General features: G+C 34.3%; 3 protein-coding genes across 4 annotated transcripts; 1 reads left to right on the top strand and 2 right to left on the bottom strand.

Moving 5' to 3' along the window:
• Positions 1 to 52922: 52922 nt before the first annotated feature.
• On the top strand, positions 52923 to 105678 carry LOC115890525. Of its 2 annotated transcripts, none has more exons than XM_030910769.1 (12): positions 52923 to 53665; positions 53728 to 54247; positions 55764 to 55962; positions 59987 to 60097; positions 69149 to 69360; positions 81232 to 81307; positions 81421 to 81632; positions 95141 to 95361; positions 99184 to 99403; positions 99886 to 100039; positions 102129 to 102413; positions 104724 to 105678. In XM_030910769.1, exons 1-12 carry the CDS (start codon positions 53127 to 53129, stop codon positions 104894 to 104896), a joined length of 2922 nt encoding a protein of 973 aa, XP_030766629.1. In that variant the 5' UTR covers positions 52923 to 53126; the 3' UTR covers positions 104897 to 105678. The 2 variants fall into 2 exon arrangements, with proteins under 2 accessions (XP_030766629.1, XP_030766630.1); XM_030910770.1 differs by having other exon boundaries at positions 69149 to 69237; positions 104724 to 105677.
• On the bottom strand, positions 83506 to 90821 carry LOC115890526 (DNA ligase 4). The gene is made up of 3 exons (XM_030910771.1): positions 89915 to 90821; positions 88476 to 88921; positions 83506 to 85043 (listed from the first exon to the last, which is right to left on the bottom strand). Exons 1-3 carry the CDS (start codon positions 90768 to 90770, stop codon positions 83781 to 83783), a joined length of 2565 nt encoding a protein of 854 aa, XP_030766631.1. The 5' UTR covers positions 90771 to 90821; the 3' UTR covers positions 83506 to 83780.
• A 2121-nt stretch (positions 105679 to 107799) lies between the features above and the next one.
• On the bottom strand, positions 107800 to 119279 carry LOC115890507. The gene is made up of 5 exons (XM_030910753.1): positions 119146 to 119279; positions 114942 to 115115; positions 114741 to 114885; positions 110948 to 111119; positions 107800 to 108797 (listed from the first exon to the last, which is right to left on the bottom strand). Exons 2-5 carry the CDS (start codon positions 114994 to 114996, stop codon positions 107907 to 107909), a joined length of 1263 nt encoding a protein of 420 aa, XP_030766613.1. The 5' UTR covers positions 114997 to 115115; positions 119146 to 119279; the 3' UTR covers positions 107800 to 107906.
• Between the last annotated feature and the right edge of the window lie 24900 nt (positions 119280 to 144179).

The following is a 144179-nucleotide window of genomic DNA, read 5'->3' as shown; positions in this document are numbered from 1 at the left end:
TCAGGGCCGTATCTGGGGGGGTGTTTTGGGGGTTCAAACCCCCCCCGAAATTATGGCCGAAAATTTTTAATCATTAAGTAAGCAAGTAAGAACGAAACAAAAAAGAAGAAGATAGATGAATATCAATGACTAAAGAATACAAGGACATGTAACGCCCATATACTGCAGAATTTGCCCATATACTGCAGCAGAATTTGTGACCTTAGACGCCAACTTTTTAGACATAACGACATCATCAGCTGGTCATCAGCGACAATTTTAGCGATTTTTAATAGTTGATTGTGTGTAGTAAACTTTGTATAAACTTTATTACAATGGTAATTTGTTCAGCTTTCCAGTGTAAAAGGCGCAATGATAAGAAAGAGCCAGAAGTTACGTTTTATAGGGAAATAAACAGTCCCCTACACCTTTTTAGCGTTTTTTTATTGAATTCGATAATTCTTTTTCTGATATTATATGTACTTGATATGTACTACACGTCGATACTAGTTATGTACCTTTTGTCAACATTTTAATACGTTTTTTTCGTAATTAATTAGTATGATACCACCCGATACACCATAAGCGTAGTGAAAACATATAATATCAAAAATATAAATATCCCTTCAAGCGGCAATGCTAAGTAAAATAGGTGCTACGGCACTGTTTGGAAGAATGACCACAGTTTGGTCTCGGGTGCTATTTATCCTTATATATGTATTCTTTAGTCATTGATGAATATACATTATACATCCTAACCTCATTTTTTCCACTTTGAAAGCAAATGTCATTTTCGTTTTTCGACTTTCAACATTCAAGTGTTTAAAACAGCAAAAGTTTGACAAGGACAAGATTTTGAATGTTGTTATTGTTCTGTTATTAGACAAAGAATTCTTGGACTATGACACTTTAGCGGCAGAACTAGACTTGTGGCAGCAAAAATGGAAGCAGCTACCTGCAGTCGACCGACCTAAAAACGCAATCGAAACGATACTCGGAGTGTAACCAGTGTATATTTCCAAATATATACATTTTATTAATAATCCTAGCAACTCTACCAGTGTCAACAGCTACACCAGAAAGGTCTTTTTCAACCCTAATGCCGCAACCGCACATGCGGTATTCGGCGATCTCCGATCGGGGCTTCGCCGATTTCCTATGTGTGTGGATGAGGAAGTCGGAGTTCGGCGACTCGATCGGCGACGAGAACGAGCGCTTGTCTCTATGTTGTTGCTATCAGAGCCCGCATGTGTGGATGGAAAGGCGAAGTCCGATCACGAGCGTTCGGTAGTTGACGAGCGCTCGGAGTTCGCTAAATGCCGCATGTGCGGTTGTGGCATAAGACGATTGAAGGACTTCCTACGTAACTCTACAGGTCAGGAGCGAATGACAGGACTTGCTCTATTAAGCTTACATAGAGAAATAAATATCGATATCGAAGAGGTAGTCAACCGTTTTTTCAGTGAAAAGACCAGTTTATCCTTTAATATTAATAATTTTTACCTGTTACTTTTTTAAAATTTTATTTTCAATTAAGATTTGAGTGTAGCCCAAAGCGATTTTTTTTATTATGCTTTTTTCCTAGCAGCTTTTGTACCCCCCCCCCTCCTCCAAGCCAAACCCCCCCCGAAAATTTGGTCTAGATACGGCCCTGTCCTTGGTCTTCCTCTTTTTACTCTTTTTTGGTAGGTCCACAGATAGATAAAATAGGGGGTGTATTCTGTCAATGTTGTTCAATTTATATGTGGAAAGAGCATTCACTGAGTCAATCTCCGATAGTCCCATTGGTTTGAAAATAAATGGCATTCCAATTAATAATATCCGATATGCGGATGACACAGTGATATTGGCAGCCAATGCAAATGATCTCCAAATCCTTCTAAATAAGGTTAACAATGAAAGCCAAAGACTGGGTTTAAACATAAATAGTACAAAAACTAAATTTATGGCTGTTAGCAGAAACAATTAGCAGGTCACACAATTTAAATATTTAGGATGCATGGTTAACGAAACGTGGGATCCAGATCAGGAGATCAAATGCAGGATCGAACAAGCAAGATCTACTTTTCTGAGACTGCGAGGATTTCTCACAGATAGGAATTTGAACTTCGGCCTTAGATACAGAATGGCGAAGTGCTATGTCTTGTCCGTTTTATTATATGGTGTGGAAACATGGACACTGAAGGTAGAAACAATAAACCGAATTGAAGCCTTCGAAATGTGGACGCTACGACGAATGCTAAGAGTGCCCTAGGTCGACTGTGTGAGGAATAAAGACATTCTCAGAAGAGCTGGTCTAGAAGAAAGTGAACTCTTCGAAATCCTCAGGAAGAGGAAAATAGCCTATTTGGGACACATACTACGTGGAGAACGCTATCACTTTCAGCGTCTGATTCTCCTGGGTAAAATAGAGGGGGCAAAGAGGAATATGCCGAAGGAAGCTATCCTGCCTGAGAAATATTCGTTATTGGACAGGCTTACAAGACTTCCAAGCATTCCAAGTCGCTGCAGTTAATAGAACCATCTGATGAGGAAGAAAAAGATGAACGCCTACGCAGGAATCTGCACGGCACCTTAAGAAGAAGGTAGGTCCCACTACAACACTCTCTATGGCGACCTTGAATTATCAGTTTTGATGAAATGCTCAAACCATTTGAATCATTTTCTTTCGAAACTGTGACACTACGTCTTGAATAATCCATTTCAGTTGATAGTAATCTCTGCCTACTACGGCCATTACTCGTTGACGAGTATTTGACACGCATCAGAAGATGGTTACTTTGAATTTTTTCTTTCATGAGGTTTTCTGTGACTGAAAAGCCCGATACGTAATGATATTTCTCTTCCTCACTTCGGACATTTAAAAATCTCATTGCCTTGTTACTTTTTGGTTGTCGCGACAAACTGAGTTTAGAATTCTTCTCCATTGCTTTCTATTGTGCGCTACTTCTTTCCACTAATATTTTCCATGAAAACTTAAAGGGGATAAGCATGAAGGATCAGTGGGAATCTCTGCCTAGCCACCATATAGATGTTAATTATCCAAACTTCATATCCATAATAATGCCGAGTCTACTAGATACTGTTCTAGAATTTTCATCGTTTTTTGGGATAATATATATGTCTATCCCACCAGATTGGATTTAAACCTCCAATAATTGTTTTGCCATTGCCACTTTGATCATAAAATAGGAATTTTACGATTAACCCCAGACCGCAATTTATGTTGTAAAATTCTACCATACAGTCTAACACACTGAACTGTTAACTTCATTATCTCTTTGATAGCACCTAACTGATCGGGTTTTATTTTCATATGTTTCTCTATTCTCATTGATTTTTTGAAAGAACCAGTTACGTGGTTTGGTTGAATATACAGGGTGAGTCTTAAATAAGTGCAAATGGTCTGGTAGATCTCGATAAAAGAAACATAATTTATATTTGCCGTTTTTCTAGTCCAGAACAACCGAAAAACTTTGAAAATTAAAAAAATATATATTTTTGCTTAAATTTGGAAAATCACTGGGATGTTTTTCTAAGTTTTCTTTCTTGTAAATTTAGTCTACTACCTATGTTACTATATTATCAAGATTAAAAAAATTCCAAGTTTTTTTCTCAGTAAAATAAAAAAAATTGCGAAAGAAATAGAAGAAGATAGAGCGTTTCTGGTTTCTGTCGTAATATAGTACCCCTAAAAATATTTGCTCTTATTTAAGACTCACCCTGTATAACAGCAGATAATAATATAATATCAAGTCATTTGCTTTTTCCTTCAAAGAAATATATTTTCTATTATTTGTTTAAAGTTATTTAATTAAGTTACATGCATAACTCACGATAGTTTAAAGAAATTAAAAAATTAGTAGACATTTTTAGAGTATTAGATATATTTATTACAAAATAATTTAAACATAATTTAGAATCAATTCATAAAATATTTTTTAGGTATTTTTAATAACAGTTAGCATTTAGTATTCTCCTTTTAAAGAAATTTGGAAAAAAAAGAGTAATACAAAATTAAAGTTAATGTCTTCCAATACAACGGTGAAGATATACGATACCCCACACGGCATACCAAACCCACATGGGTATCAATTTTGCCTCGATATTATCATAAATATAAAAACCCTTCTTAAATCAGTAATGCATGTATATTTATTTGAAAATGCTTTCTGATCCGTGATGGAATTAAATGATACAGAACGTCCGACCAGACGAAATATTTTATGTGCGAAATTGCAATCAGCAGCCAAAAAATAGCTATTTATGTAACAAGTTGCGAAATGAATGTGTTTTAAGCACAGGACGCAAAATTGTCAAAAGTTGGACAATGCATCGAGTGCTTAAAACACTCTTTTCCCAACGAATTTCATACAAGATTTTTTGTGAAAGCGGATAATTTGAGATTTTCATGCTATTATTATTATTTATTTTTAAGCATTTTTTAAAATGTTTTGGTAATCGGTTTCTAAGGCATTGTTTATGCATTGTTTAATGACAAAGTTCTGTCAGGTCCAAACGTCGCCGCATTTCCTACAAAGTTTTGTGAAAAAATGAGTGATAATGACGAATCTTTGGATATTCAACAAGCTGCTGAAAATGCGCTATTCACGTTAGTACCCGAGAAGTCGAAAAACTTATACGAGACCACCGACCTACAACAACTTTGAAACTTGGGTCAAAGAAAAACATGTTGAGAATTTCACAGAAAGGGTATTGCTAGCCTATTTCCTGAAGTTATCCACTACCTTAAAGCCGTCAACTCTGTGGAGTAAATATTCGATGCTCCGCACCATGATTTACCTGAACATAAACGTAGATATTAGCAAATTCACAAACCTTATTGCATTTTTAAAAAGAAAAGCTTCCGGATATCAGACAAAGAAATCAAAAGTATTTAGAAAACTGGAAATAGAACGCTTTATGAAAGAAGCCGATGACAAAGAATTTCTGTTAGCTAAAGTTGTCTTAATCGTTGGAGTATTTGGAGCATGTAGGAGGGAAGAAATCACGTGTTTTGACCGTAGATGCCATTAAAAATTGTCAGTCATTTATTAGTGTGAAGATTCCGAATACAAAAACTAATTTTCCAAGAGTGTTTGATTACTGAGGGACCAATAGATCAATTTCTTACATGTATTTCGTAAGTATACGGATATCGGTTCCAAAAATAGCAAACGACATAAATCAGTATTGAAGAGTATTGAAATAAACAGGAAATTATAATTGCTACTGAGTGGCACTTACTGTTTTTTAAGTTTACTTAATTACCTTATTCGAAATTATTTTGTGTTATTTGAACATCGTACTAAAACCGCCTCCTCTAGAATTAATGCCGAAAGGTAGTTCCTCGACGAGATACTCAAAGCGGCTTGTGGAGTTTTTTTTAGTCCGTAAGGTACCTCAACCACCCCGACAGTACCGCATACGGTCTCTCGTTTGCAGATTTTTTCCCACAAAAAAAACCATACTCATATACTCAAATTCAAATCGTTAAAACACAAATTAATGTGTTTCCTATTTACTATCGCGAATAAGATCAAATAAGTTCTAATCATTCGAAATCAATCAGTCTTTGTAAAAATTGTCATTAATAATGATTTCGATTTCAGCAAAAATTATTACTTTCAGATCAATATGGCAACGCAGCGCCCCGACCGGCAGATCCCGGACTTGTGAAATCGCGAAGAAGACGTTATCGACCTTTCCCCGCCTTCCTTCCTTCCGTAGAGGTCACTCACCAGGCGCAGCGTAAGTCGTGACCTTACCTTAGGTCGCTGTGTTAACCGCACCACCAGGATGTACCCTTCGAGGTATTAAGGGTCAATGTATAAGTTTTCTAATAATGTTATGACTACAGTAGAAGAATTAATATATTTGGGACAACTAATGCACAGCCCATGTGGCCGGCCGTAGCTCCAGCGTTAGTGTGTCGATCTGCGGAGCGGAAGGTACTGGGTTTGATCCCCAGCCAGGTCGCTTTATTTATTTAAATAAAAATATTTATCTAAATAGAGCGGCCAACGCGCCGCCACCTCATGGAAGGCAATGGCAAACCACCTTGAGTATATTTGCCTTGTACAGCCTCTCAAATAGTGCCGTTCGGATTCGGCAATAAACTGTAGGTCCCATGTACTTGTGAAACACTGATGACACACATCACAAGTATGCGAGAGGTAGCAGGTAGCCGACGCTCTATATAGCTATATGGCACTGTAAGAAGAAGAATGCACAGCTCAGGATCTCTACTACCAGAAATCAACAGAAGAATTAAGTTAGAATGGAGTACTTATGGAAGAAACTAATCATAAAAAATGTCTATACCTATGTGGCGGATTCATCTCTCCAAAAAATCATATATGGGTATTTCACCGCTGCAAGGAAATCTAAAAAATAAAATAGTTATTTTTTGTAAACACTTCTGCGTTAATTCCAAACGAAAACTACTTGTCAGAAGTTAAGTTTATAGATATAAAAATTTGCCTAGCGAACAAAAAAATGCTTAACGTTTCGGAAAGTTTATCTATTTCCGTTGTCAGAAGCAAAAAAATACAAAGAATAAAGAAAAAACTATTTAAAATATTTAAATTCAACTATTCGAGAACACTGTAGTTTTTTTTAAAACAGATACGTCTACAAAAACCGTTGACGTTCTGTTTAAATGACATTATATCAAGTTAAACTTCAAAATTAACAATTACTACCTGATAACAATTATTTGATAAGGTAAAACCAAAAAGCTCCAAACTTTCTGTATGATTATTTTTAATTTTTACGTATGTTATGTTCTTCAAAATCAAAGAAGCGATTGTCATACATTACTAACATCTACAGATGCATGAGCAATACGTTTGTTTTTATTAGATTGTATCAAAAAGCCTTTTTTATTTTTCTTTTGGAGGCTATCGCTTCTTTCATTATAATTTTGGCGTTATTAAAATTTATGCTGTGCCCTGTGTCCCATGAATGCTGACAAATCTTAGATTTGAGAAAATCTCCCTTTCTTAAATAATATTTATGTTGTTTAATTCGAACATTAAACTCAATCATATTTAAATCTAGAACTCCACTTTATCTATAGAAGAAAACCTTCGACTAATGTGTACTACCACTGCTACCAGTCATGACCTATATGCATGCGAAACCTGGACTTTTAAATTTTAAAACATACATTATAAGTAAACTGCAGGTCGCACAACGCTCAATGGAACGAAATATGCTGGGCATAACCAAGTAAGACCGTAAAAGAATAGAGTGGATACGACAAAAGAACCAGGTAATAGATGCCATCCACAAAGTGAAATTCCTTAAGTGGCAATGGGTAGGATACCTGGCAAGAAGGACGGACAAGAGATGGACCACAAAAATTACAGCATCCACGAGGAATTAAGAGACCTAAAGGAAGACCAAACCTGAGATGGAACCATGATATTAGGAAATTAGCAGGGATAACTTGGGCCCGCATAGCCAACAATAGACAACAATGGACCCAACTACAAAGAGAGTATGTGAGGGTGGCTATACCATAATTGGAAATGGTTGAATAAGCTGACAATGATGATGATAATGATGATGTTATGACTAAAATGGATATTTTACTAGTTTAAAACTAACTGTATAATGCCTATAGGTACCTCTATGTAAACACCACTGCGTTGAATTCAAACGGAAACCATAGCGTGCCATGATATCTTACTAGTAAACGAATTTCCCTCCTGTCGCCAGAAGCAAAAAAATTCACAAAGCTCAAATGAAAAAAGCGATTTCACCCTCAACTGGCGTGGTGGGGTCTAGAGGACCCCAAGGGCTATTTAAACCTCTGTAAAAAGTATTGTTCCTACCATCGGGGGCTAAAGTTTCATTAGGGTCTGTGTGGCACCACCACGCGCTACGCCAAGAATGTTTCATTTTTAGGATGGTGGGTAGTCTAAAAAGTGTGCCTCACTGGGACGCTAATTTTGAGGAAGCATTAATTGAGTGGTTTGATGAACTTAAAGAGGCTTAAGTGAGATGCAGATCATCGAGACATTGATTTTTTTCCGAAGAGTAACCATAACTCCGATTCTGAATCTCTTACTTATAGAAGAGAGAAAATTGAATAACCAATACCAGAAAAGAAAGAGATACAACCATATGTCAACAAAAGAATGACAAAACAAAAATCTCTTGAATTAAATGTGCACGATCCATGTGCCGCAAATGCAGATCCTATATTAGCATTAAATATGTGTCCGCTTTTATTAATTTGTTGAAAATTAAGGAAATTGTTTGTTCGCAAGTTTGAATATATTGTAAACAGTGTTAAAAAAGCAAGCTAAGATATTTAAATTGAAGTAGTTTGGATATGGCGTTTGTCGCCTCAGCCTGAATATCTGTTGGTAATTTAATTATTTCGTTTTGAGCCATTTCTGACTCCAATTCAATCAGCATTCGACACGAAAGAGAATTAAAAAATGTTGACTCAAAACTGACAACTAAAAAGACAGCTTTATTTATTTGTCAAATTATATAGAAATCAACGCCAACCCAGCACAATATTTTTTCTACTCGTAATAAATTCCTTAAAATAATAATTGCAAGGCTCTCTCATCTGGCGTGGTGGGTTCTAGCGGACCCCAAAGCACTATTTAAATTTCTGTAAAATGTTTACATTTAAAAATTAGGCCTTGTCGCGCCATTTTCCTTTAAGTTAGGGTATCAGTATGCAACTGTTAAGGGCGCACTTGATTTTATCAAGTATTGTTCCTACCAGCGGGGGCTAAAATTTCATTACGGTCTGTGTGGCACCACCACGCGCCACGCCAAGGATCTTTCATTATTAGGATGGTGGGTAGTCTAAAAAGTGTGCTTCACTGGGACGCTAATTTTGAGGAAGCATTAATTGAGTGGTTTGATGAACTTAAAAAGGCTTAAGTGAGATGCAGATCATCGAGACATTAATTTTTTTTCCGAAGAGTAACCATAACTCCGATTCTGAATCTCTTACTTATAGAAGAGAGAAAATTGAATAACCAATACCAGAAAAGAAAGAAATATGGTATATGTCAACCATATGTCAACAAAAAAATGACAAAAAAACAAAAATCTCTTGAATCAAATGTGCACGATCCATGTGCCGCAAATGCAGATCCTATATTAGCATTAAATATGTGTCCGCTTTTATTAATTTGTTGAAAATTAAGGAAATTGTTCGCAAGTTTGAATATATTGTAAACAGTGTTAAAATAGCAAGCTAAGGTATTTAAATTGAAGTAGTTTGGATATGGCGTTTGTCGCCTCAGCCTGAATATCTGTTGATAATTTACTTATTTCGTTTTGAGCCATTTCTGACTCCAATTCAATCAGCATTCGACACGAAAGAGAATTAAAAAATGTTGACTCAAAACTGACAACTAAAAAGACAGCTTTATTTATTTGTCAAATTATATAGAAATCAACGCCAACCCAGCACAATATTTTTTCTACTCGTAATAAATTCCTTAAAATAATAATTGCAAGGCTCTCTCATCTGGCGTGGTGGGGTCTAGCGGACCCCAAGCACTATTTAAATTTCTGTAAAATGTTTACATTTAAGAATTAGGCCTTGTCGCGCCATTTTCCTTTAAGTTAGGGTATCAGTATGCAACTGTTAAGGGCGCACTTGATTTTATCAAGTATTGTTCCTACCAGCGGGGGCTAAAATTTCATTACGGTCTGTGTGGCACCACCACGCGCCACGCCAAGGATCTTTCATTATTAGGATGGTGGGTAGTCTAAAAAGTGTGCTTCACTGGGACGCTAATTTTGAGGAAGCATTAATTGAGTGGTTTGATGAACTTAAAAGGCTTAAGTGAGATGCAGATCATCGAGACATTAATTTTTTTCCGAAGAGTAACCATAACTCCGATTCTGAATCTCTTACTTATAGAAGAGAGAAAATTGAATAACCAATACCAGAAAGAAAGAAATATGGTATATGTCAACCATATGTCAACAAAAAATGACAAAAAACACAAAATCTCTTGAATCAAATGTGCACGATCCATGTGCCGCAAATGCAGATCCTATATTAGCATTAAATATGTGTCCGCTTTTATTAATTTGTTGAAAATTAAGGAAATTGTTCGCAAGTTTGAATATATTGTAAACAGTGTTAAAATAGCAAGCTAAGGTATTTAAATTGAAGTAGTTTGGATATGGCGTTTGTCGCCTCAGCCTGAATATCTGTTGATAATTTACTTATTTCGTTTTGAGCCATTTCTGACTCCAATTCAATCAGCAATCGACACGAAAGAGAATTAAAAAATATTGACTCAAAACTGACAACTAAATTGTAGTTGTCAGTTTTGAGTCAATATTTTTTAATTCTCTTTCGTGACAACTAAATTGTAGTTGTCAACTTTAGTATCTGCTTTATTTATTTGTCAAATTACATAGAAACCAACGCCAACCCAGCACAATATTTTTTCTACTCGTAATAAATTCCTTGAAATAATAATTTCTGAATATTTTTTAAAACGTAACTTCCAAAACCTATTGTTTTATACACGACGATAAAATTGCATTATCCTCTCCCGAAATTTTATACCATTTTATCGTCTTGTTTTAAATCTTTATCGTCTTTTTTAAATACCATTTTATCGTCTTTTATAAAAATAAACTATTAAATAGTTTTATTCTTTAGTATCTGTTTTTTTGCTTCTGACAATGGGGGGAGATATACCTAAAGTTTTACTAGTAAAATACCATTGCGTTGAATCCAAACGAAAACCAGCTGGTCAGCGTTTTTTTACTCATAAGCAAATTTGCCTAACCAACACAAATTGCTTAGCATTGCAAAGGGTAGGTATATCCAATATCAGACAAAAGAAAAAGCAAAAAGAATTCTACAGTTAATCTTTTACTGTTATTGTTGATTTGACTAGATATTCTTCAATGTTACATGTAACATTGAAGAATACAGGGACCTTGGACAAATACAGGCAAAATATAAAGGTCTGATCAATTGTTCTAGGTTTTTTATATATATTTATTTATTATTTTTTACATAACAACACAATAAAACATCCTTTATAACCGATCGTAACAAACATGACCTTAAATATGTTTTAAATATCTATAACGAATCGATCCGTTCAATGGTACTCAATTAGCATGCAGCAGATGACTATTTTCGGATACCCTTGCCCGTCGCGTAGTACCTTCTTCGATTTTTCACTTCGGAAGTGCACGCAGACAACGAAACCGCAACTCGAGTGCTCTCTCGAATTGTTTATGTTCCTTGGACCGCGGGTCAAGGAGGAATATTTCGACTTGACAGGAGATTTATGGCTTAAAAATACAAAAGTATTGTTTCGCTATTTGAACGGTTTTCAGGCTCGATATTTATTGGAAAAGCGTAGCAGGCGTAAAGTAGGTTAAGAACAATATTTTAGGTGTAAGGCAGAGAAGAAAACAATTTACAAATGTAGGATCAGTAAGAAGTACCTACCGTTGAATTGGGTATTAGTAAACTATACAGGGTGGTCCGAAATGTATTCCGGAAACTTCGGCAGCGTATTCTGCTGATAAAAATAAATAAAAAAGTTCGTATAAATGTATGTCCTAAAATGTCCTAAAAGGCTTAGTTTTGGAGATACAGGGTGTAGAAGTTTCATTTTTATTTTCATTTTTTCCAAATAATTTCTAAAGTAACTTCAATATTTGGATGAAAAATGGTGTCTGATGGGAGTTTTTTGAGTGAGAAATTTGATTTTGATGTCAATATGACTCCTACTTGTAGAGGGCGCTACCTACATATTTATTAACTGGTTTGGAGAGTAATAACTTTTTGTTTGTACCTGTATAAAACTACGGAGTATAAAAATATACATTTTCGACGTTTTTTACGTAAAAAAGATCTCTTGGTAAAAATCGCTACGAATAATGGTTCTCGAGATATTTGGAATCGAAATTATCAATACCTGTCGTCATTGACATAAATTAAACATCTTCTTCTTCTTTTAGAAGGCGTATCGCCTGTTTAGTTCCGGTTTCCTCCTCGTCTAAGCAACTCTTGCGAGGTTGACTGCCAACTGTCTTGCCAGCATTTAGGTGGTCGTCCAGTAGGTCTTCTGCCATGGGGTACGTTGTTGCGAATTATTATGGCCATTCTGTCGGGGCCCATTCTATTGACATGCTGGTTCCATTCTCTTCTTCTCTGCCTTATCCAGCTGACAACGTCGTTTGTTTGTCACTTTTCTCTTATGTCTACATTTCTCTGTCTGTCCCTCAATGTGTATCCAGTTATCATTCTTAAGGTCTTCATTTCAGTAGTTCGTAGGATTCTCTTTGTTACTGATGTGTCAGCTCTGGTTTCCGCACCATATGTCATCACTGGTCGTATGCAGGTTTTGTATATTCTTGACTTACATTCTGTACTCAAATGTTTGTTTTTCCATATGGGATAAATTAAACATGTTGACTAAATAGTTATTAAACTTAAATCATAAATTTTAAACGTTTTTGTGCCAAAAGTTCAATAGAAACTTTTTTTTCAAAGAAAAATTTATGATTAAATAAAAAAAAAAGTTCCCAAATTTACTATTTCAGTCAAATAACATCTATTCAACATGTTTATTTTTTATCAATAATGACATGTATTGACAATTCCCATTCTAAATATCTTGAGAAGGGTTGCTCGTAGCCATTTTTACAGATATTTTTTACGTAAAAAATCACGGAAATGTATATTTTTTCACCCAGTATATATTCAGGTACGGACGAAAAGTTATTACTCTTAAAAACAGTTAAAACACACGTAGGTAGCGCCTCCTACAAATAGGAGTTATATTGGCATCAAAATCCAAATTTCTCATGTCAAAAAACTCCCACACACCAATTTTCATCTAAATATTGACGTTACTTCAGAAATTATTTGGAAAAAACGAAATAAAAATGAAACTTCTACACCCTGTATTTCCGAAACTCAGCATTTTAGGACATACATTTACACGAACTTTTTACTTATTTTTACCTGCAGAATATGCTGTCGAAGTTTCCGGAATACATATTAATTTATTTTTATGAAGAAAGGTTTCTTGTCTAACTGGATGTAGATGTCTCTTTCGTTAACGCTCGTATTATGGATCCTCACGACTCGTGTACTTGACAAACATTTGTAAAATTGGTATACAGTGTATACATGGTGCGTCAGGCATCTACAGACCGGACCACCGTAGTAGTAACATAGGCAGAACCGGACGAATTAGCGTATACCCGCCCGCCGGATAAAAAGCAGGCGAAAAAATGCGATAAAATAAAAATAGGTCGATATGTGATAAGAACGTTTCAGAATTTGTATTTATTCGTGTTTTAATAGCCAAAACGAATACGTACATTCTCGCGACAGTTCTCGTGTAAAATTTATTTTTTAAGTAAAATAATGGATGTTTATGAAGTTCGTGAGAAAATTCAAATTGTAAAATGGTATTTCCAAAATAGGTCTTATCGGAATATACAAACAATTTTTCCACAAACTTTTGTAAACAGGCCAATTCCATCTTTATCTACTATATCAAGAGTTATTAATAATTTTGAAACACATGGGTGCGTGTCCCCACAAAAACACAAAAAGCCTGATGTGTTGATTAATGAAGAACAGGAGTTAAAGCAAATGTTCGTTTGTGCTACCGCGGATCAAAATCCCACGTTTTCAAGTAATCAAATTGCTGAGGTGGCCTGCACAATGCCCGTATTGTTCAAAGATATTTGAACAATACTTTTCCCAACCGTTTAATTAGTGGATATCATAACTATTTTGTGGCCCGCTAGATCACCAGATCTTTCTCCCAATGATTTCTTTTTGTGGGATTGTATAAAATCCAAAGTGTATGGTCATAATAGGGCTAATAATCTGGATGAGCTTCAAGTAAAAATACGAGAGGTTTTCCAAACTATTAGCCCTAATATGTTAGCCAATGTCAAACGAGGATTTTACGACCGTCTAGTCTTCTTTCTAGCACAAGAAGGTGGTCTTTTTGAACACTTGTTATAACTTTTTTATTTAGAGAATTTATTTATTTTTAGTTTTGGCTTGTAAACACTCAAATAATAAATATTTAAGTATTTTTATTTTAAATGTTACCTTAAGTGAAGGTAAACACTTAAAATTAAAATAATAAATACACGGCAATCCTCGGGTCATATTCCTAGTCTGTCACGACCGACCCGTCCAAGCACAACTGCAACTTCGTACTGCCTGATCAGCCGACTAGCCGGCAGTGACTCTCGAGTACGAACGCAAAACGGGTAAACGTAAATTCGTCCGGCAACTTGCTATGTTACTAGTAGCCTGGTCTTCTCTGTATACAGTTTTATAGGAGCTACGCCGCATTCTCACCAAACCCTGTATGCGAATAAAAAATGCTTGCCAAGTAGTTACACGAGTCGTCAGAGTCAGAAGTGCCTAGCCCTAGCAGGCAACTATTAAGCTTGACCAATCAGGTTGGTTAGCGTGGTTATTTGGAGTGTGTTAATTCATTGGTTTTTGTCAAAAACTCTAACGTGATTTTTCGGGCTTAATAGTTGCCTGCTGGGGCTAAACACAAGTGTCAGAGTCCGCCTTTCGAGATTAATATTTAGTATTGATACACAATCTGCATAAAATATATTAATAGTTTGTATCCTTTTTTAGTTATATTATTTGGAAACCCTGACTTATTTGGAAAGCCTGAATTCATTTTGTCGGTGTCGGCCGCTATACTGCGCATGCCAGGTATAGATATTTTTCCCACAAAATGTAGAGTAAAAAATAACTATATTGATTACTTAATTACTTATGCTATGTTTATTTTATTATTTTGCCAATTCCTGCCTACCATGCTTTGATTATCAGTGCACGCCACTGACACCCTTAAAATAAAATTAATAATTTCAAACGTTTACGGATAATACATATGTCCTTAGTCCACAAAACAATAGTTATTTTTTATACAAGACGATAAAATGGTATTTTATCGTCGATTGAAAAGATTTCGGGAGACGATAATGCAATTTTATCGTCCTGTATAAAACAATATTTTTTTCCATAGAGATTTACGTTTTAAAAAATATTCAAAAATTATTATTTCAAGGAATTTATTACTAGTAGAAAAAATATTGTGCTGGGTTGGCGTTGGTTTCTATCTAATTTGACAAATAAATAAAGCTGTCTCTCTTTAGTTGTCAGTTTTGAGTCAATATTTTTTAATTCTCTTTCGTGTCGATTGCTGATTGAATTGGAACCAGAAATGGCTCAAAATGAAATAAGTAAATTACCAACAGATATTCAGGCTGAGGCGACAAACGCCATATCCCAACTACTTCCATTTAAATCCCGAATAACTTATGAAAAGGAATACAAACATTTTCAAAAATGGAAGCAATTAAAAAACGTGCGAGAAGAAATAAAGTTTTTAACCTATCCTCGCTGTTAATGTATCATTTAATCTACCCTTGCGGTTAAAGTACTATTTTATCTACTAGATATAAGGCAATTTTAACAGTTGCTATGGAAAAAATAAAATTAATTAATCGACAGGTCTGAGAATTTGTAACGTTTTTAGTTCGTTACATGTCTTTGATTATGATATATGATGTCTGGCGTATCATCACCGGATTCCCTATCGTTCCGGCCGGATAATTTATTTGACGAATTTTTACGTTCTCTAGTCCACAACCCTGTTATCGTTTGACACAACCCTGTCATCGCTCTGTGGAGGCGCTGTCAACATCGCTTCTGTCAACTCTCTGTGCTGTCGACTGATTTTTGCTTTTAGCGCTCTGTAGCCTAACCTAACTATCCCGGCTTTTAGAAATGGTGATTATTTAAATCTTGCTGTATAATCTGAATCAGCTGATATTTCAAAGCAACAGGTTAGAGTTTTGGATGTCCCAACCTAACTTGTATTTGTATTTTGCTGGCACGTTGGCGTCCCTTTTCTTTTGTCCTCCAGAATGTCACATGGAAGAAAGGACATGTTCTTTATTATTTAGTGAGCCCTCGGAAGTAATTCGAGGGTCCAAGGTACGGATATTTACAAGGTACGGGCATTATCCAAGGTCCTAGTAGTGTTCCAAGGTACGGGTAGTGTCCCCATATTGCCACAGTATGGATACAGCGTAAGCCCCATGCTCCCATTTCTAAGCCTAGTCAGTAGCTACGGCTGTATTGATTCATGGTGTCCTCATTCTGGCCCCTTTTGTTGTATTGGCCAACAGGATAGCCGAGAAACAGTGCAAAGATGCCCACCTCACGCTGCTACTCTTCGAAACAGGATTACCTCAAGAACAGCTAAGTGTAGATTTAAGTTCTAGTTTTACATTTAACATCTAAAACATTTTCAGTCTTAAACAATAACGTACATCTTAAGTAATATCGTACAGACTCTGTTTAGTGGTTAGATTGTTAAAGACATATTTAATATTATTTACATACATAGCTTTACTCGACATATAACCACTAAAATAATTATTAAAATTGTACAATGCTATTTATCATCAGGATACATCATAAATGAATATAGTCACTAGTTTTAAGTAATAAACAACTGTGTTTTCTTTCTCTGTACATGCCTGGCGCCCAATATCTATATTTTTTTTGTTTATTGTTATTGATTAGTTTTCCCTCTAGTGAAATACCTTATCCACTACTGCTCTCCGATGAAAAGCTGCTGTTCGCAGTGGTAATGTTTATAAAAAAACGCTACAAATCGTTCTAATTAATTATTTTCTTTATTAATTATTGCCTAAAGCTTATCCAATTTAAAAATCCTTCACTTAAACGTTTCTAGCTACAACCAAAGTACCAAAACGGGTTCTCTCCTTAAGCAGTACGTCTTTGTCGCTCCAAAAAAATGATGTATTATAATCCAAATTGGGAAAGATAATTCCCAAATATCATTTCCGACTAAACGATCAATAAGTATACGCAAAAATGAAGCTGTCAGGTTTTTTTCGACGTAACAAATCAATAAAGTCAAGTTCAATCTACGGTTTAATTTGTCTAAATTTGGAAGACTTAAAAACGAGATTCAATGCCAACACAGCCATATTCGTTATTGTCGAAATATTTATTATGGTCTATTGTAAATGTAAAAAAAATAAGTACCACAGATTAGTAGATTATTTATTGTGTGTTACTCGAAATAGTATATAGTATTCCAAATATGGAAAGATAGGAAGTTTTTTTTGCCAAGGAGAAAAATAAATATAATATTCCACTATTTTTTATTTCGGTGTTGCTCGTTAAGTAGGCTATTTTCAGAAAGATTAATATTAGAATAGAGTGTCTTAATTTTTTTATGGATGATCTTTAGAATAGTCCATCTTTTGAGATGACTAATGACAAAGAAGTAATTTCATTTTTTGAACAGGAGAACTCCTAAAGGCTGGTAGGAATGGAGCGCGTACACTCACTGCCGGCTGAGATCACACCTACAGAGGATGGGACTGGTGCAAGACGCCGAATGCCGACTCTGGAAGATGACGAAACAACGAAGCACGTTATGTGTACCTGTCCCGCTGGGGGCAGGACCAGGTTTGAGATGTTTGGCAAACCTATGCTAGACCTATCAGACCTAGGAGACATATCACCCTCGGACGTTAAAAGGCTTGGTCTTGAGGGTGAACTTTAACGCTCTTTGTATATTAGAGCTTGTAGAAACTGAGCCACAATAGGCCCTCGCGGCCGTAGTGGAGGGTCCCATGGGACCCACTCTTAGTCCACGGCCACACAGAAAGCGTTTTTTGCGTTTTTAGCGTGAAGCGTCTTTAGCGACTAAAACAAAATAACAGGATTACATAGGAGTGGCCACACCAAAAGCGTGTAGCGTTCGGCTTGTCTCGCAAAAAACGCAAATGAAAACAAATTAGTTTGTTTTCTGTAGCGTCTTTAGCGTTTTCTAAGATGAGACCCCATCATAGGCGGACGTTATATTTAATAATACAATAAAACTAAATTAAATAGTATGCATTTTTTTTTCATTTTAGGGTATTATCTAAAAATATTTTTATAAAGAACATCTACAGTTTAGGAAGATTCTATTAAATTCAAAAATTTGAAGGAAATGTTTGAAAAAGTGTAGTTTGAAATGTTGAAAAAGTAATAAATTAAAGGAACATTATTTTCTTACGCGTAAAAAATAATTTTTTTATGCGTAAAAAGTGTTTTTTTTCTGCGTAAAAAAGTTTTTTGAACAGAAACAAATAGTTTTTACGCGTAAAAAATATTTTTTTACGTGTAACAAATAGTTTTTTACACGTAAAAAATATTTTTTTTGGGTAAAAGAGTTTTTTACTAGAAACAAATAGTTTTTGACACGTAAAAAATATTTTTTTACGTGTAACAAATAGTTTTTTACACGTAAAAAATATTTTTTTTGGTAAAAGACTTTTTTACTAGAAACAATAAGTTTTTGACGCGTAAAAAATATTTTTTTACGTGTAACAAATAGGGGTTTCCACGTAAAAAATGTTTTTTTTGAGTAAAAAGGTTTTTTTTACCAGTAACAATAAGTTTTTGACGCGTAAAAATTAGATTTTACGCGTAACAAATAGTTTTTGATGCGTAAAAAAATATTTTTTTACGTGTAACAAATAGATTTTTACACGTAACCAATAGCTTTACACGCGTAAAAAATAGCTTTCTACCAGTAACAAATAGTTTTATACGCATAAAAAATAGTTTTCTACCAGTAACAAATAGTTTTATACGCTTAAAAAATAGTTTTTTACGTGTAACAGTTTTATTCGCGTAAAATAATAAAAATAGTTTTTTACGTGTAACAAATGTTTTTTACGCGTAATCATTTATATCACTTTTACAAAATTTGTATTATAATATCAATATTTTTGATAAACACGTGGACTGCTCACAAATACACGTCGCGTCACTACGTATTTCTAAGCCGTTAACACGTTTCGTTACAACGAGCTCGTTTGTCAGGGCCGTCTCACTAGCTCGTATGTCACGGCCTTGAATTTTTACTCCCAGCGCGCGTAAAGAAATTTCACTCCAAACTGTTTCATAAATCATGTCCTAAAATCGCATTAGCAACTAGAGATATTTACTATTCTATTTATATAATTATAATTATTTATTATATTATATTATAATTATAACAAGTACTAACCACAACACTACAACATAAAAAACTATATACATATAAACTAAAATTCCTAAAATAAATGGTAAATAATAATTATTATTTTTACACACACCACTGGCACTAGCAGTAGATTGTGTTTGTTTCCGAATATATGCCCCGGCCCGTCCACAATTCAATCCCAGTTAATTTTATCTTTGTCTCTTCAACGCTAACGGCGCCGATCTCGCCTATCTCTTTCTCACAGGATTGATTGTTGAACGGGCCGGGAATCCACGAGCTTGCGACGTTATTAAATGACATATTGTTGGAAACTGCAGACCTGCCGCGTCTTTTGCGTGTTTTTAATGGACACAAATCAAAAAAAGCGCTTAAAACGGTAAAAACGCGCTTTCTGTGTTGCCGTGGGCTTAGTCAGTACAATACAAGGCGTAGATTGGATAAGTCTTTAGAAGTAGGAGGTGGGCATATTGAAAATTTGATGTAGTGATGGCCTGTATAATTCGTTGTTTCTGTTGTATATAATAGTTATAATATATTTTGTTTTATGACAGTTGGTGTTTTGTAAGGTTAAATTACTAAATAGCACAAACTAAAAATGCTTAATTATTGACAGATGCGACTTTTCTATTTTTTCCAAAGGCTACTTGTTTAAATCGTGATGATTGCGAATTTTAAAATATTATTTTTTTTACAAATTTACTTGTAATTTTTTAACGGAATGAGATAGCAAATTCTGTTGTTTATAAAATTTGTTCAGAAAAATCAGCTCTATTTGAATATACCAAAATATAGGATGTTTCTGGGAAAATAAAAGCCGATGACATCATTATATCAATTTCCAAATATGGAGAAATAGGCAAATTTGGCTTAAAATACACTTTATTTAGTCCCATTTAAAAAGATTCACTCCTCTTTTCAGATTTTTTTTTATTATTTTTCGTTTTCTCATAATAGAGGTGAGACATCGAGTTCCGCTCACCCTGTATAAATATGCAGGGTGGTCCGAACTGTATTCCGAAAACTTCGGGAGCAAATTCTGCAGATAAAAATAAGTAAAAAAGTTCGTATAAATATATATCCTAAAATGTTTAGTTTCGGAGATACAGGGTGTAGGAATTTTATGTTTATTTAGATTTTTTCCAAATAATTTCTGAAGTAACGTCAATATTTGGATGAAAATTGGCGCCAGGGAGTTTTTTGACATGAGAAATTTGATTTTCATGCCAATATGACTCTATTTGTAGAGGGCGCCAGCTACATGTTTTATGATATTTTTTCACTCAGTAGTTTTATACCGGTACGGACAAAAAGTTATTACTCTTCAAAACAGTTAAAACACATTTAGGTGGCGCCCTCTACAAATAGGAGCCATATTGACATCAAAATCAAATTTCTCATGTCAAAAAAACTCCCAGACACCAATTTTCATCCAAATATTGAAATTATTTCAGAAATTATTTGGAAAAAATCGAAGTAAAAATAAAAATTCTACATCCTATATCACCGAAACTAAGCATTTTCGGACATACATTTATATGCACTTTTTTACTTATTTTTATTTGCAGAATATGCTGCTGAAGTTTCCGGAATACATTTCGGACCACCCTGTATACAAATTCTTTAAAACGCCCTGTATCTTATGCAAATTTATTTCTCCGGCAAAAAATGCCCACCCGAAGTAAAACAAACCCGTTTCAGATGTCATCCGTATCTCGCGACTGCGTACATTGTATATATTCCCCCCTGAAGATGGGTACTTTGTCTTGGTACCGCGCGCGTTCGTTTTGTTTCAGCCGATTTCGTTTTGGTCTTGTTCGGGACTCATTGTGGCGTACCTACTCTTACAAGGGAACCAATGCTGATTCGATCTCTCGCAAAGATACGACCGATCAAGGTCCGAAAACATGTCGCTCTGAGAATTGAAGATGACTATCGGCATTATTGTTTTCCTTTTGGAAAAGTCTCTCGAATCGGCGATTTATAGATACGTCGCTGGGTACAGGGTCACAGCTTACAGGGGACTACCAAATAATACGTATAATAGTTTATATAATAAATAATGTAATATGAAACATGTTGCATTCATCGATCTAACAAAAGTCTTCGACTTTGTGAACAGAGATGCGCTTTGGGTAATTATGAAAAAGTTCGGAGTACCCAACAAATTCCTTACAGTGTGTAAAAGCCTCCATAACAACAACCAGTCAAGAGTGTCACATTATGGATCACTGGGCGATCCCTTCCTAACAAAGACAGGAGTTAGGCAGGGATGTGTCTTAGCGCCTCTCCTATTCAACATATTCATGGCAGCGCTCTCCATTATCGTGGACAGAAAACTGCAGGAGAGAGGACTGGGCATTAGATACAGTTATGACGGCGGTCTGTTCAACATAAAAAGACTCAGGGCAAAAACACGTACAAAATTCATCACAGAACTTCAATACGCTGATGACTGCGCTCTAGTTGCAAACGCGTTACAACAATTACAAGAAATGTTGAACACATATACCTGGGCATACGAGGCTATGGGCCTTAAGCTAAATATTGACAAATCCAAAATCATGTGCACTCCCCCGGAAGATCATAACAATGCTATAAAAATCGGAGAAGAACTATTGGAATATGTAGCGGAATTTAATTACCTCGGCAGTTTGATTTCGGAAAAGGCGAATATCGACTCTGAAATTTAGCACAGGATTAGCAGCGCCTCAAGAGCATTCTGGAAATTAAAAGGCAGAGTTTTCTACAATCATGACTTGAGTACAAAGTCCGGCTCTATTTTTTTAAATATTTAATCTATTCATCCTTACAATATTGATAAGCTTTCAAACTTAACAATGACGTGACGTAAAAGATTGAATACGGAAAATCAAATGCAATAAAATATTAAGTATAATATAAAATAAATAATATAAATATAATAAAATATAAACAATCAAATCATTTCCTCGGAAGATGGATTGGAAATAGTAGAGCAGTATAATGACCAGTGAGGTTCCTGGACGTGTCACAAAGGGGTGGGGGGACATTTTATTTATATTATAGGATCCTATATCTCCTACATTAAAGATTAAAGACATAGTGGAACACGTAACTCGAATGAAATGGAGATGGGCAGGTCATGTGGCGAGAACATCTAAAAACAGGTGGACTAGAAGATTGTTAGAATGGCGACCTCGAGCAGATAAACGTAGCAGAGGCAGACCACCGACACGCTGGACAGATGATGTAAAGAGGATTGCTGGAAATTGGATGATGACGGCCCAAAATCGAGAGACATGGAGATATATGGAGGAGGCCTACGTTCAGCAGTGGACAACGATGGCTACATGATGATGATGATGATATCTCCTACGCGGAGCAAAGGGCTTCAGTGAAAGCTCACCATCGGGTTCTGTTTTGGTTGTTTTTGCTTCCTTCCATGTTGACCCTACTTGTTGAAGCTCATCCAGTATGGAACGTCTCCATGTTTAAGCAGGTCGTCCTTGCTTTCTTTTTCCTTGGGGATTCCACTCCAACGCTGATCTCGCTATATTACTATCAGGTTTCCGCAAAGTGTGACCTATCCAACCCCATTTTCTTTTGCGGATTTCAATGCCTACTTCTTGGTGGTTTGTAAGATGAAGCAGGTCGGTGTTACGTATAGTGTCTAGCCAAAAGATTTTAAGTATTTTCCGCAAGCAGCGATTGATAAATACCTGTGGACGGTTGATGGATATTTTTGTCACTCTCCATGTCTCGCAGCCATATAATAAAACTGGTATGACGTTGGAATTGAATATTCTTAATTTTGTTTGTATGGAGAGTTGACGGGAGGTCCAAACTGATTTTAGTTGGCCAAAGGCTCGCTGCGCCTTCCTGATCCTGCTGACAATATCCGCGTCTGCGCCACCGTTTGCTGTTACAATACTTCCCAGGTAAGTAAACTCTGTTCTAATGGACTTGAGTACAAAGACGAAACTTGCAGTGTACCGAGCAATTATAATCCCCACCATGTTATTTGGGAGCGAAACCTCGGTGCCGTACCGCCGACACATGAACGCATTAAACAAGTTGCAACAGAGACACCTTAGACAACTCTTAAGAATCCCGTGGTTCCATCATGTCTCAAACGTGTCGGTCCTGGAAAAAAGCTAAATGCGAGAGTATTGAAGTCATGGTTACAAAATCCCGCTTAAGATGGGCTGGTCACGTATGCAGAATGCAAGAAAACCGCATACCAAAATCTCTGCTTTACGGTAAGCTTGTAGACGGAAAGAGGAGGCCGGGTGGACAACTCAAAAGGTACAAGGACATTTTCCACGAAAACTTAAAGGGGATTGACATGCAGAATCATTGGGATGAAGCAGTTCACAATAGAACTCAATGGAGAAGAATTGTAAACTCAGTTAATAGCGACAACCAAAGAGTAAAGAGGCAACAAAGCAATGAGATTTTTGAATGTCCGGAGTGCGGTAGGCAAATAACATCACGTATCGGACTTTTTAGTCACAGAAAGGCTCATGAAAGAAAACGCCTTGCTTGACCATCTTTTGATGCGTGTCGAATACTCGTCAGCGAGTAATGCTAGTATAGTATAGTATAATAGTTTATCTACGTCAGCGGAATTAAGAAGCTCTTATCTCACGCATTTTGAGTGAGTTTTTATTTATTTGAGGTTTTTATTTATTATTTGAGGTTTTGAAAGAACTCGGTCTCCTGAGTACAATGATATGTACACTTTATACTTTTATTTTGTTTTGGTTACCTTAAAAACAACAAAACTTTTTAATTATAATTTAAAATAATTTCAAGTCCGACTCTGGTTTTTTAAATTATTTAATCTGATTATATTCATCGCAACAATATTGATCAGCGCTAATTAACATTGAATAATGAAAATCGAACCAATTGGAAGATTCAAATAAATAATATCCAAGTCAGCAATTTGAAGATATTATATGTTTAACTTATTTAATTGTGAATTTGAGATCTCAATGTGCGATCTAATAATATGCATAATATTAATCGAAGTTATTATAAATAAATCAACTTCTACAAACTAGTTTCTAATGCTCTACATGTTCCAAAGGGTTACCACCCTCTCTATTGCACAAATTTATTTTTTGTTCAATTTTATTTATAGCTCTTTGAACATTCTTCTTATACTTCCGAATGCATTTTGTACTCTTTATGTTAATGTTGACATATACTGATTTCACTTTTACAAATAACGTCATGTAATGTCCCCCCACGATTTAAGAGATCAGCCAGAAAGGACAAACGAGCTTGGCATGAACAACTAGCAAACGAGGCACAAAAAGCCGCAGAACAACGCAATATGAGGGAACTGTACAAAATAACAAAACACATACAGATATTAAAAGCAAAGACGGCAGACCACTAACATCCTCTGAAGAACAGCTTGACAGATGGAAAGAACACTTCAGCAACCTGCTTGGACCAATAAGTGAACAAAATTTCGACAACGAGGAACCGGAGCCAACAATCGAAATGGCTATCAACTGCGATACGCCAACGAAAACAGAAATACAAAAGGCTATTAAAACACTTAAGAACAATAAAGCAGCCGGTCCTGATAGCGTCCCTGCAGACCTCCTCAAAGCAGATCCTAGACATACTGCATCCTCTAATTGCACGAGCTTGGGTATCTAACATCATCCCAGATGAATGGAAACAGTGTCTCATTATTAAACTCCCTAAAAAAGGAGATACCACTAACTGTGACAACTGCAGAGGTATTGTTTTGTTAAACACCATTCACAAGATAATCTCCTCTATAGTTCATTTAAGGTTAAACTCCTATATAGAGCCTACTCTGAGAGAGAACCAAGCTGGTTTCCGACCGAACCACTCGTGCATTGACCATATTAACACATTGCGCATTATCATAGAGCAGTCAATAGAATTTAGGTCACCTTTATTCTTATTATTCATAGATTTCGTCAAAGCTTTTGACAGTATCCCCCATGCGATGGTATGGAAAACTCTAAAAGAAAAAGGTGTTCCGGAAAAACTAATTAATATGTTCAAGGAACTCTACAGAAACACAGAATGCAATGTGCTGCACAACGGTAGAACCAGCGACAGTTTTACTTAGGGACAGGAGTAAAGCAGGGTTGCACATTATCGCCGCTTCTATTTAATATCGTGCTCGACAGCGTTTTGACTAAAGCCACAGCAAACATTAGGGGAGTACAATGGACTCTGATATCGCATCTGACGGATCTTGATTATGCTGATCGTCTAAAAATAGAAGCAGACAAAGAACATCGACAAAACAAAGTCAATGCGCATTAACACAAACAACAACACCCCATTCAATGTAGGAATCAAACATGTCGAGAATGTAACAGAGTTTACTTACCTGGGAAGTATTGTAACAGCAAACGGTGGCGCAGACGCGGATATTGTCAGCAGGATCAGGAAGGCGCAGCGAGCCTTTGGCCAACTAAAATCAGTTTGGACCTCCCGTCAACTCTCCATACAAACAAAATTAAGAATATTCAATTCCAACGTCATACCGGTTTTATTATATGGCTGCGAGACATGGAGAGTGACAAAATATCCATCAACCGTCCACAGGTGTTTATCAATCGCTGCTTGTGGAAAATACTTAAAATCTTTTGGCTAGACACTATACGTAACACCGACCTGCTTCATCTTACAAACCAACAAGAAGTAGGCATTGAAATCCGCAAAAGAAAATGGGGTTGGATAGGTCACACTTTGCGGAAACCTGATAGTAATATAGCGAGATCAGCGTTGGAGTGGAATACCCAAGCAAAAAGAAAGCAAGGACGACCTGCTCAAACATGGAGACGTTCTATACTGGATGAGCTTCAACAAGTAGGGTCAACATGGAAGGAAGCAAAAACAACTGGCAAAAACAGAACCCGATGGAGAGCTTTCACTGAAGCCCTTTGCTCCGCGTAGGAGATATCATTATCATCATCATGTAGCCATCGTTGTCCACTGCTGAACGTAGGCCTCCTCCATATTTCTCCATGTCTCTCGAATTTGGGCCGTCATCATCCAATTTCCAGCAATCCTCTTTACATCATCGGTCCAGAGTGTCGGTGGTCTGCCTCTGCTACGTTTATCTGCTCGAGGTCGCCATTCTAACAATCTTCTAGTCCACCTGTCTTTAGATGTTCTCGCCACATGACCTGCCCATCTCCATTTCATTCGAGTTACGTGTTCCACTATGTCTTTAATCTTTAATGTAGGAGATATAGGATCCTATAATATAAATAAAATGTCCCCCCACCCCTTTGCGATACGTCCAGGAACCTCGCTGGTCATTATACTGCTCTACTATTTCCAATCCATCTTCCGAGGAAATGATTTGATTGTTTATATTTTATTATATTTATATTATTTATTTTATATTATTCTTATTATTTTATTGCATTTGACTTTCCGTATTCAATGTTTTACGTCACGTCATTGTTAAGTTTGAAAGCTTATCAATATTGTAAGGATGAATAGATTAAATATTTAAAAAAACATTGGCCGGACTTGAAATTAGTTTAAATAAATTGTGTTTAAATGTTCGAAACGAAGAAAATATTAAGTGTGGCACATCATTGTACTCAGGAGATCAAGTTCTTTCAAAACCTGAAATAAAAAATGCCGTATTTAAAAAAATTAAGTTGGTCTCTGTATCTCACAAATTATCAGCTGATTTGAAAATCTAAGAATACTAGTAGATAGCCCTAATAAAGTGGCTATGAGAATCTGCAATTAGTTTTTTGATTTTCTGAAAAATTACAACAGGAAAAAATAACATTTATTTTCAAAAAAATCCGTTTTTTTCAAAAAACTCAGCAATCTTTGAAATTTTTAAAACTTTTTTGATGGCATCTTGGTGAACATACCAAAGCGGCAACTTTGCCCCAATTTAACCATATTCGTGTCTATTACGGTTACCGAGATACCAATGCTCGTACCTCGAATTTGTAGCACCCTGTATAGTTAAGTACAATAATTTTTAAAATTCATTGTTTGTTCTTATAGTTAGACGTAGATAAAATATTGTACAATACACGCAAGTAACTCCATGAATATACTTAGCTTTAATGATGCTGTTAACTCACTTGTATCGAAAATATCTATAAAAATTGAATTTTATTTGAACATTATATTAATAACGTTATTCCTATTCCTTCAAAATATGAAACATCGTAGTTTTAATGGACATTCAAAAATGTCTCTAACAATGAGGAAGTAGTTGCTATTACTTTTCCTATCTCAGCTGCCCTGGTATTAATCTATAGTAATAACACACTGAAGATGGTACGAATTACTGAGGTGTCGGAAATCTCATCGCATCAAAATGATGATTGATCAGTACCTAGGCTGGTAATATTCCTGCCAAGAAAAATTGAAGCAAGCAATGTATATTAAATTACATGAAAGCAGATAAAAGTCCATTTCGATGTTCCCTGTAATTTTCTCAGTAGTACTTACTTCTGGTTTTTAGTATTTAGCAATTTTCCGCTAAGTGGAAAACGAAACTTGTGTAATTCGATATATTTACATGCTTTCAGAAAACCTATTACTGAACTCGGCGTTCTTTACTTAACTCGGTACTTCAGAATTACATGCTAGTACAAAATTGTTTTTACATTCATTCGCACAGTTCAAATTATTTATTTAAAAATTTCATATTTTCGTAAGAAGCCAAGTTAAACAGAGGCTCAAACAGGTACTATCGGTACTATCCTTTTCTCAAAGTAACTCACGGTACTTTAGACCCCCCTGTAATTTCGGTCTGGATAAAGGGAGAATCTTAATTTTTAGCGATCAAGGGGACATACTGTAACTGACTATATGGCCAATATATCTATAGTTTGTCCAACCACAAGATCCTTGACAGTGATAGATGTGTCTGTCATTTTAATTTCAAAGTTTTTATTGTATTTTACAAAGAAATAAGTTGGGTACAACTAGAATGCATGGCAGGAAATATATTTAAAATTTAACTGATAAGTGATTACTTCAAAATATTGTGAAAAGAAACTGTTTAAAACTGAAAAAATGTAATCAAGTTATTTTAATTAAAAAAAGGTATGCTTTAATACAAAACACCACTTACCAAAAAAATATAAAAAAGAACTATTTCTTACTTTTAAGCTTCAAGAAACTTTCCGCATTTATTATTATATTTATCAATATAACTTAATATTCAAATACAAATTTGTAATATTCCACACATATAAAACAAAGTATTTTATTAATAATAACACTTACCAAATTTTATAACTTTAAAGGTTGACTAATTAACTTTAATCTTAGTTTTTTTAAACCAGTACCTTTTGACATTTTTCTGCAGTACTAAAATCCATTATTTACCTATCGTGTGATGTCGATATTTTACACTCCAGTAGTATATGTTTAGTACGATCCTTGTAGCATATATGAGATGCACTTATCTACGACGAGATGGTATACAAACTTTATTGATGGTAACTTTATTGGTGTATAGCCTGTAGAAGCGAGGATTAACTATAAACTGTGCTCTGGGTCTACAATTAATTTTCCCTCCATTTTTTCTCCACTTGGCTTCAAAAGACACAAAACACACATAATAACACGAATCAAAATGCATCATCTTCCAAAACGCAGATATTTGACATAAGTTAACACAAAATTATAACCTATAATTTGGCAAGACTTTGACAAGTCTCAAAAATCTAAAGGCGAGTTTATATGTATCGGCGTCCGTTTGTCGTTCATCGTTCCGTCAAACCAATAAAATTAAAATATGATCTGTCATTTTTGAAATAAACCAATAAAACTGGTTAAAAACAACAAGAGACGACGCATGACGGATTTATATTTAAACCCATCCATAGTTAACTTAAAAAATATTAGAAACTTTTTTTAGTAAAATAAATAGATTGGTATGGGACGTCATCTGCGTTTCTTCTGTCATCGTCTGTCAAAATCTTACCTGAGAAAAAAAAACAGAGTATAATAATTATATCCTTCCTATAGAAGGCACGAGACATTGTCGTTTTTCCAAAAAAAATCCTGTATGTGTATTTCGCCACTGCACTGCAAGAAAATCTACAAAATAAAATAAGTATTTTTTTGTAAACACTTCTGGGCGTTAAACCTAAACGGACGCTGCTTGTCAGAAGTTATGTTTACAGTAATACAAATTTGCCTAACAAAGCAAAAAAATGCTTAACGTTTCGGAAGCAAAAAATACAAAGAATAAAGAAAAAAACTATTTAAAATATTTAAGTTCAACTATTCGAGAACACTTTACTTTTTTAAAACAGATACGTCTACAAGAAACCGTTGACGTTCTGTTAAAATTACATTTTTAACTTGATATTTAAACTTCAAAATTAACAATTACTACCTGATAACAATTACTTAATAAGTTAAAACCAAAAAGCCCCAAACTTTCTGTATGATTATTTTAAATTTTACGTATGTTATGTTTATTTATCTTGTTGTATCTATTGTTCTTTAAAATCAAAGAAGCGATTGCCATACATTACTAACATCTACAGATGCATGAGCAATACATTTATTTTTACTGGATTCAATTAAAAAAGCCTCTTTTATTTTTCTTTTAGAGGCTATCGCCTTTTTCATTATAATTTTGGCGTTATTAATTAGTTTATTTTGTAGATTTTCTTGCAATGCAGTGGCGAAATACCCATACAGGATTTTTTTTGGAAAGATGAATCCGTCACATAGGTATAGACATTTTTTACATTGTCGTTGGTGAGCATAGACTAATGTCACGTGTCATGTACTAGAGATAGATTGGACACTATTATAAAACAAATAGGTCCGTCATTTAGAGCCACCTGGTGATCCGGAAGAAACTAATGAGGAGTTTTGGCATAACATAATTTTAGCGTTCCGTTACTTACTAGTGCGATTTTTATTTACGTAACCTATAGGTTTTATACATCTCAAAGTGTCCTCATGAAGCACGTTTATTTCCTTAGTACTGCATCTTGGAGAGATTTATGCGGTGCATTTCTTCAACAGTGCAACTAATTTAAAGATTAAATCTGAAAGTGGATCATAATGCACGCCGATGTATGATACATACATGCTTTACTTTCATATTTAGCAAATAAATTACTCGGGATTGTTCCTTTCGATACTTTCATGAAGCAACGAACAAAACTTTTTCAGTTTGTGTTGTAATATCGATATAATACGTTCGAAAATAACAGTATTACTTAGGAAATGCTATTTTGAAAAACATAACAGGAAACAGCTCTTTACAATATCCGTATCTCAGTTTTAAACTTTCGAGTACATCATTTTTATATAGTAATGATATCACAGGAAAAAAGTAACTGGAATGAGGAGTTATCGAATGTAATACCACAAGATGTTTCGGGATTACCGAATAATACTTTTACCTGACACGAAAGGAAGGAGGAGTAGTGTTGCCGTTGTCGCATTGAGTGTCAAGCAAAAGTATTAGGTAATCCCGAAACAACGAGTTGTATTCAAAAGATTATACAACGAAATATAAAGTACATATATATCCTTCTTATCTTAAACATTTTTATTGTAATAATTATTATTAATAACAAAACTACAATTATTATTGTTATAGTGATTATACAACTCTATGTATATTTTTCCTATATAGAAGGATGTGATTAATAAGTGATAAACATTTCAGTGATTATCGCTTGGTGGCTATATTGTAACTGCCATTTTTTGAAATATTAATTCAGAAGTCGTTTCTGTCAGTCTCACAAAATATTCCGTCAATTCTTATTACAAAATGGAAAAATGCTTAGTTTCGGAGATACAGGGTGTAGAACTTTCATTTTTATTTCGATTTTTTTCCAAATTATTTCTGAAGTACCGTCATTATTTAGATGAAAATTGCTGGGTGGAGACTAGTTTTTAGACATGAGAAATTTGATTTTGATCTCAATGTGACTCCTACTTGAAGAGGGCGCCTCCTACATGTGTTTTAGCTGTTTTGAAGAGTAAATTTTTCGTCCGTACCTGTATAAAACTACTAGGTGGAAAAATACACATTTCCGTGATTATTTACGTAAAAAATGTCTCTTGGTAAAATCGCTGCTAGCAGCCTTTCTCAAGATATTTAGAATGGAAATAGTCATTAGTCAATACACGGCAAAATTCACGAAAAAATAAACATGTTGAGTAGATAGTTATTTCACTGAAATGATAAATTTGGAAACTTTTTATTTTTTTAAATTAATCATAATTTTTTCTCCGAAAAAATGACGATAAAACAGTTTCTGTTGAACTTTTGGTAAAAAAACTTTTCAAATTTATGATTTCAATCTAATAACTATTTGGTCAACATGTTTGATTTATGTCAATGAAGACATTGATAAATTCGATTCCAAATATTTTGAGAAGCATTACTGGTAGCCATTTTTACCAAGAGACCTTTTTTGCGTAAAAAACATCGTAAATGTATATTTTTTACTCAGTAGTTTTATACAGGTACGGACAAAAAGTTATTACTCTTCAAACCAGTTAGAAAATATGTAGGTGGTGCCCTCTATAAGTAGGAGTAATATTGAGATCAAAATCAAATTTTTTATTTCAAAATAATCCCAGAAATCAATTTTCATCCCAATATTGACGTCTCTTCTGAAATTATTTGGAATAAAATTGAAACTTCTACACCCTGTATCTCCGAAGCTAAGCATTTTAGGACATACATTTACACGAACTTTTTACTTATTTTTATCTGCAGAATATGCTGCCGAAATTTCCGGAATACAGTTCGGACCACCCTGTATATTCCACTTTGCATTTCTTATGTCGTCCCTACTTTCTCAATCCATTAGATATTTTTCTACAATTTTTCAGATTATTTCTAAAAACTGTCTCGTTTCTTATTTATCAGGAACTTTCTACGTTAGCCGACTAATTGGAACCTCAATCAAAAATAAAAAGAAACTAAAAGCATAACGCGATCAACCCAAAAGAACAAAAACCAGTACGAGCGTCAAAGTAATTTTTACAAAATCTTTATATGTCCTTTAAAGGGAAACGTTGGCCGGCGTTTGCGTTCGCCGCGCCATCGGAAACGTCGAATTCGCACCTCTCGATCTGATTGATAAATAATTAACGTATTAATTTACAAGGCGAAGGACGACCTTCCCGCGGTCAATTTCTGGTTTTGTTTTTCCATCTGTCGGCGCGCCAATAAAATATCACAGATGCACGGGAAAATAAATTGCGATTTATCGATGACCGTATTACGTCGGTATTTATTAATATCTTCTAGGGTTAGGTTAACTTTTTAGCACAACATAACACGATTCTTCCTCCTCCTCCTAGATGCCGTCTCCGTTGAGGTTGGCGTCATTCTTATGGCAAAATCTTCCATATGTTGGGCTCGATGTATTAGAGTATTCCCGTTTGAATTATTTGTCCAATCTCGTATATTTCGAAGCCACGATTTCTTCTTCCTTCCTATGCCGCGCTTTCCCTCGATTTTACCTTGAAGTATTAGCTGAAGCTGTTCGTATTCTTCGTGTCTCATTATATGCCCGAGGTAAGCGGTTTTCCTTATTTTTGTTGTGTTGACTAAGATGTTCATTCTGGTCAGTACTTCCACATTTGTGTTCTAATGGTCCAGCTTATACGTAGCATTCGCCTATAAAGCCACATTTCGAATGCCTCCACCTTTCTGAGGTCCTGTTTTAGGGTCCAAGTTTCGCACCCGTATAGCAACAAAGGCCAAACGTAGCACTTGAGTGTTCTCAACCTTACCCCTATGGACAAATGCGGGTTGCAGAGTACGCTTCGCATCTTAACGAATCTTGCACAAGCGATTTCTATTCTCCTTTTAATCTATATAAAGTGGTCGAGCTGACTGTTTATTTCTCTGCTCAGATAACAGTACTTTTGTACATTATGTAAAGTGGTGTTATTAACAACAATGTCCAATTGAGGGTGATCTTGAGTGGTCCGAGAAAACACCATAGTTTTGGTCTTAGATGCGTTTACCTCCAAACCCATTCTGGTACTGTGCTCTGTTAGAATGTTCATCAGAGTCTGTAGCTGTTCTTTAGACTGTCCGATCACTACGGTGTCATCTGCGTAACGGAGGTTGTTAATTACTATTCCATTTAGTTTAGCTCCTTCAGCTCGATCTTCCAACGATTGTTTGATTATGTACTCCGAGTACACATTAAATAACAATGGGGAGAGGAGGCAGCCTTGACGTACCCCTCTTTGGATCTCTACATAAGAGGTGTTTCCAGTTGATGTTCGGACGCATCCCTTATGGATCCAGTATATATTACGAATTACAATGATGTCATGGTTATCTACTCCGATTTCCTGGAGGATGCCTATTAGTTTTTCATGTTGTATGCGGTCGAAAGCCTTCTTGTAGTCTACGAAGCAGACATAAAGATCCTTCTTTACCTCCTTAGGTAGTTGTCGCACTTGGAGAGTATCCGATTAAAAATGATCCTCATCATTATCTTAGCAGCATGACTCATAAGGCAGATGGTCCCGCTTCCTTGCTTTATTTTTCTTTGGAAGAGGTACGAACGTAGAAGTCAGCCAGTCCTGGGGTAGGATACCGCTTTCGTAGATGGCGTTTATCAGGTGAGTAAGTTTTTCCATTGCTTCTTCGCTGAGGTTCTGGAATTGCTCTGCTACGGTAGAGTCTTCGCCTTGTTATTTTTGATTTCGGCGATTGCCCGGGATACTTCGGACGTGAGAATCCTTAGGTGGTTTTCTTTTTTGAGGACTGGCCCTGCAGGGGTTCGTTCGTCTCCGAACAAGTCCTTCGGGTATTTTTCCCAGATAAGTTTTTGTTTGTCAGGGTCTAATTCGAGTTCATTATTTTTGTTTGTTATTAGGGACACTTGCTTGAGGTTCCAGAGGCCTGCGGCTTCACGTATTTTCTCGTGAAGCTCTCTGTCCTTATGTTGGTTTTGCAGCTCTCTTCAATTTCTTTGCATTGTGCATTTAACCACTGCTCTTTTGCCTGCCTTATCTTATCCTCTATTGTCCTGGTTATATATCTGTATGCCTGCTCGTTTTTGTTCTTTAATTCTCTTCTGGCGTCCATCAATTTTAATCAATCTTTTAGTCAATAGTCCTGAAGAACTATTGGCAAATCCTAAAGTACAAATTGATAAAGTAAATAGTCAGCAACAAAGTGGGTCTCAAAATAAATTTAGCAAAAACTAAAGTAATGTACAACGAACTAGTGGAAAGAAAAGACATTCTAATAAATAACACAACACTGGAAATAGTAAAAGAATATATTATATATTTGGAACAACTAATACACAGCTCGGGATCTCTACTTCCAGAAATCAACAAAGGAATTAAGTTAGCATGAGTACTTGTGGAAGAAACTCATTCATATTCAAATTTAGAATGCCACTCTATCTAAAGAAGACAATGTGTACTACCAGTCATGACCTCTACATGCCAAACCTGGACACTTAAAACGGACATCATAAGGAAACTGCAGGTCTCACAACGCTCAATGGAACGAAATATGCTGGGAATAACTAAGAGATGGGCAGGTCTTAAATAATATGCGGTTCGCGGACGATACCGTCCTGATAGCACACAACGTGGAAGGTCTGCAAACACTTCTACAAAGACTAAACAACACGCGTAGAGTCTATGGCCTGAAAATGAACCCTAAAAAAACTAAATTTATGATAACACTAAGAGAGAAGATGTCCAAGGCAATGTTCTTATAGATGATACACCTATGGAGAGAGTACAAAAATATAAATATCTAGGCAGTTGGTTGACCGAAAACTTGGATAAATCAGCAGAAATTAAAGCTCGAATAGAAATAGCCAGAACATCCTTTGTAAAACTCAAAAAATGTCTCTGCAGTGGAGACATCAACTTAAAACTTAGATTAAGAATGCTAAGAGGTTACATATTTGCAACTCTATGGTTCAGAGGCTTGGACACTTAAAAAGGCCGAAATGGAGAAGCTTTGGGCATTCGAAAGATGGTGTTATCGGCGTATGCTGAGGATTGAATGGACTAACAAAGTTACAAATGTAGAACTGCGACGCAGAATTCAGAAGGACGAAGAGTTGATTAACACCCTTAAAAAGAGAAAACTTGAGTACTTTGGACACATAATAAGAGGACCTAAATATGCCCTGCTGCAGAAAATAATAGAAGGAAAGATAAAGGGTAGAAGGAGCCAAGGAAGAAGAAGAACATCATGGCTCAAGAATTTGAGAGAATGGTTTGGAATGACTTCAAACCAGTTATTCAGAGCAGCCGTTAACAAAGTTAGAATTGCCATGATGATTTCCAACCTCCATTAGGAGATGGAACCCGAAGAAGAAGAACTAAGAGATACCGTAAAAGGTATAGATAATAGATGTCATCCACAGAATCAAATCCCTCAAATGGCAATTGTCAGGACACCTGGAAAGAAGAACGGAGGAACCACACAAATTTAGAGCATAGTACCCACAAGGAATTTAGAGACCTAGACCTGAATCGAACCTGAAATGGAATCATGAAATTAGCAAGAATAACTTGGGCCCGCCATAGACAACAATGGGCCCAACTACAAAAAGAGTAGTTGAAGAAGGCTACACCATAATTGGAAATGGTTGAATAAGCTGAAAATGATGATAATGATAATAACACGTTTCAATTATTGTCGTTTTTACATTGTGATGAAGATATGTGTCATAAATTTAAAATTACCTAATAAAGCCTCATTCGCAATTAGCAATTACAAATATAATTAGTTCTTAAAATTAGTAATCACAGTTCGCCGACGTCGAGAAGGTTACGTCTACAATTAAAGTTAAGGCGTCAGCTATGGTGTCGACCATGGTATGATAGAAAAACATTATACTTAAGAAGCAGTTTGGTACATAAAACTAAAGCAACGTACAGCAATGCAAAACCTGTGCAAAGTACAGAGGCTGACATCTGCACCATGTGTTAGATCACAAACCAAACCTAACTTAACACCACTGTATAGGTATACCAGTGCGACAATTACTAGAATGATCACTGACGGAAACAGTATTGGGAGAATTGTCATTTCAGGAGCTTGAAACACCCTCAAAAAGAAAATTCTACTCCTCCAACTCCCAGTGGATGCCAAAAATGTACAACTTTGAGAAACACCTCTCTGTAGTATTGAGCAACAAAAAATATTGGAAGAGATGAATGTTTGCTCAGCAGTTAAAAGACCATACCATAACGTGGTATACCGATGTTTCCAAAACTAATACAGAAACAGGGATAGAAGTATTTGGGACGAAAACTAAATACTCTGAACCAATGGGCGCCTATCTCAGCAACTTTCCGATAGAATTCTAAGTTATATAGATTACTAATTATTAGACTTAAGAGCGATCAACTTAGTAACCATCAATTTGAGGTTAGTCAAAGAATATTGAAATACGCTGAACAAATTAGGCAATGAAAATAAAGTCTTCCTACTCTGGGTGCCAGCACACCAAGGGATGGAAAGTAATGAAAAAGCAAAAGATCTAGCTAGAAAAGGAACGAACGCTCCACTAACTGGACCAGCAATAATAGAAGCTCTAACGAAACAAGTCTTATATAGAAACTCTCGCCAATATATACAAAGAAGCCAAAGCAAGAGTAATGATATATAAAACAACCCCAGAGTTCCCAACTGGCAAAGGAGTACGACCGGAAGACGCGATATCCCCAAAGCTGTTTACAGCAACATTAGAAGAAATCTTCCGTCAGCTGAAAGGATTAAAAATAGATGGAGAATATCTTAACAATCTAAGATTCGCCGATGACATAGTCCTAATTGCCATTAGTCCTGAAAAACTGAAAATACAAATTAGCAAACTAAATACAGCCAGCAATAAATTAGATCCCTAAATGAATTTAGCAAAAACTAAAGTAATATACAACGAAATGGTAGACAGAAAAGACATTTTAATAAACAATACAGCACTAGAAATAGTAGAAGAATATATATATTTGGGACAACTAGTACACAGCTCGGGATCTCTACTACAAGAAATCAACAGAAGAATTAAGTTAGCATGGAATACTATGAAATAAATTCGATCATATTCAAATCGAAAATGCAACCTAATTAAAGACGAAAACATTCGACCAATGTGTACTACCAGTTATGACCTATGCATATGAAATCTTGAAACTGCGGTTCGCATACCGCTCAATGGAACGAACTTTGCTGGGAAAAACAAAAAAGATATTAAAAGAATAGAATGGATACGACGAAAGACCCAGGTAATAGACGTCAGCCACAGAGTCAAATCAATCAAATGGCAATGGGCAGGACACCTGGCAAGAAGGTCGAAGAAACAACAGATGGAAGAAATAACAGATGGACCACAAAAATTACAGCATGGTGCCCACGAGGAATTAAGGGACCTAGAAGAAAACCAAACTTGAAATGGGACCATGTTATTAGGAAATTTTCAGGGATAACTTGGGTACACATTGCCAACAATAAACAACAATGGGCCCAACTACAACGATAGAATCTAAATATGTGAGGGAGGCTACAGCATAATTGGAAATGGCTGAATAAGCTGAAAATAATGATATGGAGTACAAAACCATACAAATTGAAAAAAAACATGCTTCCCTAACTGAAAAAAAAATGGATCTAAGAATTTCAATCACATCCATGGCAATCTACAAACAATATACCTACAAAATTGACTCCAACTCATCATAATTAATCAGTACCGATGGCAGAATGCCGAGCCATTCGAATTAAATGCGCGGCGCAGAGCAAAAAAAGCGAACCGGTAAAAAATCGGTCTGCAGTGCCAGCGCCATAATGAAGAGTAACACCGGTAGTAGCGATGATTGCACACCGTTGCTAATAGCATAATAACAAATACATTGACACCGAGCCGCGAAGGAATCAGCGAAACAGGTAATAATGCGACAGGAAACCCGGTACTTTGAAATTTTACGATCGTTTTGTTATTGCTCTTAATAATATATCTCGCTAGGTAACTAATGTTTGACTTTCTTCTTCCAGTACTCTTGCTAGTACTTCAAGGTCGCGTAGTGATGGTACATGATATTATGGTAAGCATACAATTTGCAGAAAAGATGTGTTTACTTATTATGAACTAGGTAGAGTACATAAGTTGAAAAAAGTTCATTAAGCAATCTTTTTGAGAAAATGGCAGGCTTTGTTTATATCTCAACAAGATATAGAAAAATTAAAATATGCAGTGTGTGTGTTTTATAAACCTAATAGACCAAATTTAATATTCATTAGAATTTTGCAGTGTCTTTTGAAAACCAATTTTGTTTTTTTTCATAGCAACTGTTAAAATTGCCTTATATCTATCAAAAATAGTAGATAAAATAGTACTTTAACCGCAAGGGTAGATTAAATGATACTTTAACAGCGAGGATAGGTTAAAAACTTTATTTCTTCTCGCACGTTTTTTAATTGCTTCCATTTTTGAAAATTATTGTATTCCTTTTCATAAGTTATTCGGGATTTAAATGGAAGTAGTTTGGATATGGCGTTGGTAATCTACTTATTTCGTTTTGAGCCATTTCTGGCTCCAATTCAATCAGCAATCGACACGAAAGAGAATTAAAAAATATTGACACAAAACTGACAACTAAAGAGACAGCCATGCCCTAGACACTCAATGGTAATTTTATACAACTACAAATTTAGTTTCTTCCGCATCGCCAGACGGCGCAAAAGACATTAAAGTACATGTTTCTAATTTATATATGAAGATGACATGACAGTCTCTATATTAACTACCATTGCCTGGAAACTTATATGGTGAAATTTTGATAAAATAATTTAGTACTCACTAAAAACACGGTATGTCGCTAGTGGTAGGAAAAATAATTTTTAGAGGTTACTAGTTTATTTGGTTGCCTGTGATATGCATATACAGGGTGTTTCCTAATTAATCTAAAAAATAAAAAATCGTTAGAAAACGGCTTAAGGCGGGCTCTTAATAAGTATATTTATTTTTTTCTCGGCAACCGTTTAATGAACAAGAAAAACCAAAAGATCAATTTTGTTGAAAAAGGATGGCCAGTCAAGAAAAAATATATTTTCTTTAAAAAAGCAGTAGTGTACCATTTATTTTAAGCAAAATATCGATTTTTTTAAATTTTTAACACCCTGTAAATCAGAAAGGAAGTACTTTAGACCTAATGGTTATATAAAAATTGTTTTAAGAACACATGAGGAATCACACCACAATTTTTTAGACTAATTAGAAAACACCCTGTATATTGTCAACTTGACAATGATTGTTGATAAATCAAAAAATACCTTTTCTGTGAAAAAAGCCCGATTTTCGCATGAAAAATGTTGGTTTTTATTGAATTTGGGCCTGCGTCTACAAATACCGGTATGTTTTTTAATATTCTATCTATCTAAATTTTAAATATCATAGTCAGAAATAGTTTTATTATTTATTAACTGTATAACTGTAAAAATGGTATACTTATAAGTATAAGTTAGTTATAAGATTTACTTTCTACCTTGTAGTCAAAATTTATATTTAATAAACTGTAATATATATATATATATATATATATATATATATATATATATATATATATATATATATATATATATATATATATATATATATATATATATATATATATATATATATATATATATATATATATATATATATATATATATATATATATATATATATATATATATATATATTCTTATTTTTTATTGAAGTTACTGTGATATACTAATATATCAGTGTAACTTTAAAACTAAATCCTTTGAAATCAAATATAAACATAAAAAATATTTACAGCAGAAAAGGCTAAGGCGCTGGGTTAAACGTAGTCTCTACTAAGACCACGGAGGGGCGCTTTGACCCAAAATTTTACTATTAAGTTTCATATCTATCTTAATAGAAGATTATTTTCTTTTATCTATGGTTAACTACTGTCTATGGTCTAGTTTTGTCTAGTTGACAAAATGTTGGTGATCCGTCAAGTTATTTTTAAATCATTATTTAAAAAATTATTAATTCAAATATTCCTGATTTGTCGGAAAGTTTAGTGATTTCAGTGATTTGTGTTTATAGTTTGTGTTTTTATGAGTTTGTGCATTCTGATATTTACAGTCGATCATCATTTTCGTGTTAGATACTAAACTTTTTTATTATAAAGTCATTTTGACATTTTAGAAATGATAAATTTATGAGCCAAATAAAAAATAGTTTAATCATAAATAAGTAAGTACATAGTTGGTAATATACAGTACCTATTTTTAGTAACTGTTAATTAATAGTCTATAATATTTTTACTATATTATAATTTAGTTGCTAAATCAAAAAAATAGGCGCTATGTGATCTATTGTTGGTGCGCACTGCTTAATGTATGTATTCATAATTTTAATTTTGTTTTAATTATGTTACACTTCTAATGATCTAATAAAACATAAAATGGCAGTAAAAAAGTCTATATTTATTATTTTATATTTTACAAGGAATAATTTTGCGCTCGAATAACGTTACCGTTTTAATGAGCGTTAATAAGTAACGAAACGCTAAAATTATGTTATGCCAAAACTCTCCATTAGTTTCTTCCGGATCACCAGGTGGCTCTAAATGACGGATCTATTTGTTTTATATCAGTGTCCAATCTATCTCTAGTACGTGACATTAGTCTATGGAGACAGCTTTACTTATTTGTCAAATTACATAGAAACCAACGCCAACCCAGCACAATATTTTTTCTACTCGTAATAAATTCCTTGAAATAATAATTTCTGAATATTTTTTAAAAAGTAACTCGCTATGGAAAAAATAATGTTTTATACACGACGATAAAATTGCATTATCGTGTCTCGAAATTAATTCACTCGCGATTTCATCGCTCGTGAATTCATCTTTTCGGTCGACGATAAAATACCATTTTATCGTCTTGTATAAAAAAAGAACTAAAACCACAGACCTATGAAATACTGGTTGTTGTTTTTGTAATGTCACATTTGTTGGCAGTTACTCTAGTAAAAGTGGGCTAAAGTTCAGAAGCTGTATAGGCCATTTTTGCTTTAATGGAACATGCTAGAGTAACTGCGAAAAAATAATAATATGTCTTTTCAATACCAGTGACATTTAAAAAAACAATAATCACTATTTTATAGGAGTAGGGGAGCGGGGGGCACGTTGTTACACGGGTAAGAAGTTACACGCCGCTTTTACCGAGATTTTAAACTCTTTGGTGGACATGAGTGGACTCATTTGTTTTCTTATAACATCGTGCATTACATAAAAAAAATTAGTGACCCGCAAAGCGCCAAGCTGCTAAGTTCTGTGCATGTGTCTCGATTTGAACCAAGTAAGTAAACAAATCCTTTACGAAATTTTTGATTTCTGATGACTGTATTTTTTATTTCCTCAAAAATTTTAACCTTGAACGTTCATAATACATCTACCTTTAATTTGCAATTTTTTTTTTTCTACTATCGAGATCCATTAATGCTGACTCCAATTTATATTTAAAAACGTGCCATGGGGCAGGTAGTTACAATTTTTTGGGGTAAGTTGTTACATGTAACAAAAAAATACCATGCCTTGTACCGTTCGTCTTCATATTTTAAAAATTAGAAATATCCTTTTTTTTCAGAATGAGAAACTATAAAAGAAAAACAGAAAGAGGTACAACTAATCTAGAAGTCTATGAATCTGCTGCAGCAGAAGTACTGCAAAATAAAACGGACATTCGTAAATCAAGCGAAATGTTTAATTTGTATCCGATGAAAACAAAAACAACGAATCTTGTTCATTGGGTTACGTTAAACCTAGATTGGTATTCTCACAAGAAACAGAACATAAATTCGCTTCTTATCTACTCAAAAGTCTAGAAATATATTTTGGATTACTACCAACAGAAGTCCGAAAACTAGCTTACTAATGTGCTGTAAAACTCGAATTAACAAATATTCCCTCCCCACCTGGCTTAAAAATAATATGACTGGGCCGGACAGGTTTAAAAGATTTCTGGATAGAAATCCTCAACTATCTCTATGAACACCAGAAGCTACATCTTTGAGTAGAGCAACGTCGTTCAACAGAACTAACGTTAAAGATTTTTTGACAATCTGCAAGGCTTACTCCAAAAATATGAATTCACTGCTTCGCGCATTTGGAACGTTGACGAAACAGGTGTCACAAAGGTACAGAAGCCTAAAAAATAGTTGCTGTCCGTGGTCAAAAATAGGTCTATGCGATCTGCCGAAAGAGGAATACTTATAATACTTGCATAACCCATAAATGCTGCTGGAAATTCAGTTCCGCCGATGTTCGTGTTTTCCAGAATGAAATACACGGATCTTTTCCTCGATGCTGTAGATATTATAATTTATCATAAATGTTAAAGACTGTTTTAAGTGAGATCTTTTGTTTATAACGCTTTGAAATAATAAAAAATGATTTATTATTGATGATTTTTTTTATGTATCTACCGTAACATCGTGTCCCGAAGCTGTAAGAACTAGCCCAAAATCGGGGGTAAGTTGTTACAATCGACGCTTTTGGTTAAATTGTTCATGTGAAAAAATTACATAAATTTTAATAACCTTTCAATCATAAATTAATAGCTAAATAGACATACTAACGATAAAAGCAATCAAATGTATAAATTATTTAATAGCTTTTGTCATATTGAGAAATATCTAAAAATTGTAACAACGTGCCCCCCGCTCCCCTTTGTACCGACGAGGACCAAAAGCAAAGACATAAATTTCATTCTAAATTGCTGTAGTAAATCGTCTTCTTTAAAGCTAAAGTTACTGAGATGAATCTAAAAGTAAACTATGGAGGAAAAATGCGTCTGAATGACAAAGTAGATTTTAAATTCCTTGTTTTGTTAAACTATTTCACTGGTTGTTACAAACTTCCGGCAATTTAACAATATCCAGCTGCTAATTATGTGCTGAATTTCAGAGTCGATATTGGCCTTTTCCGAAATCAAACTGTCAAGGTAATTGAATTCCGCTACAAATTTCAGTAGTACTTCTCAGATTTTTATAGCATTGTTACGATTTCATTTTAAAAGAAGCTATATATATATATTAATCGGTTTAAAACGTTCTACGTCTTCCGATGCCATCTCTCCATGCCTGTCTGTCTCTCCATGCACCGTCTCCGAGAGATCTTTCCTCCATAAACGTGTCAATCCCTTCCTGCCAACTTCTTCTCGGTCTACCCGGTTTTCTTCTTCCTGCAGGTTTCCAGTTTAAAATTTGCTTTGGGATTCTTATTTCTGCCATTCTTTGGACATGCACGTACCATATGAGCTGACTGTTCTTTATCTTGTCCGCTATCGTATGTTTAACTTCCATAATCTCTCTTATGCGTTAATTAGTTATTCGCTCGAGTCTTGATTTGCCTGCTGATTTTCTCCAAAAATCCATCTCTGTAGCTTCCAGCATTCGTTTTGTTGTTTCCTTAATTGGCCACACTTCACAGCTGTACGTGGTTATACTCTTGATGATGGTATTATATATTAGAAGCTAAAAAGTCAAATAACTTATAATATATTATATATAGAATAGTAGATACTTATTGTCTCTAACTTCATGGAAACTACATAAATACAAAAAACTAAGAACCATTATGAGAACAATTAAAATTAAGAAAGTTAAAATTAGAATGTCATTAACAATTCACTTAAATGGTATAAATAAAAATACAACAAAGCATCGAATATGTTCTTAGCGCTTCAAAAATTACAAAACCGAAAATTTTGGTAAGTATTAAAAAATAAGCAGTCAAAAAGATCGGGATGTAAACAAAAAAGAATAAATATGAAAGCCTTTTCAGAAAACAAAGAACCTACTTTTGTTTGATTTTTAAATACCAGTGTTCATTGTCTTAAGCTTAGCACACGACTAAAATTTTGAAGCTCAAATTTTATGCCTTTTACTTAAATTACGTAATTTACAGGCAAAATAAAGATCACTCCGTTTCTCCTTAAAAAAAAACGGCTTTTGTTCAAAGCTGACAGACACATAAATAATAATCATAGATCCTGACTACGTTTCTTGGCTTAGAAAGGATATGCAATAAAAAAATGGTAGTTTAAATTGGTCAGACATTTAAACAAATTATACCCATTAATTCACCATTGTACATGTCTTCCAAAAATACGATCCGTATAGCTTCTGAAAATAAAATTGATCTGAAAGTCGGTTCTTCTTGCAGTGAAGAAGAAACACAAAAAAGTGTAATATTCTATTTTAAAATGGATTACCAAAAGGGAGTGTAAAGGTATGATTCCGAATATGACCGCAACGACCGACTGCAACGACAGACCGCACACTGCAACCGCATTGCCGTTGCCGTGTGAGGTCGGATTAAAGCAGAACACAGCGACACAGATACAGTACGTCTGTCCGTTCTGTGGCTACGGGGTATCCGTGAGAGGGGAAACGATATTCTCTCGATGTTTTTCGTAAAAATTAGACGACGCGTCCCATCAATAAAAATTCGACAATTTGCAAGTAGCCAATAAAATGAGTGGGCGGAGCGATTTGCGGTGACGTACCCGTCAAGTCGACGTATGATTTGATGATCCTTTTCTGTCACGTAAATCAGGAGAATGACAATGAGCATGTTAAGATAAAAAAAAATATATTTATCAACACTTACCTACACGTTAGTCCGAGGAGTTTTATCAAAAACCTATATCTGCCTAAATAATTTATGTATTAAATTTGCAAAGCAAACTGCAGCGTGTAAACAAAACGAATAAAATGGCGACAAGTCAACGTCAACGACCCGACAAGGAGAAAAAGTGGTGTTCGAATAACAAATTATGGGTTACCAAAATTTGTTTTTGTCTCCTTTCAACGCACACTTTAGAAAGAAAAAGAGGCGAACTGTAATACTGAAAGAACGTCGGTTTTATCTGTCACTCTTGTCAATAATTTATCAGTAAGGAAGATTCCTAGAAAATCGCTTGTAGTCAAGTTTTGTACCATTGCCAGTTCTCCCATAAGAAGTGTCATCCACCTGGAGCAACCTCTGGGAAATCCTTTGGCAGCACCGCCATTTTCACTTGTCCAGCAATAGCGGCAAAGCTGGTGATACGTCCCTGCTTGCCTCCGGGTGTTGGACGGCTTTCCATCCTGGCTTTTTTCTCTCCCTGACGGAGAAGAGGTTCTCGCTCCCTCTCTTGCCCTTTGATGGAGATGAGTCAGGTTGTTTCTTGGTTCCGTTTCTAAACATTAATAACCTTTTGTTGACCCATCCTGTCATTTTCATCTTGAGGAATTCTTGAAGCTACCTATATACCCTCGTATGTACAAACGTAACTATTCTTGAAGCCTCTGTTAAACCGAAAGTGAATGTCGCAATCGTGCCGAGAAAAACGCTAGTGCGTGCCGTCGATCGATCAAGTTCTTTTTTTTGTGCAAAGATTCCGAGTATTGTCGCAACATCCGTAGGCCGGCAGCATAGGCGTTGTTATTTATTTTTATCGATAGCGTCGACCGCGCGCGTGTGTGTGTGTGTCAGAAAGAATGAAAATTTATCAGTCACTCAACGGTCAATATCACCCGATCGATAGGAATAACCTTTACCTAGATACAAATCGTTTGCTATAGATATACACACCGATTGTGTCTCCTTTTATGCTTCGACTTGCTCTGATATTTTAGTAATCCAAGGGTTGTCTCTTAAATTTTGCAATAGAGGTAGAAAAAAAGAGTAGCTAACTTATAAACACTATTGTTTTTCAAAGTAGGTACTGATTTCTTTCGAAAATCGACAACTATGAAATTATGATCCCTTCCCCTGCACAAACGGTACATTGTGAGGCAGGAAATTGTAGAGAGAAACAAGGCCCTATAACATAGGATACAACATTTTAATGAACAGTGCTTTCCATAAAATCAATAAAATGAAACATATACGAAATAATATACATGTACTGATTTCTTTCGAAAATCGACAACTATGAAACTATGAACCCTTCCCGGACACAAACGGTACATTGTGAGACGCGTGTGTATGATACGCGTGTGTATGATTCGTAGAAAGATCTTTAGCACATGAGACATTAAGCTTATCATTCGATAGTCGTCACACCGGGATGCGTGGGCCTTCTTAGGCAGGGTAACAAAAGTTGACTTGAGCCAATCTGATGGTATTTTACCGGAACTGTATATGTCGTTAAACAAGTCTGTTAGGTAAGTTAGCCCAGCACCGTCTTGATAGGTGAGGAGTTTTAGTGTTTCCGCGTGGATTTCATCCGGTCCTACTGCTTTACCATCCTTTTGTAGATTAATGGCATGCTGTACCTCGTCCTTGGTGATAACAGGGCTCGCCTCATTGATGTGGCTTGCCTGTGGGCTCTGATTTGGCCTATTATCACGAAAGAGGTTTTCCACATAATCCTTCCATTGTTTCAGCTTTTCCTCAGGGCCCACGAGGATTTGATTTTGGGTGTCGCGCAGTTGTCCGCTGTGTCTTTTTTGATGTTTCCAAGTCACTTCTTTGATCTTTTTGTGCATATTAAACAAGTCATACTTCTTTTGAAGCTGCTCTATTTCACTGCACCTCTCCGCTAACCACTGTTCTTTTGCTTCCCTGCATTTTCTTCTTACTATTCTATGGAGCTCTTGGTATCTAAGCTTATTCTTTGTTTTCTGTTCCCTTCTCTGTTGCATGATTTTTAGGATCTCGTTGGTCATCCAAGGTTTTCTTTTTATGTGGTTGTTAAAGCCAATGTCTTCTGTTTGTGTCTGAAGAAGCGCATTTCGCACAATTTTCCATTTTTCCTCCACTTCGCTGACTGGTGCTCCCAGTTCGATGTTAGTTTGTATTCTCCTCTCTAGCGTATGACTAGTGATTGCTTTTTTTAGGGGTTCTTTGAGTTGTCTGATATCTATGCGTTTCGGTGTCTTAGTTGGTCTCGCATGTATGAAGCGCCTCACCTTTAGATCCATCACCACCGGGTTGTGATCGCTGTTTACGTCAGCACCGGGGTACGTTTTAAATGACTTTACCGCCTTTTTGTGCTCCTTGTTTATCAGTATGAAATCAATTTGATTCCTAATTAGATGCTCATCACAGTCCGCCGGCGACCTCCAAGTGTAGAGACGACGAGGAGGCTGCTTGAAAAATGTATTAACGATGGTAAGTTGTTGTTCAGTGCAAAACTGAGCCAGGCGATCTCCTCTCAAGTTCCGGATGCTCAAAGCCCTAGCCTCCAGCCACATTCACCTTCACAAATCATTCTGTATCTCCGTTATTAATAAAGATAGGAGGATGCAGTTTGCACAAACCTGCCCCACTTTTTTGTCAAACGGAAGATGCCGTAAACAAAATTATCATAGCCCTTCTTCCTTTCTGAGCTACAGGGTCTTTTTGAACATTTTGCAATATGGGACACCCTCTGTATCTCTGTTATTGTTAAAGCTATCGAGAAGGTGAAAACTGTTTATTGTAGAACTTTTTACGTAGAATACAGTGGCGTAGTGTGTTATTCTACGAAAATAATATTTTTAAAGATATGTACTAAAATTATGTTTTCTTGACTGGAACACCCTGTATATTTATAAATTATATGATCTGACTTACCATGAACTTCTCAAAAATATATAACGCTCTCTATTTAATTTCACTATTTACTGAAACTTACTTACGTGTAACAAATAGTTTTTTACAAATAAAGAAAGTTTTCTACATGTAACAAATAGATTTATACGCGTAAAATAAAAAAAAATAATAAAATAGTATTTTACGCGTAACAAATAGTATTTTACGTGTTACAAATAGTTATTTACGAGTAATAAATAGTTTTTACACGTAAATATTTTACGTTTTTTTCGTGTAACAAAATACTTTATATGCGTAAAATAAAAAATTAAGAAAATAGTTTTTACGCGTAAAAAATATTTTTTTACGTGTAACAAATAGTATTTTACACGTAAGATAAAATAGTATTTTACGTGTAACAAATAGTTTTTTTACGCGTAAGAAATCTTTTTTACACGTAAAAAATAGTTATTACGCGAAATAAAGAGTTTTTTACGTGTAACAAATAGTTTAGTTTTTTAGTAAAAAATATTTTTATGCGTCTAATAAATAGTTAGCCGTATTCAGCTAGTATTATTATAAGGCTAAAATGTCCATGTCCATTAATATCCCTGTTATTATAAGACTATTTAGCACAGACATTTTTGAAAATTTAGAAATATCTTCGATTTTTGATAATCTCACATTACTTTTTATCAATTACAATAAAGATGCATTATAAGGTGCATTACCATTAGTTGCAATATTTTTTGCAATGCAATATATCTTTTGAAAAATATAATATTGACATTATTTACATATTTGCAGTAAGAAAGCCGCGAAAAAGGAATAAATAAATATTAGGCGTGTTTAGTGTTTATTCGGCCATTATTTAGAAAAGTGTTATAATACTTACATATCAACTAATAGAGATAGAAGCCAAAAATTAAATCTCTATAATTTTGGTCCAATCAAATACCTACAGATGTTCCTTAAAATAATAGGTATATTTTGGACAGCGACCGTTTAAAAATTCGTAACGGTTTTCATTTTTTCGCGGAAAAACAAAAAAAAACAAGGCAAAATCATCGGCCGAAGAGGCTTGAAAAGGCCGACGCGATCGGGACTGAGAGGCATCGGTCGCCGCCAAGTCAGTCACCCAAAGAGCAGAGGCGTAGCGAACGGGGTCGGAGAAAGGAAACTTGCGACTTATTGCGACCAGGATCGCCAGTGACAGACCTTGAATTCGTAGCAGAGATCAATTTAAAGTCGGAGTCAACTACTTTTGGATATTTTGAATTTTGAACCATTATTATTCCTGAAAATTAATGTTGTCTTTAAGCTTGATTTTCATGCATCCGTTGTCCGACGATACGATGAATGAAGAATGTTTAGGAGGGCAGTTAATCACCGCGACCTTATAGATCTATTGTGTGTTCCCCTTTCTTGAGTTACAACGAGTTATAACTCATCATACAGTCTCAGGGTTTTAACAAAACCCAATATCTGAGACGACACTCCATCCTCGATATCAGCCGTACCAAAGTTCATGGCACGAATGGTCGTCGTCTCGGCGCACTCAGTGATAAGGTGTTCTGGTGTTTCCCCATTTTCCCCACAAAATCTGCATTCGCCGTTGTTTCTCAGTTTCAGCCTACTGAGGTGTACGTTGAGGAGACAGTGTCCTGTTAGAAACCCCGTGACAATCCGAAGATTGTTTTTACTTGAATCAAGGAAAACCTTTGATTTTTATCGGTCGTAAGTTCTGAGGACCTTTTTCGAGTGTCTTAGACCGTTGGAGGACACCCATTCCAAGTTACGGATGGAGTCTTCCAGATTCTTCAGTTCCGCTTTCCAGTTGCTTCCCGTTTGTAAAACAGAACGGTTCTGGTCCAGTTAGTGGAGTGTTCGCTCCTTTCGTAGTTAGATCATTTGCCTTTTCATTGCCTTCTATCCCTTGGTGAGCAGGCACCCAGAGTAGGAGGACTTTATTTTCTTTGCCTAATTTGTTGAGCTTCTCTAGGCATTTTTTGACCAACTTCGAATTGATGGTTACTGACTTGATCGCGTTAAGTCCTGCTTGACTATCGGATAGGATGGCAATTTCCTGTTTTCGATAGTTCCTATCTAAGATAAATAGTACGTATCTTTCGATAACGTAAATTTCTGCCTGAACGATACTGGGGTAGATGCCTATTGGCTCAGAGTATTTAGTTTTTGGCCCAAATGTTCCTATCCCTGTCTCTGTTGGTTTTGGAAGCATCAGTATACCACACGTTATGGTATGGTCTTTTATATGCTGAGTAAGCGTTTCTTTCTTCCAATCCTTTTTATTACTCAATACTACAGTGAGGTGTTTCTCAAAGTTGTAAATTCTTTTGATATGTCATCCATGCAGTGGGAGTTGGAGAAGTGGAATTTTCTTTTTGAGAGTGTTCCAAGCCCCTGACCTGAAAATTCTTCCAGTACTGTTTCCGTCAATGACCATTCTAATCATTGTCGAATTGGCATAACTACCGACGACAATGTGCAGTGGTGTTAGGTCTAGAATGACCTCCATTGCTGCTGTTGGGCATGTTCTCATGGCACCTGTGTCCCAAGTACTTCCGAAGATTTTTGGAAAACATTGTAAAAAAAAACTTTTCTAAAAATTTCTTTTAGTTTCCTAAAGATCTCAATGATGAGGCTCGAATTTGGGACACCCTGTAAATCTCAGTTATCGTTATCAATGTTGAGTATTAAAATCGTATTATATGTTGCGTTATATTTTAAAAGCATATTATGACCTTTTAAAAGGTGGGGTATAGCTTAAAAGAATGATAATCACTGCTTTACCGCATTGGGATAACTGATTTTATATGATATAAAAAGTCCTGTGAAATGTGTTATGCCTTGACAATATGGCGAAGGGATATTTTAAAATCTTTTTGATATTCCCCTATTTTTAGAAGAAACGCTCAGGCAATGCCGTCTCTAATAGAACAGCCTTCGGGCAAGATTTATGACGTCACGCTAGTTAGATACTACGGATTAATGAATATGTTGTAGAATACATGGAAAACATAATTATTCCTTAGATTTTTGGTTTGTATTTTAAAAATGATATAGTTTACATGAAATATACATTATATACAGTTAATAACTACAACATATATACCTATTTATAGTAATAAATACTTTGGCAAATAAACTATGAACCATACAAATGCAGCTAATGTTTTACAATATACAAATAATGTATAGGTACATAAGATATTGGGTAAAATGTAAATAAATTTTAAATTTTGGGGTTTGAAAATCGATCTAATTTAACAAAAAACATTCAATATCTACTAATAAATAAATAAATAAATGCCTTTATTGTCAAAAAATTTTACAATTTGTAGACAAAGGTAAAATAAACAAACAAAAACTTAATTTTGTATTGCAAATATACCAATTTTATTGTTATTTTATTCATATTGTATTCAGCCATCACTTAAATATTTGATATTAATTTCCTATTATAAATAATCAACACTATTCAGTAAAAATTACTGAACAAATATATGTTATGCTTTACATACATTATATTATCAAACAAAAACACATTCTTTTTTTAAACTTTATCATTCTTGTCTTTACAAAAATCTTTAAGACAGTTAAGTTTGAACTCAAAATAATAATCTTTTTCATGATCTTTAATACACCATATATTCTTTATTTTTCCCTAGATCATAATACCTACTTACGTGTTTATCTTAAGGTGCGTTTAGACTTGAGCACGCACGCACTGATCCTCCGCGAATGCTCAAGTGTAAACGGCTGTGCGCGCACGCTCACTCTGAATCTGACTGTGCGCGAGCAGCCGCGAACGTGAGCCGTCTGGTGTCGGTTTTTGGTCCGTGCTCAAAGGGATTTTATGTGTGCGCGAACGCTCAATTTGCACCGGCAATTTGTTTTGTCTGCGTTCGTGCGTGCGTATGTGATTTTTTTTCGTTTCCTTTATTAAAATTATGGAGTGGATCAATGAATCTTCGTTATTATTAATTGAAGAATATGAAAAGTTGCCTATATTATGGGATGTTAAACATTCTTTGTATTATTAAAAAACCAAAAAAAAAACGCATGGCAAGATCTTGTAAATAAAATTAATATTGAATATGTCGATATTAATGAAATTGCTATTCTAAAATTTGTATCTTTTGTTCGTAATTTTTGGTGTTATTAAATTTTGTAAATATTCTTATAAATATTTTGTATATAAGTCGGGTCTGGTTATTCTTGTAAAGTTTTTGTACTGATCATAGCCCTCCTCAGACACTAAGTTGTTGCAGTAAATTATATCGATTTCTAAAAATTTGGGTTTGCCCCAGCGACGATGTTTTCGATTTTTCTCCTTTTTAATAATTAAGCTGTGCATAACAATGACTGCAGCAGACTATTTCTCGGTCGTCCATTATTTTCGCCAACACAACTCTGCGGTGCGCGCACAAATGTATCACTTCATTCGTCGAAAAATAAGTTTTTAATTTGAACGGAGCAGAGAGCGCGAACGAATGCCGTGCGCGCACGCTCAGCTCGTGCGAGCTCAAGTCTAAACGCACCATTACGTGTTTGAACCTATCAAAGCTGAACCAACAACACTTGGATTGGAGATTCCACAATATGAATAAAATAAACATAATTGGACAATTTTCTTTTCAAACTGGACAGTTTTCTTTAATACCATCCTGGAAGAATATTATTTTTAAATTTATTAAAGATATTTTCAATAGAATTGTCTTAATTTATAACTCGTACCCACTTTTCTTTCTCTTCCGGATACTTTAGGCTGCCTAGTATAACTATCCTTTCCACTAGGAACACAACAAAGATGAGGCATAGCACCAAAAACACACTCCACTTAAGCTTTATTGATGAATTATTAGAGTCTTAAAAAACACACACAAAAATCACGATAAATAAAAATTTATGGGCACTTTTAGGTTAAAGCACTTAACAAAACGTGTAATATTTCGTGTTTTTTTATGAGAAACAGAGTGACCATCATAGTAACCATATATCTGATAGTACTTTATGTCACTTAAACACCAAAATAATTAGTTTTTTGCACTACAATAACAAATAATACCAAAAATTAACCGACAAAGTATAAATACAGAATCTAACCCAATATCTAAGTATGTACAGCTGATGAAGTAAACAAAAGTCCGCCCGTTGGCTGATCTTTTATAGAAGGCATTGGCTCAGGATCTCAGGATATGGCAACATTGAGCGTCAAACTAGGCAGTAAACAGCTGATATATTTTTTGACAATTCAAGTGTCTGAAAAGTAAATAAATACAAAAAGTATATTCTGTGATACAAAACTTATCCAGAGATAAGCCGAAAACTTTGCCATTTTTACGGATTATATTGGTTTATCATAAAGCTTTCTATCATTAGTATCGTAGTTTAGTTAATGATGTGATTATTATCAGTGTGATAGTATTTAGTATTGTCAAAGTTATTTAAATACAAGAATTGGATATCAAGATGATTTCAAAGGCGTTACTTTTTAAAATCTTTCTATTAATTTTTCCTATTACCGTGTATTTTAGTAATTTTATTCTACCAATGAGTGGACTGGCCCTTATTTCAGTCTCACTATGTGTATGTTTTGTTTCAATGTGCATTACCTTTGTGGGTTTACACAGACTGCTACAGTATAAAGAGCCTATACCTGTCCAATTTTTTCAAGATTATATGCGGTATCTTGGCGTCCGAATATCTATTCCTCAGAAAAAACCAATACCGAAACCAAACATTGATTCCGTTAAGAAATTAACTTCTGAATTAGATACATATTTTATATCTAAGTGGTATGTCGATATAAGTAAGGATTCAAATTTTCCTAATGAAAGCAGAGCATTTATGGAAGAAGTATTAACTCGTTTAATTGATGTTCAGTTGCAAGTAAATAATAAGCAAGTACTACATGGAGTACTCAATATATTCTTGAGACACTTAAAAGAATTTAGACGAAGCGTTAAGAGAAGAGAAAAATATAATTGCGCAATAGAGGATTTATACAGGTAATGCTTGTTATTTATACATACATATGATGATAAGAATGAATTTCACTTATGTTTTTTAGATATTCTCATCTATGTAGTACACTAAATATTAAAAAGCCCAAAGATTATTTCTTACAACAACTTACAATAAATCTTTTGAGACATTTTATTAATTCAGAACTATGGAATTCATTGCCATGCCATATCTTAGTTTCAATACTTGCAAGAAAATTCATCTGTTATTTAGTAGATTTGTGTTCCGATCCTGAAGTTCTAAATTACTTAATATTAACCAACGTTTCTTCGAAAAGCGTTCAGGAAAAATTAAGATTGAAAGAATATGGGAGAATCTCTCTAGTGCAGTTTTTTGATACAGTTGACAGTAAGACAGTAAATATAGATAATATGGAAAACAAAGATGGAATTGATGGCCATGATGTAATTGGAAATACAGAAGTTAAACCTCTAGAAAATGAAACAGCAGCTGATGTTAAATCTGAACCAATCACTGAGCCTTCAGAATCAAAACCTAAAGAAGTAAAAGAGGACACAAGTGATAAAATTGTTTATAGAATTAAACCAAAAAGTCATATACAAAAGGTATACTTAATTTAATATACAGGGTTATTCACCTTGTTTGACACGGAGTATTGTAGCCAAATGATTAGGTTTTTATGGTTTTTAGAAATTATGAGTGATGCTAAAAGATACAGAGTGTCCCATATTATTAAAATATCTCAAAGTTGTATTTTTTTAAATAGAACACCTTGTATATTATTACATTTTTAGTTTATATGGTTAAAATAAAGGTAAATTTGATTAAGGTTAATCCTACTTTAAGCACTTAAAGTTTTTAAAACTAAATATTGTAATGAAGTTTTTCTTTTACTAAATTTTGTGTTAATGTTACTAAATTTTGTGTTAATGTGTTTTGTGCAATAATAAAAATTACACTACCGTATACAGACTGTCTAAAATGTATTTTTAATAATTACTAGCTTTAAGCAGCAATAACTTGTTGAATTTAAATGGAACACTCTGTATATTTTACGAGAATCAGTATTTATTAACTAACACTAACAATCAATTATTAACTTACATAATTAAGTATGTATTTAATTAATATTTGGGCGGAAATAATGGTGGTATATTGGAATACTTCTTTTACAAAGATTTAAATACTTATTTTTCTTTTTGTAAACAAATAGGCCAGCAATAATATTATCGTTTTTAGCGTCTGTTCATTTTGTTCATTTGTTGCTTTAAAAAAATATCTAAAATGTCAATATTCCATGGGTATATTGGTAAATGAGGTCTAAATTATAAGAAAATGCATTTTCTTTGAAAACTTGAAGAAATAGGTAAAAAATGGTATAATACAATTTGATAGACAATTAAATTGTGCATCTGATACACATAAAATATACAGGGTGCTCCATTTAAATTAAACAAGTTATTGCCGTTTAAAACTGGTAATTACTTAATATAATTTTTTAGACATTTTGTATAAGGTAGTATAATTTTGATTAGTGCAACACAAAATTTAGTAAATAGAAAAACTTCAGTACAATATTTGGTTTTAAAAACTTAAATATGTTTAGAGAAGTGAAGCATTAAAATTGTTACTGCATTTTCATTTTTACAAAATCGTAGATATTTCAAAAACGGTAAGATTAAAGTGCGGTAAATCTTTACCTTTATTTTAATTGTAGAAACTAAAAATATAATAATATACAGGGTATTCTATTTAAAAAATACAACTTTGATATTTTTTACTTATTTGGGACACTCTGTAAAAGGGTTTTAAATTGTAGCTTTAGTAGTTCCCCATCGATCCCATTACTCACAATCTCTAAAAATCTAATCGTTTGGATACAGTACTCTGTGTCGTATGAGGTGAATAATCCAGATAACCTTGTACCGTATGATCGAGAAAAAACGGCGTCAACGATGGCTATGAAATGAAGATCGCTGTCATTTTATATGTAAATTTATATGGGAAATGTCATTAATCGTCATTTTCCAGCCAACTGGACGCCGTTTTTTTTTCGATCATACGGTATATTACCTACATTACAATAATTAAAGTATTTTACTAAAAGTCTTCTCTCCATAGGATACCATTACAACCATTCCAAGATCACCAAAGAAAACTGATTCCGTTAAAATCTATGAGCCAAAAAGTACTTCAAAGACATGGAGAGATTCCAGAGATTTGGCTTGCATATCACTCGGACAAGATCCTTTGGATGCATTAGCAACAGCTACTGATGGTTCTAGTAAAAATATTAAACATAATTTTTGGGACACTGCAGGTATGTATTTTTTCATACTAAAATTTACAAAAGTGTTTCATAGTTATCTTAAAATAAAAAAGTGCATGCGTTCTCAATAAGCAGTGTTGCCATTCTGTCCCTTATAAGTAACTATTCAGTTAACAACCTGTATATACTCTGAAACCTCAGCCCGCTCGTCGATAGATGACGCGACGCGACGGGACGAATCGGCAGAAAAGCGCCTATAAGTCAGGGCCGTATCTAGACCAAAATTTCGGGGGGGTTGGCTTGGATGTGGGGGGGTACAAAAGCTGCTAGGAAAAAAGCATAATAAAAAAATCGCTTTGGGCTACACTCAAATCTTAATTGAAAATAAAATTTTAAAAAAGTAACAGGTAAAAATTATTAATCTTAAAGGATAAACTGGTCTTTTCCCTGGAAAAACGATTGACTACCTCTTCGATATCGATATTTATTTCTCTATGTACGTTTAACAGAGCAAGTCCTGTCAATCGCTCCTGATCTGTAGAGTTACGTAGGAAGTCCTTCAATCGTCTTATGCCGCAACCGCACATGTGACATTTAGCGAACTCCGAGCGCTCGTCAACTACCGAACGCTCGTGATCGGACTTCGCCTTTTCATCCACACATGCGGGCTCTGATAGCAACAACATAGAGACGAGCGCTCGTTCTCGTCGCCGAACTCTGACTTCCTCATCCATACACATAGGAAATCGGCGAAGCCCCGATCGGAGATCGCCGAATACCGCATGTGCGGTTGCGGCATTAGGGTTGAAAAAGACCTTTCTGGTGTAGCTGTTGACACTGGTAGACTTTCTAGGATCATTAATAAAATGTATATATTTGGAAATATACACTGGTTACACTCCGATTATCGTTTCGATGGCGTTTTTAGGTCGGTCGACTGCAAGTAGCTGCTTCCATTTTTGCCGCCACAAGTCTGGTTGTGCCGCTAAAGTGTCATAGTCCAAGAATTCTTTGTCTAATAGCAGAACAATAACAAACGTTAATCACGTTAATGACCAGCAAAACACACAACATTCAAAATCTTGTCCTTGTCAAACTTTTGCTGTTTTAAACACTTGAATATTGAAAGTCGAAAATCGAACATTACATTTGCTTTCAAAGTGGAAAAGTGAGGTTAGGGTGTATAATGTATATTCATCAATGACTAAAGAATACAAGGATAAATAGCACCCGAGACCAAACTGTGACCATTCTTCCAAACAGTGCCGTGGCACATATTTTACTTAACATTGCCGCTTGAAGGGATATTTATATTTTTGATATGATATGTTTTCACTACGCCTATGGTGTATCGGGTGGTATCATACTAATTAATTACGAAAAAAAAGTATTAAAATGTTAACAAAAGGTACATAACTAGCATCGACGTATAGTACATATCAAGTACATATAATATCAGAAAAATAATTATCGAATTCAATAAAAAAAAAACGCTAAAAAGGTGTAGGGGACTGTTTATTTCCCTATAAAACGTAATTTCTGGCTCTTTCTTATCATTGCGCCTTTTACACTTGAAAGGTGAACAAATTACCATTTTAATAAAGTTTATACAAAGTGCACTACACACAACCAACTATTAAAAATCGCTAAAATTGTCGCTGATGACCAGCTGATGATTCATTCATTATGTCTAAAAAGTTGGCGTCTAAGGTCACAAATTCTGCTGCAGTCCGTATATGGGCGTTACATGTCCTTGTATTCTTTAGTCATTGATATTCATCCATCTTCTTCTTCTTCTTTTTTGTTTCGTTTTTACTTACTTAATGATCATTACTTTTTAAAAATTTTCGGCCATAATTTCGGGGGGGGGGGTTGAACCCCCAAAACACCCCTCCAGATACGGCCCTGCTATAAGTGCATGCGTTCTCAATAGGCAGTGTTGCCATTCTGTTCCCCTATAAGTAATTGTTCAGTTAACAACCTGTATATACTTCTAGTGTGTTTTTATGCTTTTAACACATATAATCAAAAATAGTATAGGCACTAGAGGTGGGCAAAGATTGAAAATAAGACAATTAAAAATGAATCGTGAGATTCGATTCATTGATTCACGGATCCACAAGATTTGAATGATGCGCTGTAAAAAAGAATCGTGTGTCGTGTGAATCGATGCGCTGTAAAAAAGAATCTCCTACTTGTAGAGGGCGCCTCCACATATTTTTTAAGTGGTTTGAAGAGTAATAATTTTTCGTCCGTACCTGTATAAGACTAGTGAGTAAAAAATATACATTTACGACGTTTTTTATGTAAAAAAGGTCTCTTGGTAAAAATCGCTATGAATAATGGTTTTCGAGATATTTGGAATCAAAATTATCAATACCTGTCATTATTGACATACATTAAACATGTTGACTAAAGCTTGTTTCATATAGACGCGAATTGCGAAAAGCGATTCGCCAAAACATATTCGCAAAATTTGGACCTATTTCATACAGTCGCGAATTTTTAGGGACATTTCATTTTTGCTCCACTGAAAGTTACCAAAAAAAATCATAACCTGAGATAACTTAATTTGTTTTATACATATTTATTCGTGTTTACGATCTTTATTTTAGATTTTATAGCATACAATATGAGTTTAAATTTGTTTAATGATTATGAATATCGATTACGATTGTGGGATTGGAACAGAATAAGGTGCAAAATTGCCATTTACTTATTGTTAAAACGTAGAAGAGAATATAATAGCACAGGTTTATAGGTCATTTATGGGTCATTTGGGACATGTGAAATATTTAAATTTCATAAGCAATAAGATGCTTATCGCAATTTAATTCAAGAAATAAGGACAAAAGATGAGAAAAAATTTAGGAATTTTTACAGATTGTCTGTACAGGAGTTTGATAACTTGGTTGAAAAATTGTCACCATATATATCAAAAACATATTATGCACGAGAACCTATTTTAACTGGAGAAATGCTTTCAATTACTTTGCGGCAGCGTCGTCAAAATAATCGATAACCGGATCACAACACCATTCTGCGCAAACGCGAAACTTAAAATCGCGTGAATATCCGCAAAAAGTTGAAAACACTTTAACTTTCCCGCCCCCCAAATTTAAATCTTGCGAATCGCTAAAATCTTTAAAAAACAAGGTTTAAATAGTAGACTGAAATCATAAATTTGAAATGTTTTTTTGCCAAAAGTTCAACACAAACTGTTTTATCATCATTTTTTCTAAGAAGAATTTATGATTAATTAAAAAAAAATAAGTTGTAAATTCCCAAATTTATAATTTCAACTATATCTACTCAACATGTTTATTTTTAGTCAATAATGACATGTATTTACTATTTCCATTGTAAATATCTTGAGAACAGTTGATCATAGCGATTTTTACCAAGACACATTTTTTACCAAAAACAACATAAATAAAAATGAAACTTCTACATCCTGTATCTTCGGAACTAAGCATTTTTAGGACATACATTTATGCGAACTTTTTTACTAATTTTTATCTGTAGAATATGCTGCCGAAGTTTCCGGAATACAGTTCGGACCACCCTGTATATTAGAGGTGCATAGAATAACACATCCTTTCTGATTTTAGAAACATATGACATACTTTTTTTTTAAATTTGATAAAAAATATGAGGTGTCCGGTGGCGTAGAGGTAGAGGCTCTCGTCTACCAATTTCAAGGTAGTGGGTTCGAATCCTACACCCGGCGTTTCATCAGCCGACTATTTTTATTAAAATAAAAATAGTTTGGGTACCTAGGTCGACTCAGCCTTAAATGAGTACTTGGGATTCACAATCCTGAGGTAATAATAGGCGGTTGACGCATAGTGCGAGCCACATTACCTTCCATGTATACCGAACGGCTCTAGCATGGCAAGCTGTACCTGGCTACTCCCAAGGCGTTAAACGCTAAATACGGGAGCTATTATTATTATTATTATATATAAAAAATATGTAGTGGACACTCTTAAATTGTTTCATGGAAATGACTAGAGTGAAACTATACAGTATTCTAGAGGCCCTATTGTTAAAATAATGTTATCTCGTGTTTTAGTAATATCAGAAGAAAACAAACAAGATTCGCCATCTAGTGCTGCACATATTTTTAATGAAGTTATGAATATGACTTCAATGGAAGGACTTAAGAGTTCAATCAAGCCAATTAGTAAGTAAAAATAAGAACATATACTTGTTGATAGTTACTGTTCTATCAAAGCTGATTAAGCAAATATTTGCTGCTTTATCAAAATATTTATTTAAAGAACAGAACTGATAATGGAACTGGTGAAAAAAAATAGAACATTCTATTAAATATAAATTCCCATATTTACTTAATTATACCAAATATTTTTCATATTATCTTTGGGAAATTAAAATAACTTTGGTTGCACATCATAATACGACCACCAGCAAACTCCATAAGACGACGCATGGTGTCATTGATGACGTGTAACCAAAGTTGTTTTAATTTCCCTTCTTCTTCTTATCACGCCCTCTCCTGCCGAAGGTTGGCGATCAAAATGGCAATTGTGGCTCTGGAAACTGCAGCCCGGAAGATTTCCGCAGACGAGCGTTCAAACCATCTCCTCAAATCTTTTAGCCATGAGTTCTGGCGTCTTCCTACTGATCTTTTCCCTTGCACTTTGCCCTCTATTATGAGGCGCAGTATTTCGTATCTACCACCTCTCATCACATGACCCAGGTATTGCATTTTTCTTTCCTTGATGGTGTTCAGTATCTCTTTTTGTTTCTGTATGCGCTGGAGTACTTCATTGTTGGTGATCCTTTGTACCCATGAGATTCGCAGCATCCGTCTGTATATATATACATTTCGAAGGCTTCTATTCTCTTCTCGGTCTGTGAATCCAGTGTCCAGCTCTCACATCCATAGAGTAACACAGAGAAGACGTAGCATCTGGCCATTCGAATTCTGAGATCCGCACTGAGGTCTCTTCTTGTAAAAAATGATTTCATTCTCACGAAGATTTTTCTCGCTTGCTCAATTCTTGAAAATATTTCTCTTTTCGGGTCGCACTGACTATTGATGTTAGCTCCTAAATACTTTATTGAGGTCACTTGTTCGATTGTTTGTCCCTTGACACGCAGATGTGCATTTATTGGAGTCTTAGAAAAGAGCAATAGTTTGGTCTTGGATACATTGAGATGCAGTCCAAACATCTCACTATAGTGGACTACGGAATCTATAATGCTTTGCAGTTCTTGTATATCGTTGGCTATTATAACCGTATCATTGGCATATCTGATATTGTTTATTGGGATTCTATTGAACTTGATTCCGCCCTGGATTCGATCCAGTGCTTCTCTAAATATAGTCTCCGAGTACAGGAACAGGAGCGGAGACAAGACGCAACCCTGCCGAACACCCCGTCTGATTTGTATATCTTCCGATGATGACTGCTTCATCTCAACTACCGCCGTTTGATGGCAATAAAGTTCTGATATGAAACGTAGGTCTTGTTCGTCAACTCCGGTTGTTCTTAGAATTTTGATCATCTTCTGATGATTAACACAGTCGAACGCCTTACGATAGTCTATGAAGCATGCAAATACATTCACATTCGTGTCTCTACACCTCTGTCATTACATTTAGGGAGAAGAGTGCTTCACGCGTTCCGAGTCCGTTTCTGAAGCCAAACTGGGTGTTGTCCATCTGATTTTCGCACTTCTTGTAGATTCGAGTGTGGATGATTCTAAGAAAGGTTTTGAGGACATGGGACATAAGACTTATCATCCGATAGTCATCACATTGTGAGGCGTTGGGTTTCTTTGGCAGGGTTACGAATGTTGATTTAAGCCAATCTGACGGTATTTTGCTTGAGCTATATAATTTGTTTTAACAGCTATATAATGCTGTTACCAAATCTAGACTTCTGCTTTCGTTATCTGCAATGAGTTTAAGTATTTCAACGTTTATTTTATCGGGATCGGTAGCTTTTCCGCTTTTCTGCGCTTTTATTGCATGAACAACTTCGTCTTTGGTTATTGCTGGAGCCTTTTCATTCAGTATGTGATCTATCGGTGGTGGGGAATAGGGTCTGTCATCATTAAAAAGTGTTTCGATATATTCTTTCCATCTCACAAGCTTAGCCTTTACTCCTAGAATTATCTCGTTGTTATCGTTTCTTAGGATTGTTTCTTGGTGTTTTCTGTGTCTGTTTGTAAATTCTTTCACTTTTTTATGAACATTGAAGGTGTCATACTTTGCTTGTAGTTGCTCTATTTCTTGACATTTTGTTGACATCCAGATCTCTTTCTCTTCACGGCACTTTTTCCTAATGATCCCATTTAAACGTTTGTATTCTATCGGGTTTGCCTTCTGCTTCCGTCTGTCATCCATGAGGTCTAGTATTTCCTGTGTCATCCATTCCTGCTTTAATTTCCCTTATCTATAGATTATTCGAGATTTAATATAGTATTTTTTCAAACATTTTTTAAAACATAATTTCTCTACTCTAATAGACTAGTATACTTTATCGTCATTTTAGAAGTGTGGTCTGGATTTTAACGTGTAAGACAGTGATGTAGGCAGCTTAATGGAAAATCAAATGTATTAAAAAGATTTTTCCAAACATTTTTTAAAACATTACTTCTCTACTCTAATAGAAATACTAGTATACTCTATCGATTCGGCCATTTTAGAAGTGTGGTCTGGATTTTAACGTGTAAGACAGTGATGTAGGCAGCTTAATGTAAAATCAAATGTATTAAAAAGAGATAAAAGTTGGGATGATACATTACTATGCGGTATTGGCCGATTTTGAATCAAAAGTTCAAATCGCACAAGTAGGCGTTTATGGAAAATGTTGCATCTAGGGTTGGAACCTTATTTTTCACAATGACTTGCTCATTTTACTAGAGATGTAATATATTATATTTAGCTTAGATATATTATCTTCATTTCAGTAGTATACATGAAAGTTTTTAAAACAGTTTCTTTTTTTTCTACACAAATTTTCCTACAAACGTAAAAACCGGCAACACTGTATGCCGCTTTTGATTTTGTCTCTCTGTCTGTCAACCAGTCATTTATATTGTTCTCTGTCTTACACGTTAAAATCCAGACTACACTTCCAAAATGACCAAATCGGTATACAATATATTACTAGATAGTATAGAGCAGGAATCTCTAGGCAATTTTTCCGTAAAATTTCTACTAATATTTATAAAATTATAAGTTTGTGTCCAAGTATGTATACATATACCGGGTGCGTCTTAAAACTGGCTCACTCCTATAATTTTTTGATTTTTTTCAGATAAAACAACGAGATTTGGTATGTTAGTATATGACATAAATTAGGATTGATTGACATATTCAACTGTTTTCGCTCACTTCCGGTTTCACCGGAAATGACTACAACTTTTGGATTTTAAATGGCACCCTTGGTATTTTTTTACTTTATTCGATAGAAAATGACACTCTGAATAGAATGACATATCATATGTTAACTTTTGTCATTTTCGCATATAGTTTATTTGACATTATAGCTTGCGGTGCATAACGACAATTGACTCGAAATACTAAATGTGTGGTATCAAATTATTCGTAAAAAAATACTTTTTTCAAATATGCTAATGAGTCACCCTCGTTCCATTTGACAAAATTGAGATATGATTAAAAATACGATTTGGGCATTTTTTAACCGGTCAGGACAAGACACTAAAAACATTAGACGATACAATTTGTTTTTGAGCGAATATGTCAAATGTTGACATATTATATGCATTCGATTCAGTGTTATTTTCTATCGAATAAAGTAAAATACCGACGGTGCCATTTAAAAAGCAAAAGTTGTAGTCATTTCCGGTGAAACAGGAAGTGGCCGAAAACAATTCATTAAGTCAATCAATCCTAATTTATGTCCATATACTAACATACCAAATCTCGTTCTTTTATGTGAAAAAATAAAAAAGTTATAGCGGTTAGCCATTTTTGAGATGCACCCGGTATGTTTATGAAACGTCACAACATTGCAAGATATAAATATAAACTTGTCGTTGTATCAGTAAATATTTATATTACATATTTTTATATTTTTATTTTCGAGTTTCTCTGAGTTAACACGTTTCTTTTCATATTTATTGGATTATACAACTCTATGTATATTTTCCTATATAAATGGATGTGATTAATAAGTGATTATTGCTTGGTGGCCATATTGTAATTGTCATTTTTTGAAATATTAATTCAGAACACAAAACATCCCCCTTTAGAACTTCATCTATCATGTTAAGAAATGAAAGTAAATAATAAAGCGCCCCTCTCGTGTTTGTTCGCACTCAAAAAAATCAATTAATGCCTGTATATATTTTTAATATATTTTTAAATTTTTTTTAATTGTAAAGTAACATATTACATTTAAATGGAATATATTACCTAACGATTATGTCAATTACAGGATTGCAAGATTGTTTTCTAATATTTTTTAAATAAAACGAATTATAAAATTTCAATATATTGTTACGGATTCCGTGGGTCCACTAATTTAAACTCACGATAAAATACTTAACGAATTTATTTTCTCACTTTATACACAATTACTAACTTATAACACACAACAAACTAACTATTTATAAGATTCCTTCACCAAATTGTCCGATTTTCAATTTCCACGCGGTATATTCAAATTTCAAAAACTGTAAACTTCTCCAACTGTCGTAAGCGCTCCTTTTATATAGCTGTGGTGAGTGTTTCGCGAACAATCTAAAATTATCGGGACGGGTCCGCCATCTACTAGTACATTCTATTGTCTGCTTCGCTTACTTGTCGACTTGATTAAGAGATGGCGCTACAACAAAATATTGTCTTCAGGTTTCTGGACACGTTGCGGTTTTAGTTGCTCGCTTCTCCGACAGATGGCGCCACATACACCTTGACATTGCCCCCTTCTCAAATTTGATCGTCCCGATCAAGGTTTCCTGTCTGGTATCTCTTCAATCGATCCAGATGAACTACTTTCATCTTACTTCTAGGGCTGCGTTGAATCCGGTACACTACATCATTTATCCTCTTGATGACTGTATAAGGACCTTCCCATGCTGGAGTTAACTTTGGGGACCTTCCTTTCTTGCGCTGTGGATTATACAACCATACTCTATCGTCCTGTTGAAATCCCGTAGAATTAGCTCTGAGGTCGTAACGAGCTTTCATCCGGTCACTGGCTAGCGTAATCTTACTTCTCACGGCCTTATGAATTCCCAATAATCTTTCCTTCCTAACGACTCTTTCGAACGACCGTCCAACGTTATCTTGTTCCATTTTTCCTCCAGATCGAGTACTTGGTCCTTGTCTAGCTGCGCAAATCTTACAACGTTGACACCATTTCTTAACATCTTCACAATAATCCACCCAGTAAAAACGGTCTCTCAGCTTGCTCAGGGTCTTGTTTACCCCAAGATGGGCTCCAGTTTTACCACCATGAATTTCTTCTAATACCTGGGTAACTTTCTTCCTTGGTACCAGTAACTGAGTTGTTACTGTCCTGCCATCCGCACTTTCCCACGTGCGCTTTAACAATCCATTCTCAATCACCAGTGAATTCCACTGAGCCCAGAGAGCTTTGAAAACTAGCCCTCTGTCCGCAATATCCTGCCACGGTGGTCTCTCGCCGTTACCTTCCTTGAGCCGTAGTATTGCTCCGATGTCTGGATCTTCCATTTGATCTTTCCTCAATTGTATCGTCGTCCATGGTTCGTCAGTTCTAAGCTTAAAATTCCTTATTCTTATAGTGCTTTCGCGATGTTTCATTTTCTTGTCCAAGGTAGCTCGTCGTCGATCTAGGTCGTTGTCGATAATTTGTACCCGTCCTACACGGCACCCAGCGGTTTTCTCTAGTTTCCCGAACACAGTCTTCTTGGTATCACCAGGTATCATCACAATTTTCGATGATCTTTCTTCCATATTTCCTGGTCTCTTTTCTTTAGATACAGAAAATTCCTCATTTCCGATTTTCAGGATGTTTCTATGGTGATCGAACGAAAAACCATGTTGACTGATCACATCCATACCCATGATAAAATCATTTTCAATGTCTGCCACTAAAACGCTATGCCGAAACTTCAAATTCCCTAACTCCAGTTCTATGAAAGCCTCTCCCCGTACAACGGCCATATCCCCCGTAACTGTACGTAAATACACTCTTCTTCTAAGAGGCATCATCTTCAATCCTTGCACTGAGTTAGTCCGCACCAACGATACCATAGCGCCTGTGTCCACAGTCATTCGAATTCTTCTACCATTGACCTTCCCGTTGATCACCAAACTGTCAACGGTTTTTCCTAGACTCCTAACGGAAAACATCCTAGGGGCTCTGTTTTCTTCAGCCAATACTCGCTCATTAGTGTTGATTTCCTGGTGCCTATGTTCTCTCGATGGTAAACGGAATCGCATTTGATGTGGCCATTCCTGCCACATCTATAGCAACTTATGTCCTGGGATCTTCCGATGTGCCGATGTTCTCTGGATGGTGAATGGAATCGCATTTGGATGCGACAATCCCGTTTGATGTGGCCATTCCTGCCGCATCCATAGCACCTCATATCCTGGAATCTTCTCTGGTTCTCTGTCTGGGTGTTGTTGACTCCCTTGTTTATTAGTAGCTCACATAGTTTGTCGACTTTCTTACACATCTCCTCCAAACCTCTGTGAGTGCTTTCGGGCTGTTCCTCGACCGTTACCGATCTTATCTTCGGCCTAGGGATGGCGCTAAAGGCAGCTTCGATTTCCAGCGCCCTGACCAGTGCTTCGCTGCTGGTGGAAAATCGGGATATTTGCAGCGCCCTCTGTAATTCGTTGTCCCTCAGTCCGCTGATAAAGCACTGAGCAGCGAGTTCCTCCCTAAATCCTTCCGGTGCTTCTGGATATGCCAGGTGTACCAGCCGACGTAAGTCTGCTTCAAATTCCTGCAGACTCTCTCCGGACCTCTGCAGGCGTGTCTTGATCTGTGCCTGGTAAAGTTGGCGTCGATGTTGGTCGCCATATCTTCTGTCCAGTGCAGCGACCAAAGTTTGATATTCCTGCTGTTGGGCTGCAGGAATAGTTTGCAGGAGTTCCAGGGCAGGGCCACGCAGCGCGATGACAAGTGCCGCTGCTTTCTCCTGGTCAGTCCATCCATTGGCAGCAGCCGCTGCTTCAAACTGGCGGTGGTACATCGTCCAGGTGGTTTGTCCATCGTAGGTCGGGGCCTTGAGGTTCGCAGTTCCATGAACGCCAGGTGTTCTTACTTGTGCCTTGGTCTTCTGTAGGTCCATCTCTAATTTTTCCATTTTCTGCTGAAGGCGTTCCTCAAGATCTTCTACGGCTTCTTGAAGGTGATTTTCCTGCCGTTTTTCCAGGTCTTCAAAATTCTTCTGTAGTCGAAATTCCTGATTTTCCAAAGTTCTCTTAAGACGGTCCTGATCTTCTTGTCTTTCCCTGTGACGTCGCTCCTCCACACGAATTTCCAAATTTCCTAATATTTTCTCAAGCCGGTCCTGTTCTTCTTGTTTGTCTTGTTGTCGTTGTATTTTTAAATCTTCGAAAATTTTCTCAAGCCGGTCCTGTTCTTCTTGTTTGTCTTGTTGTCGTTGAATTTTTAAATCTTCGAAAATGTTCTCAAGCCGGTCCTGTTCTTGTTGACGTCGTATTTTTCCTCTTCCTTTTCTCTTTCTAATTTCTCCATAAAATCGCCCAATAATTTGCTTACTTCCTCCATTTTCTTCGCTTGCTGTCTCGTACCAACCATAAAATTCCCAAATTCGGTGTAAAAATCGTCCAATCCACTTAATTTCTTCTTAAAATCCTCTTGAATCCCACTTCTGACACCAATTGTTACGGATTCCGTGGGTCCACTAATTTAAACTCACGATAAAATACTTAACGAATTTATTTTCTCACTTTATACACAATTACTAACTTATAACACACAACAAACTAACTATTTATAAGATTCCTTCACCAAATTGTCCGATTTTCAATTTCCACGCGGTATATTCAAATTTCAAAAACTGTAAACTTCTCCAACTGTCGTAAGCGCTCCTTTTATATAGCTGTGGTGAGTGTTTCGCGAACAATCTAAAATTATCGGGACGGGTCCGCCATCTACTAGTACATTCTATTGTCTGCTTCGCTTACTTGTCGACTTGATTAAGAGATGGCGCTACAACAAAATATTGTCTTCAGGTTTCTGGACACGTTGCGGTTTTAGTTGCTCGCTTCTCCGACAGATGGCGCCACATACACCTTGACAATATGTATATTTGTCATAGGTGTGAAAAAAGTAAAATATAAAATGGACAAACGCTTACTTACATTGCAATAAAACGTCCACATTTAGTTTTGCAATCCAAACGCAATATTTCTATTTCACAAATAAAAATATCCTATAACACTAAAATCACTGAAACTTCCGCGGCTGACATCGAAAACTGAAAAATATAACGGCACTTTTTGTTTTGGACCTGCATATCAACATTACGCTGTACTATTATGTGTTTGTTGTTGAAATAATATAAAATATCTAATTATAACGTAAATTTTAATATTTTAACATGATTTTAACTACTTTTGACAATAACTAACTTTTTGTTATCAAGATGACATTTTAGACGGCAACTGACATATATGTCATAATATTTGAATTTTAAATATGTATGTAATATAATTTAAATTACTATAATGCAACTTTATACTAAGAAAACATTTATACATTCACAAAATACAACAAAGTCTAATAATATAGTTTGTAAACAATGAATGTTGAAATAAAATTGAAAAAGTTAAGCGCGACCCCTTGTGTCAAAATTAGATGATTAAATTTTCGCAATTTTTACACCATTTGATGACCGGTGGCGCCTGTAGTGTTTGGTTCGGGCGGTTGGTCTTTTACTCCCGCTTATGGCCGTTAAAGAAAAAGTTCTAAGGGGGATGTTTTGTGATTCAGAAGTCTTTTATCTTATCTTTAAACAAAATAACCCGTCAATTCTTATTACAAAATGGCAAAAGAAAGTAATTATTACAATAAAAATGTTTAAGATAAGAAGGATATATGCACTTTATTTCGTTGTATAATCTTTTGAATACAACTCGATGTTTCGGGATTACCTAATACTTTTACCTGACACTCAATGCGATACCGGCAACACTACGCCTTTGTATTATTCGGTAATCCGGAAACATCTTGTGGTATTATATTGGAAAATTATTACATTATCTTTTTAGGTGACGCTACCGAGCGTACGCTGCACAATATAAAAGACCTGCAGGAAACCACGGTACATAACGCTTTGCACAAGATCGGAGATTTCCAGGTAACTCATACACAAAGAAAGAGAGTAGACTCTCTAAACTACTTACACTACTTGCCACCAAATACTCTTATGCATTCTTCCGTTCTATCCAACACTCAACGTCTTCTTCACGCTCGGCGAGAGGTATGTGGATTCTATTGCTGATCGTATCGGATGGGGCTTGATGAGTGGATTTGCTCGGCTTTTGAATGGCGCTTTGGGTGTCTGAATGTTTTTTAATACTGTATGGTCCTAAATAAATGTATTTAAGGAGATAGTGAAAAGAGTGCGTGAATTTAAACTATGTTCTGTTTTATTACAAATTATTGTTAATATGTTCTGCTTGACGCAAATATGGTAATCGCAAAACAATTTTCGATGCACGTGATCAACTTTGGGCGACAAGCGATGGCGACAGCGCTGTCAGATTGTGATGGATTTATGAGATGAATCGTAATTTAAAATTGACAAACAATTAATATATTTATTATATAATTTTTTAAAGACTTTTTAATTTAATTTTTAATTTAATAACTAATATTTTAGTAATTAATTGATTTATTTGTTTTATAGCTTATATTCCTTATTACATATTGGCAAAAACTAGTCCATTATAAAGATTATTCTAAGCGTTATTATGGGTTATTTATTTATTGATGTACATCTTACAACGCCTTAAGTGGTAATAACAAGTAAGAGGGTGCTATTAATGCACAAACAGAATTTAATAAAAACTAATTTTGAAAGTGGTATAATGTGCTTATCAATCAAACTTACTTCTCTGATTGCACTCAAGGGTAATAAAAGACCTTTATTGTCACGTTCGCGTTCAAATTGTTTATCAGGGAAGCTACAAGCTCTGTTTGGACTATTTAAATGCTTCGGCATATTTTCAACACACAATTTCAAGAAATGCAATACAAAACTCTAAAATTTAGTTCTTAAAACAAGTGTTTGAGCTTAAAAGTCCAATTTTTTAGAAAAAGACTATGAAAATATAGGCAAAAAAACGAGAATTACTCACAAAGATTCAAAAAACACGATTTTTTTTTCCTAGGCATCAATCACCAGGATCATTAGCCATATACAACTCGTTATTGTTAACAATAATGCAATTACAGAGATCTATCTCAATATCCTCAAGGGATTCAATCTTACAAGGGCGATTCAAAATTTATAAAACTACATTGACATATACATTTCAAATTGAGTGACAAAAGGATAAAAAACTAAACACCAAAAAAAATAGACAACAAAAAACAAACAATAAGAAAAATAGGTAATTGTTTACATCACAGTATCACAGTTGGATTTGGGTATCACAGACGAGTATCACAGTTGGTGGTATATATTAATATCTTTCATAAATTTCAAAACATTTTTAATTTTTTCTACTTCAGTTAAATTATTACGAATTTCACCACGTATATCGAATCTATTCCTTTCCACCGTATATTGAGGACATTCATATATAATGTGAATTACTGTCAACTCAACATCACAGACTATACACATTGGATGTATTTCTCTGTTAAGCAGATATGCATGAGTCACCGCAGTATGCCCAATACGAAGACGATGCACTCTGGATTCATCCGCTCGTCCTAGTGCAAGACGTAAGGATGGGGTTGACGGATCCTGTTTTATTGCGCAAAGCTTTGAAGGTGTACCTGCCCCATTTATTAGGAAGAACAGATATCACATTGTGCATTTTAACCCGATCAAACAATCGGAGATTGACTACGTACTGTAAAAACCAACTGAGATAGAGAAGGCGACATTGCCACATCTCAAATTTGGGCCTATCTACTTAGTTTGATTTGCAGAAAAGGTGACTTTAAAACCTTCACCGGATATCAATAAATCTCAATTTCTTAATTAAATTAATAGTTTATTTTTAAAAAAGCATGCGTAATAATATGTTATTAACCAGAGGATATATGCGTTACTATTAAAGGACATGTTTACTGTTTAATGTGCTGAAACGTCTAGAACTATTGGCAACGTCGCTGCTAGTCTTCCAGAATGAAAAAGAGCCGTCCGTCCCACCACCCCTCGCGACGGCCCTTGGTCCGTTATAGCGTATTACGTTTAGCTTGCGGTGTGTTTGAAGTCGGAATCAAGTCCGAAATGAACTTTTCAGTGTTTTTCAGTAGTTTTTTTGTTTAACGTACTTTTGAATCTGCGAATTTTCAATATGATACGACAGTGTCAAGTGTGTGGAAAAATAAGCTCAAATTACCCGAATTTGTTTTTTCACAGGTAGGTACAAATTTCCGCCGTAATTGTACATAGGCGTCCCACAAGGGAGCCCCTTACAATTAAAATAATTTCTAATTATATTTGTTGAAATTTGATCTATTAAAACAAGAACGTAGTAACCGGTAATTGAATTATAATTCGTCTCAATTACTACCTAACTGTTGTAGATCATAACAAATTTGAATATAAACGTTGCATTTGAAACTTTATTATAAGCCAGAAAGTGACATTTTTTTTTTCTTAAAATTGCGTCATATTTTGGTCATTATATACGATATTCTAAAGGAATTTTGCTCAACAAATAAACAAAGGTGTTTACCCGACCTTTTTTACATTTTACTGCTTTATAATATCTGCCCCTTCGGCCTTGTTTAGTTATTTGTACGGTGTGTTTACCTTTTTTTAGAATGGGACGAACTGTAAATAATTTTTAGGCTACTAGTTTTATACATACCTATATACAGAGTGACCCAGGCCTCCAAAAAAGCTTTTTACCTATTACGTTTTTGGTTTGTGATTTTTGTTTCAATTTTTTATATAAGATGGAGGCCATTGTAACGCACATTTTCAAAATATTTTTGTCAACATACAGGGTGATTCAAACCGCAATACATATGCTTAATACAGTTCATGAAGATTGAGACATTTAACTAAAATTTGATTGTCTGATGAAGCTACCTTTAAAAGTAATGGGTTTGTAAATAAACATTATAATTAATAGTAAGTAATATTCATTATTATGCGACAAAAATCCCATACTGTAGCACACAGATTTGATACTTTTAATGACAAATGCCTTCTATTGAGAGACTAAAAGGTAATTGCCTCGTATCAGAGCCATCATAATACAAGAAGAAGACCGAAAGAGTCATATCTTGTCTTATATTTTCAAAAAAAACACAATTTTCTCATTAAATATTGATTTTAGGTATAGGAAGTTATTAATAATACAAGATTAAACAACTATTACAGAGTACTTCACAGGAAGCTATCGATTGCGAACTAACTAAATCGGTACTAATTACTAATTTTGAAAAGTTCCTTTTAAGATCAAAAAAGGTAAAACTAAAACCTAAACTATCATTTGAGATTAAACGGGAAGTTCTAAATAATGTTGCCTATTCTAAACAAGAAAAATTTATTTATAAGTTTTATAACATCTCTAATTAAATTTGGACGAAAAGAATATTTCTGTTTGCTGTAGGTAATTTTCTCAGGGAAAATACGTAAATAAAAATGACTTTTTAAGTCAAAAAGTCAAAAGGACAAGTTATTCCAAAAAAGGACTGTCCTTTTCAAAAAAGGACAGGTGGCAACCCTAGGTATTTCTGGAATGGAAATTTAATGGCAAATCTACAACTTTAGTTTGAAAATATGTTCCGGCCACCTATGTTTACAAAAATGTCTAAAATATGCTTTACCATTGCCTCTATATTCTGAAAAAAAATTGAATGAAAAGTCCTAATATAGAACTGTTTCAGAAACTTGAGTCACCCTGTAAATATTCAAAAGTAACTGAAAGTTTATATAGAAGTAACTGAAAGTTTAAATTGAAAATCGACGTTGGAGCGATTTTCGAAAACTACCTACTAACGTTTCAACATAAGTATATATGGGATATTAATTATATTATTATATTAGACCTTATAACAAAACTCATCTGACGAAAAAGTGTTAATGTAGTATATTAATATGAGTAAAAATTTTACTAATTACTTTTACTTTTACTTTACTAATTAAATTCTTTCAAAAACGACGACGCCACTGGCCATTAGAACAATCCAAATGCGCCTAGTTGCCGGGGTCGGAAATTTTAGACTTCTCTGTCTCTTCTGTCCTTGTTTGACACGTTGGAATGTTTGATACACTTCCAACGAGTATTTATGAATGAGATGTTCGGTCTATCTTTATAATGTCTTTGACCTGCCCACTCATTCTGCCATTCCCTTTCTGTTCTTTTATGCAGTAGAACTTTAAGATCATATTTACTAATATAATGGAAATCAATGGTATCTCTTCTAGCAGCTTGCTGAGCAGCTTCATCTGCCATTGTGTTGCCAAGTATATTAGTGTACCAAACCAAACCAAACCAAACATTTTTGCCAAAATTTCATTTAGTCAGGTTTATAGACTTTAATGTCAATGTCGATATGATTGATGACGTGCATCGGATAATGTTTTGCGATTACAACAGACAGTTTATTATTGTTTTTTTTATAATGTAATTTTTTAATAGTTTCTACATGATGCCACTTAACTGACTCAATTCGTTTTTTTTTTCTGTCAAGACCTGTGAAGTTTCTAAATTTGAATAGTATTTGTACATATTTTGTTTCAGGATTCTACATATATGATATATTTTATGAATGATTTTCTATAACTGAAAAAGAAGCAGCAACTTTTATTGTATTTTAAAGTACCATACAATCGAAAAAAATGGCATCGACATTTCCAAGCGAACTGCGGACGTCATTTTTTTCGAATATACGGTATTTCCCATGGATAACAGCAGATTTAAAGTCAATATGCCATTTCATATCTTGCTTAATTATATTTATCTATGATCAATACAGTATTTGCTTTACTAACTCTCTTATTACTAAACATGTGTGATTAAAACTATTGATGATTATTGTGTTTCTTTAAGAAATAAATAGGTTATACTATTTGTATATGTTTTATTTATAGGTTTCACGACATATACATACATACTAAATTGAGAAGCATACATATTGTAAAAATATACATTTGTTGAATTAGTCGGATGAAACATGTAATATATATTAACTTTGGTTGCCAGCGGGAGGGTGTATTAAAAAAGAAACAAGCAATTAAAATTATTAATTAGATGTTCGGAACTAAAAAAAAACGGTGTCTGGGAAAATTTTGACAAAGGGCATCCAAAAAATTACAGAAAATACCATTTATGTGTGCACTAAAATAACATTCTCAACTTTAATTTCATTTATTCTCTCGTTGGATGCTCATCTATACAGGGTCCGGCAATAGTGCGTCGGGCATCTGTAGCTCCTAGAATAACAAGCTTAAGAATTTTGTTCAAGTGCAAATCTAAAGTATGTTCTAGGACAGTAGTTCCCAAACTTATTTTTCTCGTGGACCACTTTCAAAATTTTACTGGTTTCGGTGGACCCCCTGCTGCTACATTTCTACCACATTCTTAAAGTCGCCAAAAAATAAAAATTGTGTCACTTCTGAGTTCTGTCCCTATATTCCGATATGTAAAATAAAAACGAAAAATGGTACATTTTATATCACTTTATTTATTAAAAGAATAGAATTACAAGAAAAATATTAAGGTAATATAGGTTCAGGTCATAATTTTAATTAATGGGAAGGATGTATCTGATGGAGTGTCAGCAAACGATCAATGTTTGGCTTTATTTTTGTGAGCAATAACCGCAAATCCCCCTGCTCTGTGATGTTTAATTTGCTCCTTTTTTTTGTTAAGAGGTTTGTAACGGCACTAAAACTCCTTTCGACAAGGTATGACGAGGGAAAAGCTATTAAAAATTTCCTTGCGATTTCCCACAGTCCAGGATATTTTTCGGGTATTTCTGCTTGCAGCCAAAATGTTGGGTAGCCTTTTCTAAATTTCACCTTCAGCTCCTCATTAGTGCTTAGCTCGAGCAGCTCCTCTTGTAATACAACATTGGCCACTTCCGTTTCATCAAATGGATTTATGATCCATGGTGGTATATCCATCGTCAGTATATCTTCAAACCTGGTTTTGAAGTCATCATGCAGAGCACTTAAATGTTGACTGTAGGTATGGATATCCTCATCAATACATTCTACCTGCGACAAGTTTGGAAATTGAGAGAATTCGCGCCGACTAATGTTTTGCTTCATAAATTTCAATTTCCCAAGAAAAGCCGAAATTATCCCCTTTGTTTTTATTAAATTCAGGCTGTCCCCTTGTAACTGCAAGTTAATATCATTAAATTTTTTAAACAAATCTGTCAAATACGCAATGTCTGCTTTGAATTTGATCAAGTTTTCTTTTAAATCTGGATCTCTACTTTCTAAGAACTCTAATATGGAATCGAAAACAGAGTAAAATCTCGTTAAGCATGCACCTTTCGACAACCAGCGTACTTCAGTATGTAAGAGCAGTCGTTGGAAGTCTTCATCATTTTCGTCGCACAATTGAGCAAATAAACGCGTATTCAATGCATTGCTTCTGATTTTGTTGACAGCTTTTATTACAAAATGAAGAGATTGGTTCAACCTGTCACTTAAATGTTTTGCCACAAGATGTTGTCGGTGGATTACGCAATGAATAGCTGTAAGTCCTGGTATAATTCTTTTGAGATGACTTATAAACCCACGATATCGCCCGACCATTGCAGGAGCTCCGTCTGTTGCCACTGAAATAATGTTTGTAAATGGGATCGATTTTTCCGTAAAAAAATTACTCAGGACATTAAATATTGATTCGCCTTTAGTGTCAGTCTCCAAAGTTCTGGCAAATAGCAATTCTTCGTGAATTTCTTCCTCAACAATAAATCGGACATATGCCAATAGTAATGCTTCATTACTGGGTAACGTTGACTCGTCCAGTTGTATAGAAAAATGAGTTTTTTGCAGATGATTGCACAAAAAGCTTTCGATATCAGAGCTCATTTCATCAATGCGTCTTTGTACAGTATTGTTACTTAATGGAATTCTTTTTAGTACGTCAAATGGAGATTTGTGCAAAACAGTTTTTAAAACCTCTTCAACAGCGGGTAAAATTAATTGTTCTCCGATAGTGTGCGGTTTTCCAGATTTTGCTATAAGTAATGAGATATTGTAAGATGCCCGCAAGCCATCATCGTTACTTTGAGATGTTGAAGCGAACATACTGTGCATGGTGGGTCTCTTTCCATATTTTTCTTTCAATGTTTGAAAATATTTTAAATCTTTACCTATTTTATCAGTATGACACCTTTTTAGATGATCTTCGAGCTTTGATGGTTTCATAGAGTCATTGCTCAAAACTTTGTTGCATAATAGGCACATGGGCAATTGTTTGTCTGCCTCTGATGGAACAAAAACATATTTCAAATAATCGATACTATATTGTCGACATTTTTTCTTTGCTGTAGCCATGTTTCGTGTCAGTTACCTTACCTGTAAAAAAAATGTTTTAGTAACCAAGTTTTTTTCTGAATATAGGTATCACACCGCAGCCTTTGTAGGCACGCGGAAATAGAATTACGGCTTGTAAAGGGACCAACTAATAAACCGCTGAGACAAATACAGACGTTTTCACAAAACGGTATCAATTTTAAAGTACATAATTTACCACTAATTTTTAATAGTATAAATAAAAATTGGTGTACTCAGTATCGAATACTGATCATATTTGTGTAGGAAAAAATAAAGTCGAAATCCCAAAATTGTCCATAAAAACGATAACTAACATTTTATTAAATCAATGAGTTCACGCGCTCCGTGTATTTGCGTATTTTTGTCTGCGGCTTCATTGTGAAAACGTGACAAACTGGCATCGAAGTCAAGCCCGCCCTTTTCCCGTCGCCCGCGCACCGCTCGCTCTTTCCGAAAAGGAATAGTTTTGATAAAATAGTTACTTCAAAACCAATTTAAAATGATTATGAAATTACTGTTTTATAAAATTAGTAGTTATTTGCAAGAAAAATTACAAAATTAATTGCTCTGCAATATTGCTTATTCGGCCTTTTTAGAGAGGCAGTGTTTCTCTCGTGAAAAACAATTGAATAAAACGTGCTGTGTTTGTCTTCAAATCGAAAGAGGACAATTAAAATATCTGTAAGTTACTAAGTTACCTATCTATACAGGCCGTTGTGATCAACCAACTAGTACACGTAAACAAAATACTTAAGTACTATAACAAAAAAAGGTAGGTTACTTACTTTTCTCCGGCACTAGCAAACACAGATATAAATTTTCTCACAACTTTTTTCCAAATTCCGCCTTTTTTCGAAATTCCGGAAACAAATGAATGCGTTTGCCTTTGGCATCAAGTATTTATAGTGGTGATCAAGTTCATGTCTGAACAAGCATTAAGCATTGTCGGGCGGATAGCGCTTTGCAAGTCTGTACACGAAATTGTACGTAATATCGAATACGCAAGTTTGGACAAGTAACAGTCGCTTGCCTTATTAAAATATTATCTGCTTAGATAGGTACTTAAAACAATGTAGGTAGGCCCTTATAAAAACTATGCTTACATTTTTGCTCTTTACTATCAAAAGCAGATAAATTTTCGTGGACCCCCATTAACATCTTATGGACCCCCATCTTTTGTTCGCCTACGTAGACCCCCAGCAAGTCTCCTGTGGACCCCTGGGGGTCCACCTGGACCACTTTGGGAATCACTGTTCTAGGATGTATTCCAGGAAAATATTTTAACTTCTATAGGGTGGCTCAGAAAAGTGTGCGTGGATCTGGATGATTTTTTTTAAATGGAACACTCTGTATATTATTGCATTTTTGGCTTCTTTTCAGATCACTTTACATAATCCTAAGATATGAGTAAATACATTTCGATAGTTTCAGAGATATTAATAAATAAATAAAAAATATATATTTTTCAGCCTTTCTTAAAAAAATATTAATAATACAAGAACTGTCCTGAAATCAAAACTATATCAGATATTTACTTTACATGGTCTGTACTTACTTTGCTATAAATATGATAATCGTATAACATACGGGATGTTCAAAATTTTACGCCAAACTTTCTAATATATAAAATAATTTTTCTTCGTTTTTTTAAATGGAACACCCTGTATGTTATTTTTTCAATAGATGGAGCATTAAAAAGTGGAACATTTTTTGTATTTAGAGTATTTCAAAATTTTTAACGGTTTGGCAGATATATGCGGTTTTATATTTCATATGGCATTTTCCATAGTAAATTTTTATCAAAGCCACCCAAGGATTTTTCTCTAATATTTTACCATTGAGAGAGTCATATGAAATAATATTGCGTGTATCTGCAAAACCATTAAAAACTTTTGAAATACAAAAAATGTTCATTTTTTAATTCTCCATCTAATAAAAAAATAATATACAGGTTGTTCCATTTAAAAAAAAAAACAAAGCAAAATTATTTTATATTTTAGAAAGTTTGGCGTAGAATTTTGAACATCCTGTATGATTTAAGATTACGATATTTATAGCAAAGTTAAGTATAGACCATCTAAAGTAAATACCTAATATAGTTTTGATTTCAGGACAGTTCTTGTATTGGTAGTATTTTTTTAATGAAGGTAGAAAAATATAATTTTTTAATATATTTATTAATATCTCCGAAACTATCGAAATATATTTAATCATGTCTTAGGGTTACGTAAACTGATCTGAAAGGAATCCAAAAATGCAATAATATACAGGGTATTCCATTTAAAAAAAAATCATCCCGATCCACTCACACTTTTTTGAACCACCCTATAGAAGTTAAAATATTTTCCTGAAATACATCCTTGTACATACTTTAGGTTTACACTTAAACAAAATTTTTCCCAAGTTTTTTATACTAGGAGCTACAGATGCCCGACGCACTATTGCCGGACCCTGTATAAATGAAATATCATGCCTAAAAATAATTTTAAATTTACATTAAACGCGTCTACTGGATATGTCTGCTTAAATTCTTCTGCTGGACAAAGACAGTAGTCCAGCAAAAGAATTTAAGCAGATCACATTCAAAAATGACAAAAAGAGTCATTTTGATTTACAACCAATTATTTTGATAGGCAACCGACTCCATTTTTTGGTCAATAAACAACTTCTATATAGAAGAAAATTCCTTTTTACTGACCAACCCGGATGTGTCTATTTGCATAGCAAGTTGTTAAATCAATTTTTACTCTTTTACTCAGGACATATCCGATCTCAATCAGCCTCATAAGAGGCAAGAATGAGCAGCGCATTTCAATTACTTTTTAGGGTTCCGTACCCAAAGGGTAAAAACGGGAACCCTATTACTAAGACTTCGCTGTCCGTCAGTCCGTCTGTCACAAAGGTCTATCTGGGTCTATCTTATGAACCGTTATAGCTAGACAGTTGACATTTTCACAGATAATGTATCTATGTTGCCGCTATAAGAACAAATACTAAAAACAGAATTAAATAAATGTTTATAAATAAAAAAGTACTTTCGCTAAACATTATCTTTTAAGTAAGAATTTTTTTTACGTATTTATTATTGATTGATACAATTTTTACCCAAGTAGCATTTTCACGACTTGCGACCACATGTTTACTAAACACAACGTTGGATTAGTTACAAAAAATAGTTAGCTCCCTACCTTGGGTATTAAAATAAATTTAAACGTCTTTATAACGTTGTGCCGACGTTGGACTAGTACTACAGCAAAGTAGAAGCTTCTGCGACGTCGAATAAACGTTGTCTTGTAACCTTTTTTGCTTAAGTGATCTTTAGGTGATTCGGACAACGTAGTTACAACGTTGGACAATATAGAGTTTTCCGACGTCAGTTTCAGGACCTATTCCAACGTTATGCAAACGTCGTCTGTTTTACTAATTCCAACGTTGTTTAGATTTCCTTATTCTTACATTGGTAGGACGTCGAGTCACTACCTTTTGCAACTGTATTGAACCATAACCTTAAATCTTAAATTTTCACTTCATTGTTCTGTTCAGTCAGACAGTTCAGTGCTGTTTTTGTTTTTATAAAAAAAACTTAATTAAAATGGGACATAAGAAAGGTACATATAAAACTAAATTTAAATATACATCGACATATATTACCGATAGTTTATCCACTCCCTCGTTTATTTAGATTATAGAGGGCGACACAAGCTAGACTCTAGGATGACTAAATTAGGCAATCTTGCGAGTAGTATACTACCTGTTAAGGCCGAACTGTGACTTTATTAGTCCAGTATGCGACTACTCGAACTACTCCATCTTAATCTCCAAAACAACAAAGTGAAAGCCGCCATGTTGTTAAATAAGAAAATGTTTCGTTCCTACAATAGCAATTCCTGCTTTTTGAATACATTAACTTGAAATATTTGACCCTAAAAAACACGCGGAAACAATTTTTTCGACTGCGAATAAATTATTCTCATTTTTCTAAAAAAAAAATTGAAGAAAATTTTTAAAACTTCTTTAATTTTAATGCCCATTAGTATTTTTCAAAGTAGAAACAATACATTTATCAATAAAGTTATTTGCGTTTAACTTTTTTGCCTTGGGTAACGAGTTACAGAGTCGGTTAAAGTGTTTCAATAATTATGATCTTCAAACATCCTCCACACTTAAATACTTTTGTTTTGTTTTCCTTCACTACCATCTGACATATGTCTCTAACTAAATCATAAAAATAATATTTTTACTATAATTATCCCAATTTAGGATAAAACGCGACTTAGACGCCATATTAGTTTTGTATTTCTGTGAATTAGGATTTTAAACAACGTTGCAGTTTGTATTAAATTAGGCTTCTAGCCAGCGTCGGTATCCAACGTCGTTTCGACCCAAAAATTATTCTCCAAACTAGTGCAGACTAGGGTTGGCACGAGGTTGTGCCGACGTTGCGCCCCGACGTTTGGTCGCGTGACACAACGTTGTCCCGACGTCCAAATGCTGCTTGGGGAGTCGGAAATTGTGTAAATTCATGTAAAAAAATCATGTTCAAAAATGTTGTAATTCAATTGGAAACACAAAATCAATATTTTTATTGACACATTCAACGCAACCTGCTTAACACTGTACATACATCGGTATAACTTTTAGGATGAAGCAGCAGGCATGGTTGAAGGCATTCTTGATTTTGGTAGAGCTGGGTTCAGAAAAGGCCTACGCTTAACAGGTACAAAGAAAATTTAATATCAGATAAAATGCATTATTAAATTGTTATTGGGAGGGGTAATTAACGATCTATCTGTTAATTATTTTTATTAACATCTCTCTTTATTAATATAGGTCTTCAAGATAATATAGAAAACGCTAAAGCAACTTTGACAGGTATTCCTATTGCCAAGTCCGCACAAAGATCCATGAGGGATCAGGTGAAGAAGAAACTGGAAGAATTAAGGAAGTCTGATTCGGATTCGTTGGAGAAAATTAGTTCGGCGGAAAGCGTGGAATCGGTATGGATAAACCCGTTGGATTCGCCTCATCTTGAAGATATACCAGTAAGTACAAATTTCAGCATATCAGTAGACTTTAAATTTAGTAGAATTTTATTTATTTTTTAATTGAAACGTGATAATAGAAAGAATAGCAAATTATCAAAATACTAGAGATAATAGATTATATGGGATATGGGAGGATAGATTGTAATTACCACGACCTTATAGATGTATTGTGCCTCCCTTTCTTGAGTTATTCAACTCAATGTACAGCCTCAGGGCTTGACAAAAGCTAGTATAGTCTGTCCAACGACAAGATCCTTGACAGTGATAGATATGTCTGTCTTTTTAATTTCAAAGTAGTTTATTTTTTTACAAAGAAGTATGTTGGTACAACTGGAACACATAGCAGGAAATTAATATATTTAAAATTTGACTGACAAGTGATTAGGTACTTCCTGAAAAAAATATAAAACTGAAAAAATGTAATCGAGTTATTTTATTTAAAAAATAGTATGTATTAATACAAAAGAAACAAGAACAAAACACCACATACCAAGAAAATATAAAAAAGAACCATTTCTTACTTTCAAGCATCAAGAAACTTCCCGCATTTATTATTATATTTATCAGTATAACTTATGTATAAATACCAATTTGTAATATTCCACAGGAATAGATAAAACAACATAAATAAAACAAACTATTTTATTAATAAAAACACTTACCAAATATTATACCTTAAAGGTTGATTAATTAACTTTAATCTTAATTTTTTTAAACCAGTACCTTTTGACATTATTTTTCTGCTGTACTAAAATCCATTATTTACCTATCGTGTGATGTCGATATTTTACAGTTGCTCCAGTTTTTATGTTTAGTACGATCCCTGTACTATATACGAGATGCACTTATCTATGACGAGATGGTATACAAACTTTATTGATGATAACTTTATTGATGTAGACTTTCTGCCTAGGCAACGAGTATTAACTATAAACTGTGCTATGGATCTACAGTTAATTTTCCCTCGATTTTTCCTCCGCTTGACTTCCAAAGACACAAAACACACGTAATAACACGAATCAAAATGCATCATCTTCCAAAACGCAGGGCATTTGACATAAGTTGACACAAAATTATAACCTATAATTTGGGAAGACTTTGACAAGCCTCAAAAATCTAAAGGCGAGTTCATAGTATGAACTCGCCTTTAGATTTTATATGCGCCGATGCGTATGAACTTCATACGCATCGGCGTCCGTTTGTCGTTCATCGTTCCGTCAAACCAATAAAATGGAAATACGATCTGTCATTTTTGAAATAAACCAATAAAACTAGTTTAAAACAACAAGAGACGACGCATGACGGATTTATATTTAAACCCATCCATAGTAAACTTAAAAAATATTAGAAACTTTTTTTAGTAAAATAATTACATTTGATATGGCCGTCATCTGCTTTTCTTCTGTCATCGTCTGTCGAAATCTTAACTGAGAAAAAAAACAGAGTATAAACCAGTATAAACACATTTTTTATACCCAATCTGCCTGTGCAATGTTTAAAAAATACGCAATTTTTCAAACATTGCACAGTCAGATTTGGTATAGGATTTTGTATTAAGTATTCTTTAAGGGTACTTTAAATAATATAAACAAAAATTTCGCTTTGCTGTCATACACGAATTAGAGGTAAATTGTAAGGAAATATACAATTTTTCAAGGTTTAAAGAAAAGCAATATTTTATTTTTAACAATTTTTTATTTATAAATAAAATAATAAACATTTTTATTTTAGAAATAGAATAGATACAAAATAAAAATTTTCTTAAAAACGGTATATTGATACAATAACAAAAAAATATATATGTCTAAATTAGCACAATATATTTATGTAAATAAATTACGGTTTTTTTTATAAAAAAATGTAGAAAAATTTATAATTTGGAGATGATATATCATTATCATTTAATATAATGCGACTTCCTAAAATGTATACATTAAAAATATATTACCTATAGTATTTAATACCTATAATGTATAAGAAATTCTATAAGAATTCTAATACTGTTTTGCAAAAGATAAGTTTTAGTTAACTTTAATCTATTCTAGTTAAATTTAAAATTATTTTATTTTCAATATAATTATTTGGTGACATTTTGGTACTAATAATAACATTAGAATTACTTATTTGTTTATTATTATTGGTTACTCATTTATTATATATAAATTCTCGACTTTTTACTTCTATATCTAACCTATCAATACTGCTAAGAAAATTGTTTATAACTGCTATTCTTTCATTTTCGTAAAATACTATTATATTTGTTTCATTACCGACTGTTTGACAAACGTCCCCATTATAATACTTGAACTCTAACTCGTCAAAAAACGAATCATAAATAATGTCAGACGACACATTGTTTATTTCTGTAAATTTATCAAAATAAGCTTTATACATATCAAAAGTTTTTGATCCAGGTACTTCAATTAACCCCCCAAAACTAGGAACTTCCTGTAGATTACCCATAACGTCAAAACTGTGTTTCAACGTTTCGATAGTAGCTTCTTCAGTATAACTATCGCCATACCTGTCTACTTCATCTGACAGACAGTTTTTCGGATTTGTCCCTAGACAATATATTTCTAATGTTTCGTAGCCTAACACATTCCCGTCAGCGAGAGTTCTATACAGCCATTTTACATTGATAACATCATAATTGTTTCTTTTTGTGAAAAGTTCTTTTACCTTATCGTTGATTGTACCAACAAGGACTATGTCAACAGTCGCGTCAATTTTATAACAAATAGTCCCTCCCGCTCTCGAAACGAGTATTTCTAGATCATCTTTAGATTTTTCCTCGTTTCCATTAAGTACATAAATTTTTAAGTCTTCCAGTATATCAGAAACTTGCCTAGTGTCGCCGATAACTGGAACAAATATTTCTTTCTTTTTAGTATTTCTTCTCTTTACTTTTATCAATTCATCCAGTTCTAGTCTGCTTTTGTTTAGTTTTATAACACTATTATTTCTCTGTGTTAACTCCATCAATTCGTTGATGTTTAAACACTCAGAGACAGGTTTATCTTCCCTTATTCTTACGATTCTCGGAAACCTAAACGTGTATTGCGTTCTGTAAGAATTATCGGTGTTTTTAATCAATTCTGTGGCGCGCACAACGAAGATTAATGAATCTTTTGGTTCGATATAGTAATTCGGTATTTCTTTGCCAAAGAGCAAGTATGGTTTTTTGTCGTTTTTGTATTGTCGGCCTAACTCTTTGATTCTTTTGTTCAACATGTCCAGTTGGTCGTAATTTAAACCGATTGCTACTTTACCAAACGACAAATAAATCGGATCCCCATTTTCAGTGTTGCCAGATCTGATCCCGACAACAAATGAGTTTAGTTCGTCCGAAGTCGAGGATGCGTACTGAGCGCCCATTAATATTAAATCAAGGTCAGTCATGGTATCCTAAAATAAATGTGCTTTAAATATCTTAATAGTACTTGGTTACTAAGTAATCTGGTGTTTAACCCCACATAGTAAATTTTTGTTATTTTTAATATAAAATTCAATCGAAGTGATTAAAAAGTACTCCCTCATTACAAAAAGAAATGCAACAAAGTTACAATTAAGGAATAAATAATAAATCAAATTTGATACAAATTTCACTGGTTTGAAATGACGCGTAGAAAATTGTGACATCCCCTATCAGCATTTGACTGAATAGTTGACAGAGGGCGCGAGCCTCTGAAGAATAATATTATGGCGTGTCTAGTTCTCTGCTACCATATTTACACCATATATCTTAATATCACGTTAGATTCTTCTATTTTTATTAAGATCGTTAAAAAATACGTTTTTATGTGGGATTATTCTTTATTACCCCAATATTAAATTTACTTTTATATTTTTTACTACTAGCAATTAAAACTTAAATTTTTATAATTAACAGGTTACTGCCATTTTTATCGAACCACTAAACACTACCAAAGTTGTTCGGATGTTCGAGGCGTTCGAGGTTAGATTTGTATTTTGTGGATTTTAACGCAGCAGTGTTATAAACAATTAAAATCACGAGGTTTTCTTTTTTTTTAAATAAAATACGTCGTTTTTCAACACTTGATTAATATACAGGGTGGCGCACATCATTCGCCTCGGTTGATTATACGAAAACGGAAAGATGTAGAAACAAAATATTTTATGGGTATATATGGGAAGGCAATGTGCACAATTTAAAATTATTTTGAAACATACAGGGTGTATCAGAACTAAGATCCATACCAAAGTTATATTTTTTCTTATGGAACACCCGGTATTTTATTTCATTTTTGGATTCTTGGGCCCAAAAAAAGGCATTTATTGTAAGGGTTAAACATGTTTAAAATCTTTGGTTTTTGAGGTATTTAAAGATATTTAAATATGCACGCTACAAAAGAATTGATTATTAACATCCTGTACATTACTTTTCAGAATTAATTCTTGTGCTGAGTTTAAAGGTAAATAAATAAACTTTACTGAAAAATGTCATTGCTTCCTTAAATTTATACAGGGGTACCAAAAATTGGTGATCTATTTTAAGGATTTATTTTACATAAAAACTTTGTTATTTCAAATGCAACACCCTGTATTTTTTTAAATAAATCGAAGCAGATTCAAATGCTCTTTCAAACTATATTAGGGTTTCATATACCTATCTCTCTCAGATTTTGAATAAAAAGCGATTTTTAAATAAAATGGCAATCAAGATGGCTGGTATCGCCATGGCAATTTTCTAGTGACAGTAACTAGTTTCAAAATCGAAATTAGTTTATAGACTTTATTTAAATTTATAACAGTTTACTTTTATTTAATTTACCTACGATAGTTTAGTAAATAATAGGTATTTATTAATATGTATTTATTATTCTATCAAGAAAAACGAAGAAGTAGTTTTTTGTTTTATTTTACGATAATTTGTAGATATATGGATTTTCTACAAAAGAGCCAATTACGGCAAATTCAATTTCTTCACTTTCAACGACAGGTTTCTGTCTAATAGGTTTTTTTATAAACTACACTACCTACTCTGCGAAATAGGAAATAGGACAAGTTGTTTTTCAAAGGAACACTTATCAGGAAGATTCCTATTTGGATATCTTTGAGCGTAAGCTCTTGAGGCTAAGAAATAATTTTCCTCACAAAATAAAATCACTAGTAACATATTCATTCGTTCCGCCAGCATATACGACTTTATTTTTCTTCATAAAATAAAGAATACTTATTAAACTATTGTGGGTAAATTTGAGTAAACTGTTTAAATAACAATGTCCATAAACTAATGTCGATTTTGAAGATAGTTACTGTCACTAGAAAATTGCCATGGCGATACCAGCCATCTTGATTGTCATTTTATTTAAAAATCGGCTTTTATTCAAAATCCGAGATAGATAGGTATACTTAGGAAACCCTAATATAGTTTGAAAGGGCATTTGAATCTGCTTCGATTTATTTAAAAAAATACAGGGTGTTGCATCTGAAATAACAAAGTTTTTATATAAAATATATCCTTAAAATAGACCACCAATTTTTGGTACCCCTGTATAAATTTAAGGAAGCAATGACATTTTTCAGTAAAGTTTATTTCTTTACCTTTCAACTCAGCACAAGAATGAATTCTGAAAAGTAATGTACAGGGTGTTAATAATCAATTCTTTTGTAGCGTGCATATTTAAATATCTTAGTAGTGAATAATAGGGACATACTCCTCATTTGAAATGAGAATATGTATAGTTTAATGAGGAGTATGTCCCTATTAAGCACTAAAAGGACCCAATAGCGTTCACTCAATATGGACGAAAAATTCGATATTATCGATGGTGGGGGGAGGAAGGAGAGACAGACAGAGACAGACAGACAGATAGAGACAGAGAGAGAGAGAGAGAGAGACAGACAGATAGACAGAGAGAGACAGACAGACAGAGACAGACAGAGACACAGACAGAGATAGACAGAGAGAGAGAGAGAGATTTATGCTTACCCCCACTCACCTTTGTTCTCACTATATTAGTGTCTAGTCATATAGTAAAATTTCGTAATAATAAAGTGAGAACAAAGGTGAGTGGGGGTAAGCATAAATCTCTCTCTCTCTCTCTCTCTCTCTCTCTCTCTCTCTCTCTCTCTCTCTCTCTCTCTGTCTGTCTGTCTGTCTGTCTGTCTGTCTTTCTCTCTCTCTCTCTCTCTCTCTGTCTATCTGTCTGTCTCTCTCTCTCTCTTTCTCTCTCTCTCTCTGTCTCTATCTGTCTGTCTGTCTCTGTCTATCTGTCTGTCTCTGTCTCTGTCTGTCTCTCCTTCCTCCCCCCACCATCGATAATATCGAATTTATCCGTCCGTATTGAGTGAACGCTCCCTTACGCTATTGGGTCCTTTTAGTGCTTAATAGGGACATACTCCTCATTAAACTATACATATTCTCATTTCAAATGAGGAGTATGTCCCTATTATTCACTACTTATCTTTAAATATCTCAAAAACCAAAGATTTTAAACATGTTTAACCCTTATAATAAGTGCCTTTTTTGGACCCAAGAATCCAAAAATGAAAAAAATTCCGGGTGTTCCATAAGAAAAAATATAACTTTGGATGGATCTTAGTTCTGATACACTCTGTATGTTTCAAAATAATTTTAAATTGTGCCCCACATTGCCTCCCCACATATACCCATAAAATATTTTGTTTCTACATCTTTCTGTTTTCGTATAATCAACCGAGGCGAATGAGGTGCGCCACCCTGTATATTAATGATAATTTAACCAGATTAGAACTTGTTATACTTGGCAACACTGGTACACTAAATAAAATTTGGGGAACTCCCACGGTAGAAAAATCTAAGATCTTTATATTGTGATACTAAAATTATTTTACCTGAAAATACTCCAGTTTTATTTTAAACCATCCACTGTTTCTATCGCCATACTTATAAAACGATTCTGGATCTTTTACCACTATTCCCTCATCTTCTCTTGCTACAGCACTGTTTAGTTCATCGACAATTTCTTGGCAGCTATGAACTTCTGTTATTTCGCTCAAAACAACAATTCCGGGAATAGTTTTTGTAAAAATTTGCCTTAGAAGCGCAACTCGTTCCCTCAAAGGTTTCCCAGTAAGGACTCTGTTATTCAGAAGTATAATGTCGTATACGCAATAACATGGCTGAAGTTTGCCACTTTCTTTGAGTCTCTTTACGTCAAATTCCATGCCTTTTGAACCATATTTTTTTGTTATTGTATTCCACAACATCATTTCTCCATCTAGTATAATGTTATTTGTGGATTCTTTAAAAAGGTTTTTAAATTTAGGCGTCAGAATACCTAAAATCGGTTTTATAGTAGATTACACTTTGAAATGTTAATAGAGAATGCTAGAAGAAAGAGTAGAAATATTATTTTCAAATGTACAGTGTGTCAGAGCTAAGATCCATACCAAAGTTATATTTTTTCTTATGGAACACACCACCCGGAATTTTATTTTATTTTTGGCTTCTTGGGCATAAAATAAGGCATTTATTATAAGGCTTTAATATGTTTAAATGCTTTGATTTTTGAGATATTTAAAGATATATTCAGGCAATTCAAAAGCTTATTATTACTGTTTATACGCTATAATATAGAGTAAGAAACGCTCTTTTAAACGAGCCCCCGTTTGTTAGATTCCGTTCATCCAGTCCGGAGTTATTAATGTTTAAATAAAAACAAATCTAACCTTCCCCCACCACTTTATTTTCGCAGATAGGGGAAAATAGTTCTAACAAAAAATATGCAAAATTTACTGAAGATTATGAATCTATTATTTATAGTATCCATTATCTTGGCAAAATTGTGTAAAACCTCCTTTTTCTTATTTTTAATAGTAGTTGCGCCCTCTAGCGGCCGCTATACAAACTTGAAAATAATTTCCAGCAATTTCTCATGGTTTCATTAGTTATAAATCTTTTTTTCCGCAAGCTCTACGACTAATACTTTTCGAGATACAGCCGAGAGCTATTTTTAGTGGGACACCCGGTACAAGGTGTTGAAAAACTTTTTTATTATAGCATGCATATTTAAATATCTCAAAAACCAAAGCTTTTAAACATATTAAATCCTTATAATAAATGCCTTATTTTTATGTCTAAGAATCCAAAAAGTGTATATCTTGACAATACAAATTGTTTTTTTTAATTAAATGCTGTCAGAGGACAATGAAAACATCTAGATACAAAATTCTTGTAACTCGATATTTTTTATATTTTCTATAAAGTGAAATATTGCAAAATGTTTTGCAATATATAAATATTATTTTTCTTATCGGATTTATAAACCTACCACTTTCATAAGATGGTCCAAAAGTATCAGTATAATCATATCCATTTCTTGAGAAATATTTAAAAATCTTATTGTCCATGTGAATCTGAAACCTTTCACCATCAAATTTATTTTCAACATAATACAGCTTGTTTTCCTGAAAATCTTTCTTAAAAGATGAATGATTGACTCTTTTAGATAACATCGGTCTAAAAGCCTCAAATATGGCTATATCTAATTCACAAATGTTTATATTCTTGTCATATAAAACATGTGTGACCTTCTCCAAACTGTGATTACTTGAATAAAACTGTGCTGCATCATGGTGATAACAGTTTAGTATTCTAGTTTCAGAAATACCCAACTTTAGATCTTTCAAAATAATACGAATTATCCACCTCGAGTCTTCGCAAGCACATTTTTTAAATAACTTTATTAAAACATCCTCGGCTTCAGATTCATTATTTCTATTCGCTATACTGTCGAGACTCAGATTAAGTTCGTCAATTGTCAGTACTGTTTTTTTATTTGCCAAATATTTGCGAATTACTGAGTAAACTACATCACCAAAGTCACTGGCCTGGCCGGACATTAAATATGATTTGCTAAGAACGTTCCTATCATGTCCGGTAGGTAATGCTAACATTTTTATTAAAATTCTTGCAATTTTTGCCTCTTTCAAACCGTAAGATTCTCTTGCTCGATCTAGTTTTGGTACTATTAATCTTAGCAATGAGAACATAGCTTCTTTTGGCTGACATTCCCTCCATTGGTCAAAATAATCTTTTATAATCGAAGTTTTGTTGTTTGGTTTATCGGCTTCCCTCACAGAATTAAGAAATTTACATAAATTTTCAAAATCTTTTAAATTGTTCATTTTCGTTTCTTGACAGCGAAAAACAGGGTTATGTTGACTGAATAAAGCTCTTCTTGAAGAAATTGCTGGCCGCAGTTCTATCCAAAGACGTTCTATCCAGTTCGATCACATTAAATTATCGCTCTTCTAACGTAGATGCCTACGTCACTAAAGGCCCTTTTATAAAAAAATATAATGTTTAAGTTTTATCCATTATATTCTTATCCGTGTATTAATAAAATATATACAGTTAGGTATTTAACATATTAGGTATGTATGTAACTATACTATGTATCTAACTCTTACTTTTTTCTGGTAATTAATTTTTGTACTTTTTGCTGTCAAGATCTGATATTTAGAAGAATCCAGCCATTTGTGCAATAATTTTGATTTCTGAATCTGTACAGGGTGTTCCAATAGTCCGTGGACATAGAAGTACTACGTATTTTTGGAACGAAAATAAGTTCAGTGGACATAATTTACTTCTATACAACATTGCTTCGTTTGTTCATTAGGGGGCAATCAAACTTTAAAAAAATAAACACATTTTTTAAGATATTTTAAGAGCAGTTATTCCTATTTCAAGGAGATTTGGGTTGCTTATGATTTTCTAGGCGCTTTAACATTTGACTTTCATAAAAAATGACAAAAAGGTACGGGAAGGGTGAAAACTACCCCCGCCACTACATAAATTCTAGTAGAAACATTTTCTAACTGTAACGTGTTATCGGTCTCAGTTTTTTATTATTAGTATTGATTAATACCTATTACCGGCTAGCTCTACCGATCGAGATCGATAATCTACTTGTTTGAATTTTATAGGGAATAAAAAGGGTCTTACCTAGGAAATAAAACCATTACGCTTACATTGGACATCTCGAAAATTCCACCTTTTCTTTTTCGTGACCGTGACGTCTTCGGAAGCCGGTGAGCGACTCTCTTTTTTAATAACCTGTTTCCTGTTTTTTACATTGTTGCCACTTCCGGGGTTGCCAACTTTTATATTTAAATTAGGGAGGTATCGATAACAAACGGCGACTGATTTTTTTTCGGTAAATGGTCCTTCTAGTATTTACTACATTTTATGTCTCTTGTAAAAAACGCCACTTCCATAACGATATCGCTCTTTTTATATAGTCTAAGAGCTAGCAACGTTATCAAGAGAGGATTTTAAGAAAGCTGGTTCTTTATTATATCTTTTGTTATCCTCTCCCGAACAGAGTGTGGACCATCTGGCTGCCGGTAGACGTTGCGTTCACTACTGCGCATTATATTTGTATTCAACATCTGTTCACTTCTGCGCATCACAAATTCGCCCTGTATTTCAGGAACTAAGGAAGCTAGGACAAACATATTATGTGTAAATAGAATATTTAGGTTCATAAAAAGTAGCAATAAGAAATCGCAGCATTGTATCTCTACTCATAAACGAGATATCTCATAAAACACACAAAAATGGGATACCCTGCACAGATATGATGCGCAGTAGTGAATCGCAGTAGTCTACCGGCAGCCAGACGGCCCGTACTTTAGTCGGGAGAGCATAGCAAAAGATATATTAAAGAACCATAACTTTTTTAAAATCCTCGTTTTCCCGACGTTGTTAGCTCTTGCACTATTATATTTTTATTAAGGTTATATTAAATTTGCCAAAAAAGTGTCAAAACGTCTGTTATCGCATGGTACAAAGAATACAAGATATGATATTGCGCAGGTTGGTCGCTACGTCACAGGTGATAACAGGCGTTATTGGTCAGCACGCTCCGCGCGCCAATTCAAATCGTCAAGATATGGTAATGAACCTGTTTTTTTGTTTATATACCGTCATTGAACTATCGCTAGGCAAGTTACTGTGGAGCAGTGCGTGAAGAGTCAGGCTAGGAAGCGAGAGACCGGAGTTCGAATCTCGGCCGGGGCATAACTTTTTTATTTGATTTTTTTAATACTGTTGTATTCTAGTTTATTTTTGAATTAAAAAAAAATAACTATTTATTCTGTTATTTGTTAATCTCCGGTATTAATATAAATTGATTGTTGGTACAATACCTCATTTAATATAAAATAATATTCTACTTTTTGAAATGTATCGGGCCCTAATTGTACCTAAAAGTAATATATTTTTACAGTGATATACCATATTGTAAACTATTTAATATTTCAGTCACTTAAAAAGTTAATTTGTATTGAATAATTGCCTACCATTAAAGGAAATTTGAGCTATAATCCTTGATGGGCATATTCTGGGTATGCAAGTACCTCCTCTAAATTTTGGGTTTCGTTCAACCGATTTATTGTCAAAACCTGAAACATCTACATATAAAAAGAAGCACAGGTCACTAATTATAATAAACTTCACCCTTGGAATTACTTCCACTAATTATAATAAATTTCACCCTTGGAATTACTTCTATTACAATTACAATACACTCATCTGCATTGGCATTTTCTACTTTTCGATGGGAAACAATCAACTTTTTTTTAAATGATGTAACAATTCCTCTTGTGGTTACTTTTCCATAGATATCCTCGTCTCTGTCCCTATAAACATCGCAAACTAAAAACCTAATAAACAATTTTATACCGAATATAGAAATAAATTTAGTATTCTTACCTATTATCGTCCAAATCCATGTTAAAACTAATTAATATTTTGGATTTTTATCTTTTATTTTTAAACATATTTTTGGAACTGCTGGTTTTAGTAATTATCTTTGAATAAGAAGGTAATTATTAAATTAAACTAACTAAAAAGTCAGAAAAAATAAACAATTCTTAACCATAACCCTAGAAAATACAAAAAAATGCAGATCTCCTGTCAACTTTCTTTAATTTTTATTTATTCATTATTTTCCTAGTGACGTCACAGGTGGTATGCGCGAACTGAACGAAATTGGAGCCATCGACAGCGGCTCCAATTTCGTAATAATATAATATAAATATAATTCATATAAAAAAAATAGGGATGAAAAGTGGCGCGAAAACGCTATGACCAATCAGAGCCGTTAGACCATCGTGTCAACGGATAACGGTTGCATGAAAATCAAACTTATTGGACGATTTTTTCGCCATTGATGGGTTTTCATAGTGCACGAAACGTCAAAAAAAGATGAGGCTCTTTGATATACCCTGATTTTTTAGAAATGAATGTTTTTTACGAAAGCGTAGAGCTGCCATCGCAACATTGAAAAATATTTTTAGCAAAATTTACACTTTTTCTGTAAATTTACAGATTTTCTGTAAATTTACAGATTTTCTGTAAATTTACACTTTTCCTGTAAATTTACAGATTTTCTGTAAATTTACACTTTTTCTGTAAATTTACACTTTTTCTGTTAATTTATGCGTTAGTGGCAACAGTGGTGCGTTATTCTACGAGTAGTTCCCATCGAATTCTGTTCTACGCCAGTTTATTCACAAAAGTCTTTACTAGTAAAGACAGAATTAGGGAACCACTGCGGCAATTAATTGAAGGATTGAAGACATGCGGACTATATGAAAAGATTAAGCAATATCCCAGTATATTCAAAGATATATTTTGTTCTGAAACCACACTCTCTTCAAAAATACTTGAAGAATTATTCCTCATCGTCTATACTGAACCTGGGTCTAACATAGTACAGAAAATCGGGTGATCTCTTATTTTAGGGATTATGTATTAAATTTTGAATGTGTGTGATATAATAGTATGGCATTTTTTTGTTTAATATGTTTTCTAATATGCTTTTAATCGACCCAGAAAGTATTTTCACCCTTTCCGATGCATGCACTGTTTGCAAGAGGATCTGATGGCCTCCACCTCTGGCATGACGTAAACTGTCGTCTGCAAATGATGTAAACTTAGGGCATAACCATCCTCTAGCAGACATGTCAAAATTTCTTTGGGACTTAATCCGATATGAAAGTAGGTTTTAATGTATTCGTCCATAATCTCTGATGAATATCTGGACTACTTAGGCACAATAGCAACGTAATCAGCGGAGAACAATGCTCACTTGTAACGTGAGTAACGAGCAGGTCGATGCCGAGACGTCATTCTGCTGGGTAGTAAATTTCGCATGCAATTTACAGAAAAAGTGTAAATTTACAGAAAAAGTGTAAATTTACAGAAAAAGTGTAAATTTACAGAAAATCTGTAAATTTACAGAAAAAGTGTAAATTTACAGAAAAAGTGTAAATTTACAGAAAATCTGTAAATTTACAGAAAATGTGTAAATTTACAGAAAAAGTGTAAATTTAACACATACAGAAAAAGTGTAAATTTACAGAAAATCTGTAAATTTACAGAAAAAGTGTAAATTTTGCTAAAATTATATTTCATTGTTGGGATGGCAGCTCTACGCTTTCGTAGTTTTTAATTTTTTTTGTGTTTAACATTTTTAATTTTTTTTCAGGAAAAATCTGGAAAGACTGTAACACACGGTCCGGATAAAACTCCTTCGGGTGATAGTGTTTCTATACCTTCTATTTCCACGGAACAACCAGCCGACTCGGACAGTCCAGATCCAGAATACGAGGATACGGCAGATTTGGCTTCCAGCATTGCCAAATTACGGTCCTTGTTGCAACAGAGATCGTCGGAATCTAATTTATCTACACCAGCTTTAAGTCCCATGTATGTATATTTTTGCAAGCTTTCTGATGGGTTTGTAATTAGAAGTTATAAAATGGTAAAAATACCTAATTAGTAATTAATTTAGTTATAATTTAATACAATTTATTATCCCTTTAATTTGTGATAAAAAAATTATCTGATGTGTTATTACAACACATACACAATATGCAATCTTTCAGAATAATCATTAGATTATATTACTATAATGTGTCCAACGAGTGTCATTCTAATTCATAGGTAAATTGTATTTTCTGTTTTTCTTTGTCGGCTGTCGAAATCTGTCTTGACTTGTTGGACACACTATAGTTACTAAAGTAATCGCAAAACAATTTTCGATGCACGTGATATTTGAGTGACAAGCGATTAGAATTTAGAATTAGAATAAGTGGGAGGGGGGTTAATCTCTGCGACCTGAGAGATCTATTGTGTCCCACTTTCTTGAGTTATAACTCATCATACAGTCTCAGGACTTCCTACGGAGACCCGTGTCCCTCACAGTCGAGGAGCTACGACCCAGGCCGGGTAGACGAAACGGTAGCTTGTGTCGCCTGTTGGGTTTAGAGGTAGGAGGTAGGCTCCCGACCCTTGGAGGAGGTGGTAGCTTGTATGCCACTTGCGGAGGATGGTCTCACGCAAGTGTCAGCCACCTCCCCTGTAGTTCTCTTTGGGTTTGGCTCCTTGGAACTTTCATTGTTACTGTTCCCAGTGTCGCTAGGGGGTTTCCCCACAGCTTCACCGGTGATGTTTTTATTACTATTATTACCCGATCTCATAGTGTTCCTATGAGTCGCTAGGGACAGTCGGTCCACTTCTACAGAGCCCCGCATGTAGAAGTAAGGGGTAAAATACAATGGGGTGGCCCCCCGGTGCCCCAAGGTTGAAGCTGTCCGTAGCCCCGCCCGGTATCGTTATATGTCTTGGTGCAATTCCCTGGCCACGACACTACAGTCAGAGACAAGACGATGAGTGAGATGCTTCTCAGACCAAGCCAAGTGCTAGAGGGGATTCCCCCCAGCACCTGACCAGGAGCTTCCCCACCAACGACAAGGTCTTGTATCTCCTAGGGGAAGGTGACAAGCGATAGCCACAGCACTGCCTGATTGTGATGGATTTATGAGATGAATCTCTTAATGTAAAATTGTGGAACCATATATTTATTATATTATTTCTTAAATATTTTTACGTTTTATTTTTAATTTAATAATTAATATTTTAGTAATTAATTAATTTATTAAAAGTAATTAACACTCACAGTAGCAATATAAATTTAAGGCAGTAGCTACTCGCTACTTATCGAAATAAGTAGAAAGAGATAAAGGAAAGTGGTATAATGTGCTTACCAATCAAACTTACTTCTCTGACTGCAGTCAAGACTTATAAAGGACCGTTATTGTCACGTTCTCGTTCAAAATCGTTTATCAGGAAAGCTACAAGCTCTTTGCTTCGACTGTTTAAATGCTTCGGCATATTTTCGACACACAATTTCAAGAAATGCAATACAAAAACTCGCCAATTTAGATCTTAAAACAAGTGTTCGTGCTTAAAAGTACAATTTTTATAAAAAGACTATGCAAATCGGCAAAAACGAGAATTACTTCCAAAGATTCAACAACACGATATTATACAAACTAATGACTGACATTTTGATAATAATTGTCAAGTTATAAACGACAACGTTGCTGATCGCTCCGCAATATGACCAACATGGCGATAATAAAAATCGCTTTAAACGACGAGAGCTACCAACGTCGGAAAAACAAGTTTTAAGACGTCTGGTTCTTTGATATATCCTTTACTATGCTCTCTAGAACAGCATGCGGCCCGTCTGGCTTCCGGTAAACGTTGCGTTCCCTACTGCGCATTGAAAGAAGATCCTATATTTTTATTAGTCCTTTAAATTCTAGTATTTAATATAAATGGAACATGTCTGCATAGCGCAGTGCGTAGAGTTTCCGACCACGAACCAATGATTCATAGTTCGAATCCGGGTCAGGACAAAGACTTTTTTACTTTATTTTCGTTTATATTCTGATAGTAAAGTATTAAATATTCGTTTTTTTTAATCACCAGATTTATTTAATACTTTACTATCAGAATATAAACAAAAATTAAATAAAAAAGTCTTTGTCCTGACCCGGATTCGAACTCTGAATCATCGGTTTGTGGTCGGTTGGTGGTTGGAAACTCTATGCACTGCGCTATGGAGACATGTTCGATTTATATTCAATACTAGAATTGATAGGACTAAATTAATAAAAAATATAGGATCTTCTTCCGATGCGCAGTAGTGAACGCAACGGGTATCAGCAGCCAGACGGGCCGCATGCTGTTCCAAAGAGTCCAGACGTCTTAAAATACTTTCTCGAAAACGTTGCTAGCTCTTAGACTATAATTTTTGCAGCTTTAAATCATTTGCTCTATGAAGTAAAAGGAAGAACAAATTTAAACATTTTTGCCAAAATTTCATTTAGTCAGGTTTATAGGCTTTAGTGTCAATCTTGGTATGATTGATGACGTGCATTGGAAAATGTTTTGCGATTACCGTAGATACTGTATTCCATTTTTTTTTTAAACTGTTTTGTATATTTTTGTTAGTCATCATAAACCTTCAGGTTGGTTTCTTTATCACCAAGAGTGCCTGGCAGAAAGAGTTAGATGACAACTTTTTTTGACGATTACTCTAGTTTGGAAGATTATATTCAAAAATAATTATGAATGTACATTGTTATAGTTAATTTGGCGTCTGGATTAAATAAAAATAAAAAGGAAGTTTGTTATCAATATCACAGATTATACAGATTATAAACTTTGTTTTTTCTTTATTGTTTTTCGTGGTTCCAATTTTCGGAATCGGGCACTAGTTAGGTTACTAGTGTGCGCACATAGCACGCCCACTTTTGGCCTCTAAAATTGTGCACAGCGCCTGACCGGCACAGTTATTAGAAAGATATCGGAAAACCGAATAGCGTCATGCAGTATTTACGCGTACCTTATCATGGTTACGATATGCGCGAATCAATTTTTAACGCAACACCCGCTAATAACGTTACCGCCTGACGTAATTTGCGGATCAATTACACCAAGCGCTATTTCTAAATAACGTTTAAAAATTGATTAAATGGGCATGTGCGTGTATTTGACAACCGGGGCCGGCCGGCGAGATTTTTTATTTTAGGTTATGTTTGAATTGTTTTGAATTATTACATTAGTTTTATTAGGTAATTTGATATTTAAGTAGCTGGGATTAGTTTTAATTAAATAAATATGGCCCAAAATATGGATTCCACCTCTTCCAATATTAAAGAACCTATAAAGAGGCTTAGGTTTACAGCAGATGACAACTTAGCCCTTTTAAGAGAATTTGTTGCTTGTTGCCCTAAACCCACTGGCAGACGTTGAACAATAAAGCACTGGAAATAAGCACTTTAGCCCTTTAGTTTTAAAATACCTAGTAAACAAAACAATTTCAAAGTTTTAAATTCAAAGTTAGGTTAAGTTTAAATAGCGGACGCGACGCGAACAGAATTATTTCCGATCCGATAACTATAAATGAAGAGAGTTAATACTACCTGATGTAAAGGAAATAACACCTGGCCTTATTAACGTCCATGCACGCTATTCGGTTCAGCGATATCTCTCTATTACGTTGTTTATTGTTATTTTACGCGAGTTTATTTTTGCGCACAGGAAATTTTACTCGTTTACACATCGTCATAAAAAACAATTTTCGTACCACGAATTAGGGACAAGATTTTTATCTGTATACTTATAGGATACCTAATCTGTGTCAATATTCCTTCAAAGTTTTACTTACTCTAATAGGCCCGAAGATTACATTCAGAAACAGGTCGAATCGGAAAATGTTTCCGATGTAGAAGCTATGGAAGTGGACGGAATGATGCCCAACTTTTACAAGTTCTGTGCTAAGACAGCCTCTGGTGTTTTATCCAACACGCTAAACACCATAAAAACAGCTCTGCCGGGAAATAATCCAGGACAGGTTTATACCGTTGAGAGATGGAAATTTAAAACAGAGTCTCAGGTATATTTTACTATTTCTGTAAATTAAAAATTAAACAACGTCCAAAAAGTAAACGAACATTGTTATTGCTTACTAGAATCAACACTAACACAAAAACAAGAGACAAAGTTTTCTAGTGGAACGAATCTTTTATGTCAAAAAATGAATTACTACTAATTAAATTTATAAAACAATAAACTTTTGATTTCTAACCAAAAATTTTCTTGACGGGTGATAATCACAGGCCAAAATGACATTCCTCGCCAATTTTGAAGTATAATAAGTGGAAAAGTCAAAAGTTTGTTAACTTTTTCCACTAATTGAAAATTACTACTACTAATTATGACGTTCTGAATGCTTACATTAAAATTAGGTGAACAAACTTCTACGACTAATTGAAACAATATATATACTAATTTATTCCACTGATTTCGAGGTTCTGAATGAAGATTATGTCTCCAACATTATGACATGCCATTTTTTTACTGCATTTTTTTGTGCAGGAATCGGAAACCTTAATCCGAATGAAGAAACTTCTTAGTGAACGTAAGGAGTACTGCATTTTGGATAAAGAAATTGATACTGGATATGATGCTTTAGATTCGGTGGATATATTTCAACAATCGCCAGTGTTAATATCCAATGTTACATTTGAAGGTAAAGTCAGTAAACTCTTAAAACAGTTATAGCATATGTTCAAATATTATCATGCTTTTTGATTTATATTATCTTTATAAATAGTCTTATACTCGTATCAAATCTTAAATTATATATTTAATGACTTCGTTTTATAAAAACAGTTAAAAAATGTTTATGCACATTATACAGGGTTGTTCACCACATACGACACGGAGTATTGTAGCTAAACGATTAGATTTTTACAAATTGTAAGTTTTGGGTTCGTTGAAGAACTATTAGAGCTACAATTTAAAAATCTTTTTACAAGATACTGAGTGTCCCAAATAAATACAAAATATCAAAGTTGTATTTTTTTAAATCGAACATCCTGTATATTATTACATTTTTAGTTTCTACGAAAATAAAGGTAAATTTGATTAAGGTTTATCACACTTAAACCTTACCGTTTTTGAAATATTTTCAATTTTGTGAAATTGCAGTAAAAATTTTAAAGCTTCTTTTTTCCAAGGGTATCAAAGTTTTTAATACTAAATATTTACCGAAGTTTATTAATTGATCAGTTATTGTGTTGCAATGATAAAAATAATAGTACCTCATACAGAGTGTCTAAAAATTTATTTAAAATAATTTCTAGCTCTAAACGGCAATAACTTGTTTAATTTAAATGGAACACCCTGTATATTTAGGAGAATCAGATGCACAATTTAATTGTCTATCAAACTGTATTATGCAATTTTTTACCTATCCCTTCAAGTTTTCGTAGAAAATTAATTTTCTTATAATTTAGATCTCATTTATCAATATACCCATGGAATACTGACATTTTACTGACAGATTGTTTTTAAAGCAACAAATGTACAAAATGTACTGGTGCTAAAAACAAAATATTACTAGCCCATTTGTATACAAAAAGAAAACTATTTAAATCATTATAAAATAGTATACCATTAATTAAATATACCACTATTATTTAATATACTAATTAATTACATACTTAATTGTGTTAGTTAATAAATTATTCTAAACAAGTGTGGATTTGAATTAGAAATCAACATAATAATAAGTTATGAAAATGAACATCCCTGTTGTTACTAATAAGCCTTCGTCAAAAAATGAAATAAAGTTTTTAAGGTGTTACTTTTTACCACACTGTCTAATGCACATACAAAATTCAGTTTTTTAGAGGAGCAGTTATTTATTTGGAGCAATTATTATTAATCTACGCACAGTCAATTAATGTTTGAATACTGGAATCATATTAATTGGTCCTCTTTAACAAATATTTAAACAGTTTTTTTAAATTTTTAATGAAATAAACGAACTATATCGACAATCGACAATATTATATTTTTAAACGGTGATATTAGTATCTGTACTCTTTAAAAATTTGTTACATCTTTAAAAATAATTCTAAATGTCAATATTCCATGGGTATATTGATAAATGAGGTCTAAATTATAAGAAAACGCATTTTCTACGAAAACTTGAAGAGGTAGGTAAAAAGGTATAATACAATTTGGTAGACAATTAAATTGTGCATCCGATTTTCATAAAATATACAGGGTGTTCCATTTAAATTAAACAAGTTATTGCCGTTTAAAGCTAGTAATTATTTAAAATAATATTTTAGGCACTCTGTAAAAGGTAGTATAATTTTTATTATCGCAACACAAAATTTAGTGTACAATATTTGGTTTTAAAAATTTAAATACGCCTAGGGAAATGAAGCATTAAAATTTATACTGTATTTTCACAAAAACCTAAATATTTCAAAAACGGTAAGATTAAAATGCGGTAAATCTTAATCAAATTTACCTTTATTTTAATCATAGAAACTAAAATATAATAATATACAGGGTGTTCAGTTTAAAAAAATACAACTTTGATATTGTTTATTTATTTGGGACACTCAGTGTCTTGTAAAAATATTTTTAAATTGTAGCTCTAATAGCCCTTCAACGAACCCAAAACTTACAATTTGCAAAATTCTAATCGTTTAGCTACAATACTCCGTGTCGTATGTGGTGAATAACCCTGTATATCATTAATGTGTCTTTGTCTGTATACCAACCTGGTCATTCTAAATCGGTGGTCTCCCTATTTCTAGACGAATTAGACGACTTCGAAGGAAAAATACCAGTAACTAAAGTACTCTTGGACATATTCTGCGAACTCTTGGCTGATAGTAATTCTCCATTGATACAGGAACCCGTAATTAAAGGAATACTTTTGACTTGCGGCAGTTATGTGGAGTGCAAAATCGAAAATCAGATACACGAATCCTTGGCGCATTTTGCCGAACATCTAGTCACAATACCGGAGACCTCAAATACAAACGTATTGCTAATGGATTTAGACGATTATATCGAGGCTATGAAAAGTGGCATTCCAGGTATGGCATGAAATAATCTTTATTTTTTGTCTTAATTTATTATAGTACGAGAGCTAGCAACGTCGGAAAAACAAGTATTTTAAGACGTCTGACTCTTTGATATATCTTTTACTATGCTCTCTGAAACAACTTGCGGCCCCTCTAGCTGCCGATACCCGTTGCATTCACTACTGCGCATCGGAAGAAGATCCTATATTTTTATTAGTCATATAAATTCTAGTATTGAATATAAATCGAACATGTCTCCACAGCGTAGTGCGTAGAATTTCCGACTAGGAACCGAAGATTTAGAGTTCGAATCCGGGTCAGGGCAAAGACTTTTTTATTTTATTTTCGTTTATATTCTGATAGTACATACCCAAACCAAATCAAATATTTGTTTATTTTTAATCACCAGAATTATTTAATACTTTACTATCAGAATATAAACGAAAATAAAATAAAAAAGTCTTTGCCCTGACCCGGATTCGAACTCTGAATCTTCTATTCGTAGTCGTAAATTCTACGCACTGCGCTATGGGGAGACATGTTCGATTTATATTCAATACTAGAATTTATAAGACTAAATTAAAAAATATATATAGGATCTTCCGATGCGCAGTAGTGAACGCAACGGGTATCGGCAGCCAGACGGGCTGCGTGTTGTTCCAGAGAGCATAGTAAAAGATATATCAAAGAGCCAGACGTCTTAAAATACTTTCGCGAAAACGTTTCTAGCTCTTAGACTATTAACTTTGAATATAAAGATTAAAGAGGATATGCTTTCCGTGTATTCATGCATTGTCGACGGAAAGACTCTAGGGTGGGGATCCTTGACAGTTGTGTTTCAAAAAAAAATCAACTGAAATGCATCAAGCCTATATGGAAAATAGTGGAGAAATAGCAAATTCAAATCTAGAGACAAATTGAAATATATCCCATGCAGCACATCAAATCACATTTACGATGTGTTTACATTATTAGATGTAGACACAGGGTGACACAATTCCCCCGATGTAAATATGCAACGTTTACACATTGTAGTTCAACACGTATGCACAAAGGTTAAACGTCCGCCTCACAATGTAGCCACAGTATAGCATTTACGTATACACAAAGTAAGGGATGCACAGTGTGCCGTGGGATACACAGTGCTTGTGTATTACGTTTAAACTATGTTTACACATTGCAGTTGTGACTACCGCGTGTATACGTATGTATTTTGCTTCGTATATACATCTTGTGCTAGATAAAACTACTTCTTAGGAACGAATTTAGGAAATAATACAAGTTTTGATGCCTAACTTTTCGTTCTTTTTAAGAAATATTTATTCAATGATACCAATTATATCTTTTTAGAACGAAAGTTAGGAATGCAAAACTTTGTTTTTTCCAAAAGTATCTCGATCGTAAGTTCAAGAGAAGTAGCCTTAAAATTGTTCCATTTTTGTTTTGTATTAAATGTACCATTTTTCTTCCATAAAATGGATTAAGTGGTTAAAAATAAAATTCTTATATTTCTTTATATCATGGAACGCACAATAGCGCAAATAACACAATAATAATAATTATTTACACTGCAGAAACCAGAAGAAAACACTGTAAAAGAGCAGAATTTGTATCAAAAATATAAGTACCTAGTATAACAACATACTAAAATGGTAAACACTGGTATATCGCCACGATTTGGTGGACCTCGTTTAGTCATTTTTTTTCTCCTCTTTTCCTTCCAAGCAGTTGGTTTATTAGCATACTCATTCATCGAGCACTCTGTTGGACTTTGTTGTATTTTATTTCCAGATTAACAATCTCACCCTTAAATTTTACATGAAACTGATTATTGAATATTAAACATATCTGTATATCGATCCATCAATAACTTACCGAATATTAGTGTAAGAAGTTCTTTGAAGTGTTTAAATCTTTCTTTCTCTGGTCCATTTAGATTTTCATTATTTCCAAATTAAAAAAAATTATATTGCTGAGCTAACTCAGCTAACCTCTTGTTATGTTAGAACTAGATGAACACTTAGGTTCACTTTAACATAATTCTGTTGTTTCTCATGTGTCTCCCTTATAGAAACGTAATTTCATTTGGACGTGCTATATGGGATGGTATATAAATACTTGAATCGAAATGTAAACAAAAATATAGTGAACAAAGGACAACTGTCAAATCGATAGATCTCAATCATTCCAGAGTATTCGATCAGTCAGTCATCCATAGCACAAAATTGATAAAATAAATCTCTTCATTTTACTTCGCTCTCAGAGAGTACGAAGATAGGCGGGCCAGCTAATTTAACGATAAAAGTAATTATTTTGTTACAGATTTGATTAAGTACGTGTTTCGCAAACATGTTCTACATAATACTATCAAGCTATTTATTTCCTCGTTGCAAAAGAAAAAGATTAACCAGGACGTGGTGTTACAAGTATTTGAACTTGTAGCTATGAAGCTGATTGAAGAGAGCACTCAAGTATCCCCGCCGGCGTCCGCTTAGGAAACGCCCCAACTAAACCAGTATTAAGTTTAAATGCATTTAATTGGTGTTATTTAAGGCTTTAATGTGACAAGCGTCTATGTACACCCCAACAAAACATGCCGGAAAGCTTTTGCGCAGGCGTATTCTTGGTTTTGGGTCGGGTATTAAACAAAAAATAATAATCTCAGAGATTAACCAACACGTGTTTTGATTACTATTACCGATAGCTGTAAAAAAATACAAACATCTGTAAAAAATAAATAAAAAAAATCTATAATTGTTGAACTCGAACCCGGTCCTGAAACGCCCTCGTTACCAATCGTTACCAATGGACACAGCTGCTTTTTTGTACAGGGGTTCTAACTAGGCATTACTACTTGCGTCTAGCCGTACCGTGCAACTCTCCAACTTCATCCCACAGTTCCCGCCAAATTTAAATCGTGGGTTATTTTCTTGTCTTTTATTATAAACTTGTAATTTTCGAGAGTAAGTTCTTAAGTAATAGTAGCAATAACTAAAGAATACAAGGACATATAACCCAAGACCAAATTGTTACCATGGCTCCAAACAATTCCGTGAACATATATTTTTCTTAACTTATCTGCTTGAAGGGATATTTATATTTTTGATAAATGTTTTGACTAAGCCTATGGTGTAGGCGGTGGTATCATATTAATTAATTACGAAAAAAACGTATTAAAATGTCAACAAAAGGTACAAAACTAGTATCGACGATTAGCACATATCAAGTACATATAGTATCAGAAAAATAATTACCAAATTCAATAAGAAAACGCTAAAAAGGTGGAGTGGACTTTTTATTTACTTATGAAACGTAACTCCTGGCTCTTTAATTCTTATCATTGCAGCTTTTACACTTGAAAGCCTGAACACGTCACCATTGTAATAAAGTTTATACGAAGTTCACTATACACAACAAATTATTAAAAATCGCTAAAATTGTCGCTGTTCAAGAGGTGGTGACTCATCCGTAGGCTTCAATATGATGGTGTCTAACGTAACAAATTCTGCTGCAGCCCGTATATGGCCGTTACATGTCCTTGTATTCTTTAGTCATTGAATAGTGGGATAATTTAACCTAAATTTCAAAAACGTACAAATTATAATAATATATAACAGTTCTACAAAATCGATCAGGTATTTCGCGTGCAATCTATAAACAAAAAAAAACTTATACCAGAGACCAACCAACGCAATCAAAATACGCCTAACCAACGCAAACAAAATACCCCTACGGCGTATTTTGATCGCTGTTACCGACAGCTCTAAATACTACCTCTACAGCTCTAATCTATCCGTCCCGTTGCTCCCAAAGCGGCAGCCTCAACCACGGAGCTACACGCTGCTTTCGAAACCAGACTATATTGAAGCATTACTTTCTTCTGCTGTTCCAATACGCATGCGCCGGAACTGTGGGTTGAGGTTGAAGAGGTGCACGGTACGACTAGACGCAAATGGCATTACTTAGTTCGTCCGCAAAAGCATTAAAGTAAGATTATGGCTAATGCCATTCGCTTGTATTACGCAAGCGCAAAGCTTTCCGGCATGTATCGTTGGAGTATACCTAGACGCTTGTTTTAATGTATACATAGTACCTAACTAAACCAAAGATGTTAATGTTTCCAAATTTTATGTCGTACTGCATGTAAAGAAAATTTAAAAAAGGAATCATCTTCGTATTAATATTGCTTTTAAAATTATATTTAGTTAATTAAAATTTTTACTTTAAAAATATATTTAAAATTATTCAGATTAATATCTTTTACAGTTTTAATGGAATAAGCAGTCGTATATATCAATTATCTCTCTTTTAAATTTTTATTTTTCAGTCTGATAGTTTTATAGAGTATTTTACGGTGCCATGTCTTTTTTATCCCTTTCTGTGATGCTAAAATATTGTTTTTATATTTTTGTACGTACTGTTTACTTTTTACTGTACTTTGTATGTATAAATATATATTATTTAATATATCGGTCGTTTTTTTAAACCCTTTATTAACTAAACACACATATATTATTTCCTACTGGCAGAAACACGGCGCTATGCGGTTCGAGCTAACTTCAAGAGCGATTATAAATAACTTATTTGCAAATTATAAATAATTTATAGTTTTGTCGTTATTATGGTCGTCGTTCCTCAGTAACTGGTTCCTGACTCGTTGTGGAGCGCGACACGACGTTACAAAACAATACCGCTCCAAAATCGCGTTACTCAATACCGACACATCACTAGTTACTATGCAGTCACGTCATTGATGACGCTCCTGACTCCCTTAAATAGGCCCACTTTTCGTCCTTTATCTTTGGATGTGATTAAGTCCAAGCAGGTATAGTATTAAGGTCTGGCAATAGCCGAGAATGAAATCATTTTTTACAAGAAGAGACCTCAGTGCGGATCTCAGAACTCGAATGGCCAGATGCTACGTCTTCTCTGTGTTACTCTATGGATGTGAGAGCTGGACACTGGATTCACAGACCGAGAAGAGAATAGAAGCCTTCGAAATGTATATATACAGACGGATGCTGCGAATCTCATGGGTACAAAGGATCACCAACAATGAAGTACTCTAGCGCATGCAGAAACAAAAAGAGATACTGAACACCATCAAGGAAAGAAAAATGCAATACCTGGGTCATGTGATGAGAGGTGGTAGATACGAAATACTGCGCCTCATAATAGAGGACAAAGTGCAAGGGAAAAGATCAGTAGGAAGACGCCAGAACTCATGGCTAAAAGATTGAGGAGATGGTTTGAACGCTCGTCTGCGGAAATCTTCCGGGCTGCAGTTTCCAGAGCCACAATTGCCATTTGGATCGCCAACCTTCGGCAGGAGAGGGCGTGATAAGAAGAAGAATAGCCGAATACTGTAATACAGTAAGTAGGTAAAATATGTTTAAACTTAGGTTTAAATATTATATTTTAACATATACATAACATGTAATAGATGATTTACAATTTAAATAACATAAATCTATATCTACATTGTTTTGTTAGAGTATATTATACTCAAGATTTTCCTTTATCCTTTTCTTGTTTCTCCTTGGCTTCCTTTGTTATACACAAATCAAAGTCCGAACCAGGAAGAGCTAACGTAATCACACAATAATTAAAGTGGTACGTGTAACTGGAGGTGGCACTTAGATCAGGTAAAGTCCCGTTAAATTCACCCAAATTAAATTTAGGAATGGGAGCGTTTATAGTGATGTTAGAAAAACATTGTAAAGGTAGAGTTACTGTATCTGCTCCTTCTGTTTTGTTTTTACAGAAGACATCTTCGGAGTCATTTGGACACGGAATTGTACTGTTCAAGCACCCTTTTTCATATTCTGGACATTCTTCGAGGTTTTCTGTAGGGACTAGACACATCACTTCGTTGAAACTTGTACAGGTTGGGATTGTACCAGGAGCACATATTTTCGTTACATTCTCGTGGCACTTTATCAGTACAGTTAGGGGCATGTTTATTTCTCCATTACTTTCCATTGGTTTCTCCGAATTATACACGGAGTAGTTTCTTCGGAACCCTTCAAATTCCAAGTACCACTCGTGGTTTCCATTTAATACGCTTCTGTAATCGTTGGAATTCGTCAGATCTTTACACGTTTGGTAGTCAGGTCCGGCAATTGCCATTGTAGTTATGCAGTAGGTGTACTTGGTGTTAGGTAGTGTTTGACTTTGGTCTACTAGATTTACGTCCAGTGTAAGATTTGTGAAGCAAGGAACACTAACGTCCGCTTCTAGTTTTTCTTTGTGTGTGGAATTTTGACAGAGCGGGTCGTTTGCGTCGGCGCACGGTAATGTGGTGTTAACGCAGAGAGCCTTATTTCCATTTTGGTCACAGGGGGAGGCTTCGTTCATTGTAGCAACGCACATTACTGTTCCGTTTTGAGTGCAAACCTGAAAGAAAAATAATATGTAGTAAGTTCAATCTAGTTTAAATTTTTTGGGGTTTGTCGCGATTAAAACAATTTTGGCATAAAAGATCCTTTTGAATCTGAATATTTTTGGTGCAGTCAGAGATGTCTGATCTTATCTGAATATTAGAGCTGATCTCTCAATATTGTTGCGATGAATATAATCAGATTAAATAATTTAAAAAACCAGAGTCGGACTTGAAATTATTTTAAATAATAATTAAATAGTTTTGTTGTTGTTAAGGTAACCAAAACAAAAAAAAAGTATTAAGTGTGGCATAAAGAGAGACTGGCAAATCCCATGGTAAAGAGTGGGACACCGCGTTCCCGTAGCGCAACTCAGAATAACAATTTTGAAACCAATTGGCAGGACCATGACAGGACGTACGTTTTTATTGCTGTCTTACTTTTTTATGTGTGCTTAATGTGAAAAAGAAATAGGTAAGTATAAAACGTCCCGTAAGACATTATCGTATATTTTGGCTGGCGGGAAATTTAAACTAGCCAGATTTTAGCATTAGTAGTATTCTTTAGTTCTAAACGAACTAAAAATTTTCGTTTAAACTGATTTATTCCCTTTACGTGGTCTAGTGAATAAATCAGTTTAAGTGAAAATTTTCAGTTCGTTCAGAACGAAAGAATACCAGAATTATAAGGGAAATTATAAAAAAGCAAAAATTGTACTGTTTTATAAACATATTTATTTATACATGAAAATAAATAATCCTAAAACAAAAGGAAAATAAGCATTTTTAGCAACTGCCTAAATGCAATAACAAAGTGAATATCGAAGCAAAGAAGACTTTAGGAGAATCATGACCCTGAACCATTTTCAAGTCCAGTTTTAATCCTAAAACAAAAGTAAAATTGGTATATTAATTAAGTTTCTATCTGGTTACTATAAACCAGCTATAAAATACCCAAAAAATGAAAAAAATGAAATGTATTAATTTGTTATGTTAAGAGAGGTTCGAAATATTTTTGGCACTACTACTTCTACTTTTTTTAATAGGTTGATAAATATAACATACTTACTTTTATTTTACCGGGATTCTTTAACATATCTATCAGAGAAAGAGGGTACCAATACATATAAAATATAGATTATACTGTATATGGCTCCTGCAGCAAATAAAATAACAAATAGTATAACTTAAAATTATAAGTAACAAAATATAAATATAGAATTTGTCCCCTATCCATATCCATAAGTCAATAAAATGGAGAGTTTAGAAAAAAAGGTAAATTACCAAAAGAAAAATTAATATACATAAACTTGAGGAATTGTCATGATGTTGTCAAATGGTCTCTGATATGGTTGTCAACTTGGTTGTCATGACGACGAAAGGCGATTGTTCTAATTTCTATTTAGAAACGTTACGTTTTATATGGCTGATTCTTTCTCTCTTGTTATATTAGAAAGAGATAGTGGGCCCAATAGACGCAATGCGCAGATCAACATAAATTGAAGCAAATCTTGCGTTCTGAGTTGCGCTACGGGAACGTTGTCCCTCTCTTTGCCATTTAATTTGCCAGTCTCTTTTTATTTGTTTCTCTATGGTGTGGCATATCATTCTACTCAGGAGACCGAGTTTTTTCAAAATATGAAATAAAAAATGCAGATCCGTATTTTTTATTTCGTTTCTGTATCTCACAAATTATCAGCTAATTTGAGAATCTAAAAATACTATCAGATAGCCCTAATAAAGTGGCTATGAGAATGTGCAATTAGTTTTTTGATTTTCTAAAAAGTAACGACAGGAAAAAATAAAATTGATTTTCAGAGAAATCCGTTTTTTCCAAAAAACTCGGCAATCCTAGAGATTTTTAAAACTTTTTTGATAGCAACTCGGTGAACATCCCATCTTCGTATCTATTACGGTTTCCGAGATACCAATGCTCGTACCCCGAATTTGTAGCATCCTGTATACTTTTAAAAAATTAGAAGAATAAGTTTTTAGAAGTATGTATAGAGTTAAATTTGTTTTTAATGGAGTTGGTAATATCACTATTAATGCGATAAGTATGAAGACCGTTTTGTTCTGCAATCAATAAAAACGTACACACTTATCGATTGTGATAAACAAGTTGTCAAGAAAAATCATTTAAGAGTGTATTGACATAATGTCTTACCGATTGCGTGCCTCTTCCGCATAGTTGCGTCGCGTTTCCTTCGCACAGTACCAGAACGTTTGCCGGCAATTTGATTTCTTCGACCTTTTTGTCCGGCTCCTGGTTGTAATAGTTCACTACTGTATATGGCCGCTTGAAACCCAGCCCGTGACTAATGAGATTGGACGCCATGCTGCGGAAAAACAAACATAATATTCGTAAACTATCTTATGTAACGTTGAAATTAATTAAATAATGTCGATTGATATAGGTGGCGTAATATTTGTTTACCAGCTGATATTTGCCAGCTTCGATTTGTCACATATTACTAAAAAACAGTGTCAGAAAACGTATCATCGATGTTGTTTTTCAGTAATGCATTAAACATTACATACAGGGTGGCCCATCGAAAGCGTTCCTCAAGGCATAACAGCCAGGGTATTTTTTTTTCGAAAAATCCAAAAACACGTCAATTTTGTTTGTGAGGGGGACAACTTTTGCCCCAAAAATGATTGCAAAATCTTCAACCCTCTAAGCGGGGGTGTCATCCCCCAAGTTTTTTCAAATGGGAAAGGGGTTAAGTGGCGTCGCAATGAAAAGGGCTTTCTATTCTCTATATTTCCCCGCCTCGTTTTTGAAAATCGGTCGAGTCATTTTGAAAATATGAAAGACTGAAATTTGAAAAGTACTTTTTTACAAAAAACGCATAAATTGAATAATATAACAAAAATATAATATAAAGAAAATATAATTTAAAAAATCTTATCTTATTAATGAAGAAAATGCTGAAAATGTTGCCCGTCAACCTCCATACAGTAATACAAATTATTTTCAACCCGTTCTAGAACATTCTGAAGAACTTGCGGGGTCACTTCGCAACAAACATCAATAATTCGTCTTCGCAGGTCTTCTAATGAGGCGGGTGGAGTGCTATACACTTTACTTTTTATGTGTCCCCATAGAGTCAAGTCGGATGACCGGGGAGGCCACTCAATTGCACCCCTTCGTCCTATCCACCGAATGGGAAAGTTATTGTTTAAATAATTACACACATTTTGAGAGTAATGTGCACCGTCTTGTTGAAATATTAGTTCCGCTTCAACGTATCCAGGATTGTTCTCTATGATGTCAGTTAGGGCTGGGTCGATGGTATTTTCCAGTAAACCCAAGTACAATATCACCTGTTAGATTTTCAGGAAGAAAAAAAGGACTCACAATAGAATTCATAAAAATACCAGCCCACACGTTTAATTTCTTAGGTTTTTGTGTGTGCACCTCATGAAAAACCCTGGGGTTGTCCTCAGCCCAATACCGGCAGTTGTGCCGATTAAATACACCTTTCAAAAAGAAAGTACACTCTACCTAACCTGATCGTTCAACTTTGTGACAAGTGAAAAAATGCGTAAACATCTAGAAATAATAAAAAAAACACTATAACTGGTTGTATGTTTTTTCATATTTTTATCGCGACTTTTCCGACAATAATGATTCCGTGGCACGTACTGCGGCAACTTCTACATCTGAAGGGAGACTTTTGGAATCGCTCATCGTAATTTTTAAAATGATTTTTCTGGGCAAAAAGTGCTCGCGTTTACTTGACAGTGCAAACTGATGACTTTTCAGAAAAAAAACTCTCTACTTGATAAACAACGTTTGTAACTATATAGTCTGAAGCAGATAAGAATTCCCCACAATTATAACTAAAAAAATGTGACAAATGTCATAGTTAAAGGTGTTAAAGGTGGGCGACTAATAAACGAAAATTAAAACAGCATTTTCTTATTTTTCGGTTGTAGATAAAACGTTGTACATGACACGTGCGTTTAAACATGATTACAACACTCGTGTGATTAGAACGACTCGGTTTACGACCTCGTCGTTCTAATCGTTCACACTCGTTGTTGTAATCATGTTCATAAACACACTTGTACTGTAAATAACTATTATTTACAACCACATCATTAAACAATTTGTCGTTTTCTGTTTTGGCATTTCCATATCTATAGTTACCGGCATAAAATAATTAACTAGAAAGAAGTGTCAACTCTGTGTTAAATCGTGGAAACACTTTGTGGAAACACGATACGCCACCGAAAGCCTTCGTTGTCGTCTGGAGAACTAATTTTCCAATTGACAGGTTGACATGATAGGGACATGATGGCTTAATTTTCATTTCCGTTTCCGGTTATTCAATGGCGGGCCCTCTTTCAGTTCAAATGTATTTTGTATTTTTTCTTTTCTGTGTTAAATCGTGGAAACACTTTGTGGAAACACGATACGCCACCGAAAGCCTTCGTTGTCGTCTGGAGAACTAATTTTCCAATTGACAGGTTGACATGATAGGGACATGATGGCTTAATTTTCATTTCCGTTTCCGGTTATTCAATGGCGGGCCCTCTTTCAGTTCAAATGTATTTTGTATTTTTTCTTTTCATAAATAAAACCAAAAAATAATTTATTCACATATATTTATTTGAAATATGGAACAACGTGAATAAATAAATATAAAAATATAGAGGATTGTATTGTTTCAATACCAATTAGTTAATTATATGCACTTTTAACGTAAATTAGTTAAGGTATAAGCATGACTTACAGTAATTTGTAAATAAACACACGTATTCGCAGACTTCAAGGACAGAAAATGGACACAGGAACATGAAAACGGGAGCCTTATACAAAAACCTGAAAACAGAAAAACAAATTTTTTTATACTAAAATTAACAATGTAAAAATATCAATAGGTACAAAATATAAATATACTGTTTAAAAAAAGCGTCCATTATTCCCAAAGAGACCTGGCTTATAAATCAAAAAGAAGCAAAAAGAGACTTTTAGTCGGATAACAATCAGATTATCAGTCAGCTTTATTGCATTACTGACAATAAATCGCACATACTGGAGATAACTAATGTTGGCTATAGTTAAAAATGATCTTACCTTGCTGTACATTGTTTCTATTTTCAAAAAAATCGCCGATCAAAGAGATTATAACACCATTTTCTTGAATCTAAAAAATGTAAAAACAGTGTTTATTTACTACCTATTTTTCATATACATGGGACATACCTACTACTGCAGAAACGTCATTTTCTCCAGGATTCTTCATGTAATATATATTTTATATACTTTATTACCTTTATATTTATAAATTTCAGCCGAAATATTAAATTGAACTTCCAAAACGAAACTAAACGGAATGAATTAAAATGGCGTCGAATATTTTCTAATTTGTTCTGGAACAAATCTGAAGTTGTGTCTGAAACTGAAATCTGTCAATTCTAAACTGTGAAGTTAGACAATAGTTAGACAAAAACAATGCTGTCCTTGTCTAGGCGGCCATACTTGTCATGAGGAGAACGACAAGAATGACACTAATGACCATGTTTCCAATTTTCCTATTTCACTATCACCCCCCTGGTTACGGGTACCAATGGTTGTTATGGCGCAAACCTTCAACAGCAAAACAAACAACTAAGTGACAGCTTCGAATTTGTCGTTCGCTTTTTCGAATTTATATAACATACAAAGCCAGAATGTTGTCGGAAAGTTCTGATAATGAAGACTACTTTAATAGTGGTACTCCACCAGAACTTAGAGAAGCTGCTTTACTTCCAGAGAAAAGTAGAGGGCGATATGAAATAGCATTGAAAGTATACGGAAAATGGTGTGCCGAAAGAAATGCTAAGAATATTGCTGTGGAGACAGTCTTGATGGCATATTTTGCAAGAATACATTTCTTTCAAAATGTCAATAATAAAAAAGATTTTCTTCTTTTAAAGACAATCCGGAGATATACTGTATATTAAAATACCTGTAAATAAACATTCCAGCTACAACGCTACCAATAGTTCTTCCACTGAAGAAGCTGCTTTTTTGTTTCATCGGATAATAGCCACCGCCTCCGAAACCACCTCCTCCGAAACCACCTCCTCCAAAACCACCTCCTCCGAATCCTCCTAGAAATAAGATTTTATAGGTTTTTAATGTCACCAAACTTTTATTGAGCTATAACCATGGTGACCGTATCCGCCGCCCATACCGCCCATTCCCATGCCTCCCATGGTCATACCGCCGTATCCTGGATTATATCCGCCGACGGATTGATGCGGATAATTGCCATAACCGCCATGGCCGCCATAACCAGATTGATGGTGGTAGTTTTGTCCGAAACCACTGTAACCTGGAGCTGAAAAAAGTGAAAAAATATTATAGCCCTGACTATACAGGGTGCTACAAATTCGAGCATTGGTATATCGGTCACCGTAATAGATACGAAAATGGTTAAATTGGGACAAAGATGCCGCTTTGGGATGTTCACCAAGATACCATCAAAAAAGTTTTAAAAATTTCTAGGATTGCCGAGTTTACACCTTACAATATTGAAAAGCTTCCAAACTTAACAATAACATGGCGCAAAACATTGAATACGGAAAATCATATGTATAAAATAATAAAAAATAATATAAAATAAATAATATGAAGATAATATAATATAAACAATCAAGATGGATTGGAAATGGTAGAGCAGTATAATGACCAGCGAGGTTCCTGGACCTGTCGCCAAGGGGCGGGGGGACATTACTTGATGTCATATGTAAAAGTGAAATCAATACATCTCAACATTTACAAAAAAGAGTACAAAATGCATTCAGAAGTATAAGACGAAAGTTCAAATAGCTATAAATAAAATTGAACGAAAAATAAATTTGTGCAATAGGGAGGGTGATTACCATAGATTTAGCAAGAACAGATATCACATTGTGCATTTTAACCCGATCAAACAACCGAAGGTTGACTACGTACTGTAAAAACCAACTGAGATAGAGAAGGCGACATTGCCACATCTCAAATTTGCGCCTATCTACTTAGTTTGATTTGCAGAAAAGGTGGCTTTAAAACCTCACCGGATATCAATAAATCTCAATTTCTTAATTAAATTAATAGTTTATCTTTAAAGAAGCATGCGTAATAATATGGTTATTAACCTGAGGATCTATGCGTTACTATTAAAGGACACGTTTACTGTTTAATGTGCTGAAACGTCTAGAACTATTGGCAACGTCGCTGCTAGTCTTCCAGAATGAAATGAGCCGTCCGTCCCACCACCCCTCGCGACGGCCCTTGGTCCGTTATAGCGTACTACGTTTAGCTTACGGTGTGTTTGAAGTCGGAATCAAGGCCGAAGTGAACTTTTCAGTGGTTTTCAGTAGTTTTTGTTTTTGTTTAACCTACTTTTGAATCTGCGAATTTTCATATGGTAGGACAGTGTCAAATGTGTGGAAAAATAGGCTCAAATTACCCGAATTTGTCTTTTCACAGGTAGGTATTGTTTCCGCCGTAATCGTACATAGGCGTCCTACAAGGGAGCCTCTCAAAATTAAAATAATTTCTAATTATATTTGTTGAATTTTGATCTAATAAAACAAGAACGTAGTAGCCGGTAATTGAATTATAATTCGTCTCAATTACTACCTAACTGTTGTAGATCATAACAAATTTGAATATAAACGTTGCATTTGAAACCTTATTATATGCCAGAAAGTGACATTTTTTTTAAATTGCGTCATATTTTGGTCATTATATACGATATTCTAAAGGAATTTTGCTCAACAAATAAACAAAGGTGTTTATCCGACCTTTTTTACATTTTATTGCTTAATTATATCTTGTATCTGCCCCTTCGGTCTTGTTTAGTCAAGTTTTTACCACCGTACAATACAAATACCTCTTCCTAGAGTTATTTGTACGGTGTGTTTACCTTTTTTTAGAATGGGACGAACTATAAATAATTCTTAGGCTACTAGTTTTATACATACCTATATACAGAGTGACCCAGGCCTCCAAAAAAGCTTTTTACCTATTACGTTTTTGGTTTGTGATTTTTATTTCAATCTTTACATAAGATCGGGGCCATTGTAACGCACATTTTCAAAATATTTTGTCAACATACAGGGTGATTCAATACATATGCTTAATACAGTTACCATGAAGATTGGGACGTTTAACTAAAATTTGATTGTCTGATTAAGCTACCTAAGTAATGGATTTGTAAATAAACGTAATATTCATTATTATGCGACAGAAATCCCATACTGTAGCACACAGATTTGATACTTTTAATGATAAATGCCTTCTATTGAGAGACTAAAAGGATTAAAATAAATATTGATTTTAGGTATAGGAAGTTATTAATAATACAAGATTAAACAACTATTACACAGTACTTCACAGGAAGCTATCGATTGCGAACTAACTAAATCGTTACTAATTACTAATTTTGAAAAGTTCTTTTTAAGATCAAAAAAGGTAAAACTAAAACCTAAACTATCATTTGAGATTAAACGGGAAATTCTAATCATATTCGAATAATGTTGCCTATTCTAAACACTACTCTAAACACGAAAAATTTACTTATAAGTTTTATAACATCTCTAATTAAATTTGGACGAAAAGAATATTTCTGTTTGCTGTAGGTAATTTTCTCAGAGATTAAACGGGAAGTTCTAAGTTATCTTCTTCTCTCAGGGAAAATACGTAAAAAAAAATGACTCTTTAAGTCAAAAAAATTCAAAAGGACACGTTATTCCAAAAAAGGACTGTCCTTTTCAAAAAAGGACAGGTGGCAACCCTAGGTATTTCTGGAATGGAAATTTAATGGCAAATCTACAACTTTAGTTTGAAAATATGTTCCGGCCACCTATGTTTACAAAAATGTCTAAAACGTGCTTTACCATTGCCTCCATATTCTAAAAAAAAATTGAAAGAAAAGTCACTAACCACAAACCTAATATAGAACTGTTTCGGAAGCCTGAGTCACCCTGTAAGTATTCAAAAGTAACTCAGTGTTTATATAGAAGTAACTGAAAGTTTAAATTGAATATCGACGTTGGAGCGATTTTCGAAAACTATCCACTAACGTTTCAACATAAGTATATGTGGGATATTAATTATATTATTATATTAGACCTTATAACAAAACTCATCTAACGAAAAAGTGTTAATGTAGTATATTAATATGGAGTAAAAATTTTACTAATTACTTTACTTTTACTTTACTAATTAAATTCGTTCCAAAAAACGATACGCCACTGGCCATTAGAACAATCCAAATGCGCCTAGTTGCAGGGGTCGGAAATTTTAGACTTCTCTGTCTCTTCTGTCCTTGTTTGACACATTGGAATGTTTGATACACTACCAACGAGTATTTATGAATGAGATGTTCGGTCTATCTTTATAATGTCTTTGGTGATTACCCTTTCGAACAGGTAGATTATTAGAAACTATTTTGTAGAAGTTGGTTTAATTATAATAACTAGTGACTATGATTAATATTACGCATATTATTAGATCGTAAACTGAGATTTCAAATTCGCAATAAAAAAGTTAAAAATAATATCTTTAAATTGCTGACCTGGATATTATTTATTTGAATGGAAGATTCATTGGCCCTATTTTTTTATTCAAAGTTAATTAGCGCCGATCAATATTGTTGCTATGAATATAATTAGATTAAATCTTTGATTAAATAATTAAAAAAACAGAGTCGGATTTGAAATTATTTTAAATAATATAATAATTATTAAATAGTTTGTTGTTGTCAAGATACCCAAAACAAAAAGAAAGTATAAAATATGGCATATCATTGTACTCAGGAGACAGAGTTCTTTCAAAACATGAAATAAAAATGCAGGTATGTATTTAAAAAAATTATGTTAGTCTCTGTATCTCACAAATGATCCGCTAATTTGAAAATCCAAAAATACTATCAGAAAAAGTACCGCCAGGAAAAAATAAAATTGATTTTCCAAAAAATCCGTTTTTTCCCAAAAAACTCCGCAATTCTTGGAATTTTTAAAACTTTCTTGATGGCGTCTTGGTGAACATCCCAAAGCGCAACTTTGCCCCAATTTAACCATGCTCCTATCTATTACAGTTACCAAGATACCCATGCTCGTACCCCGAATTTGTAGCACCCTGTGTATATCTAAAGAATGTTAGGACAAACGACTAAAGTATGTCAACGAGTCAGGAAAGATTTCGACAGATTAAATTAAAAAAATGAGAGAAAATACAATTTAATTACTGTGAGTTAAAATGACACAGAACTGCCACTGTCAGTATCCTCAACCTATTCTCTCATTGCATTGGACAGACTTTACTACATTTTAATGTGGTTTATAAAAATTGATTATCAAAGTAATCTATGAAAGTCTTACCGTGGCCGGGATATGCTGGAGGGGCTCCCCATGATGGTTGTCCATTGTAAGCTGGTGGTGCAGCATTGTGGTGAGGATATGCCGGTGGGGCACCGTGTGTTTGATATCCAGATTTCCATCCTCCTAAAATATGTCATCTTACATACAAGCACACAACAAAATAAATTATTGTAATCGGGTGCCATTTGTATTAAATGACACTTTATAGTTATTGAGATGTCGACATAATATAAAATCAAATTTGTATGTAATCCCAGGAGAAAATCAGTACAGAGCGGGTCCAATTGGACGCTTTTAAAGGGAAACACCCTTTTCTCTACGAGATAGACGAAAAATAATATCGGTGTCCGGGGAGCTAAGTTTTTGTCGAAAACATGATGGTGAAAACCACATATCGATATCTGTTACCGTTTCAGAGTTACGGGGTATTTTTCAAAAATGTGCATTTTTAACAAATCGCTGTAACATTTTTGCTATGAAAAATAATTGCTATGGATAATTTTAACTTCGTGCACGACAGTGCACCTCCCCAAATCAACAGAGTCACTAGAGAATGTCTTGAAACGGAAGGTGTCATAGTTTTGGACTGGCCTGCCTACTTACCAGATCTAAACCCTATCGAACACTTATGGGACTAGCTCAAAAGAAGGGTTAGAGCTCGTTGAAACAATCCAGGAAATCTCGCACAGCTTATTGATGCAACATTAGCAGAATGGGAAAACAACCGGAATTTTATGGCAAATTCACTGAACTCGAATAAATAAATGATATATATTTGACTCACCCTGTATATCTATAAAAATATTTTTGAAATGTGAACTACCATTAAACATAAATTTTGTAAAAGGTTTGGAGTGAAAATCTCAAATAAAAATCCTGATACAGAACTTTTCCGGAATACGGAGCCATCTTGTATATGTATGCATTTGTATATGTGTGTTTATTTAAATACTAAAGTGAAAGCAACGAATTTAAATGGGTAAACTTTGTAATATATCTACAATGCAAAAAGTTTTATAAAAATTCGTTCACAGTCAATGAATCCCGAGGTTTGTATCCCATAAGGGCTTAAATCACTCCACTACTAATATCAATAAAAATAAATAGCAAACCAAGACGTGAGATTTTGCTACAGGTGTTTGACATATCGACCGTCTTCTGTTATGGACAGATGTGGCCGTTTTTGAACATTTCTCGCGGAATTCATTGTGGGGGATGAAAGTGAGGGATGAAAGATACCATTGGTATTGTCAAGAAAAATGGCCTATCCGCCAGAAATTAAAAATGTATTACTGGTTGCCTGCACAACCGCAACGTATCCGCCAGAAATTAAAAGACTTTTTCAGGCGCCATCTTTTAGTCAAGTCGAGAAGTAAGGGAATCAGACAATAGAAAGAACTATTAGTTCAGTCATTGGGGATCAAAAAAGGAGCCTGCTTGGAAAAATGTCCCGAAGTTTTGAAACTTTGCAGGTTTATAGGTTTTGGGGTCCCTAACTAAAATCCATAAAATGCACATTTCCAGACTTGCCGCCGGCGCCGCCATCTTGCCAAGATGGCGCCCAGAATTGGTATTTTGTAAGTATCTCGAAAACTATACGTTTTTCGCAAAAATTTGAAGAGAGCAAAATTAAAGAGAAAAAAATTTTCTATAGAAAAGGTTCTATGAAAATTTTCGCCAAAGTTAACCGTTTAGGCACAAAATCCCTGGAAATTTTACAATTTTGCGTAAAGTATGATATATATGTATAGTCGATTTTCCGAAATCAAATGTCGATTAGGGTTCACTAAAACTAGTTTTAGTTTAGTTTCTTCAATTTTGTCATGAAACAGTGGCGTATCATTAATTCGCTCATTAATTTATGAATAAATAATTGTCGTGCTGGACAGCATTCATTACATTGGGCACAGTTTATCTCTATACAAAAGTGCTTCTTTTGTCCGCTAGAGGGCATCAAGGCTTTGGGCCTTAAGCTGAACATCGATTAAACTAAAATCATGTGTACACCCCTGGTAGATCACAACAATGCTATAAAAATCGGAGAAGAACTATTAGTTGGATAATTCAAATTATTTTTTTTGGCGTAGGTATATGTTAAATTCTTAAACTCATCTCGAGTTAATCCAAAAAACACGGAATCCATGTCTTTGAGATAGGTCCTTAACTCTATTTCCTGAACTTCGCTGAAAACTGGGCGGAATCTACCGAGTTTTGGAGTAACGTTACCACTTTTGACGTGTCTGTACAAAGTCACATAAGCCATACCATATTTCTTAGCTGTGCCCTTCACCGATTCTCCGGCTTTGCATAAATGTATAGCCGTCCGCATAACATCTTTATCCCAAGAGCCTTGATTAGTCTTTTTTTTATATTTATGCACCATCTGCAACAAAATATGAGCTTTGTAATACCGAAACTAAATAATCGTAAAAACCGGGCAAAGTGGATACCATATCCGCTTTGCCCTATTCACTTTGCCCAGCACAACCATTTTTAAGGTTAAGTCAATTCATAAGAAAACTATTGATTTCAATTCTCCGTTCGACATATTATAATAAAGCTCTTTGACACGTAATAGAACTGTAATACGCCCAATAGTAATAAACAAATAATATAGAAAATATCATCAAAATACTTACTTCGAAATATTAGAAATTATTTTTCGAAAACACAGTTTGCCGTTCTGCGGACGCCGCATGGCCTGCTCTCCCACTTAGGTGTTTGCCGCGACTGTCTATTGAGCAAAGACAGACGAGCGTTGCTATGTCACGTGATTGATGCCAAACGAATAGTTTGGGAATAGTGGGGGATATTCGCTTTGCCCGGGGTGTTCACTTTGCCCGGGCTTCCCCTACTTCTTGGATGGTGTGGAAACAAGTACACAATTTCAATAATTAAAATTAATTATTCATAAATTAATTATCGAATTAATGATACGCCACTGTTTCATGACAAAATTGAAGAAACTAAACTAAAACTAGTTTAGTGAACCCTAATCGACATTTGATTTCGGAAAATCGACTATACATATAGGTATCATATTTTACGCAAAATTGAAAAATTTCCAGAGATTTTGTGCCTAAACGGTTGACTTTAGCGAAAATTTTCATAGAACCTTTCTTATTTATTGGAAATGATATTCTTTTTAATTTTGCTCTCCTAAAATTTTTGCGAAAAACGCATAGTTTTCGAGATATTTATAAAATACCGATTTTGGGCGCCATCTTGGCAAGATGGCGGCGCCGGCGGCAAGTCTGGAAATGTGCATTTTATGGATTTTAGTTAGGGACCCCAAAACCTATAAACCTGCAAAATTTAAAAACTTCCGGACTTTTTTCCAAGCAAAAATCCCCAATGACTGAACTATATTGGAATATGTAGCGGAATTTAATTACCTCGGCGCGGCAGTTTGATTTCGGAAAAAGCCAATATCGACTCTGAAATTCAGCACCGGATTAGCAGCGCCTCAAGAGCATTCTGGAAATTAAGCCAGAAATTTCTACAATCATAACTTGAGCACAAAAACGATACTTTCAGTGTACCGAGTAATAATATTCCCCACAATTATGTTATATGGAAGCGAAACCTGGGTGCCGTACCGCCGACACATGAACGTATTAAACAAGTTGCAACAGAGACACATTGGACAACTTTTAAGAATCAAATGGTTTCACCATGTCTCAAAGCTTTCGGTCCTTGAAAAAGTTAGCTGCGAGAGCATTGAAGTAATGATTACAAAATCCCGCTTAAGATGGGCTTATATGCAGAATGCAAGAAGTTTGTAGACGGTAAAAAGAAACCGGTTGGACAACTCAAGAGGTACAAGGATATTTTCCACGAAAACTTAAACGGAATTAACATACAGAATGAGTGGGAAGAAGCAGCGCACAATAGAATGCAATGGAGACGAATTGTAAACTCAGTTAACAGCGACAACCAAAAATTAGAGAGGCGACAAAGCATAAGTAAGCAACAATGACATAATGTTCAGTAGTAATGGAAAATTTCCACAAAAGAATTGTGTGCTGCCACAGAAGTCGTGGTGGCTATTTGGCAGATATTGTGTTCCACGTAAAATTGTACCGCGTAACTTTGCGTATAACTTTGGGAAAACAATTCTAATAAGTAAATCGACCAATAGAAATCGCTGGAAATTATTTTCAAGTTCGAAAAATGCCCGCTAGGGGGCGTTTCTCTAAGAGCCAATCAGGAAACAGGGTTTTTCTCAAAAATATGCAGGTGAACAGGTATTTTAAATTTTACTATTGTAATCATCGAGAAATTTGTATTTTTTTTTGATACAAAGTATTTTGCTCTATCTCATAAAATAAAGTGGTGGGGGAAGGTTAAATTTGCTTTTATTAAAATAAGGATGTTGGTGTATAAAGTTGGTGTATATAGTTGAGGCAGTGGTGCCGCTTATTTTGCTATAAATGTGGGACTTCTTGGATGCCATTTACTTTAGTAGATAGAGACGCTGGAGCAGCATATTTCCATGGCCAGCTGGGTCATCGGATTCAATATGCCTTGGTTTTAATTTATGGGGTCGAATCAAGAACGAACATGGATAAATAATAATTAAATGGTATTAAAATGAAATTAAAATATATGTTTTGATATTTTGAAGTAACCAATTTATCTCTTTTGGTTTCCTAACCTACTACTGTAATTTTAGACCATATAATCTAAACGGCAGCCTATCATAATTTGTTCTCTTAATATCTCCGGTTAGAGAGAAGATAGAAACTTGCGGTTTGCGCTAATATTTAGGAAATTTTGTGCTCTATTTAACCGTGTAGATCTTTAAGGTCGCAGTGATTACCCCCCCCCCCTCTTACTCTTAACCGTGCAAAGAGAAATATAGCCTCCTATTTAATTTTTTACGCAAAAGCGCAATATCTGTTATGATGTCAAACAGCGCGCTCTAGCTACAATGAAAAAAATTGTGGAAACTTTATACTGGAGATCATTAAGGAAGAAAAGCTCTAAATAAACTTAAACGAGCCCTAGTTTGTTTAAATCGCGTAACCTAAACCAGAGTTATCCTTATTTTAATAAAAGCAAATTTAACCTTCCCCCCACCGCTTTATTTTATGAGATTTTATGAGCAAAATACTCTATATCAAAAAAATTACAAATTTCTCGATAATTACTATAGTAATATTTATTTAAAATACCTATCCACCTGCATATTTTTGAGAAAAACCTTGTTTTCTGATTGGGTATTAGAAGAACGCCCCCTAGCGGGCATTTTTCGAAGTTGAAAATAATTTCCAGCGATTTCTCTTGGTCGATTTACTTATTAGTTTTTTTTCAAAAGTTATACGATAAGTAGTTTCTGAGATACAGTCGGCGTCCATTCTTAGTTGGCCACCCGGTACACTGTCCAGCTACGCACTGTCATAAATAACTTTTAGGTATGTTATGAAACTTTTATTTTATTCGTTATCAACATCCGAAACCTCTTATTCGAATACCCTTTATATGCAAAATATAAAAGGCAACCCTCGTACTTTATAATGTCAACTCATATTGTTTAATATTTACGTTTAATATCGGACTAGACCAGCAATTACCGGCAGGAGAAAAAAAAAGAAATTTTAAAATTACAAGTTCACATAACGAATAAAATATTCGCGAATTTGTGTATGCAAGAATGAGTCGTTAATTTTTATGTAAATAACGGAAGTAGCATATGCTACGCAGATTTGTTTCCTGTGCAATTAGGAAGTAATTAGTGTCGGTTTGTTAATAAAAATATATGTTCCTTAGACTAATGCTTGTTTTGTAGAGAATACATTATTTTGTAAAATGTAACAAAGTAGTCTTGATGGATCACTTCTGTCGGTTAATTTACTTTTATTTACTCATTCTAATTAGTGGTTATTAACAAATCTTTATTTAATTGTATGCATTAATTTAACCAATAATTACTACATTGAAACAGTTCTAGTTAAATTTCGTTTTAGTAAGAATACAAGTCATATCATGGTGCATCTCAAAATTGGCTCACACCTATAACTTTTTTATTTTTTTCTGATTATAGAACGATTTGGTATTTTAGTATATTTTTGGAAGTATATGACATAAATTAATGACGTATTGAATTGTTTTCGGTCATTTCCTCTTTCACCGGAAATGAATACAACTATTGATTTTTAAAGGGCACCCTCGGTATTTTGTTACTTTATACTCGATAGAAAATGACACTCTGAATAGAATGACATATCATATGTCAACTTTTGATATTTTCGAATATGGTTTATTTGAAATTGCAACATGTAGTACATTACGACAATTTGACTCAAAATACCAAGTGTGTGGTATCAAATTATTCGTAAAAATGCCTTTTCAAATATGCTAATGAGCCATCTTCATTCCTTTTGAAAAAATTGAGATATGATTAAAAATACGATTTGGGCATCTTTTAATCGGCCAGGACAAGACACTAAAAACATTAAACGATCAAATCTATTTTTCCAAGGCTCCTTGATTAAAAATTAGTGATTTTAACACATCCATGGCACTCGATATTGCAATTTAAAATAAGTATTTTTTAGCGAAAATGTCAGTTGAAAATAATCAGTTGTATCTATAGAGAAATCCTAATATTTAGCTTATAAAACAATAAACTTTTGATTTCTAATTACATTTTCTCTTGACGGATGATATAATCAAAGACGAAAATGACATTCTTGGCTAATTTTGAAGTATAATTAGTGGAAAACTTAAAGCTTCATTTAGAACATGAATAAGACAATTCAACATGCGAAGACAAAATATGAAAGATCCAAAAAATCAATTAAAATATAAGTTTGCTTTTCCTTCTACATACATTTAATGTTATACTTTCCTTTTGTATTTTTGAATAAGAAATATAAAATAATATTTATACTGTACCTATATATTTTGTATTAATTAAGACATTCAACTTTAAGATTTTTTTTAGAAATTCGACTCGGAGGTCAGAGTTGAGTAATTCCTTATTTAATGAGCAGCCGAAAAGATTAGTAAGTTCTCAGTACTTGACAGTATTTTTGATATTTTTGAAACAAGTACGTGATAAATTTCTAATTTTTATTTGTTTTTTTTTTAATTTGTTTGACAAATTCGACTTTCTTGGTAGGGATATATTTGCCGAGCATTTTTAATTTTTCTAAGCCAATGGATATAGAGATATACCCATGGTACAAAGAATACAAGGTATGATATTGCGCAGGTTGGTCGCTACGTCACAGGTGATAACAGGCGCTATTGGTCAGCACGCTCCGCGCGCCAGTTCAAATCGTCAAGATATTGTTATAAACCTGTTTTTTTGTTTATATACCGTCATTGAATTATCGCTAAGCAAGTTACTGTGGAGCAGTGCGTAAGGAGTCGGGCTAGGAAGCGAGAGACCGGAGTTCGAATCTCGGCCGGGACATAACTTGTTATTTATTTTTTTAAATACTGTTGTATTCTATAGTTTATTTTTGTAGTATAAAAAAAAAGAACTATTTATCCTTATTCTATTTATTTTTTAATCTCCGGTATTAATATAAATTGATTGTTGGTACAATACCTCATTTAATATAAAATAATATTCTACTTTTTGAAATGTATCGGGCCCTAATTGTACCTAAATGTAATATATTTTTAATGATATACCATATTGTAAACTATTTAATATTTCAGTCACTTAAAAAGTTAATTTGCATTGAATAATTGCCTACCATTAAAGGAAATTTGAGCTGGGCAATTGAGCTTGGGCAAATTCTGGGTAAGCAAATACTTCCTCTAAATTTTGGGTTTCGTTCAACCGATTTATTCTCAAAACCTGAAACATCTACATATAAAAAGAAGCACAGGTAACTAATTATAATAAACTTCACCCTTGGAATTACTTCCACTAATTATAATAAACTTCACCCTTGGAATTACTTCTATCACAATTACAATACATTCTACTTTTCGATGGGAAACAATAAAATTCCCAACATTTTTTAAATGATGTAACAATTCCTCTTGTGGTTACTTTTCCATCAATCTCTGTCCTCATGTGAAATCCTCCTCATCTCTGTCCTCATGTGAAATCAGAGGCAATGAACATGAAAATTATTTACCATAAACATCGCAAACTAAAAACCTAATAAACAATTTTATAGGTACCGAATATAGAAATAAATTTAGTATTCTTACCTATTATGGTCCAAAGTCCAAATCCATGTTAATAGATAATTATTATTTTTAAATATATTTTTTTGGAACTTCTGGTTTTAGTAATTATTAAATTAAACGTTAAGTTAAGAAGGATAGCATTATGCTCCTTCCTTAGTCTTCTTATTCAAAGGAATACAGCCTATATTTGATGTTTAGGTTTGACAAATTATTTTGACAAGCAATTTTTTTCGTCCAACGATAACCATTTAGTCGCACGGCGAGGTTGTCACATATGCTTTAGTATACAAATGAATGAATGATTTTATTCGAATAAAACCATTCGATAGTTGAAATCATTCATTCAGTAACCATTCGATAGTCTAATTCATTCGATAGTTCCCATCGCTAGTATTTACCCAAATCCAATATAACGGGTGTTTACCCATCACTGATAATGACCGAATGAATTTCATAAAGATATTTTTGAATAAAATCAATATCAAATACTTACCGGCGCTGACGGTTTAACATTCTGCTGCCCTTTGGGTTGGGACTGTCCAGACGACCCGGACCCCTTTCTCCTGCCCCACCAGCTGGACGATCCAGATTTGCTCGATCTCGACCTGCCTCCCGATGACCTCTTGGCATATGAAACGTCGCACAACACTAACACCAACAGCAACAGCGCACATTGTTTTCTTAGCGCGAACTTCATCTCGAACCGTTGTCCTGCTGGGTGTGTAAATCGTTACTGCAAGAATGTTTTTATCTGATCGGAATGAAACGGTATCAAAACGAACGGAAATTCTAGAGAATTATTCTTAATTGGATAAACGCTTTTATGAGAAGCTTTATAACAGTAGCGTTCCGAACGCGTCGAGAAAATAGCAAGTCAGTTTTGAAGGGTGACGGTGACATTGACATGGATATGCATAGATTTTTAAGATAATCTTGCTATAGGTTAACTTAAAATACAGGGTGTTCCTTAATGACATGCTAATATTTAAGGAGGTGATTCTTTGGCCTATTCTAAGAGAAAAACTTCATATCAATGTATACTACATCCTAATTTCTGAAATACACAGGATGGTAAATTTTTCTTAATTTTTTTTTTCAAAATAACTCTAATTTTGTAATAGATATCTTGAAACTTGATACACGTGTTCTATGCGTCAAAATACCTTTTCTGGTGTACAAAGAAGTTTCTTTATTTCAACCAGTGCCGTCCAAACGGATTTTACATCGAATATATAAATATATTTATAGATATATTTTATTTAATTTTTTCTTGGCTTTAGGTCAGGTAAACAATGAGAAAAACGGTTTTTTTATATTAAAAATTTCATTGACGTTTCGACCTGGTAGGGTCTTTATCAAAATTTATTACTTGAACGTAGATTTCGGCCGTTTTGTTTTAGTTTTTATTTTAATTTTTATTGTTTTCTTTTTACAATTTTATCATTTTCATTCTCAGCGAAGAAAATAATCCAATATCCAACATTGGCATCCACACACATAACATAAACATATCGATACAGTCGTCACAATTTTTGTAAAGAGACATACACATTGTCTTTAATTAATTAAATGTGTATGTCTCTTTACAAAAATTGTGAAAACTCAGTAATTTTTCGAAAAAAACATATTATAGCTTATATCGCTAAAAAGCTTGAAAAATGGCGCTTTTTATGAAGTCATGGCCAACTATGGTTTCCATTTAAAAAAACATAAGTTTGTGTTATATGTCAAAAATGACAGGCTTTAGACGAAAACGGAGAACACAGTCTCATTAAGGATGTGATTATCTACAAATTTTATCTGAAAACTTTTTGTCTAAAATAGATTATAATGGAATTAGGGACAATTTTTAAAAAAGCCGAAATTTGCTTTTTTCGAAATATCTAGTAAGCCATGAACTTTTTCAAAAATCTGAAAGGCGCATATTTATGACCCCAAAAAACTGCAATTCTTTCCACATTTAACCGACTCTCTATCTCCAGTAGTTTCCGAGATACCCATAGAGAACATCGTAGGAAACTCACCCTGTATATATATATATATATATATATATATATATATATATAGATAAATTTGGGAACTTTATATTTTTTTTTAAATTAATCATAAATTTTTCTTCGAAAAATGATGATAAAACAGTTTCTTTTGAACTTTTGGCATAATTGTAATAACTATTCAGTCAACATGTGTAATTTATGTCAATGATGACAGGTAGTGATAAATTAGATTCCAAATATCTAGAGAATCATTACTCATAGCGATTTTTACCAAGAGACCTTTTTTACATATAAAACGTCGTAAATGTATATTTTTTACTCAGTAGTTTTATACAGGTATGGACGAAAAGTTATTAGTCTTCAAACAAGTTAAAAATTATGTAGGTGGTGCCCTCTACAAGTAGGAGTCATAATGACATCAAAATCAAATTTCTCATGTCAAAAACTCCCAGATACCATTTTTCATCCAAATATTGACGTTACTTCAGAAATAAATGGGAAAAAATTGAAATAAAAATGAAATTTCTTCACCCTGTATCTCCGAAACTAAGCATTTTAAGACACACATTTATACGAACTTTTTTACTTATTTTTATCTGCAGAATATGCTGGCGAAGTTTCCGGAATACAGTTCGGATCTATCCTGTATATTCATAAAATATTATTCAAAAGTATTTTATACATTTCATTTTCTAATATTTGGAATGGTTTTAGAAGAACGATTTGAATGGAAAACAAGTACATCAAAAATATACTATAGAACGTAATAGAAACGTTTTATAATTATAAATATAACCTTCATAACAGTATACAGTATTATGTATGACACCTAGTATGTCTTGGCTAGGATAAATAACATTCTCGATTTTAATTATATTTTTAATAGTCCTGCTGATTTTTTATGCATAGGCTGGTATAATACGGTCAATTCGATAAACGATGTATTTATATGACTTACTATAAATACATCGTTTATCGAATTGACTGTATTATACCAAATAAAGGATTTTTCAAAAATTATTTGACTTAAGACATGAATAACACAACTACCTAATGATGGGATGTATAACTTAATGACTGAATTGAGATTACAGAGTTGTAAGAGTAAGGAAAAATTCAGAAAATATCGATAAAACAGTTATAAACCCAATGACTAAAGAATCCAAGGACAAATAACACCCGAGAGCAAATTGTGACGATGTCACCAAACAGTGCCGTGGCATATATTTTTCTTAACCTAGCTGTTTGAAGCAATATTTATATTTTTTGATAATTGTTTTGACTACGCCTATGGTTTATCATACTAATTAATTACGAAAAAACGTATTAAAATGTTAACAAAAGGTACAAAACTAGTATCGACGTATAGCACATATCAAGTACATATAGATGTTAATTAAAATTGAAGAATAATTATCGAATTCAATAAGAAAACAGAAAACGCTAAAAAGTTGGAGTGGACTGTTTATTTACCTATGAAACGTAAGTCCTGACTCTTTCTGATCGCTGTTGCTTTTACACTTGAAAGCTGAACAACTAATCACCTTTGTAATAAAGTTTATACAAAGTTAACTACACACAAACTATTAAAAAGCGCTAAAATTGTAGATGGTGACCAAATGATGACTCATTGTTTGCCATCAAAAGAATGGCCTGTAAGGTCACAAATTCTGCTGCAGCCCGTATATGGGCGTTACATGTCCTTATATTCTTTAATCATTGTATAAACCCAAAAAATAAATAAACCCAAACTGACATATTGGCAAATAAGTTTCAGAAAAAATCAATTTACTACAGCTAAAAAAATAGTATTATCTGTGGTATTATTAGAATAAGTTACCTTTTCATTAGGCACAGTAACAAAAAACTCTGAACGTAATACACAAACATGCCGTTAATATAACTATTAATTTGCTTTAAAAAAAATTGCACTATTTTCTCTACAATAACATTAGTATTGTTTTAATATTGTTTTTTGACATTATCCACTTAAAACCGAGTGACTGTATAAAATGACCGTATAAATCTAAAGAAAAACAGATATTTCCATTCAGGTTTCCGCGTCAATTAAATAAATTAAGTCTACTTCCCTTTTATTAATATCACGCTGCAATACTAATGAGAACAAACAAAATGGAATTTCCTATATATTTTTGATCCTATAATATATTCTATTGAAGTAAACCTATTAAGTTTAAAGAAATTTGAAATAAATAGAAAAATACATAACTACCCCATGGTATGTTTGCTTATCGACTAAGACTATTCTCTTAGCCTTCTCGCTCTACTGTATGGCTAATCTATTAGTCATAGTGTCCGGCGCATAACTTAACCTACAAAACGTGTGTTGTTTTTGTTTAGTGTTTTTTTCTTCAAACAATAAATATAAGAAATGAGCGAGTTTGAATCTTCCGAAAAATCTGAGACGTCCGAATTTTCGGATACAGATACAGACCTCGAAGATCTGATGGAGGAACGGATCAGGCCGTAGGAGTTAAAATTAGTGGTATTATATCAAAAAAGAAGAGTAGGGGATTCGCTGTTCGCACAGACAGTTTGAAATCGATCAGAAACTGCATTATTTGAGACCTGCGCATTAACACCGGTTTGGAAGAAGTCGCAAACATGTTGGGAACACGCTGTGAGAACAAACCTATAGGCATAGAGTCAGGCACCAATATTTAGACTTGAACAAAAGCCCTAAACATACATCATGGGCATAAAATGCAAACGATAAGAAAGTTATTTACAATAAAAAAAACTTATCTATATTGTGCTTAGTGCAAGAGTATCTGTAAGGTATTTAATTTTCACGTTAATATTTTTGTTAAAATAATATTGACTATAAACCATTAAATGTCGGACTAAAAGACGAAATCGTGTACGAATCGTACCATGATAGTATACGAATCGTACCATGACTATCCAAGCCAAATCTCTGCATTTGAGCGGCTAACTCGGACTTACTCAGCAGGTATATCCACCCTGTTCTTTTGTCAGTTTCGGCTGGCGGTATTATATCGACTGTCTCCTTTGTCTGGGATGTAGCCGGTTTGTCCATAGGCTCCTTTGCCTTTCGTTCCCTTTCGTTTTTCTCTATCTCTGGCTCTCAAAGAACTGTTTTCTCCACTGCTAATAATTACGTAACCTGTCCCTGCTCGGGCGCCAAATTTTGTAGCGTAACTCTCGAATGCCAAATTTGCAACGTCCCTGTTCTCGGACACCCAAATTTGTAACGTTTGCTTCTTCCTGAGCTGTGTTACTGACGCTTAACTTTCTTGTATTGTTGCTTAGAAGATCTCGGGCGCTACCTCTAGTTAATAAGTGGTTAGAGGCCCACTAGTGCCGGTTCGGGTAGCTTTTAAACAGTGGAGAAGTATGGCAGTGTTACAGTTCTTTTAGCTCAGAGGTGGGGAAAATAAATTAAACTCTAATCAACAGTTATAAAATAAAGGGCAGGTCGTGTTTTCCAAAACTATTTACAAGTCAAAGCTTTATTTTAAATGCAAAAAAAAATGTCTGTCTTCTTCGGAAAGTCAGAAGGCACGGCGATGTGTAGGTGGCTGGTTGCGACACCCAGCGCTTAAATTGGCTCCAATACGTAGAGTATCGTCACCGGGTTGGAACAAATCTACACAGAAAAGAATATTAATAAAAGCTACAGACTGTTAGGGGAAGGACGGCACTCCCAAGTTAATAAAAAAAAATAATTTATTCTTAAATAAAAAAAAATAATTAATGTTAGAACTTGTCAAAACTTGAAATCGATAGTCATGCAACCGTTCTTAAGATATTTAGAACGGAAATAGACAATACAAGTCATTATTGACGAAAAATAAACACGTTGAGTAGATAGTTATTTCACTGAAATAATAAATTTGGGAAATTTTTATTTTTTTAAATTAATCATAAATTTCTCTGCAAAAAATGATGATAAAACAATTTCTGTTGAACTTTTGGCCCACGAACTTTTCAAATTTATGATTTCAGTCTAATAACTATTTAGTCACAATTTATGTCAATGATGACAGGTATTGATATTTTCGATTACAAATATCTCGAAAACTATTACTCGTAGCGATTTTTACCAAGAGACCTTTTTCACGTAAAAAACGTCGTAAATGTATATTTTTTCAGTAATTTTATACAGGTACGGACGAAAAGTTATTACTCTTCAAACCAGATAAAAATATGTAGGTGGCGCCCTCTACTAGTAGGAGTCATATGGACATCAAAATCAAATTTCTCATGTCAAAAAACTCCCAATCACCAATTTTCATCGAAATATTGACGTTACTTCAGAAATTATTTGGAAAAAATTGAAATAGAAATGAAACTTCTACACCCTGTATCTCCGAAACTAAGCATTTTAGACATACAATTATACGAACTTTTTTTACATATTTTTATCTACAGAAAATCCTGACGAAGTTTCCGGAATACAGTTCGGACCACCCTGTATATGAATTGGATTGGTAATTTAATATTACTGGTAAAATAATCAATCCAATTACACCATATATTTCTTTCTCTAACCCCTTAAGTAATTGTCCGCCTAAATTATCACCGGTAGTGCCAGTTACGATTCTTGTTTTTATGAAACGTAAATTGTGCATGTAGTTCGTTCAAATAAACGAATCGTAGGAGTCGATTCACTAAAAGCTTAAGATATTATCAGATCGAAATCCTACAAAAATTCAAGCTGGTTGCGGTGTCTAGATTTTTCTGTCAGTCAATTTTTCAAGAAGTATTACTTTTTGTTGTAGAATCAAAGATTCCATCTGAATTTATATTTTTTGAAAAAGATCAAATAGTTAAATTCCAGTTCCTTAGTGTAAAAATGATTTAAATTGAGTTCTGGTAGCAATACTCTGATGTGTCTATTTTATCTATTTATCATTGTTATAGAACGTTAGCTGCTACTTTGTTGAGTAGCAACAGAGCTAAAGCATAAGCAAATCTACTTCTTTCGCTTCTAATAGACGCTACTGACAACGACAATGACTCTGTTAATTTTATTTTGCTCTCTCAATTGCGGGTCTTTGAAATTGAAGCAAATCTAATATTCGTCTTGCAAACAACGATTATCCAATTTGCCACCAACACGTACCTTCGTAGAATGTTGTGCAAATTATTTATTGTGGTTCGGTTCAAAGTTGCGAAGTATTAATGTCTTTTTTACACTCAGATGCAAAAAAACTCAACGGAAAATTTTTTGGTATAAAATATTTTATTTTTTTTATATTTAGTCCTATTATCTTGATTTTTATAGCACAACTGTATATAAATATATCAACTTTAATTTATAAACTCAGTTTATTACGAGGGGTAAACAGCTGACCCAAATTCTGTACACTAAACCTCCTAATAGCTAAAGAATTCCTGAATATACCTCCTGGGAATTCCTGAATACCTCCTGGGAAATCCCATATATATTTTTTGGGAATTCCTGATACTATTGAGCATACGAAATTTGTAATTAGTTTCAAACTTTACACAAAGTTCAAAAAGTATCCAAAATCGACTCGATAAAAAAGAGTTTGGTTTGGTTTGCTCATTAGTTTGGTCGATTCCTATTCTTAAATCATGTATCTCTTCCTCTTGATTTTCAAAAATACTTTCTTCGGCTATTTGCGAATCAACAATGACAGATTCATTTTCATCACTTACTGCAGATTGTTCTTCTGAATTTTTTGGTATAGTGGTCGAGTTCCATGAAAAATTTTCAACTTGCATTCCCAGCTTTTCAGTTACAGCAAGTGCTTCCTGCAAAGAGTCCATCACAATATTCTTAATGTATTGATCAGTAAATACATTTTCAATATCTTTCACCTCATCTCATTATTTGCACTGTGCGCTTCAATTTGTGCATCGTTTTTGGCTCTTAGAACGAACTCTTTCAAATCTTTTCTGCTCTCTTGGGAAACGTATTATAGCTCTTAAATCACGGGTAATATTATTAATCGATTTAATTCTGTCCAATCGTTGCAGTATGTCTTTAATACTATAATTTACTACCGTAGATTGCGTTGTTGTCATGGACCTTGTGGCTCGGAATATTTTCTCACAGCTTTGACTGCTAAAAATCAAAGGAAGGAACATATCCTCTGTGAGGTTTGGATTTTCTCGAAAATGTATAATTAAATTAATCAGAGCATGAGCAGCAACTCGATGCATGTGTAACAGTTACTTGAAATAAAATGTTCTCCAATTTTCTTATTATTTATCATTAGCCATTTACGCCAAATACGTAAAAACAATTAATACGCGTTACCACAAATTATATAGCCTTCTTTTTAAATCCAAATTTTCTTCTAAATAGGAACATATAACTAAGTTCATCATTCTTTTTATTGTTATTTTATTTATTCCTTGGTTCCTGCACCCTCAGCAACAGTATTAAATAATTCAAGGACTTCAATGGAGCATATTTTTTGGGCTGCCTTAAAATTCATTTTGTCTTCCAATTTTAAATCAGTCCTAGTCCGTGGCAGTTCAGTCGAGAGTTAGTGTTATTTTGCTTTCAGATAATAAGCTTCTTAATTTATGTGTTTTTGTATAAAAAAACCAATACACCGAGCAATATACCAAATGTTGTAATCCTCCCCAAACTAATTTAAACAGAAACAAAAGCGCGGGAACCATTATGACGTCACTGAATACTAATGGCATCTGTTATATGTCATTATTATTAAAGAAATATCTATGTCAACTTTGATTTTAGAACCCACCGACGCGACGCGCGACTTCATCAAATAATGACAGGAAAACGACGCGTTTGCAGTAAAAACATGCATTTTTTAATCGCTTATATTTCCGATAGATCTATTTTTTTAAATTTCTTCTTCTCTGTGGGGCTTTTATAATTAATTATTTGTAAGCTTCATTCAGAATCTCGCAATTAGTGGAATAAATTAGTAGTTTTAATTAGCGTAGAAGTTTATTCCTTAATTTGAATGTAAGCATTCAGAACGTCAAAATTAGTGGTAGACATTATCAAATAGTAGGAAAAGTTATCAAACTTTTAACTTTTGCACTAATTATACTTCAAAATTTACGAGAAATGTCATTTTGGTCTTTCATAATCTCCCGTCAAGAGAATTTTTTGTTAGAAATCGAAAGTTGATTGTTTTATAATCTTAATATTAGGCTTTCTCAAAGGATACAACTGACTAACGCAAGCTGTTGCTAGGATATTCTATTAATTTTAATTATGTTTTTAAACATTGTGAATGATCGTAAACTAAAAAGTATAAAGTGTAATTGAAACCACTAATTTATTCCACGAATTGCTAGGTTCTGAATGAAGCTGTAAGTGTTTTAATTCAAATTTATTTGTTATGCACTGAGCCTATTGTGTGATTTTAATCAAAACGAGGTCAATATTCGTGATTTGATGCGTATTTTTTTGAGCTATCTCATCCTAGATCTCCTCCATACCTCCTGGAATTCCATCATAAATCCTGGGAAATCCTGTATACTTCCTGGGAAATGCTGTATACCTCCTGGGAAATCCACATACTTTTTAGGAAATCCTATATACTTCCTGGTACTTCCTAGGAGTTCCCGCGTACTTCCTTTCGAATGTACACCTACCTCCTGCAGCTGTTCACCCCTCGGTTTATTATAAACTTTAGTATTTGACTTATTATTCAGGGCTAATCAAAGATTTGTTTTATGTTCTATCTTTAAAACACCCTGTGCAATAATTTCGTGAACAAATTTTCCTAAAACATTATTTTTCGGTCAGAACTATGTCTCCTGAATAGTTTGTTTTTTGACTCATGTCAACACATGCCCTGGTTAATTTTTAAGAGTAAAATCAACTTGCCACAAACATTTTGCAATGTTTTCAATTATCGTTACTTCTTGATGTTATTCTTCATAATGGCGAGGTGGCTTTAGTCGTTATTGTTGTGTACGATTGAATATGGTTCTTTAGGTCGAAGATTGTGCAAAAGTCATTGATCTTGTTGAAGATGGTCGAAATTATGAATATTCGCTTGGTTCTTGAAGAAGAATGCAGATATATAGAATTCCAGCTGCATTAACGGTATGATCGACGCGAGGGGCAAACCGCTGCCAAAAATGGTGTACAATAAATACCAATTTTGGGAAAAAAGTACCAAAAATACCAAATTATTTCCAAAAAATACCAAATTTGTACCAAAGTTTGTCTTAAGCAACATATTTAAAAATTTGTTTGCTGGCATTGATTCTGGCCTCGATTCTGGCTTATTCTCATCAGGTTCATTCTCGGGTTCATTTAGACAAATCATCATCGTTTCCTTAAGAGCTTTCGATATTTCTCCATTTTCCTTAAGAGTAGAGTTTATTTTCTCTAATATCTGAATAAAGTAAGAGGTTGATTATACTGAAACTTTTCAATTTTTCTTTTATTCCTTTGCGAGCGGCAGTATTTTGTAGACTTCCAAATTGAATTATTGCTTGTTGACGGTAAGGTTGAAGCGGCGGCTGATAAGGGTAGTTCCGAGGCTCGTTTAGTTGGGGGGATAATTACGCAATCTAGTATTTTTACCTTAGAATTTCTTTGATTACAGGGAGCTTGACATATTAGATTAGGGGGTACAATTTTGCTACATGAGGGTCTGCATGCCTCTGTAATTTCCTCGGTCTTTTCCGTAGAAGGCTCGGTAGAAGGTTTTTTTAGAAATGAAGTTATTTTTGGTTGTGCCTCAGAGGTATTTGAAGAATTATTGGCTACCTCTGATTTAACCTCGGATTTAACACAGCGATTGTTACTAATTTTTGGTAAAAATAATTTATTTGTTATATCAAAATGCTTTATCAAGTGTGTTTGAAAATTTGAGCTTACCCAGCGTGCCTTTGTAACTCTCGTTTTTGTGGTTTTTGCAGAAGGATGATATTTTATTTGTGAAGTTACTTGCTTTTTACAAAAGCAGGTTATTTTGCAGATTAAAGTCGATCCCGAAATCGAGTTAGCCTCGAAGTTTGCAATAGAATTTGGAAGTAAAATTGATGTGCTAAAAATAATGTTATTAAACAGACTATTGCAGTTTAGAGTGCTCCAGAGTTCATCATCAATTTTTTACTTTAACCATTGCTTTAGTATTTTAGAAACTATATTATTTTCTTGGGTATAATCAGTTTCCAAAACATGTAGAGTGGTATCTTCTGAAAGACTTCCAGAACTAAACGATTTTGTCAAAGCACCTTTAGATTCCAGATATTTTTCAGTATTAGCTTTAGATGTACTTGGGGCTAGAATATAGATATTTTTCAGTATTAGCTTTAGATGCAAATGGGCTAGAAATGATGCAATCAGCTTCCCGGCGGTCGCGTCGTCGCCACGTGCGTCTAATCCAGCGTTGCCAGATGTCCAACAAAATACCTGTTTAATACCAGTTTAATACCAAAAAAAAACAGTTTATTACCAAATAACACCAGTTTATTACCAAATAATACCAAATTAGTACCCAAAATACCAAATTAGTACCAAAAATACCAAATTAGTACCAAAAAAATACCTTTTAGCTGTTGGCTACCTCCGCGGCTGTTCTGGACGAAGCCCACAATCCTGGGCGACTCTGGTTCTTGGCTGCAAATTGGGGCATTAGGCTCCCATTTGCTCCTTTTATTTTCCATCTTTTATTTTCGTTTCTTCATCAATTTTGTTTTTCCATCTCCTGGGTTGCACACGGTGCCTCGTTGCATCGTTTGCTTCCTGGTTTTTTTTTGTGTTTTGGGATCGGTTTCTTCGCTTCCTGATTCCTTACCGTACTGATGAAGCCTGAAGGCAGTTACATCAGTGTGCACTAGTGTAGATGTGGTTGTGTGAGTGTGAGTGTGCGTGTCTGCACTGGTGTACACTGGTGTATACGGTTACGAGTTGTTGAGGGCTGAGCCGTTTAATCTTTTTTCTCCTTTTTTTACATTTCCCTCACTATTTATTTCTTTTTCATATTGGTACCATGGCTAAGGGTATTGCGGCGGGTTGCTGTTGGCTACCTCCGCGGCTGTTCTGGACGAAGCCCACAATCCTGGGCGACTCTGGTTCTTGGCTGCAAATTGGGGCTTTAGGCTCCCGTTTGCTCCTTTTGTTTTCCATCTTTTATTTTCCTTTCTTCATCAATTTTGTTTTTCCATCTCCTGGGTTGCACACGCTGCCTCGTTGCATCGTTTGCTTCCTGGTTTTTTTTGTGTTTTGGGATCGGTTTCTTCGCTTCCTGATTCCTTACCGTACTGATGAAGCCTGAAGGTAGTTACATCAGTGTGCACTAGTGTAGGTGTGGTTGTGTGAGTGTGAGTGTGCGTGTCTGCACTGGTGTACACTGGTGTATACGGTTACGAGTTGTTGAGGGCTGAGCCGTTTAATCTTTTTCTCCTACATATATATATATATATATATATATATATATATATATATATATATATATATATATATATATATATATATATATATATATATATATATATATATATATATATATATATATATATATATATATATATATATATATATATATACCTTTAAGAACTCAAGCTTCAAACAAGTTCATGGATTCACTATCCCTTCAGCGTTGTTTTATTTTGGAAAAGCAGCTTGATGTTGTAGGACCTGCTTTAAATATTCTTTAAATCTCCGTCAGTCCTATCATCTTGCCTGATGAGCAGTAACTATTTCCAACTAACTGTGCTCTTTGCTCTTTTAATTGTTGGATCTACTTATAGCCTCTTGCCAACGCAAAATAAGTGAATCTGATGACTTTGTTAGTCCAGTCCATGAGTGATCTTCTACGACGTACAACTATCATTACATGAAAAAGTAATTCAAGGAAAGCCAGTCTGACAACATGTTAGACCCAGTGAGACACAAAAAGGGAGGCCGGCATTCTACCCCACACCCACATCTGAAAGGCATTATTTTCGATTAAAAGTTCTTATTGTCCAGACTTCACATCCATACTGAAAATCGGGGTACGCTAAGCTTTTGAAATGGATTAGTTACCGCAATATGCAGCTTGTGTCTGTGATACATTATTTGTTACCTATTATAACCTACTCAGGCCTATATATTAAGGCGACAGTTGTTTGGAACTTAGTAATAGGCCATTTGGGGAATCTGCTTCTTCTTCAAAACAGGAAAAACATTATCTCCAGAGAGTGTTAACCCTGGAGCGGGCGCGTCCGGAATTTTGTACCTACTGCAATTTTATTAATTTCGTTAAAACAAAATATCCATTGGACGTAGATCGGTGGTGCCACTAAATATTCTTATTTAGGAATATTTGACACCCTGGGTCGTAGTAGTTGCGTATCCAGCGATTTTGGTTCAGTAGCAATTCTGTCGCAAACCTGGCAACTACGAAATTTGCGGTACTCCGTGCCGCTACGCTGCCGGTTATGTAAGTAAAATACTTACCATATTATATAATTATTTTGCTCTATTTGGTGTAATTTTAAATTGTTAACTAATTTTTCCGATTGCTTTTATAATAATCTCTTAAATATATTATGTTATATAACTTGTAATAATGACGGAAAGGGCCAGTATACAAATTCTTCCCAGATATCTCCAAGTTGCCCTCGCTAAATATGCTCCAGAGGTAAATGAACTAGTTAAAGATAATAATAAGCGAGTTTGTCCCTGCCATGTATGTGAAACCCATAAAACCACTAGTTTTTGCAACTAATGCAACACATTTGTTCGCAAAAATTAGAGTGATAGACTAATCAGTTGCATTACTGGTAGATATATATCTATAGACGAAGACTAAACATTTAATTAGGTTAGGTTATATTTAAAATAGATAGTTTTTTTTAAATATTTAAAAGGTTCTGTGATTTAGTTTTTGTGAGTGGGCAAAGTTTTTTTTTTATTTTGAATACTAGAAATGTTTCGTTCGGTTCCATTTTTTATAATACGTTTATAGTTATTAATGATACAATTTCGATACGAACATCATAATGAAACGCGTGTAACGTTAAGCCACGAGGTCTTAGCCGAGTGGCTTAGTTACACAAGTTTCATTAAAAAGTTCGTATGGAACGTGTATCATTCAAAATTTAATCTACGACGCGACACGAGGGACGATCCAAAGAGATCTGATTTAATTTAAAATATCAGAGATATCCTCATAAAAATTAAAATTCAAAATTATCAGGTGCCCGTATTAGTCGACGCCGTAGTAATCGTGCTTGTTGATTGTTTCCATTTTGACTTTGACAACTCAATTATTGATGTTCAATTTTGTGTTAAACGTTCAGTTTTAGCAAAAGCAAAAAATAATATTAATATGGGTGATTCTGATTCTGAAAGTGTCCCTTCGGATATCGACGGTATTGCGCAAAACGTTGTCGATTCCCTACTTCCCGAAAAATCAAGACAAACGTACGAGCAAGCCTATGTAAAACTTGAAGATTGGTGTAAAGGGAAAGGAATCAAGAATAGGTAGTAACGAAAAGGCTTCATCACTTTGGGTATATTATTCCATATTCATTTCCATTCCATATAGTACGTCCATTTAAATGCATTTCTAAAAAGAAAATCGGAAGGATTTCGGTCAAAAAAATCGAGAATTTTAAGAAAAGAAGACATAACTCGTTTTTTGTTGGAAGCTGACGATAAAACTTATTTCCTGACAAAAGTTTCATTGTTAGTGGGACTTGCCGGCGTGCCGAGTTGACAAATCTGCAGCTGTAAAATGTTAAAGATGAAGGACAATGCATTCATGTCATTATTCCATTTATGAAGACAAAGATATCACGAGATTTTTTTATAACGAAAGGGAATGTTGAAGGAATAAATATGGTGGAAATGGTTCGAAGATATATAGCTATGCGGCCAAGCAACACAGAGCATACTCGATTTTTTGTGGGGTACAGAAATGGAAAATGTATTAAGCAACCCGTTGGCATTAATACTTTAGGGAAAATGCCGTATAAAATAGCATTGTTCCTAAGTCTTCCAAATCCACAACAATACACTGGACATTGTTTCCGTAGATCGTCTGCGTCGTTGCTTGTAGATTCAGGAGTGGATTTATTAACTGTTAAAAGACATTGTGGTTGGCGCTCTAACATAGTGGCAGAGAGCTATATAGAAAATTCCAAAGAAAATAAGAAAAAAGTGTCATGTAATATTTTGGGTAACATTTCTGGCAATGATGGGTCTTCAACAAGTTCAAGCACTCAGGAAATAAATTTACTTTCTAAAAATTCAACTCACCTGTCATTAGGGTTCCCCCCCCCCCACTTGAGCATCGGCGATTCCGGGACAATTATTTTTAAGTTTTTAAATAATTGAAACAAAACATTAAATATTAGAAATTCAAATATATTATATGTAAATGTGATTTTTTTGGTCCCGCCAAGGCAAAATTTTCGCCGGGACAAACTTTCTGATTCCTGGTTAATCCCGGTCAAACCGGGACGGTTGGGAACCCTACCTGTCATCGTCTGGAATTAATTTAACCAATTTTACTATTATAATTAATGTTTACAATAAATAAACATATTTAGGTACCTTTTTTTGCTTGTTTCTTATTTTAAAATTTGCGTGTTATCATGAATTCATAATAGCACGAGTGCTGTGATTCTAAAGTACGCGCCTGGTCGAGGGTTAAAGTAAAGTGCATAACAGGATTAAGTCCTGCTTCAAAAGGGCTCCCATTTTCACCACCATGATAATTTTTCTTCGGCATATTTCGTTTACGCATTCGCGCCAGTACCGTCCGTCCCCAAACGGTAAAACGCCTTAACCGTACCGCACTCGCTTTTACTTTCTACGCGGTTACGCCACTGAATTCCATCGATACGACCAACACGCCGGAGAAAGTCGTACGGATGACCGGCCGGTCGACCCAGCCAGCGATCGCCACTGATGCCGTAGCGATTCGCGTTTGCAGAAACGTCGCGAATCGACCCTGAAAAAGGAGCAAAAGACGATTAGTCATTATTTCGGACGAGTGCGTACTGTATTGTTTTGGCGGAATTCGCGGTTTTATGGTTGCGTAACGCTGAGTTGTGAGAGTGACATAATAGATTCCTACATATATATATCTGGTAAGAGACCTACCTATACCACATAATATCTTCTTCCTGTGCCTTGTGCTTGGCCGCACGTTGGCGATTGTCTGTACTCTTCATACAATGTGTAGAGTGCCGTTTTCGGCTCTTCGAAATATGGTGGCTGCGTCGCTGATGTTACACCAATCCCGTATATTTCTTAGCCAGGAATGTTGTTTTCTTCCTGGGCCTCGCCGTCCCTCTATTTTTCCTTGTAGAATCAGCTTAGGAATGTAATATTTGTCTCCTCTAAGGATATGGCCGAGGTATGAAACTTTTCTTTCTTTAACTACATTAAGCATTTCTCGTTCATAACCTGCAGTTCTTAAAACTTCTTCGTTGGAGGCATGTGCGGTCCATGGAACACGTAAGAATCTCCGGAGAGTCCACATCTCGAGAGCCTCGATGCGGTTCAGGGTTCTAGCCCTGAGAGACCACGTTTCTGTGCCGTATAGTAAGATGCTACTGATCCAGAAATGTTATGATCAACGCCAAGATGTCTTTGTGTGCTTCATAGATTATCAGAAGGCTTTCGACAACGTTAAACACGATATTCTCCTAAACATACTACTCGAGATAGGAATAGACGCAAAAGACATTAGAATCATACAGGAACGATGGGCCATATGTAGCATTTTACTACCCGTAGTCTAAGTGCTAGCGGAAGACTGCGAGCTAATAGGAAGTTTTTAAGTTTAAAAAATGTTGATTTTGTATAATTCGTTCTAAGTTAAACTTCCTCATCGCAGTCCCATCGTTCATTCATCACAGCACCTAGATATTTAAATCGTGGTACTCGCTCTATAATATTTCTATCCACCGTCAATGCGG

The sequence above is a fragment of the Sitophilus oryzae genome, unplaced genomic scaffold (assembly GCF_002938485.1).
Source record: "Sitophilus oryzae breed Bouriz unplaced genomic scaffold, Soryzae_2.0 scaffold_87_pilon_pilon, whole genome shotgun sequence".
Lineage (NCBI taxonomy): Eukaryota > Metazoa > Arthropoda > Insecta > Coleoptera > Curculionidae > Sitophilus > Sitophilus oryzae.
Note: the sequence above shows the minus strand (reverse complement) of the source record. Positions and strands in the feature narration are given on the sequence as shown.

Coding starts and splice junctions, on each gene's coding strand:
- LOC115890525 (XM_030910769.1), top strand. CDS start 53,127: ATGATTTCAAAGGCGTTACTTTTTAAAATCTTTCTATTAATTTTTCCT. Junction 69,361..81,231: donor TTCTTCACGCTCGGCGAGAG/GTATGTGGATTC, acceptor TATAACTTTTAG/GATGAAGCAGCAGGCATGGT. Junction 100,040..102,128: donor ATCCAATGTTACATTTGAAG/GTAAAGTCAGTA, acceptor CCCTATTTCTAG/ACGAATTAGACGACTTCGAA.
- LOC115890526 (XM_030910771.1), bottom strand. CDS start 90,770: ATGAACAATTTAAAAGATTTTGAAAATTTATGTAAATTTCTTAATTCT. Junction 88,922..89,914: donor TGGACCATCTTATGAAAGTG/GTAGGTTTATAA, acceptor AACCGATTTTAG/GTATTCTGACGCCTAAATTT. Junction 85,044..88,475: donor TAAAACTGGAGTATTTTCAG/GTAAAATAATTT, acceptor CATTTATTTTAG/GATACCATGACTGACCTTGA.
- LOC115890507 (XM_030910753.1), bottom strand. CDS start 114,996: ATGACCATGGGAGGCATGGGAATGGGCGGTATGGGCGGCGGATACGGT. Junction 114,886..114,941: donor CGGCGGATACGGTCACCATG/GTTATAGCTCAA, acceptor TCTTATTTCTAG/GAGGATTCGGAGGAGGTGGT. Junction 111,120..114,740: donor GCTGGAATGTTTATTTACAG/GTATTTTAATAT, acceptor GTTTTTCCGCAG/CATGGCGTCCAATCTCATTA.